The sequence below is a fragment of the Schistocerca piceifrons genome, chromosome 2 (assembly GCF_021461385.2).
Source record: "Schistocerca piceifrons isolate TAMUIC-IGC-003096 chromosome 2, iqSchPice1.1, whole genome shotgun sequence".
Taxonomy (NCBI): Eukaryota; Metazoa; Arthropoda; class Insecta; order Orthoptera; family Acrididae; genus Schistocerca; species Schistocerca piceifrons.
In genome coordinates this window covers 665,192,182-665,336,360 of record NC_060139.1, presented here as the reverse complement: position 1 = coordinate 665,336,360, position 144,179 = coordinate 665,192,182, and the positions used below count along the sequence as shown (strand labels likewise).

The following is a 144,179-nucleotide window of genomic DNA, read 5'->3' as shown; positions in this document are numbered from 1 at the left end:
TTTTATTCTCTGCATTATATATTATTTTGTCATTAAATGACTTTTTTGCAGCAATCAGCACTTTCCTATAGATCTTTTTGTATCCATGATAGAAATTTAAGAATTCTGGATCATTGCGAATTTTTTTCATGGAACTGAGATGTTTATGTGTGTGGGAGGACTTCTTAATACCTGCTGTTATCCATCTGTTTTTGTGAGATGTTGATACAGACAAGCATACTTTTGGAAATGCCTTTTCAAAGTTCAGTTTAAACAATGTGGGGAATTTAGAGAATTTCACATTCACATTGGTTTCCTTGTACACAACATTCCAGCTTTGTTTTTCTAGTTCTTTTGAAAAATCTTTTATTTTGATTTCTGATGGATGTCGTTTGTAGGCTTGTAGTTTACGGAATGATTCGATGCCAGACTTTACTGTTGTTATTTCACAGAGGTGTCTGATACTCTGAGATCTTTTACTGCTACATCACATTTTTCCCTGTCGATATTTGTGGCCACATGATCAATTACTGATGAAGTCGTTGCGGTAACCCTTGTTGCACTATTGACCAGTAGGGATATGCTAAAACTTTGAAGGACGTTTATGAAGATGCTGATGGATTCATTTATGATGTTAGTGTTGATGTTAATGTACCCACACGGAATTATGCTGTCCTTTGTACTTGAAACTTTATCTAGAACTTCTGTTAACTTATTGAAAAAAGTACCCACACTACCACTGGAAGATTTACACAAACACAAAACGATAATAGGTGGCTATTTCGAGTTCCCTTATGTTTGAAAATATCTCTGACCACACAGCTTACATTTTTTATGTTACTTAAATATAAAACCATTTTGGCATGCTTTTTCAAATACTTATAAAATACATAAAAAATCGAAAATACGTTGATGTATCATTTCTAAGAGTGATGTTCTTTTTTTACATCCATTCCTTATCAATGTCACACAATCGACGTTTTTAAGAGTGATGTTGCAATCCTAACTGTGTTTGATGTCACTGCAAATGCAGCAAAGAGACTGCTGCACCACATGTGACTCCCAGTGATCCCTATAGAACCTGGGTGTATAGCTCCGGTCTCTGGGTCTAGAACTTCAAAGCGAGTGCAGATTCATGCGCTTACCATCATCCACCTTGATATAGTTTGGCAAACAAATCTCAGTCCGTCTCCACATGACAAAGAATTGAAGATTGATTTTTTTGTTTTGATATTTATGTAAACTTGTGATTTAATAGACTGATGTGGGAGCAGAATCGAAAAGTGTTTTCTTTTCTTGTTCTAGTAACTTTCCTAGCAGGCATGTTGTAGTTTGGCAAGAAACGAGAATGAGCATCTATGGCTGGCGCGATCATACAGCTGAAGCTCAACATCTAGATTGGTGGTTCCAAAGATTATCAATAACTCAAACATAGCATATAATAATAATGTCAACATCTATTGAATCTTGTAGTAATAGCATTTCCTTTAGTATGTTAACTGCCAAAGTCTGAACTGGATGTCAGTCTAACTTTAAGCATTGTGTTAAATTCTGCTTTAGCGATGGCCATACGAACAGGTGACAAACGCCTGGGTCAACAATCTATGGGAGAACCATCATTACTTTCAGTATAACGCACTGGATTGTGTGACATATGCATAAGTGCACTTGATGGTCTGCTCAAAGTAGGAAATTGTCCTAGCAGAGGGGCATGCCCCTTGTAACATGCCTTTATCAGCTTAGCACTGTGCAACGATGTTTTGCAGTGAAAGCCTGCTGCCACCAGTCTAATAAACTGTCTACCACCCAAGTGTTGGTTGCATCTGGTAAGAGACAGTAATGTGTCAAACGTTGGCTCCAGTAACCAACTCCATAACATAGTTGACAGTGAAGTCACAAGTGAATAGGCAACATAGTCCTAAATTCAGCTCGACCCACTATGTTCCATACTTTACGTGGATAAGTTATTAGAGATGGGTAAATGGAATGCCATTAATGATCTACACAAGAACACTAATGTTCTCGGTAGGATTCTTAAATCTGAGCTGATTCCCATCAAATACTTCTGGATGGACCTTCTCTCATGAGCGCCATTGCCTTGTGGAGCAGTTGGTTGCACTTACCCTGAGGCAGGTTCATGCAAAGATTGTTAATGAGAACAGGATACTATGTTTTAAGAGTAAGATAAAAGGGGTGGTATGGGATGAGGTGTGGGTAGGAAGCAATGGAAATGTCAAATGGTTCAAATGGCTCTGAGCACAATGGGACTTAACGTCTGTGGTCATCAGTCCCCCAGAACTCAGAGCTACTTAAACCTAACTAACCTAAGGACATTACACACATCCGTGCCCGATGCAGGAAACGAACCTGCGAATGTAGCGGTCGCGTGGTTCCAGACTGAAGCACCTAGAACCGCTCGGCCACCAGCGGCCAGCTGGAAATGTCAAATTCAATGGAACTTCACACAGGATCCTGCAACACTGTCCCAACTTAATAAGTAATGTCCTTGGTGATATATGTACCTGATCACTGGGAAAGGGATTTTTTTCCTGACTGGTCAAAATATGCAATTATTAAACCATTTCATATGAAAGGTGACAAGATAGACTTAAAAGATTATCATCCACTTTCCTTACTGATTTATTTTTCCAAAATAATCGAGAAAGTAATGTAATCACACCCTTAAGTGGAATCAGTTTACTCAACATATCACATTTTGGATTCTAGGAGGGTTGCTCAACTGAAAATGCTATTTATACATTTACTCATCAAACAGTTCAAGCCTTAAATTATAGTATGTCACCTGTTGATATTTTTTGTGATCGTTCGAAAGTGTTTGATTCTTTAGATCATGATGCTCTCTAAGAAAAACTCAAGTTTTGTGGAACTGATAGCTTTACACAGAGCTAGTCTGTATCATACTTTACAAACAGAACGCAAAAATTTGTGGTGTATGAGTCAGATAACGTCACAAAGGTAGAGAATTTTAGTAGCAGGGATGGGGTGGGGAAAGTCACAAAAGGGGCCCCAAGGATTCAGTTTTGGTACACTCCTATTCCTTATATATATGAATGACCTTCCACTTAACACTCACTCAAAATTTGTATTTTTTGCATATAATACTAGTGCTTTGATAAGTCCCATTAGAGAGAAAGGAACAGAAGAGTTGGTAAATGGTATTTTCCAAAGAATTATTAAGTGGTTCTCTGTAAATGGACTCTTTAAATTTTGTAAAACCACACTACATATTTAGTTCTGTACAACAAAAAGAATCAATGCCAACAATTAATGTAGCTCATGAGCAGGAGTCAGTAAATAGGGTAGAACGATCCCAACTTTTGTGTTTTCTTACTGATGAGAGCTTGAACTCTAGGAAACGTGTTACTGAGCTTCTCCAGCTCTTGCTGCTTTTGCTCTTTGTACAATGGCTAATCTTGGAGCAGATATATTACACTCCTGACATATTTTGCATATTTCCACTCAATAATGGCGTATCGAATAATTTTCTGGGTTAACTTATCACTTAGAAAGAAAGTATTGATTGCATAAAAGCGAGCAGTAAGTGTTTTGAATCACGTTCACACTTCTACTTATAAAATACTTTATTAAAATATACATATGTTCACTTTACAAAAGACACACGAAGACTATCTATTGCCCCTCATCACTCACGCATATATACACAAACATAGCTGTCACCACAATCGATACTTCTCGAACATACTCGATATAACTTATTCTAGAACGATGTTCAGGAACTTTCTCATATCCGATATAAATGTATTACATAATTCCAACACACCTCCTTACATTTATATCGCGATGTTTAACATATTCCTAATTTTAATGAATTTTTCTTTACATAACGACTTTGTGAATATATCTGCAATATTTTCATTTGAATCTACTTTAACAATATCAATGAGTCCCTGTAAATAATACTCATTCTCAAAATGGTAATGCACTTCTATGTATTTTGAATTCTTTGTAAAATTACCAAACTTCGCTATATTTAATGCTCCTGAATTATCTTCATGTATGACAATAGGTTTTTCAAATTTAACATTAAAAATGTCTAAAATATCATGTACAAGTTTCACCTCGCTTACAGCTTCAGACAATGCTACATATTCTGCGAAAGTTGAAGCCTTTGTAACACTCGCTTGTTTTCTTGACTTCCAAAATACAACATTACCAAATAATCTAATTACATAACCAGAAGTTGACTTTCTATCCACACTATCACCTGCCCAATCTGAATCCACAAAACAATCTAATATCTCAGCACTTTCATTCCTACAATAGTTTAATTTCAAATCTTTAGTTAAATATAAATATTTCAAAATTCTCAAAGCATATTTAAAATGAGTACTACTGTAACAACTTTGGAATCTGCTCAAGTAATTCACACTATAGCTAATATCTGGTCTAGTACCCAAACTTACGTACAAGAGTGCATCTATCAAGTTTCTATATCTAACGTCATTACAATCTTCATACGCTGGTTCTAACTTTAAATTTACTTCCATTGGAGTTTTGTACAAGATCGAATCTTCAATTTTATATTTCGCAGCTAACGAATCAATATATTTTTCTTAACTCAACCTCATAACTCTTGTTTCACAATCATAATTAATATCAGTGCCAAGATATCTTTTTACCTCACCTAAATCTTTCATATTAAATTGTTTTGACAATAAGTTCTTAATCTTAACAATTTTTTCTTTTCTCACACAGCAAATGAGCAAATCGTCGACAAAAATAATCAAATAAATCAAGACATCTCCATCTCGCAATACATAAAGACAATAATCATATTTACTCCTTTTAAAACCTAAACTTCTTAAAAACTCGTCAAGACAATTGTACCAAGCTCGTGAGCTTTCTCGCAAAACCATACAATGCTTTATACAATTTACAGACTCTATCCGTACCATCATCATATCCTCTTGGCTGCTTTACATAAACTTCAGATAAAATTTTACAATTTAGAAATGCAGTCTCTACGTCCATTTGTTCTGTAACCAAACCTTTTTGACAACAGTATGACAACAAAATCTTTAATGTTTGCATATTGGTTACTGGAGAATAAATATCCTCAACGACTTCTTTTTGTTGAAACCCCCTGACAACTAATCTTGCTTTGTAAACACTTTCTGATTTCTTTGTGAAAACCCACTTTACATCAATGGCTTCTTTATCAACTAGTTTATCTACTAATTCCCATGTTTTTTTTTTCAAACAATCAATTTCCTTATTCATCGCTTTTTCCCAATAATTTGATTTGGCGCTGTTAATCGCCTCCTCAAAGCTTTCCGGACTATTTGCACTGCAAAAGTTTACATAAATAAAATTGCTGTAAACATAATCATTTAATATTTTTGGTTTTCTTTCTCTAGATGATCTCCTCAACTCAAGTACTTTCTCTGGTTCATGATTATCAGAAAGCTTTTCATTTTTCTCAATTTCCTTCTGTTTTTCTATTAGTTCAGTTTCATTTTCTATACTTTCGTGTTCAGAATCACTAGAATATTCACTTACTGAATCATAATCTTTAAACCCAATACATTTAACACCACTTTCAACAATGTCCACATGTCGAGCAACAACTATCTTATTATTTATTAGCACTCTGTAGCCTACTTCACAATAACCCATTAAAACCCCCAAATTGGCTTTCCTATCCCATTTCGACTTCCTCAGTTGCTCAGGTACTCTTACAAAAACTCTACTCCCATACAACTTCAAATGATTAACATTAGGTCTTTTCCCCAGTAAGATCTCATAAGGAGCTTTCTTTTCAATGGTGTTAGCTAAAGTTCTGTTTTTGAGGTACGCTGCTGCACAAACCACTTCAGGCCAAAATCTCGTGTCTACTCACGCTTCGGCTAGCAGACACCGAGACATGTCCATGATGGATCTGTTATACCTTTCAGCAGTACCATTAAGCTCATGCACATAAGGTGGACAAGCATTCAATACAATTCCTTTTTGTCTCACAAATTCATAGACATTTTCATTTAAATATTCCTTCCCATTGTCACATCTTATCTTTTTAACACTTTTCCCAGTGAGATTCTCAACTTCATTAATATACTCCACAAAACAATTGTATACTTGATCTTTAGATTTTATGGTGTAAACACGAGCTGCCTTACTGTAATCATCAATGAAAGAAAGAAAATATCTTTCCCCATGCATTCCAGTAGTTGAGTGAGGCCATTTAGATCTGTGTGAACAATTTCTAAGATTTCTTTTGCTTTGGTTCTGCTATTTTTAAAAGGAACATTATGCATTTTGTTTTTGATACAGATTTTACATTTCATAAATTCTGATTCTAATTCTGAAGGAACCCCATCTAACAATTGATGTTTACATAAAGTATGTCGATAATTGAAATTAACATGTCCCAAAATGCGGTGTCATTTTTCCTTTGTTGTCATATTATTGTCTTTACTCATAACATTAACTTCTCCTTTATTAATAGTACTACTCATTTTATACAACCGACTCTCTTTCCATGCAACCGCAATCAATCCATTAGCTTTATCAAAAATTTTAGCATTATTCCCTATCGATACAATTTTGTGATTATCTGTAATTTTGGCATAACTGATCAAGTTTTTGTCTATGTCTTTTACAAAGAAAACATCTCGCATATTAATTGGAACCATTTGATCATAGACAGGAAAATTACTAATTACATTACCAACTTTAGTAGCTTGCAAAATTTTTCCATCAGCAATTTTTACATTTATAGGTTGTTTTAAAGTTATACTCTTAGAAAAATATTCCTCATTATTAATAACATAATCAGTACAGCCACTGTCTAATGACCAATTGATTTGAATTTGATTGTTGTTACTTGACTCTACTGTTCTATTTTGACCTATCATAGAATTAACCTCTGTAATAAAACTACTCATACCATGATCACTCTGATGGTAACCTTGCTTGCTGTGATGCCGACCGCTGCTAAAACCATGCTGCTCTCCTCGACCACGTTGCCTGCTGCCATAACCTCCACGCTGCATGTTGCCGTAATTTCTACGCTGTACATTGCTATAGTCTCCACGCTGCATATTTCCATTACCTCTGTCGCTACTTTGAAAATGTACTCCACGATGCCATGTGCCTCTGTTACTTGTTCTTCCCTGGTTACAATCGCGTTTGAAGTGACCTGCTTTGCCGCATCGATAACATACTTGCTCCCGATTTCTTGAATTCGATTTTCTTTCTGTGTGAAATGCATTTGATTTTACCTCTTCATTTCCAGTTTTTGCATTCAATAATTGAATCTTACTTTTAACGTATTCAACTGTCTGGTCCTCTTCCTTCAAGACGTCCACTAAGTCCCCAATATAGCTCATTGACTCTGGTAACGTTTGCAGCATATAATTTAACTTCTCCTTTTCCGTTACTTTAGCGCCTGCAGATTTCAGCTCATTTACAGTTTTTTCAAATGCACTGAAAAATGTCCCCGTATCACTGTAATCACTTAACCTCAATTTGTCCAACTTGTTTCTGCATAACATTTGAAGGGCTGTAGACTCTTTCAAATATAATTCATCAAATTTCTTCATGATCTCGAAAGCACTTTCTCTGTCACTCACGAATTCTAGTTGCTTATTTGTGATTGCACCATAAATATAGTTGATAGCCTTCAAGTCCTCTTCATCCCACGTTTCGTTGTCTGAGCTCACTTTTGCCCTCGTAGTAACTGTATGGCATTTCTTCATTTTTAGGTACATGATTATCCGCTGCTTCCAGTTCCCATAGTCCTCGCCATCAAATACAGGAATAGTTATATCAGCCATGTCGAACTTTCTGAATAACACGCGACGGCCACAATATAATATTTAACTTCTACTTTTCTTTTCAATAACCACGCTCTGCTACCATGTTTTGAATCACGTTCACACTTTTACTTATAAAATACTTTATTAAAATATACATATGTTCACTTTACAAAAGACACACGAAGACTATCTATTGCGCCTCATCACTCACGCATATATACACAAACATAGCTGTCACCACAATCGATACTTCTCGAACATACTCGATATAACTTATTCTAGAACGATGTTCAGGAACTCTCTCATATCCGATATAAATGTATTACATAATTCCAACAGTAAGAATAATATGTGGTGCTCACCCATGGATGTCATGCAGGTATCTCTTCAAGGGGATAGGCATTTTAAATGCATTTGCACAGTACATGTAGATGCTAATGAAATTCGTCATAAATGATCTATCAAAATTTGACAACAATGAATCCATTTTTCTTGAAAAATTGTAATTGATCAAATGTCTAGTTTCTTTTTTATTGACGTGTTAACTTGTGTTGCTACTGGCAACTTCATACATCCTTGTAATATTTTTTCTTTATATCATACAAGTTCTCTTATTTCAACATGTATTTACATGTGTGATTCATCTGGGGCGCCAAAATGAAGTTATAGACTTCACTCAGGCTTGTGTTTGCATAACTGAGGGTACCTACTCCAAGAACTGATCCATCGCTGTGATTCTCTTCACAATATTATTATTGCCTTATTCCAACTGGATGTTCGACTACTCATATTATTCTTGATGCAGTGGTCCTGCTGTGCTTACGTCGCTTTATCAGTACCAGTGTCCTAGTATGCCACAAATATGCAGCACACCACTTTTATGAGGAGACTTCTTTCCTTTCCGCAGAGGGTGAGGGCCTTGAGAGAGCTTATGTGTGTATTCACTTGTTATGAGACATGTAACTGTTTTTTTGAAGAACTCTACTGCATTGAGTGGACATATCACTCATTTACAACATTCCCGTAGCCAGTCTGGACATGATAACTCATTGAATGACAGGAAGTAAGTGATTACATAATACAGCTTCGTTTTTTCCGTGGATAGACACTTGTCGACAGCCTCCTTCTTCTCTATAGTCCACAGTATCCCCAAAGGGCGACTTCAGAATGTAAATGACTTCTCCATCACAAGTGAAGACTCTCGCTTGTCGTCGCATCTTGTTGATGCACTGTGCTCCTATTTCACCCTTCATATCTGTACATGAACCCAAAAAATGGGCGCACAGTGTGCCATTCTTCCTGTACTACTAATTACCAACATGTTTCTCATTGAACATCTTTAATCGTTAGAAGTGGATCTGATTGCTGTATTAAACAATTTGTACCACCGCTGCATGCTGAATATTAATGATCTCGCAGAAAATATTAATGCTAACCTCAAACTTTTCACAGGTGACGAAATTACCTATAACCAAGTTCTGTTTGAAACAAGCTATATAAATATTTAGTCAGATTGTGATAAGATTTCAAAGTTGTGCAAATACTGATGACTAGATTTAAATGTCTGCATGTAAAATTGTCCACATTTAAAAACGAAACACGTTAGTACCTTATGACTATAATATCAATGTGTCACAGTTGGAATTGGTTAACTCAGGCAAATACTTGTCTGAAACATTTCTTAGGGATACAAAATGGAATGGTCACACATGCTCAGCCACAGGTAAAGCAGGTGGTAGACATCTGTTTATTGGAAAAATACTTGAGAAATGCCATCATTCTACCAAGGAAATTGCTTACAAATCACTTGTGTGACTCATTTTCTAGAATATTGATCGAGTGTGAGGGACCCATACTAAATGGGATTAACAGGGGATGCTGAACATATGCAGAGAACGGCTGCACATATGATTGCAGGTTTGTTTGGCCTGTGAGAGAGTCTCACAGAGAGGCTGAGGAAACTGAAGTGCCAGACTGTAGAAGACAGAATTAACCTATCCTGACAGAGCCCACTTACAATGTTTCAAGAAATAGTTTGAAATCATGACTCTAGGAATATGCTACAACCCCTTAAATATCACATACCCAGCAAGCACTCAAGCTTATTTCAAGGTGGATATTGAGTTTAGGTTCAGTTGAAAATTCAAGATTGAAAAATCAACCTGTTACACAGCTTATTTCAAGGTGGATATTGAGTTTAGATTCAGTTGAAAATTCAAGATTGAAAAATCAACCTGTTACACAGTTTACATCAAGCTGTAAAAATTTAGCTCGAATTAAAATAATTTTCCCAAGCTTGAAATAAACTGTAATTTCCCTGGAAGGCTGTACAGCAGATGCGCGCGCAGCATAGCTCCCATAGACGTCCACGGGAAGCGCCACAAGCGTTTATAAGTCTTGCAGTTGCACTGAATCTGCTAGGTTTACGGCCATTTTATTTTTGTGACGTGCGTTAATGATTGTTGACTGTTGTGAAGTTTGTTTTATACCGGAAAATAGTTCGGAAAGTGTGTGGCATCCCCTGCCTTACTGCTACACTGGGTCTGAAGAAGATATATAGTGTGTTACAGGTACGCTGGTGCATTTTTTCTCTAGTGGTACGTTAATATTACAAATGTTAAATATTATTACGTAACGTAAAGAAATATCATATTCTTTTACGTAGAAAAATTGAACCTGGATGAAAGTGAAATGGATTACCAGCTAAGAAAACATATTACAAGTTGTTCAGCAAAAAGAGGTCATTTTAAACTAGCTCTCTAGTACATGGCACCAATAAATTAAAACTTAATGTTATTTTACCTTTTTAAAATCTCGCCTTTTTATATGTCGCCCTATTACATTTGTTTACTTGTAAATACTCGCGTGTGTCACACCATGAATGAATAATCGTGAAGTGTGAAAAGTTTTTTTGCTAATACAAATAGTAATGACATGGTGAATGGGAAAAGTGCATCAAGAACCAGTCATTACATAGGTGTCAGTCTTTATTATTTACGTTGCTTTGACTGGTCTTCAATTGCTCTTAATTTTGTTGTTCCCTAGGTGAAATAATACTGCAAGGCCTACTGGTACTTCTCACTTTTATTGTTGTTCGTAGTGTGGCTGAAATCTAATAAAAGGCAATATTAAAATATGACAAGGAGAACATTTTTTGTTCTTTTACATTTCAGTTCCACTGAACTGGTAATTTCTTCAATTCATTTCGATTTCATCTTTTATTTCATTTTGATTTATTTTTACTCACCAAAATATAATTGTGGATAGAGTAAAACGTCTACATTTTTCTAAACGGTAGTTTCCTTATAAGCTTACAGTATGAGGTGTATATGATTTCAAGTAATTGTTTATTTATAATTCAGATTAAATGGCCCTGAAACTGTTAGAAATAGTGATGTGTGGCTTCTTCATGAAGTCATCGCAAAATTACCCAAAATTTCAAACAAAAAGTTATTTCAAATTACTTTAAAAACTCTTTGGAATGAAGTCACCAGAAGCAGCTGCTTACTCAGTGACGTTTATACTAGTTAATGATTCTTACTACATCAGTGAGTTTGAAGTTATTTTGCTAATCTTGGGCATAAATTATATTTAGGTTGATCAGTTTCAACTTTTTACATTTTTTATGTTTAGGTATGGCTATCATTTTCTTTTACCTGTTACAGGATCATTATACCAGCAGAAGTCAGCGATATTTGATCCTGTTCTGGTCTGTGTGCTGGGGCCGGAGGGGCTTCAGAATAATTAAATTTTAAAATAAAACAATTTTAAACACTTTGAAAATAAAATTTTTTAAACATACATATCTTGATAATTTTTTTCACACCATTTCCATTCTGATGTTTATTTAATTAATTAGGTTCAATAAATTCAGATTAATAATTATGTAGCTTAAAACAAGCTGTAAATACCAGGCTGTATTCCACGTGTGTAGATATAGCTAGAGCCAAACTTGATAAGTCAAGCTTGAAATATAGCTTGAACTCTGCCAACTTTGATTTTTGTTTCAAGCTTGCATCAAACTAACTGGCCTGAATATTCCAGCTTTGATCAAGCTTATATACTTGAACTTTACATCTGGAAACAAGTTTGAAATCGGCTTACTGTGCTATCTGGGTAGGGACCTTGAGGACAAGATTCGATGAATTACAGCATGTACAATCATTCTTACTGCAGTCCATACACAAATGGAACCGGAAGAAACTCTGCCAACTGGAACAATGAGAAGTACCCTCTGTCATGCACTTCCCAGTGGTATGAAGAGTATATATGTCGATATAGATTGCTGATTCATCTGCATTTTAGGAGCAGTTTTCAATCACAAGAACAAGAGGTTGCCCTGAATCTCTGTCTGCCTTTATCGAAGCCTTTGGCAGTACTAAGGTGACCGCAATTGCTGATCATTTTTATTCAAAATTTATTCAGTATCTGGGTTAAAACCCAGGACCGAGGATGTTTTGTTTACTAGACAGAAACGTTACTCCTAAAACACAGCACAATTTTTAGTAGGGTTTCTTTAAAATATATTTTAAATTTAAACAGTCCCTTTATGTTTTTGAATTTGTTCAGAAGTTTATGATATAACTAATTTAAATGTTATATCCCTATTACTGTATGTATGTTTTTTACTTGAGTCGGTGTTTATAAGATCTACCTCTTGCATTTTCCGTTTTCCCCCTACTTGTCATTAATGAGGCATGATTAATTGTCTATGTGTTATCAAAGTCGGCAAATTTAGCGCTACGTTGAGAACGTATACACTGACTGCCACGAGACCGTCGGAGGGCGCAGCAGAGCTTTGCAGCTGACGCCGTAGTCATGTCTGGCCTGACCGTGAAAACCTGTAACATCCGTCACTATGTGTGTTGCAGTCAACGTTTTCAACGGTAGATGGACCTTAAAAATTCGTCAGTTTTGAAATTGGCACCTTCTACGCGAGATCAAAGGAGATTCGAACCTGCAACATCCTTGGCAATATCACTGACAGGCGTCTAAAGCTAGCGAAATGAGGGATGCTCAACTACCGGACCTACCGATAGATGGCTCTACCAGCTGATTACTATCGTCTGTATTGCCCGCCATATTTGAATTTGCCAAGAAGTTTCTCTCGGTCTGTACGGTGTATAAGGAATTAAGGATTATCGAAATGGTGATTTCTTGTTCCGCTTTCAATTGTGCGAAGCGATGGAGTAAGGAAAGTGACTTACCATTTCACAGGCGATAAGACTGCCGATACAATACGACAACAATACAGACTTAGTGCGTTTGCTAATTCGATGTTTTTGAACAGATTTCCTCTAAAGCACCCAGAGCTGCTAAAGAAGTGGATTACTTCCGTGAAGCGGAAAGATTTTAAACCTACGTCTTGCAGTTTCCTTTGCGGAAACCTTTTCCCACAAGATGATTACGTAGTGAGCCCTGGAACGTGGAAGAAACGTCTCAGATCCGAAGCAGTGCCATCAATTTTTGACTTTCCGACACATTTGATGCCACCAAATAAGCAGCCACGACGACATTTTAGGATTTTGAGCGACAACGATGCTTCTCCATTTGAGGTAGCTAATTAATTTCCTTACTATGTGTGTGGTTTTGACTTTTGTGAATTTATTTCGTACGGACACAAATGGGCTACATAGGTCTAAGCAATGTTGTAATACAGTTCCATATTTTTGTTTTTAGCGTTCTGTCCTGGAAACCGTGCTTGATTTGCCCTCTGCAGAAGCTACTGATTGCGTGGAGAATGTTGTCAATGAGAATTCTTCCGTGGAAAACACGTCCCATTTATCCAATGCAGAAGCTACGAATTGTGTTCGAAATCGTTAGTATAAGGATGTTTTCACACCCCCAAAGTTTTCTTATAATATTTTTTCATCAAGCCTTGAGTTATTTCTATCATATATAACGAAATTATTTCTTTATTTCAGAGTGCAGTTGGTTCTCAAGTAATTGATTGTGGTATACAGCCGAAAGTAGAAATGGAAGACAAGCGACCGAAACTTGCAATTTTTTCTCAGACATTGTGCACGAATTAAAACGTAAACTGAAGTGTGTCCGTGAAAAACTTCGAAGAAGAGAGAAGAAAGATGGAAGACATCATAAGTTCATTGAAGGAGAAGGGGCATCTTCCTGAATAGTTACATAACTTCCTCAATCATCAGAAAGGAACACAAGTGGAATTAGTGTGCAATTTAATGGACAACTCTCTCTCGTCAAAGGGTAATAGATACACAACAAATGTGAAAATGTTTGCGATGACTGTGTACTTTTATTCACCAGCAGCATATGAATACCTGCAAAAATTAATGCCTCTGACCCATAAATCATTGATTCCCAAAAGGGGGCAAGTGTCGACTGTGAAACTGGCTTCTTAAAAGATGTTTTTAAGTACATTGATTCGAACCCAATTGTAAGAGACCAGTTCAGTGATTCATGTCTAATTGTAGACAGTGTAGCACTTAGGAAGCAAGTAGTTTGGGACCAAGGAACTAAGCAATACACAGGTTTTTTAGAGTTTGGTGGGGAAGTGCCTCAGTCAAAAGAAGTAATAGAGACATCTGAGGCTCTGGTTTTCATGCTTGTCTCTATTAAAGGCAAATTTATATGCCCGATTGCATATTTCTTTATCAACGGTGTACAGGCAAATAATCAGGCCACACTGATAAAATCCGCTTTAGAGAGGCTGCGTAGTTCTGGCATTTGGGTTTGGTGTGTTACATGTGATGGCTGCAAGGTAAATATAAGCACTTTACGTACACTTGGCTGTACTTTAAATTTTTCCAAGGGTGATTTTAAGAGCTACAATGTTTATTGTATCTTGGGCATGTCATATGATTAAGTTTGCCAGAAATGCTCTAGCAGCAGTATCTGCTATTGAGTCTCCAACTGGCATTATTAGATGGCATTTCGTTGAGCAATTGAACAAGGTACAACAAGAAGAAGGTATGACATTTGCCAACAAACTATCAGGACAACATATAAGTTATGTAAATAGAAAAATGAATGTTTCATTAGCTCCACAGACTGAGTTCTAGTGTGGCAGATAGTATAGAGTGTTTGAGGAGGGTTGGTGATCCAAATATTAAAGGAAGTGAAGCAACAGTAGAATCTTTGTATAATATTGATAGGATTATTGATATTCTGAACTCCAGAAATCCATTAGGTAAAGGGTATAAGAGCCCCCTGAGACTTGACAACAAATCTTATTGGCTTGGTATTAAAAAAAAAAATTAAATTAAAAAAAAATGGTTCAAATGGCTCTGAGCACTATGGAACTTAACAATTATGGTCATCAGTCCCCTAGAACTTAGAACTACTTAAACTTAACTAACCTAAGGACATCACACAACACCCAGTCAACACGTTGGTATTTTCAGTCACACTGAAAATTATATCAAAAGCTTAAAAATCATTGGTGTTCCATTGCTGCTCCATGTAAGAAATATTTTTGCTTTTGGGATAATTTTCAATGTGCAATCAGTAAGGCACATAGCTCTGACAAGTATGCTTCGTGTTGAATCTCCTTTGAAGTATTTGCTAACATATAAACTGTCACAAGACCACATAGAGCTTTTTTTCCCCTGCATTCGGTCCAGATGTGGTTGGAACAACAATCCAAATGCATACCAGCTCAAATGTGCCATGAGAAAGTTGCTCTTGGGTAACAGTGTCACTGCAATGAATGGGAATTGCTCAAATTTTAATGTGTGTTGTTTGCCACCTGTTTATGATTTTCATGCAAGAAAGCATGTAGTAGAAAGTGATGAAAGTGCTGCAGAAAATGAAATAGAGGAGTGGTGTGCACTTCTTGATGATAAGATTAAGTTCTCATTTCACAAGTAAAACATACTCAATTATATTGTAGGGTATGTGTCATTGTGCCTTTCAAGGCAGATCACATGCAAAGACTGTCTTCACATACTGAAGCCACCAGTAGTTAAATCTGCATTAGAATGTGATTCTCTCTATGCTTTTCCCAATATGGCCAATAAAAATGCATTTGTAAATTTTGTTAAACGGGGAAAACTGGTTAAAACAAGTGACTGCGTGTACTCTGTTGTAGAATACTCAGAAACTGTTTCAGATGTTTGTGACTGCTGGGGATATGTGACAAACATATACAGGCCAAGATTTTGCATTGTGCTAAAAATAAATTTGTAGATTACCCATTTCCTGCTCTTGGTCATGATTACCGTTATGAAATTAGGATTGAGGACTTACATCAGACTCAACTTGTTTGTAAGATTGCATCCCTATAATCCTGCATACGTTTAAAAATATGTGGAAAAAAAGCTTGCTGAGAAAATTTTAAACAACAAATCAAGTATAAGGCAGAAGTTAAATAAACTCATATTGTTTAATCATGTATAGTGCTCAAATTGGAAAAATTATGTAATGGGACATTCCATGCAGATGGGTGTGACATTTTGACAGACTTTTTAAAACTATTTTGTCCATAGATTTGTTGTTGTGTAATCATGAACTTCAAAAGATGAATCACATTGAAGTAAAATTAAGACTTTACATCCTGTGTAGATATTGTAACAAAATTATAATTGTTTATTATACAAGCTTATTTTAAGATGTTTGGTGTTACAAAATATGCACTTGCATTAAAAACAGGTGATTTTTGTGAAATTAATGAAAAAAAATGTGCTGAGACTTATTTGACAGATGGCTTTCAGTGTGAGAAAATACACTCCTGGAAATGGAAAAAAGAACACATTGACACCGGTGTGTTAGACCCACCATACCTGCTCCGGACACTGCGAGAGGGCTGTACAAGCAATGATCACACGCACGGCACAGCGGACACACCAGGAACCGCGGTGTTGGCCGTCGAATGGCGCTAGCTGCGCAGCATTTGTGCACCGCCGCCGTCAGTGTCAGCCAGTTTGCCGTGGCATACGGAGCTCCATCGCAGTCTTTAACACTGGTAGCATGCCGCGACAGCGTGGACGTGAACCGTATGTGCAGTTGACGGACTTTGAGCGAGAGTGTATAGTGGGCATGCAGGAGGCCGGGTGGACGTACCGCCGAATTGCTCAACACGTGGGGCGTGAGGTCTCCACAGTACATCGATGTTGTCGCCAGTGGTCGGCGGAAGGTGCACGTGCCCGTCGACCTGGGACTGGACCGCAGCGACGCACGGATGCACGCCAAGACCGTGGGATCCTACGCAGTGCCGTAGGGGACCGCACCGCCACTTCCCAGCAAATTAGGGACACTGTTGCTCCTGGGGTATCGGCGAGGACCATTCGCAACCGTCTCCATGAAGCTGGGCTACGGTCCCGCACACCGTTAGGCCGTCTTCCGCTCACGCCCCAACATCGTGCAGCCCGCCTCCAGTGGTGTCACGACAGGCGTGAATGGAGGGACGAATGGAGACGTGTCGTCTTCAGCGATGAGAGTCGCTTCTGCCTTGGTGCCAATGATGGTCGTATGCGTGTTTGGCGCCGTGCAGGTGAGCGCCACAATCAGGACTGCATACGACCGAAGCACACAGGGCCAACACCCGGCATCATGGTGTGGGGAGCGATCTCCTACACTGGCCGTACACCACTGGTGATCGTCGAGGGGACACTGAATAGTGCACGGTACATCCAAACCGTCATCGAACCCATCGTTCTACCATTCCTAGACCGGCAAGGGAACTTGCTGTTCCAACAGGACAATGCACGTCCGCATGTATCCCGTGCCACCCAACGTGCTCTAGAAGGTGTAAGTCAACTACCCTGGCCAGCAAGATCTCCGGATCTGTCCCCCATTGAGCATGTTTGGGACTGGATGAAGCGTCGTCTCACGCGGTCTGCACGCCCAGCACGAACGCTGGTCCAACTGAGGCGCCAGGTGGAAATGGCATGGCAAGCCGTTCCACAGGACTACATCCAGCATCTCTACGATCGTCTCCATGGGAGAATAGCAGCCTGCATTGCTGCGAAAGGTGGATATACACTGTACTAGTGCCGACATTGTGCATGCTCTGTTGCCTGTGTCTATGTGCCTGTGGTTCTGTCAGTGTGATCATGTGATGTATCTGACCCCAGGAATGTGTCAATAAAGTTTCCCCTTCCTGGGACAATGAATTCACGGTGTTCTTATTTCAATTTCCAGGAGTGTATGTCCCTCAATAACTATGTTAACTTGAATTTTTCACTTTAAGAAAACAGTTTAATCACAGGATGGGTGTGATCTAATGAAGTATGCAGTGGCCCTATGTTTCAAACAGTAATGTTTGTGGATACTCTGCAACATAAGAACAATAAAATTGTTACTCTGTTAATTCTTGTTTTAATACTTCCTATAATGAACACAATATTCCAGTTGATCATAAGCATTCTTATTACTTTATAACCATTCTAGAATAAGGGGACCTGAGTCAGGCAAAACCTAATTTTCTGAATTTTGTCCTTATTTTGTTAGGATGTCTTTCTATTATATTTTCCTGTGTAAAGGGGGGGGGGGGTGGGGGGAACAGAATGCAAATAATCATATAGAATTATCTTTCGAGCATTACAAAGTACAGAATACAGTGATTACAGGTACATGTGGAAATCTAGGAAATTTCTGTATTCATGTTACATGTTCTGTATTCATGTTACCTTAATTATACGGTTACACTTTTTGCTGATTTGAACTGTGTACTACATGTTAAAAAGATTTTGTTTGGTCATAGTAATAAAAGCATTTCATTTTGTTAGTTCTTATGTCCCATACGGAACTGAAATTATCGAGTTATGATGAGATGACAAAGGAAGGAAATAACATTAAGGAATCTTACGTCACAGAAATTATGTAACAATGGTTACACTTTTTGCTAGTAACTTTAACATAAACCATTTAGTTTTCCATTAAGAGTGAAAGCAGTTGCACGAGTCACATAAAGAACAAAGTTTCCCATCGGGAACTAAAGTATTTTACATTTGAGTTATTGCAGACCCAAAGTATTGTGATCTTCATATTTCTATTTAAAGAAGTTTGTAACTCAAATTCACAGACTTTTGGAATCTGTACATACATGTGTGTAGCAAGGTACTTTTCATGTACAATGTGGAACCTTTAATTTTCTGGCTTAAATATAATTTATTTCATGAATTACCTTTAATACCAGCACTGTCTGAATGCATTATTTACCATTTAGAAGAAGAAATATTAGTGTACAGAATAACAAACCTCATGAAAAATGCGAGAGATTGTTCTGTACAGAACTTGGAATGGCTCTTAATCAATAGCAGGTAAAAAAGAAGGCTTCTATTAAATGTTCAAAGAAACCAGTCAGTACCTCTTAATTCGCCATAGAGGTGATACAGTAATAAAACAATTTACTTTTTTCAGAATTTCTGCTAAGTATTAAAAGTGGGAAGACGTATTCAATTAGTATTCGCTTTACCAATAACCTGTAGTACAAGCACACGTATAAGCAGATAATTATGGGAGTCAAGAGTTATGTTAAAATTAAAGATACTGACTATTATTACTTGCTCACAAAGCATTGTAGTTGCTGTACAGTTTATGCTGCATGTGGTGTACCCAATGTGATTCCTGGAGGACATAATATTCTGTTATCGTATGGGAGTGCACTGGTACCACACCTTCTGAAAGTATGTTTTGTTGTGGAATAGTTGTATCAGGTGTCTGTACCAGAAAACAAATCTCCACTGTGACACCCTCATGTTCTTGGTATGCTATTAGCTATTATTACAGGAATACTCCTCACATGGAGGAGGAAGCATAGTAAGATTTTCTTTTTCATCATTTCCAACATTGTACACAACTTTCTTGCACTTTTATGTTATCACATTTTTCCCTTGATAATCGAAAAAGAGAGGGGGGAAAAAAATTTAAGCAAGCTTTCATAACTGAGAACTCTATTTGCGTCATTTGTTATTTTCAAAATGTTACTCTATTTCCCAATACTGTCCTATTTCTTCAAACCAATTTTGAATTTCTCAGATTATTACATATTATTTACTGTACATTGTCCACCAATACTTCTGTTGTTACCAGATAGTTTGTAATGTGGCACTACCTTTGTGCCACTGGTATTGGCTAGTGTACTTTTGCAGATAAGAAAATCGACTGAACTAGATTGTCCTGTCAGTATAGGACAAATTCAGACAATATGGAACTTTTTACAATAAATTTGCAATATAATGTCACCCTTGTCTCACACAGATTGTAGCAGCCATTGGGGTGCCTGTCTGGCCAGCTTCTGCAGCTTTCACTTTCAGGTTTTTTTTTTTTTTTTTTTTTTGGGCCGTATACTGACAACCACTCATTCCAGTGATTGACACCATGTCAAAGACTGGAACCAAGATTCACAGAAATAGAATTCTGTGGTTGTAAGTCAAAGTGTAATTAATTTTGCTCACTGACATGTTTTGAATTCAATTTTAAAATTGTCTGGGTGTCAGACTGGAAAATTACAGTTTTAAGACACGCCAACCTTAAAATTAACAGCTGTGATCGAGGTTATTTTCAACAACTTCCTTCACTTCCTACATCATCATGGATCAGTCCAATACAAGTCGCGCATTTAAGAGGAGCCTTAAGGTTGGGCTTTCTGTTTATCTCATTTAAATGTATTTCTTGTCTCGTATCAAAGACAGAAGCACTGTTAAATACTGGTGCTTCTACCATATCACTCAGTTTAAATACACCGTGTCATGTACAGGCGTTAATAAAATCATGGCATTTAAATTACTGATCAAAGGGAGAGCCAAATTCGTAAGTGCATATTGCAATTACTGTGTCAGCATATATGCAGATCGGCAATGCACCACTTCAGATAAAGAAAAATAACAATTTTTTCTGTTTGTACGTAAGTAATACTTTAATAGTTCAGTTGTAATTTCTGTTGTCAGTAAAGATACCCCTCAGCGAACGATGTCAACTTTTTTTCAAGAGACGTCTTCACTGTTGTCCACACTTGATTTTCCGAATTATACCAGTAGTTAAACGTTTCGGCAAGTAAGATAATTTGTTGATCTCCATTGAATCTTAAATAGTGTTTTAAAACGGGCAAATAAGTAAAGCACTCATAAAATAGTAAACAATTTATAGGTCAACTTGTCAAACTTTCAAAACACACTCGAATTTAGGAATTTCATAGCAGAACTGTCACTGTTTTTTCTCGCTAGATTAGAAACACTTCATTATGTTGATGTGTAGATATCTAGAACATCCAATATAAAATACTTATGAGGGCGCAGAACGAAAAACATTTTCATCCGTGTTTTGACACTTCGTTTGTTCGCCAATTTCAGATATGGCGGACACTGAATTATATAACGCCCTTCGACCATAGATATTGGTAGACTGGTCATGACGTATATTTCGTGGCACCAACATCTCTACTGCTATACCACGTGACTATTGGCAAAACAATGGTGGTATCCTGTTGTGCTTATGGTTGTACCGAGCGTTTTGTGAAGGGAAGTAACATTAAATTTCACGTGTAAGTATTATTAGTATAATTTAGCGGCATTTCTTGAATACTGATAAACTATTGTGTGTATCATATCCTTACCCAGAACGCCACAGTTACGTAAATTGGCGGTTTGAAGTGCTGTGTGTGTTTCCAGGCGCACATTGCAATCGTATATATTTCTTGAAATGGTAAGCTACAAAGCTGCTTTTTCTCTTTCGTATAGGTTTCCAAAGGATGAAGGGCGCAGGCAGATGTGGATACAGGCAGTGAAACGAAAAGATTTCAAGCCTACTGCGCACACACGCATCTGTTCGAGGCACTTTGAAGAATATATATATATATATATATATATATATATATATATATATATATATATATATATATATATATATATATATATATAAAGAAAGATGATGTGACTTACCAAACGAAAGCGCTGGCATGTCGATAGACACACAAACAAACACAAACATACACACAAAATTCAAGCTTTCGCAACCAACGGTTGCTTCGTCACGAAAGAGGGAAAGAGAGGAAAAGACGAAAGGATGTGGGTTTTAAGGGAGAGGGTAAGGAGTCATTCCAATCCCGGGAGCGGAAAGACTTACCTTAGGGGGGAAAAAAGGACAGGTATACACACACACACACACACACACACACACACATATCCATCCGCACATACACACCTATATATATATATATATATATATATATATATATATATATATATATTGTGTGTGAGAGAGAGAGAGAGAGAGATATTTATTACCAATAACCCTTCCCACTCCAAAAGCAATGGCAATGTGCATTGCTACTACACAAGAAGAAAGGATGATTTTTACTATCCTGGGTTAAATCTGACTTTGGTACAAAAAGGGGTGAATTATGCTGGTATTATTTTAAAGAACAATTTGCAAAAACAAGTTAGGGGTTTGATTTCTCATCAGGGTTTAGTTTTATTTTATACTTCCCAGTTACAAAACATACGAATATCAGAAACAAATACTGAATACCATTTGCAAAAAGGTAGTTGTATGGCCTATGTTAGTTTCCAGATAATAAGCTGTAATGTATGGGATAAATAATATGCTGCTACAAAAATCTTTGGTCATTTACCAAAAAGCATTAAAAGCCTGACAGATAGCCAACCAGCATTTAAAATCAAACTAAAAGAATCTATGAATGACAGCTCCTACTCAGTAGACGATTTTTTAGGTATAAATAAGTGATTGGAAGAATTGTCATGTAGTGATAGGTCTACCTTTCATTAAACTGACACATCATTGTGAAGTATCGTATTCATGATCTGTGGAACAAGTATTCATGTAAGTAGGTACTGATTTTGTAGATATCTTATTTGATACATCTACGAAACAAACTGTTTAAACCAAAAAAAGAGCTTTCAAATGAAACTGCTTTACGTTTTGTGGGTGAACGACACAATTGAGTTCGTTACATTCGATGTGAACACGTATGTTTACGTTACAGGTTTCGTTGTTTATGCCGATTTATGAAGTCTATAACACTTTCTTCAAGCAAGGCACTAAAACACACACACGCAATATTTACATTTTATGCAGTGCATAACGCGTATTGTTAGTAGAGAATGCATCTCATAATTGGTAACACTGAAATATTCGCGGCGAATATATTGCCGAACATCGAAAGTGTTTCAGCAGTTCACAAAGTTCATTGTGAAGTAGTGGCTGTAAAACTAAATTTGTACAGTGGTTACGCAATAATTTATCACTTCTAGCTGTGTTTACATAAGCCACATTTAATGTGGTGAAGTTAGCAGGAAATCCACTGAGAAATACTGGAAGTGAAATCAGGAATCAGAATGCTGCCTTGAACTCCCGCCGACGTTCTGCCAACAGTCACGTGATTCTATGTTGCAGCCACGCCAGATGTATAGCCGCTGCACTGCTTACCCAGTCTATTAGTATCTATGGTCGAAGATAACGCCTTGCCGGCACGCGCTAGAGCCATCTATCGGTAGGTCCGGTAGTTGAGCATCCCTCATTTCGCTAGCTTTAGACGCCTGTATATCACTGGGAATGCGTGACCTTACAAAGATAACGTTTGTTGAATAACAAAGTAAGTGCTGTCAAATGAGCGTGAGGGATGCAGGGTACCGGTGCGAGAAGTAAAAATAATATTTAAGTATGATAAATGATACAGTACGTACGTTATGTTGACAGAGTGTGAAGTTACATTTGTGTTTATGTGACCATAAAGTTTTATCCGTTGGTTAACTTTCAAGAGGAGAGCTCCATGGGATAGAAAAGTTGTCACTTTTAAAAACAGTGACAAAGCTTATGGAGGACTGAATTATTGTTAAATTTGTGTAGATCTTGGTAAAAACATTGTACAAGAATGGTGACGTTACTGTGTTTATCATGGGATGACATCTTAATCCCTAGAGTGTTGACGGATTTATCCTTGAAAGACTGCTTTAATTTGAGGTGTGTTTGTAGATGTTCAAAAGAACTAGTAGATTATTATTTTGCGAAGATCAAACGTGTTGATCTCGTTCCATACAGGAATTTCACGCCTGCAGCATTTAGTGTATGTATGAGGCATAGTTCTTTGTTGGCAATGTTGTTGTTATTGTAGTTCAGTTCCATTACATTTTCATTGATTTCCCCCCTACAGGTCTTAAGTTCAAAGTGTAACAACATCAGGTTCCTAAATCTAAGTAACTGTAAGTGGCTGTCCGACGAAATGCTACAATCATTACTGTTGAACAATGTGCGCATTGAGTACATAAATCTCAGTGGTTGTCTGGGACTAACCAGTGCGTGCTTGCAGCCTCTTATTGTTTGTGGCACTGTGAGTATAACAACAGATATATCGTAGAATATGTAATTATCAGCTTGGGCATCATGTTAACTCTTAAAAATCGTAATAACTATAGTTGACATCACCATCATAGTCACCATTTTCAGAGTACATGGTCGTGATAAGGAGCACAAAATGAAAAAATAAAATATTTTTTTTAAAAATGTGTTAAGAGCTTAAGAGTAAATAAATTCCTGAAAGAATTGGAATATACTATAATGTAATTAACCAAATATTATGCTCTGCTGGAGGACCACACGAATACTGTTACAGCCAGTTTGTGAAACGGTAGAATTTTATCTTTTGTCTCACGTCCTGTTGTCATCATTTGCTGTTCCTTACTTAGCTGTCATAACTGTGTTGATCAAGATTTAAAACTCCCCCACAATAAATTTTGATGTGATGTAGCCAATTCTTCAGATTTCATTTCTCTCCTTACAGATGTACAAGGAACATGTTTCAGAACACATTTGAAATGGTCAAAGAAATTTCCTTTAGTGGCACACAGAGTCCTGTCCCCTTTCACATTTCTCTTTCCTATGTTGGGTTCACTGTTTCATGTGTTAGTTAACTTGAGGGAGGAAAATGAATCATATAAACTTTGTTCTGAGTGTTATCAAACTTTAATTGTTTATAGATCATGTTTTTTTTTTTAAATTTACCGGTGTGGAATTTGCTTATACAAGTGGACAGTTTTGGTTCTGGACTGGATCACATTGTAACCTATCATACTGTGCATTAAGCTACATAAGTGTATCTGCGAGCAGGAGAAAGTACCGAAATTTATTAGAATACTGGTAAGATAATGTTCAAACTAGCAAAGAAATCAACATAATTATCTAGCTAACACCGTAAATTGAAATCTTCCAAAGATAATTGTATCCTCTGACAGTGTGTTTTGGCAGTGTGTGCAAGCTTTCGGGAAACCACCTAGAAAGAATTCAGAATTGAAGTTTCCACTGATCCGATGTGGATATACTGAGTCAGTAAGTCTTTTTTTATTTATTTATTTATTTTTGTGCTGTGATGAATAAAATGGTTTAACTTAGTGCATTTTGAGTGTACTCAGTACAGGGAATGATTTACCACATTAGCAATAATGTTTTATTCCCTAAATTAAAAATGGCAGGCTGAGAACAAGTTATAAATGCCTTTGAAGGTAATTGTTATTGTCAGAATGTCTGCTAACACTTCTGTAATGCCAATGTGGTAGCTTGTGACTTTGAGGTCACTTCTGCCATTCTGATTGCTAGATAAAATTTGAAGATTAAGAATCTGTAAAAGATCAGTAATACTGCGTAATGCTCCTTTCATGGTCGTTTTTTACCCTTGTGTTAATTAGGATGAAGACTATGCAGAAACAGGTAACAAGAATAATAGTTATGGAAAGCTTTGGAATAAGTTTAGGTCAAATTGTGTGTTCCCACAATGTTTGTGACAAATAGCACCGTTGTATGATTCTGTTGCATTTATACTCTGGATCAACAGGAATATTCAGTATTAGTCGTCGGCTTTGACCAGTGATATGATGTTAATGGTTGCTGTGATGCCACCTTTTGCTGCATATTGTCAATTTGGTTGTTGGTTGGTAGAACCAACGAATTATGAGAGTGAAACACCTGGTTGTGGTGTCAGATTGATGTGTAGCTTACCCCAATGTGTAGATTTGGTTGGAAAGTGACAATTTGGTTGTGAGCTGGTGAAGCCAGCAAATGTGAAAGCAGAAATCCTGGGTCTGATGACAGACTAATTTGTAGTTGAGCCTGTTTGAAAAATTACCACTGATATCACATTATAGTCACCCAGTTGATTACAATGTTTGTCACATGTCTCTGATGTCACCGGTCAAAGCTAACAGCTAGTCCCGAATATTCTTCTTCGTCCACAGGCACAAAAACAACAAAATATTCTTAATTGCAGTAAAGTTAAACATCTAAACTTCCAGTGTTAAAGAGTAGTATTGGGTTTGAATGGTTATTGTACTTCCAGGCACTGAAAAGTCTCAAAGTTCGAAACTGCCATTGGATGACTGTTGGATGTCTTGAAGCAATTTCATTTCACCAAAGCAGTTTGGAAGAAGCTGACCTGACTTCATGTTGGGATTTGGGAGATAGTAGCCTCGAAACATTTGTCAGAAAATTTGACAGGTAAATTAAAGAAGAGAAAAAAGGAAATAAGTAACCCTTGAAATATAATGTCTTGTGGAACAGCAGCAGTTGTTTACCAGAAAACAATTATTGAATAAGTACATATTGAATTTAGACCCTACTTGATATTTTTAACTGTTTTTTGTGTATTTCAACCACCTTTCTCAGTAATGTTTTTACAAACCTGATATGAATTGCTTGAGATGAAGCAACAGCAACTTAAAAGAAGTAAGATAAAACAACAGTAACTTGAGATTTGAGAAATGTACAAAAGCTGACCAAGTCTTAAACAAACATCCATAGTTCTGTGCCTGCATCAAACAATATTGCACTAGTACTAAATGTCATTATAGTCTCATCAAAATTAAAGTTTTCAATATAATGGAAGGAAACATTCCACGTGGGAAAAATTATATATAAAAACAAAGATGAGGTGACTTACCGAACAAAAGCGCTGGCAGGTCGATAGACACACAAACAAACACAAACATACACACAAAATTCAAGCTTTCGCAACAAACTGTTGCCTCATCAGGAAAGAGGGAAGGAGAGGGGAAGACGAAAGGAAGTGCGTTTTAAGGGAGAGGGTAAGGAGTCATTCCAATCCCGGGAGCGGAATCTATCGACCTGCCAGCGCTTTTGTTCGGTAAGTCACCAAAATTAAAGTTTGGTTGACTCTTCAAATCTGGAAACTGAATTCCCTCAATCACATCTTGCAGCTTCACCATTGCCATTGTGTAACCATGGAACCATGGTGTGTAGTTCCATGTAGTGTTTGAGCAGTTTGGTATACATATGTAACACATTATTGGAGCATGTCACTTCTTTTATACATCCAGCAGGGAAGTAAGTGATCTGCTGTTCTGGCAACGAGGTCTCTGTGTGCACCTTCACTGAGGGCTAGTTGGCAGTGATCTAACAGCAGAAGACAGACATTAAGTAATCAGTTGTTTAAATCATTTGTGCTTAGAACAGTTCCTGGTATGGTAGCTGGTATAGGCTGTGTAAATAGTCCCATGAACACATGTACAACACGGTTAATATGGCCTGGTACAGCCCATTGTATCAGAGAATGGACTACTTACACTTGCCAGTTGCCTCGATTGCTAGCATCACAGTTGGGTGGGGAATATGTTATTAGCTTTATTGATTATGGTTACCTAACACATGGGATACATCATCTCTTAAGATGGCACAGCCACTGGGCATTGAGAGTGCTGGCAAGTTAAAGGTGTACTTTAATTAGGAGAAAACTGCTTCCACCATAGTCAGTCGGCATTGGCATAGCTGAGTATCCTGTATTGTAATGGCAGATATGCAGGCTTCAGAGCAGCAAAACATTATGTAATTCAGTGCTGGATAACATCATCAATTGGATGTGGAATATAGTTTTCCCTTTTTTGCATAGAGACTGCCCATTTTTTCCCATCTATATTTACAATCTTGTGTGTAGATGTGTTTATCATATGTAAACAGTAGCAATGCAGGTTATGACTTTTATATTTGCAGTTAGAAGTTAGAGAGTGAGGTATTGATATGAGCCTTTTATTTGGTTTTAAGTATGAGGGAGAGAATGCTATCACTGTCTGACTTATATCATCTTAATATAATAGAGGGAAACATTCCATGCGGGAAAAATATATTTAAAAACAAAGATGATGTGACTTACCATACAAAAGCGCTGGCAGGTCGATACAAACACAAACAGACACATACATACACACAAAATTCAAGCTTTCGCAACAAACTGTTGCCTCATCAGGAAAGAGGAAAGGAGAGGGAAAGACGAAAGGAAGTGGGTTTTAAGGGAGAGGGTAAGGAGTCATTCCAGTCCCGGGAGTGGAAAGACTTGCCTTAGGGGGGAAAAGGACGGGTATACACTCACGCACACACACACATATCCATCCACACATATACAGACACAAGCAGACATATTTATATCATCTTAAGTATGATAATAGAAAGCCTTGTAGAATGTAAATAATTTGAGAACAAAGGTAATAACTTACAAAATAATAAAGCGTTGAGTCATTAGTAAGCACATAAATAAGACTCGGCATTTTGCCAACTTTCAGACAAATCATTTTTAAGCTGGAGTACATGTGCACATGCCTTTGCTATTTGGTGAGTTGTTCTCTTTATTCCTAAATTATTTAGGTTGATATCAACTCCATCCTCCAGAATTTGAGGTCAGTGCATTAACAGCTTTACTGCCTCATTTGGAAGGTTTGTGCTGTATAACGTTGCTTGATTTACACACAGTTTGTTCCAGGTAACTTCTGAATCCCAGTTAGACCTTGGATTTTTCAGCTTTCATTTTAAACTAGCCCTCAGCTGTCGATGATGTAAGGAGTCACCAAAAATGGCACATTGTTCGGATTTCACATTAAACTGTAGATCCCCTGTACCCAGTTGGATAACTGGAGTAGGTTAGGGACGTGCAAGCCGCACAAGTGGCGTCCAGTTGAGAGACTTGCCCCAGGCCAGTGAGCCACATGGAATATACCTTCATTTTAACTTGTAATAGAAAACATGGTTCCACTCTTCATTATTGCTTACACCAAGGACACCTGCTAATGATTACTGGACTCTGAAGATGCAGTTGTGCCCCTTGCATCAACTCCATACTCCATTCCCGCCATATTCAACTTTTCTTCTCAGTCCATGTGAAAAACTTGAGTTAGCAGACGTTTCCTCATGAAGACAAAAGCGAAATACGAGAAGGTGGTTATCCTCTCTCATAACTACCCTCTACTCTGAGTCCTCTGCCAAATCTTTAATTGTGTAGTATGCGTTAGTTATGAAGAATGTTTAGCTGCCTTTTTAAACAGATGTATTTTAGTAATGTTTCTCATTTACTTTGGCATGTTATTATACAATTTTATCCTTTGATATAAAATGCTGTTTTGAGCTTTTTGTTTCTTTTTCCTGGATAAATGTTATTCTGTTCTGACACTGACAATGTTGAGTGTTTATGGAAAAAGTTCAAGGCAATCGTAAAATGCATTTTAGACAGGTACGTGCCGAGTAAAACTGTGAGGGACGGGGAAAACCCACCGTGGTACAACAACAAAGTTAGGAAACTACTGCGAAAGCAAAGAGAGCTCCACTCCAAGTTTAAACGCAGCCAAAACCTCTCAGACAAACAGAAGCTAAACGATGTCAAAGTTAGCGTAAGGAGGGCTATGCGTGAAGCGTTCAGTGAATTCGAAAGTAAAATTCTATGTACCGACTTGACAGAAAATCCTAGGAAGTTCTGGTCTTACGTTAAATCAGTAAGTGGCTTGAAACAGCATATCCAGACACTACGGGACGATGATGGCATTGAAACAGAGGATGACACGCGTAAAGCTGAAATACTAAACACCTTTTTCCAAAGCTGTTTCACAGAGGAAGACTGCACTGCAGTTCCTTCTCTAAATCCTCGCACAAACGAAAAAATGGCTAACATCAAAATAAGTGTCCAAGGAATAGAAAAGCAACTGGAATCATTCAATAGAGGAAAGTCCACTGGACCTGACGGGATTCCAATTCGATTCTACACAGAGTACGCGAAAGAACTTGCCCCCCTTCTAACAGCCGTGTACCGCAAGTCTCTAGAGGAACGGAGGGTTCCAAATGATTGGAAAAGAGCACAGATAGTCCCAGTCTTCAAGAAGGGTCGTCGAGCAGATGCGCAAAACTATAGACCTATCTCTGACGTTGATCTGTTGTAGAATTTTAGAACACGTTTTTTGCTTGAGTATCATGTCGTTTTTGGAAACCCAGAATCTACTATGTAGGAATCAACATGGATTCCGGAAACAGCGATCGTGTGAGACCCAACTCGCTTTATTTGTTCATGAGACCCAGAAAATATTAGATACAGGCTCCCAGGTAGATGCTATTTTTCTTGACTTCCGGAAGGCGTTCGATACAGTTCCCCACTGTCGCCTGAGAAACAAAGTAAGAGCCTACGGCATATCAGACCAGCTGTGTGGCTGGATTGAAGAGTTTTTAGCAAACAGAACACAGCATGTTGTTATCAATGGAGAGACGTCTACAGACGTTAAAGTAACCTCTGGCGTGCCACAGGGGAGTGTTATGGGACCATTGCTTTTCACAATATATATAAATGACCTAGTAGATAGTGTCGGAAGTTCCATGCGGCTTTTTGCGGATGATGCTGTAGTATACAGAGAAGTTGCAGCATTAGAAAATTGTAGCGAAATGCAGGAAGATCTGCAGCGGATAGGCACTTGGTGCAGGGAGTGGCAACTGACCCTTAACATAGACAAATGTAATGTATTGCGAATACATAGAAAGAAGGATCCTTTATTGTATGATTATATGATAGCGGAACAAACACTGGTAGCAGTTACTTCTGTAAAATATCTGGGAGTATGCGTGCGGAACGATTTGAAGTGGAATGATCATATAAAATTAATTGTTGGTAAGGCGGGTACCAGGTTGAGATTCATTGGGAGAATGCTTAGAAAATGTAGTCCATCAACAAAGGAGGTGGCTTACAAAACACTCGTTCGACCTATACTTGAGTATTGCTCATCAGTGTGGGATCCGTACCAGATCGGTCTGACGGAGGAGATAGAGAAGATCCAAAGAAGAGCGGCGCGTTTCGTCACAGGGTTATTTGGTAATCGTGATAGCGTTACGGAGATGTTTAATATACTCAAGTCTCAGACTCTGCAAGAGAGACGCTCTGCATCGCGGTGTAGCTTGCTCGCCAGGTTTCGAGAGGGTGCGTTTTTGGATGAGGTACCGAATATATTGCTTCCCCCTACTTATACCTCCCGAGGAGATCACGAATGTAAAATTAGAGAGATTAGAGCGCGCACGGAGGCTTTCAGACAGTCGTTCTTCCTGCGAACCATACGCGACTGGAACAGGAAAGGGAGGTAATGACAGTGGCACGTGAAGTGCCCTCCGCCACACACCGTTTGGTGGCTTGCGGAGTATAAATGTAGATGTAGATGTAGATTCTTATTTCTTCATTATGTATAGAACTATTAGTGAAGTATTTAGTACTGTTTTGCCTGATATGCACCACAGATTGGTACATGTACTCATTTGGTGCAGTAAGGATAGCTTTCTACTATGAGCTCATCGACTACTTCCAGTTATTATTCTTATGGCTTTTTTCCGCAGTTTCAAAACTGTGTCCATGTTTTATGCTTTTGATTTGATTTGATTTGATTTTTTATTGGTCCAGTTTTATCATACAGCACAAATTGTGCAACTGATATTGGACAGGTCAAAGATAAGTTACAGTAATACGTAGTATTACCAAAATAGTAGGCAAATTAAAAATAGGTACCTATTACAATTAATTTTGTTACATATTCAGAAATTCTCTGATAGAATAGAAAGAGTGCTTTATTAGAAATGCCTTTAGTTTAGCTTTAAATATTGAATGAGTAGCATTTTTTTGTTTCCTCTGGTATCTTATTGTGTAGTATTACACCAGTGTTAATTATGCTCCTCTGATAGGTGGATGTATATGTATATTTGTTTTCCCTCTGGTACTATAGTTGTGTACATTTTTGTTAAAAAAAAAATAATGGCTCTGAGCACTATGCGACTTAACTTCTGAGGTCATCAGTCGCCTAGAACTTACAACTAATTGAACCTAACTAACCTAAGGACATCGCACACATCCATGCCCGAGGCAGGATTCGAACCTGCGACCGTAGCAGTCGCTCGGCTCCAGACTGTAGCGCCTAGAACCGCACGGCCACTCCGGCCGGCTCATTTTTGTTCTGTAGCAGTTTGCCTGTTTTCAGGAGGTAGTCCCTAGTGGACAAGATAGTTTCATAAATGAATAAACTTGGAACATTTAGAATACAAAGCTCATTAAAATGGGATTTAAATGCCTCCATCTTTTTAAGGCCACAAATTATTCTTAGAGCTCTTTTTTGCATTTGAAAAACCTTTACACTGTGAGTTGAGTAGCCCCAGAAAATGATCCCATATCGGACTAGTGAGTGGAACTGTGCGTAGTATGCCTGCAGTACTGTTGTTTTGCTTGTTATAGCCTTTAAAATTCTTAGGCCATAGCACACAGACAAGTTATTTATATGTTTGTCCCATGTTGTCTTGTTGAACCCATAGACGCAAAAATTTTGTGTCTCTTACATTTTCTAGGGGATCATTCTTTAATTGTGCTTCATTAGTTGGAGGAATTAAATGAAAATCGACACACACAGTTTTTTCAGTATTTACAATGATTTTGTTTTTTATGAACCACTCAGAAAATCTTTCTTCTGTGGACTGCAAAGTTTCTGGACTGGATCCAGTGAGCAACATGCTGGCATCATCGGCAAACAGGACAGTTTTTGTCGGACTCATATATTCAATTAAGTTGTCCACATAAATCAAGCAGACTAGTGGACCTAAGATTGAACCATGTGGTACACCATATTTTATTGGTAATTCACTAGAAAGACAGGAGTTGTTTCTTGTTTTATTAATTTTGTTGAATTCATACTAAAGTGATACTTTCTGCCTGAGGTTCTTTAGGTACGAACATGACCAGCTACGCTCTACACCTCTTACTCCTCGTCTTTGTAATATTTCGAGCAGAATGCTATAGTATAGGACCTCAAAGGCTTTTGATAGATCTAGAAAAATATCTGCAGCTAATTTATGTTGGTCAAGGTATTTTAAAATGCAGTCTAAGAATTCGAAAATTGCTGTCTGTGTACATTTAGACTTTCTAAAACCATGTTGTTGTACTGTAAGAGGTGCATATTTATTTATGAAACTTAAGTCTGTCATAGAAGAGTTTTTCTAGAATTTTGAGAAGGAACTGTGACACGAGACAGTAGTTTGGTATTTTTTCAGAAGAACTTTCTTTCTTTCTTTCTTTCTTCTTCTTCTTCTTCTTCTTCTTCTTCTTCTTCTTCTTCTTCTTCTTCTTCTTCTTTTTTTTTTTTTTTTTTGCAGTGGTGAAACTTTTGCTATTTTAAAAATATCTGGAAATACACCAGTTTTTAAAGAAAGTTTGAAAATATGTGATGAGCACATGCTTTTAATATGAAATCAGGTACTTCATTAAGACCATTTGACATTTTATTGCTTAATGATTTAATTTTACTTGTAATTTCATTGGGTTTTGTTTCATAAACATAGAAACAGTAGAGATCAATGACTTGCTGGAGAAACTTGGGACTGATCCTTGACAGTGTACTTGAATGAGGTCTTCAGCTAGTAAAGTGAAGTATTCATTGAATTTTTCCACAACTAAATTTGGGTCTGTGACTTTTGAGCCTTCTAGTGTTAATGATACATTATTTTTCTTTGGTACTGAACAAACAAGTTTCTTTCTTTATAACTCTCCATGTGGATCTCATTTTGTTAGATGAGTTTCTTATCAAATTGTCATTCCACATAATTTTTGCCTCTTTGACTACTCTACCATAGATTATTTTGTAGGCTTTTGAACAATCTGTGAATTCGTGGGTTACTCTATATTTCTTGCAACACTACTGCAGAAATCTGTTTCTCTCGCTGGAAATTTTTATGCCTTTATTTACCCATTACTTATTATTAAGTTTTACTGTTTTTACTACTTTTGGAAATGCTACATTAAAATAGTGAAGAAAGATGCTTTGAAAACCCATGTACATGCTATCAACATTGTTCTGAGGGGCGATGCTTTCCCAGTTCTCCTTCACCAGTAAGAGATTAAAAATTCTAATGTTATCTTCAGAAAAGGTTCGTTTTTCAACTACTTTTTCGGAACTGCTACTACTTGTTTGCATTTCTATACACAGCAGCTGTGCCTCATGATCACTATAACCTAAGCTCAGTATTCTGCTTGTGAATCTGTAATTTGTTTCTGAGATGGATATTTGGTCAGTAATGGAATTTGTGCATTCTGTTAATCTTGTTGGGCAGTGTATTGTGGGGATCATATTGAATGTGTTGGTCATATTTATCAAAGTATCTTTGGTGCTGCTGTCTTTTGAAAAATCAATATTGAATTCCCCACAAAGCACTATCTTCATATTTAGTGTACTGATCCTGTTCAGCAGAACCTCTGGTTTATTCATGAAGACCGGCAGGTTTCCACTTGGTGCTCTATATATTATAATAACTATGAAATTAAGCTCTGGCAGTTTACGAATGGAGAGTTCAAAGTCTTTTTCAATTGAGTCAATATAACTTTTACTGACATCACAGAACTTTTATTTGTTCTTTCACAAAGGTAGCAGAGCCACCATGTTTGGAAAACTTGGTATAAAATGACTCGCTAATCTATATCCTGAGATTGAGGTTAATTTTACTTCATTATTTTGTAGCCAATGTTCAGTAATGCAAAATAATTTTCAGTTAGTGCATACTGGAGTAGTGCTTCCAACATGGAAATTTTATTTGTGAGTGACTGAACATTATGGTGTAGTATAGCAAAATCTGGGTGTTTAGTAACTTTAGGTGAAATGGTTTCTGATTCTTTATCTAATGGCATTTCTAATATAGCACTTAGCCTAAAATTTTTTCGGTATCTTTCTTGTGTGTGGCTTCTGTTTGATGGTGGCAATCAGCAGGTGAGTTAACTTCTGGAGCTTGTATAAGTTTTGCTTCATCCACATCTGTCTTCTTCAGTTTAAACCATTTCATAATTTTCGTTTGGCTGGCGACTTGATTGGTTTTCTTGCCTAATCGGTTTAAACCACTTGGTAATTTGTGTTTGGCCATGGCACAGCTTGTAACTTGTCTAAAGCACTTATTAATCTCCATTTGTGTGTCACTTATACTTTTCTCTTCACTCTTCTTCGAAATGCGAGTAAATATTTTTTCGGCTAGTAATTTCTTTCCTGGCATATTTAAATGAAGTCCCTGTACTGTATGGAACCTGCGCTCCAATCTGTTTATATCTACAATATCGACATTCTTAAAGTTAGTGCATATTTCAGTGATACACTCATTTGCAACATTAATTTCGCTGTTCACACACAACCAGGGTGGTAAATCATGCTCATTTCTGTAATAACCTTGTGTGTCTCATTTCAATAGATGTTGTTTGATCCTCCTATTAATGTGGCGAAATCATGTTTATTCAAACTAGCTACGTCAGCTGATGTTGTTAAGTCCGTTATTTCACTCTGTGGAGCCCCTGGCTTTATGAAACCAGATGCCTTGAAACTGTATGTTCTCATCAACATTGCAGATCCCTGTAAAGAATACTATAACTAAGAACTGAGTGTACATAGGCATAGTATATCACTACAAGACGGTGCCATTACAAACTAATCCTTAAAAAGCTGGTGACATTGCTTTTGCCCATCCTTATGCTGAAGTGTTTTCTTTATGTTCAATGCAATTTATTACATACTACCCAGTTGTAATCATCCTCAAGGATTTCATTTGCTTTCTCTAATAGGAGTTCTGCTGTTTTTGTCAGTAGCTGTGATGATGATGTCATCAGCTCCGAGAACTTTTTCTCCATGTCTTAAACTGTCTGAAAAGTCATTGATATATATTAAGAACAGAATTGGACCCAACAAACTATCCTGAGGGATACCAGTGATTTTCTGTTTCTTGTCTGACAATTGTTGTCATAAAAATTGTCATCAGCAGGATGTGAACTATGTCCACCTTTTACACCCTGCTTTCCAAGTAAGATTGGAACTACTCATTTGCTTTTCCTCTTACACCTAGTGCTTCTAGTTTGCTTAGTAGTATTTTATGATCAGCAGTGTCAGAAGCCTTGGACGAGTCTGAGAAAGTGTTGGTTACACAGTCATCCCTATCAAAAACTTCAAGTACCACTTTTTTGAACAGTGTAATGGCCAACAATTTTACTTGTCCCACTTCAGAAACCAAACTGTGCTTTGTTAAAAGGTAGTATTTGCTTGTGTAACTCATTAGTCTCTTTTTTGGTTCAAATGGCTCTGAGCACTATGGGACTCAACATCTTAGGTCATAAGTCCCGTAGAACTTAGAACTACTTAAACCTAACTAACCTAAGGACATTACACACACCCATGCCCGAGGCAGGATTCGAACCTGCGACCGTAGCAGTCCCGCGGTTCCAGACTGCAGCGCCAGAACCGCTAGACCACTGCGGCCGGCAGTCTCTTTTTTGTGATGATTCTATTATTTAGGGGAATGAAGACAGTAGTGACACAGGCCTGTAATTTTCAGTGCTTTCTGCATTACCTTTCTTTAATAAGAGCAGAAGTAAAGTTTAGAAGGTAGGAGATGAGGTACTGGCAGAAGTAAAGCTGTGAGTACCGGGCGTGAGTCGTGCTTTGGTAGCTCAGTTGGTAGAGCACTTGCCCGCGAAAGGCAAAGGTCCCGAGTTCGAGTCTTGGTCGGGCACACAGTTTTAATCTGCCAGGAAGTTTCATAGTCTGTAATGTTACTGAAAATTGGGATACCACAAAGCTGTGTTAAGATTTTTAAATAAAGTGGGGCTACTGATTAATTTTGTGGCTTTACCTTTGACAAGATTGTGAAGATTAGGGACCAGTACTGCATAGTTAGGACTTGCTATGTGTTGCTGAGATTCTGAATTCATGTGCAGCCAAAAGTTCTGTATATTTTTCATTTCTAGTTGTATTGCTTGCCTTATTCGCTGTACATGAGAATTAGAAACTATAGAGCAATTAAAGTCAGGATGGAACATAATTTTAGGAGTGAGTAGTCTATTCAGGAAGCTTTTAGGGTTACAATATTAAAGAGGACTATTGCAGTACTAATTCGTAAAGAATCTGAGTTCTGAAGTGCATTATATGCTTCTTAGTCACACTGCGCATGCATGATTAACCCCTTAACATATTGATATTTTTTTCAAATTGTTGTTGTTGTTGTTGTTGTTGTTTTTGTTTTTGTTTTTGTTGTGGTCTTCAGTCCTGAGACTGGTTTGATGCAGCTCTCCATGCTACTCTATCCTGTGCAATCTTCTTCATCTCCCAGTACCTACTGCAACCTACATCCTTCTGAATCTGCTTAGTGTATTCATCTCTTGGTCTCCCTCTAAGATTTTTACCCTCCACCCTGCCCTCCAATACTAAATTTGTGATCCCTTGATGCCTCCGAACATGTCCTACCAACCGATCCCTTCTTTTAGTTAAGTTGTGCCACAAACTTCTCTTCTCCCTAATCCTATTCAATACTTCCTCATTAGTTATGTAATCTACCCATCTAATCTTCAGCATTCTTCTGTAGCACCACATTTCAAAAGCTTCTATTCTTCTCTTCTTGTCTAAACTATTTATCGTCCATGTTTCACTTCCATACGTGGCTACACTCCATACAAATACTTTCAGAAATGACTTCCTGATACTTAAATCTATACTCGATGTTAACAAATTTCTCTTCTTCAGAAACGCTTTCCTTGCCATTGCCAGTATACATTTTATATCCTCTCTACTTCGACGATCATCAGTTATTTTGCTCCCCAAATAGCGAAACTTCTTTACTACTTTAAGTGTCTCATTTCCTAATCTAATTCCCTCAGCATCACTTGACTTAATTCGACTACATTCCATTATCCTCGTTTTGCTTTTGTTGATGTTCATCTTATATCCTCCTTTCAAGACACTGTCCATTCCGTTCAACTGCTCTTCAAAGTCCTTTGCTGTCTCTGACAGAATTACAATGTCATCGGTGAACCTCAAAGTTTTTATTTCTTCTCCATGGATTTTAATACCTACTCTGAATTTTTCTTTTGTTACCTTCACTGCTTGCTCAATATACAGATTGAATAACATCGGGGAGAGGCTACAACCCTGTCTTACTCCCTTCCCAACCACTGCTTCCCTTTCATGTCCCTCGACTCTTATAACTGCCATCTGGTTTCTGTACAAATTGTAAATAGCCTTTCACTCCCTGTATTTTACCCCTGCCACCTTCAGAATTTGAAAGGGAGTATTGCAGCCAACATTGTCAAAAGCGTTCTCTAAGTCTACAAATGCTAGAAAGGTGGGTTTGCCCTTCCTTAATTCAGCTTCTAAGATAAGTCGTAGGGTCAATATTGCCTCACGTGTTCCAACATTTCTACGGAATACAAATTGGTCTCCCCCGAGGTTGGCTTCTACTAGTTTTTCCATTCATCTGTAAAGAATTCACATTAGTATTTTGCAGCTGTGACTTATTAAACTGATAGTTCGGTAATTTTCACATCTGTCAACACCTGCTTTCTTTGGGATTTGAATTATTATATTCTTCTTGAAGTCTGAGGGTATTTCGCCTGTTTCATACATCTTGCTCACCAGTTGGTAGGGTTTTGTCAGGACTGGCTCTCGCAAAGCCGTCAGTAGTTCCAATGGAATGTTGTCTACTCCGGGGGCCTTGTTTCGACTCAGGTCTTTCAGTGCTCTGTCAAACTCTTCACGCAGTATCGTATCTCCCATTTCATCTTCATCTACATCCTCTTCCATTTCCATAATATTGTCCTCAAGTACATCGCCCTTGTATATAATTATGTTCCAAATTATGTCCCAAAAATACTATTTTTTAAATTAATGAGTATCACATAATAACAAATGGCATTACATAAGATAACTTTTAAAGCTAGAACAATGAGTTACAAAATTTTGAAGATCATCAGTAATAAAATCTCAAGTTTACCTAGATAGTGGCAGATGGGCTATGCAGATTCTGTCTCAATGAGAGTAATCTCAGGAAGGGCACACAACTACCCACTGTCACTAACATGGACTCTGTCCATAAAACAATGCTGACTCTGTCCATAAAACAATGCTGACTCTGTCCATAAAACAATGCTGACTCTGTCCATAAAACAATGCTGACTGTCCATAAAACAATGCTGACTGTCCATAAAACAATGCTGACTCTGTCCATAAAACAATGCTGACTCTGTCCATAAAACAATGCTGACTCTGTCCATAAAACAATGCTGACTCTGTAGGGAAAAGGAATGGAGGAAGAAGAATAATATGAAGAAAATACTGTCTATTTCACAGATTGTTAACAAGTTCAACACTCTCCTATTACAGGAGCTGCTCTTCTGTGATCTTTTACAGTGTCCTCCATCATCATATCTGGTAACGACCCCATACCGCACAGCAATAACCTAGCAGAGGATGGTCAAGTATAGTATAAGCGGTCTCTCTAGTAGACCTGTTCCATATAAGCGAACTGCCAAAAACCTCATTCTTTGGTTTCTCATCACCATGTAATTGTCTGTGTAATTGTTCCAATTTAAGGTGTTTGTTACTGAGTGTCGTATATGAATTTTTGGATATTGCACATAATCTTCAGTATCGTCAGCCTGCTTCTTTTGAAATATTTGTGATTTGAGCTGTGTTTGATGACATAACAATATTAAAGTGTTGGGTGGCAACTGATTATGTATAGCCATCCAACATTATTAGTGTGTGGAGCTTATTTCAGTGGTGGGAAATATTGCAGCGTACCATGGTTGGCGTCACAGCATGTTTTAAATGAGACATTGTACAGTCAGCAACTATACTGTCTAGAACAATATTTATATGCAGCGAGGTGATTCTTCTGGAAAACATGGAATTCTCTGGGAATCAATTATACTGGAAAAATCAGGGAATTTCAGAGAATTCTGTATTTTTCACCGAGCACTGAATTGAATTTTGTTGAGTTTTAGAAATCACAAATTTTAAAATACTTAATGTCTCAAAGTGTGATAAGTATATGAATATAATTCCACCTAAATTATCGGTGTTTAGAAACTGCAGTTAAACTACCCATTTGGCTGGTATGTAGCTCAGCCGAGAGGAAAGAAGAGTTGTTACTGTGGTATGCTGTCCCCCCCCCCCCCCCCCCCCACCCCCACCCTCTGCCCTCTCCCTGATTACCAGCTCACAATTAATTTATCAGGAGCTTCTTGATGCCACCTTTCTCCTTGCATGTGAAATTCTCAGGGATTTTTCTGTTTTTTTTTTTTTTTCCCCTCAAGTTTTGAGTACCCTTCCAATATATGGAACATGTAACTATGCTCTTCACATGTCACTAGGTACAGAAATTAGCGTGAGCACTTCTACTGGAAACATGCAGAAAGGTTACTTGCACTGATGAGTTGTGAGGTGATGAAGTCTGCTGAACAGTAGGGCATCATTCAGACTGGAGGTAGAGGTATTCTTGTATACAGGGTGTTAAAGTAAGATTAATTGGAGTAGCTGGTTTGTCTCACACCAGCAACCAATACAGTAGCCTATTGTTGCGTCATGTACCTCCATAGTTAAGCTGCACACTGTGGCTCCACAACTGTGTTAGTTTTAAGGAACAGTATGCCTGCATGGGTGCGTGATCCCAAAGTCAATTGATGTATATCCTAATCAGCATGTATGACACATGTTCCAAGCAAAACGTGTGATCTTCAACTTGTCTCTGACTGCTGTTAGGAAGTTGTTAGCATATTCAGAAGTTGTTAGCTCCATTTGGATGCTCATGGATCAGGATGACAACCCAACAGTTTCGGTGAGATTGTGATGAGGTGGAAAGGGGAAGGAAGGTGTTATATTGTGTTTGACAAAAGTGTGTTATAATTTTCCAAAGAGAGCATTAATTTTGAAACAAAATTGCTGCAGCAAATGATATAAAATAGCAAAATTCTTGCTCTGACTGATCTATATAGGAAATTAAAATTGTAAATAGAAAATGAAATACGTCAATTAAGTCATCCAGTTCCTAAGTCTTTCACTGTGACTTATGTTTGGCATTGCCTTCTTCCCACCTGTTTTGAAATGTCAACTGTGTATCCTGATGGACAGATCATTATTAATGACATGGTACCCCCCTCAATATATGAGGCACTGTGGTTTGGTTCTGAACTCGACATGGGACATTGCTGCGAAGATTGGTGATAAGACGAAAATTTCTTTCACAACTATGAACTGATTACCTCCATGTGGAGCACCACCACATAAGTATGTGTTAACAATCTTGGTTTTGCGAATAGGTATTCTTTCATTTATTTTAAGGAGCTCCCTAGAAAATCTAGGAGCAGCCTTCATTACAAATCATATAAACAAAAAATAAAAATATGACAGTTTTTCCCCATGTTTTTTTTAAGTTGTTGCTGTTTTACATGTTACTTTGGTAAATATTTGCAACTTTTGTGGAGACAGAGTTAGTGTGGAGTCATGCAGCTCTCATCAAGCTTTAAGATATTTTTTGTCTAAACATTTGGCAGGCACAAATTATGTTTGTCACCTCTGCTGATCAGCTGACAAGATTGCCATCACTGTAGTGAATAACACAGCTGAAATACACATAGTAGTGGCTATAAGGGAATTGTGTTCTTAAGACTCGATTTCTGTCACAACAATAAACAATAAGCCTGAAACAATGTAGCAGTGATCATCTATGCCTCAACAATAAAAATACTATATCGACAAGTAAGGTAGAAAGTACATGTATTGTTTTATGTTTAATGATAGCTGTTTTAATTCTAATATCACTTTTTTAAATTTTGTAATAATCAGCATCCTATAGCTATCTCTCAGATTCATTGCCAGTGAACAAGCTTCTGAACTTTTGCGCTGCTGCAGCTGCATTATAGGTCTGTTGTAGCTCTGTATATCCATGTCAGCTGTCAGTCTAAAATACCACATCTAATTACACACACTGCTAGTACAACATTATTTAATGCCACACTTATGGATGTTTCAGTGTGGCTTGATCGAGGTTTATAAAACACTTGATGGTTTTAAGATATCTTTTCTAAGCTATATCTTTGTGTGTTTGCTTCAGAGAAGTTGCTGTAAGCAAGATATGCTAATATACTTGCAGAAAGAATACTCAGTGTCAATTGTGAGGCAGGTGTGTGAAGGTGATACAGCCATTTGCTCATTTTCCCCCCTCAGCATCAGTCACAATAATTATTCACAGCCTGTAATACACCAGTATTCAAGCTGTTCACCTGCAGATTCTTCTGTGTGCTAAATCCTTCGTAACTCTATGGGGAGGAAATCTACTCACTCTTCTCCAAAAATTTGACATTGCATAATGTTTATTTCAACTGTTCCTTTACCAACCACTGGTTTTGAGAATATTAGAATCTAGAACAGTCTTTTCTAATGTCATGAACTCATCATATGCTCCTGTTTACTTATTGTTCCTATTCTCACCAGATATATTATTTCAAAGAAGATTGGGGCCTACTTCTCTATCACTGATTGAAGTATAACAAGTGTGAATTAATCTACCAAATCAAACTTGTTTGGCTGTCTTCTGATTTGTGAGGCAAAATTAAAATTTTAAAGAAAGAAGTATAAGTTCTCGCATTGAATGTCAGCTATGACATTGCATGTGGTTTTGTAGAAACGAACGAAAATGTCACAACACACTGCCAGTAGAATTATTTTTATTGGAATCTAGCAGAAAGAACAAATTCCAGATCCAGAAAGAATGGTTGAAGCTGTTGCAGAATATGTGCTGTCTGAAGCTTCCGGAAGGAATAAAACTGTGTGTTGGACTGAGACCGAACTCTGGAACCTTGCCTGTTGGGGGCATTACAGTCATCGACTGAACCCTCTAGCTGTGACATACTATCTGCTCTCACATTCACCAAAACCTCTCTGTCCTTTCACAGACTTCCTCCACACCTTTCTGGACTAGCCCTCCTGTTTTTGCAGTGGAATGACTTAGTCACAGCCAAGGGTATTGTTTCCACTATGAATTCTTCCCTCTGTGGCAGGGTGCACATTGTCTTGAAATCTTGTGGCAGGTTAGAACTGGGTATTGAGTTGGCACTTGAACCTGGAATCTTGCGAGGCTCCTGCTTTGTGTCCTGGTCCAGCACACAATCTTAATCTGCCAGGATACTTCAATTTTCTGATTGTTGGTGAGAGAAAGACCCTCTCCATGCTAGCTCTTGTGGAGTTCTGTGCCTCCAAATAAAAGTTGCCTATGAGATTTGCATTAATTATATTATTATATAAATTGTGAAGTGAAAGGTGTATTTTACCATTGCCTTTCCTGTCCTGTTCCACTGCCCCCCACCTCCTTCCCAAGCCCACCTTTGATATGCTTGCTCGTTTATGTCGGATTGTATCTTGTAATACTGTCTAAAGAAATACTACTATTAGGTAGATTGTGTGACTGCCTTTGCTGTTGATATTAACATCAAAGTTCTTGATATTTCAGAATGGTATGTAGAACTCATTAGCTGAACACAATGACTGAGTAGCTGACTTCTCTGAAATTCTAAAGCATTGCCAATTCCTTTTTACAGATTGAGAATTTTGTGCATCTCCAATATTTACTCTGTCACAAATAGAACAATGTTTGCTATTGCTGCAAATTGTCGCTGGCTACAACACTTGAATGTCCAAGGTTGCTGGAGAATAACTGATGATGGTATCAGGTAAAAGAATCCTAATGCTACATTTGATGATTTCTTTTAATTGAATTGTTAATTTTGATACATATTAATGAATGTTTCACAGAAGTATGTTACAAGCAGTTAATTTACACCATGCAATGCTGTTTCTAATAAGTAAGAGTGGGAGATTTTGTGGAAAGTAATGTAGAATGAAAGAAGTGTTTAATGATGAACTGACATAATTGATAAAACTTAATTCAAATTATATGCAGTATATTTTTTTATACACAGAAGCACCAAGGAAAGTGGTATAGGCTTGCGTATTCAAATACAGAGATATGTAAACAGGCAGAATATGGTGCTGCAGTCAGCAATGCCTGTATAAGACGATAAGTATTTGGCACAGTTGTTAGACTGGTTACTGCTGGAACAATGACAGGTTATCAAGATTTGCGCGAGTTTCAATGTGGTGTTATAGTCAGTGCACGAGCAATAGGACACAGCATCTCCAAGGTAGTGATGAAGTGGAGATTTCTCCGTACAACCATTTCATGAGTGTACTGTGAATGTCAGGAATTGAGTAAAATGTCAAACCTCCAACATCACAGCTGCTGGAAAAAGATCCTGCAAGAATTGTTCAACGTGACAGAATTGCCACCCTTCCACAAATTGTTGCAGATTTCAATGCTGGGTCATAACAAGTGTGAGCGTGTGAACCATTCAACGAAACCACCGATAAGGGCGTCCGGAGCCGATGGCCTGCTTGTGTATCCTTGGTGACTGCGCAGCACAAAGCTTTATGCCTCGCATGTGTTCGTCAAAACAGACATTGGACTGTTGATGACTGGAAATATGTTGCCTGGTCGGATGGGTCTCATTTCAAATTGTATCGAGCGGATGGACATGTTTGGGTATGGAGACAGCCTCATGAGTCCATGAACCCTGCATGTAAGCAGGAGACTGTTCAAGCTAATGATTATAAAGCATCCGCCTCGATTGCAAATAGAAACCGGATGTTGACCTAGGTTTTGGCGCGGATAACCACACCTTCTTTGGAACACACTAAAACTAGTTTTAATCACTAAATTATTCACGATTGCCGACGCAGTGCAATGTTAAGTTCTCATTCTTCAAGCTGGTGGAGGCTCTGTAATGGTGTGGGGTGTGTGCAGTTAGTGATATGGGACACCTGATACATCTAGATACAACTCTGACAGGTGACACATACGTAAGCATCCTGTCTGATCACCTGCATCCATTCATGTCAGTTGTGCATTCCCAAGGAGTGGGCAATTCCAACGGGACAGTGCGACACCCCCACACGTCCAGAATTGCTACAAGTGGTTCAAGATACATTCTTCTGAGATTAAGCACTTGCGCTGGACACCAAACTCCCCAGATATGAACATTATTGCAAGCGTATCTGGGATGTCTTGCGAAGTGCTGTTCAGAAGAAATCTCCACCCCCCTCATACTCTTATGGATTTATGGACAGACCTGCAGGATTCATGGTGTCAGTTCCCTCCAGCACTACTTCGGACATTAGTTGAGTACATGCCATGTCATGTTGTGGGCCTTCTGCATGCTCACGGGGGCCCTACACAGTATTAGGCAGGTGTATCACTTTCTTTGGCTCTTCAGAATAGTTTCCATTATGAAATACGAACATATTTCGGTGACAGTAACTTTAAACATTGCCATTTCCAACTGTCACAAGCAAACACAAAGAGAAAGCGGCATTCACGCAGTGATTCTGGATATCTCAGACAGTTTGGAAGTGACAGGAACGTGTTCATGCATGACTGAAACTCTGAAAACAATCAGAGCAAGTCAGGTTTTCCTCAGATTGCAAGACATATCATGCATGTAGCTTTTTTGTGCAGTTGTGCAGATCTGTCTGCAAAAAATATCTGATTTTTTAATAGTGCAAGAAAGTTTCTTCTTTCTTAATGATGAAGCTGGTTTTTTTGTGTAATAAAATGAACTTTTTTCATAAAGCTGTTTCTTTTAAATACAACATACTTTTATTTCACCTAGGCATGTTTTGTCGCCTATTTAGATATCACTGTTTTTTATAATGAGTGTAATTTACATCCTGAATTAACAGGGTGACATTTGTTGGTAAATTATGGGTTAATGACATGTCAAGATTTCTTGTTGTAACTTCCTTTCCTGGTGTGTTGTGTTTGATAACTTTTTTACACTTTTGTTCAGTTTAGGTTTACCATTGTTTCATTAGTATACCCTGATGAAGAAATTAAAAAGCATCTGGCATCACACCCAGATAGTCGTTTTTGCTACATTTGCTGTTGCTCAGTCACAAAAAACAGTAGCAGAATGTATCTACTGTTACCCTTTAAGAATACCAGCAGTTTAATGAGGCAGAATATAAATTTCATCTTGATGCTCTTCTTGACAAGATGTGGTGCCGAATATTATTTTCACCTGCTAAAATTTTGGGATTTTCCTTTGTGTATTCTGGTATTGCTTTCTCTTGTTTCTACCACATCTAAATAAATTTGTGGGAAGAAAATACGTTGAGTTATGTGTGGAGCCTGTGATAGCAAAAGAAGAGCATTTTGCAGAAGCACCAGATTTGCACTTTCAGGGATGGGATTTCACTGCATAAAAAATTGGACAAAACGCATTTTTAATTTGAAACAAAAGGCATAGTTAATTCTTCTTTGTAAAACATATGTCCATTTTTGTGAAATAAAGATAAGTGCCAACAGAGGGAAATAACAAAGGACATTTTTATGTAATATATTAGTTAGTTTTTCACATAAGGACCAAAATGAAAATTTGAAGAGGTGTAGGACATTCAGTTTCATCATAAGAAGAGATGCTTGATGAATGTAGCAAACCAGTTGTAAACATGTTGGAAAATTAAAGGTGTTTTGGATTACTTGTTGATATAAAATTAAAAAAAAGTAAAATAAAAAACAATCATTGTGAATGTGCTAAAACAATAATAAATTAGCTATGTACACCATAAGCATCATTCTCATTTTTACACGTGTATACATCCGTAGATTGTCAAATCTTCGTTTATTGTAGTCCTTAGGCATGGCAATTAACACAGACAAAAATTATTCACTGTACAAAAGTGATTAAATTTATGTGCAGGTTTATCCATATGCATCTTTCGGGCATTTATTTAAGCATAATAGTGACACAGGTTTTCAAGGGGAAGACATTCTTGTATGGATCTAACTTGAGTCTGACAAAAGAAGTCTTTGATAATCTAACCATGGAAGTAAAATTTACAATAAATCTTTAAAATATTTTAATCTGAGTTAGTGTTTCTTCTTGCCGGTTACTGTAATACATGTTAGCTCTTGGGTGTAAATACTCAGTTAAATAGCTGTGTATCATCGCCGTATAGCTGTAAATGTGTATGAGGTCTGTTGAAAAAATTCTGCAGCTTTTCCCACAAAAATTTTTATGTTTACCTTTCACTTATGGTGCATGGTCTCCTTCTAAATACTCTCATCCACAATTGTTTCACTGTTCCCAATGCCATTTCCACTTCCGGAAGCAGTCTTGGTCCATCTCTTGCTGGATTGTGCAATGTGCCATGCTTTTTGTGGGGTTTTCAACTTTGGAAGAAGGGAAAAAGTATGCAGGGGCGAGGTTTGGAGAGTACGGAGTATGAGGCAGCTCAATGATATCATTTTTTGTGCAGTAGTCATGCACCAGCATAGATGAATTTGTGGATGCGTTGTTATGATGCGAAAGCCATGAATTGTCTCAGTACATTTCAGACCATTTCCTTCTCACATTTTCTTGCAGGCATTACAATGTGTAATGATAGTACCTTGGATTAACAATTTGTTCCTGTGGCACAAATCATTATGAACTAATCCTTCAAAGTCAAAGAAAACTATCAGTGTGACTTTGACATTTGACCTGATATGAAGAGCTTTTTTTGGTCTGTGAGAACCTTTCCCGACCCATTGTGAAGATTGAACCTGGTCTCAACATCATAACCGTAGAATGTGTCATCACCAGTTAAGATTGAGCCTTGGTCTCAACATCATAACCGCAGACCAACACGTCACCACCAGTTAAGATTCTCTTAAGGAACGTCTCATTCTCATTTTTGCGATCCAAAAGCTTCTCAGAGATTGTGAGGCAAAGGTTTTTCTGGTCTTGACTCATGAGCCGTGGGATGAACTTAGTGGCAACACAATGCATTGCACGAAGCTGTGTCAGGATTTCATGACATGATCCAACTGAAATGTTACAGTCTTCTGCAATCACTTGGACAGACAGTCTTCGATTGGCAAGCACAATTTCATTGATGTTCCTGTCTTGAGCACCGACAATAAGTGTCGAATGGTGTCCTGAATGAGAATCATCTTTAACTGTGTGGCTATTTTTAAACTATGTGAACCATTTTTACCACTGAACAGCTTAAGCACTCGTCACCGTAGGCTTCCTGCATAATTTGGTGTGTCTGTCTGTAAAGGTTTTCTTGAATTTCACGCAAAATTTAATGCAGAAGTGTTGCTCCACTAACTCTGCCCTCTCGAAATTCGCAAACTGTGTGACACAACATTCTACTCAATACAGCAAACAATAACTAATGTAACTAACAGGCATACGATAATGAAACTTCTCGCAGCCACACATTAAACACAGACGTATTCAGGGGTGCCAACCACATTTCACTCCATCTCACCATTGATGCGGAATTATGAATGTTGCAGAATTTTTTGAACAGGCCTCGTACTGTATTTACCCAATAATAAGACTAGACATTTTTCCCAAATTTTTCATTTGAAAAATACGTTGTCATCTTACAGTCGTAGATTGAACTACTACTGCCGAGGTCAATCTTTTTACGTTGTTTGATACTTATTATAGGCGTTGTCGTACATTTACATTTTGGCAATTGAGGCTGAATGGAAATTTGTTTGGAAGAATTTGGAAAGTGTGTGTAGTGTCACAAGATTATTAACTTTGGTATTCATATGCTTGCCACTGGTGCAGTCACAGGCAATGTATAATTTGACTAACATTTGGGATAAGCTGGATGGGAGAAACTATTCACATGCAAGGCTTTCTCAGAAGTGATGTACTTGTCCAGCAGTACATTTCGAGTAAGCCAAGCGTGACACTGACACCAGCTTCTCCCATGGCTGAGTGGACGCATGGAAATCACAGAAACAATAGCTAAATATTTCACTCACTGCAATTTTAAGGTGTCCTCTTAGGCCGTGGCCTGAGTGCAATGGGGCGGGCAGCCTTGAATAGGATTTCCCCTGCAGTGAGCAAGACAAGCCTCTTTGATGACATGGAATTGTCTGGAGAGAGACGTTTCGGGAGACGCATGCGGTTAACTATAGCAGTGTCCAATGGACCATGCACATGTACCATAAACCAATTCGTGTTTCTTGAGCATGTGGCAAGCGGTGACACATATCTTGTGCAGAAATTATCACAATCGTATAAGAAAGGCTAGAAATTTGGCAGACTGATCAGTCTCAGTATAAAAGCAAGTCGATTGGAAGAAAGACATTTAATGAAATAGTACTGAAGCTTCATATTGATCGTAAGTAAACATTTTTCTTGTGTAATTCTGTTTTGAGAAAAGTAACTAACAAATGTGTTGCACATTTGTTAGCACTAGTGATGAACTATTATTTCATCTACTCAGATCAATCTTTTACAATTTTCATGCTGTTTTCGACCATATTGTAATGTGGGATACTATTTCCATCACATTCTGTAATGATGTTGTGTAAAGGACTTGCTGTTTCGATTATAAGACACACATGTTGTACATTTGTCTCTAAAGGTTTTCTTAATATACACCATTTTCCTCACAAAATTCCAACTGCATGTTCAACACACTTTAAAGCATGAGAATGGCATTGATTGAAATAACCTTCTTTTTGTCATTCAGAGCTCTTTCTGTGAACAGATGCTTTAAATTTGGTGTCAGTGGGTAAGCCTCATCTGCTATAAAAACATGTAACAGAGGACTTGTGGTGTGAGGCATTATTTATAGTGGTAATATAAACTGGACACAGCAGCTCCAGTGGCCCTTCTGAGATCATCTTGCAGTTCTCTTGCAGTATCTGTACAATACCACAATGGAGAGATGACCATATACCGGTCTTCATTTGCGACTGTAATGCATTGGCGACCTTGTCGAAATCTCCTTGTGTACTGACCTGTCTTCCTGTAGCATTTCAGACATTCTTGTGTATCCATGGAATTTATCAGCATCTGATTGTAAACTCACATATAGTGTGTTAAACTCTCCAAACAGCTCTCTGTTTTGCTAGAATACTTGTATTCCTACCCTCTGTGAACCATGGACCTTGCCGTTGGTGGGGAGGCTTGCGTGCCTCAGCAATACAGATGGCCGTACCATAGGTGCAACCACAATGGAGGGGTATCTGTTGAGATGCCAGACTAATGTGGGGTTCCTGAAGAGGGACAGCAGCCTTTTCAATTTTTGCAGGGGCAACAGTCTGGATGATTGACTGATCTGGCCTTGTAACACTAACCAAAACGGCCTTGTTGTGCTGGTACTTTGAACGGCTGAAAGCAAGGGGAAACTACAGCTGTAATTTTTACCGAGGGCATGCAGCTTTACTGTATGCTTAAATGATGATGGCGTCCTCTTGGGTAAAATATTCCGGAGGTAAAATAGTCCCCCATTCGGATCTCCAGGCGGGGACTACTCAGGAACTGACGTTCTATGGATCGGAGCGTGGAATGCCAGATTCCTTAATCGGGCAGATAGGTTAGAAAATATAAAAAGGGAGCGGGATAGGTTAAAGTTAGATATAGTGGGAGTTAGTGAAGTTCGGTGGCAGGAGGAACAAGACTTCAGGTCAGGTGAATACAGGATTGTAAATACAAAATCAAATAGGGGTAATGCAGGAGTAGGTTTAATAATGAATAAAAAAATAGGAGTGCGGGTAAGCTACTACAAACAGCATAGTGAACGCATTATTGTGACCAAGATAGACACGAAGCCCACGCCTACTACAGTAGTACAAGTTTATATGCCAACTAGCTCTGCAGATGATGAAGACATTGATGAAATGTATGATGAGATAAAAGAAATTATTCAGGTAGTGAAGGCAGACGAAAATTTAATAGTCATGGGTGACTGGAATTTGAGAGTAGTAAAAGGGAGAGCAGGAAACATAGTAAGTGAATATGGATTGGGGGTAAGAAATGAAAGGGGAAGCCATCTGGTAGAATTTTGCACAGAGCATAGCTTAATCATAGTTAACACTCTGTTCAAGAAGCATAAAAGAAGGTTGTATACATGGAAGAAGCCTGGAGATATTAGAAGGTATTAGATAGGTTATATAATGGTAAGACAGAGATTTAGGAACCACGTATTAAATTGTAAGACATTTCCAGGGGCAGATGTGGACTCTGACCACAATATATTGGTTGTGACCTGTAAATTAAAACTGAAGAAACTGCATAAAGGTGGGAATTTAAGGAGATGGGACCTGGATAAACTGACTAAAGCAGAGGTTGTAGAGAGTTTCAGGGAGAGCATAAGGGAACAATTGACAGAAATCGGGGAAAGAAATACAGTAGAAGAAGAAAGGGTAGCTCTGAGGGATAAAGTAGTGAAGGCAGCAGAGGATCAAGTAGGTAACAGCAGAAATATTGAATTTTATAGATGAAAGGAGAAAATTTAAAAATGCAGTAAATGAAGTAGGCAAAAAGGAATACAAACGTCTCAAAAATGCGATCGACGGGAAGTGCAAAATGGCTAAGCAGGGATGGCTAGAGGACAAATGTAAGGATGTAGAAGCTTATCTCACTAGGGGTAAGATAGATACTGCCTACAGGAAAATTAGAGAGACCTTTGGAGAAAGGAGAACCACTTGTATGAATATCAAGAGCTCAGAAGGAAACCCAGTTCTAAGCAAAGAATGGGAAAGCAGAAAGATGGAAGGAGTATATAGAGGGTCTATACAAGGGCGACGTACTTGAGGACAATATTATGGAAATGGAAGAGGATGTAGATGAAGGTGAAGTGGGAGATATGATACTGCGTGAAGAGTTTGACAGAGCACTGAAAGACCTGAGTCGAAACAAGGCCCCGGGAGTAGACAATATCCCATTAGAACTACTGACAGCCTTGGGAGAGCCAGTCCTGACAAAACTCTACCATCTGGTGGGCAAGATGTATGAGACAGGCAAAATACCCTCAGACTTCAAGAAGAATATAATAATTCCAATCCCAAAGAAAGCAGGTGTTGACAGATGCGAAAATTACCAAACTATCAGTTTAATAAGTCACAGCTGCAAAATACTAACACGAATTCTTTACCGATGAGTGGAAAAACTGGTAAAAGCCGACCACGGGGAAGATCAGTTTGGATTCTGTAAGAATATTGGAAAACCTACGTTTCTAGCATTTGTAGACTTAGTGAAAGCTTTTGGCAATGTTGACTGGAATACTCTCTTTCAAATTCTAAAGGTGGCAAGGGTAAAATACAGGGAGCGAAAGGCTATTTACAATTTGTACGGAAACCAGATGGCAGTTATAAGGGAAGTGCTGGTTGGGAAGGGAGTGAGACAGGGTTGTAGTCTCTCTTCGATGTTATTCAATCTGTATATTGAGCAAGCAGTAAAGGAAACTAAAGAAAAATTTGGATTAGGAATTAAAATCCATGGAGAAGAAATAAAAACTTTGAGGTTCGCCGATGACATTGTAATTCTGTCGGAGACAGCAAGGGACTTTGGAAGATCAGTTGAACGGTATGGGCAGTGTCTTGAAAGGAGGATATAAGATGAACATCATCGAAAGCAAAATGAGAATAATGGAATGTAGTCGAATTAAGTCTGGTAATGCTGAGGGAATTAGATTAGGAAATGAGCCACTTAAAGTAGTTAAGGAGTTTTGCTATTTGGGGAGCAAAATAACTGATGATGGTCGAAGTAGTGAGGATATCAAATGTATACTGGCAGTGGCAAGGTAAGCGTTTCTGAAGAAGAGAAATTTGTTAACATCAAGTATAGATGTAAGTTTCAGGAAGTAGTTTCTGAAAGTATTTGTATGGAGTGTAGCCATGTATGGAAGTGAAACATGGATGATAAATAGTTTGGACAAGAAGAGAATAGAAGCTTTCGAAATGTGGTACTACAGAAGAATGCTGAAGATTAGATGGGTAGATCACATAACTAATGAGGAGGTATTGAATATAACTGTGGAGAAGAGGAGTTTGTGGCACAACTTGACAGGAAGAAGGGACTGGTTGGTAGGACATGTTCTGAGGCATCAACGGATCACCAATTTAGCATTGATGGGCAGCGTGTAGGGTAAAAATCGTAGCGGGAGACCAAGAGATGAATACACTAAGCAGATTCAGAAGGATGTAGACTGCAGTAGGTACTGGGAGATGAAGAAGCCTGCATGGGATAGAGTAGCATGGAGAGCTGCATCAAACCAGTCTCAGGACTGAAGACAACAACAACAACATTGTATTCCTTAGACTGAATTAATCAGTGTTCAGAAATGTATTTTCTTCCAGTATCAAATCAGTTAGCAATGCATCAGACTCCATAGTTTGATCTCTGCAGAACACTGCTTCTCATCCCTGAACAAAGAACTGCTACTCAGGGCACTGCAGTGTTCACTCGCATTCTGACATCATTGAGCAGTCTGTCCACTCCTGCGATGATACGTTCAGGCCGTAGCCTTATGTTCCTGCCCAACCACATCCTTGAAAATTGTGACATGTTCAGAAAGAAACAGCAAAATATTTGTGACAAACAAGGAATATTTAAATATAATTGCTGTTTGTTTCATTCGGAGCAATTGGAGCTATACTCTTAGGTCCTTCCCTAACAACAGCCTTGGAAATCGTAAAATTTTTGAAAAAAATGGCCAAATATTTGGGACAAGCTGGTCTTTTCACTCACAGCAGTTTTATCCTTAGTTTTCTAATCAACCTTAAGCAACAAAATCAAAGAAACTCGTTCCTAAGAGGGGGTGGTGTTATATGTAAATAATGTTGAATATTGCAGAACATACTTGTATTACATTCATCAGAAAGTCCCAGAATGTGTTAAAAACATTAAAACTGAAAAAAAGTACATATAGACAGTTTGCGAACCTACTTCGTTCACTTTCATAACCCTCATTCTTTACCACTACGTTGCACCAAAGACATGAAATTTAGAACATCAGTGCTGTTTGTTTTCGTATCTCTTGAAAGCTTTTACCTCCATTGCATCATTTATTGACGTTTAACTAAAAGAAATTGTATCATGGGTGATGTCCTAGTGAGATCACTTCAGTGCACTTTTGCTGTGAAATGGCATAGTGACAATAATAATAAGACAAAAAGAGTGAAAGAAGACTGAACCAGTAAGGCATCTGTCATATTGAGTCATAAGTCATTTTGACATTGCTTTCCACAGCTGCTTTTAGGGTGAAGATTGGAGGTAAATGGATAAGATGAGCAGCGCAGGCCTCAACATTGGCATGCAGGCCAAAGATATTGAGAGAATGAGCACCATAACGGTGCATCAAGAAGGTTAGGGTCTACTCTAACCTCCTTCAGCTGCATAGATGTTGTTCTTTTTCTATTTGTTAATTGCTTTATTGGATTGTAATTGTTAATTGTTTTTCTGCATTGATTCTAGAAAGATGTTGGAAAAATTATAATACTTATTAATTACATCCCCTCAGCAAAATGTTACATTGATTTTAACAAAATATAGTACACATTAGTAAAAGAAAAAAACTTACACAGTTTGATACTAGTGAAGAAAGATAGATCACAACTTAATTTTTTGTCTGAGTTAACTGCCTTTTCATTTGTAGTCAGACTTGAACTGACTTTAAAATTGGACAAATACTCAGTAATAGTGTACATTTCTACAGAAGGCGGTTAAAGAGTAGATGGGGGCCATTGGTGTAGTGGCATGTTGATGACTAGTTGATGTTCACTGCAAGGTATGAGGGGGGTGCTGGTTCTATGCCATCAGTGCGAGAGCAGCAAGCAAACAATGTGTTTGGAAGCAAAAGATGGACGAAAATGTTGTTACATTCTCATCAGTATAGATGTGAAATCTGCTATGTATTCAGAAAAACAACTGTGTTCTCAGGTCCCACGTAACGACAACCTTGAACATCGCTTCGGAAGAAATGGCCAAATATTTCTGACAACCAAGATCATAAATTTCTTTGCCGTGTGTATATAGGAATACGAAGGCTCTTTTCTCGCGTTTCATGAAACTGTGATCTCAGATAATGATACCAGTGATAATAATAATAATAATGATGATGATGATTAAAAATAGTAGTACCAGAGAAAACTGGCTTAGATAGTAGCAAAGAAGAAAATGAAAATAAAAGTGAATGCAAATCATTTCTTTTTGTTTATTTTATTTCTTTTTGTATTGTAAAATTGTAGACTATCAGTAAATGGCATAAGTTTAGAATAGGTGTAATGTTAACTTCTTTAGGCAGATACTTTATTTCAGTGAAACAAAGTAAAAATTAAATTTTCTCAATGAGCGTCTTTAAAAAAGGGGTTTGTCTTTTATTCACGGTCATCTTATACTCATTGAATATGATAATTACTTTCCTCAATGCCATGCTGCTCATGATAGTGTATGATGTACATGCAATCTGCAAAACATATAACCAACTATTTAACTAACTGGAAGCAGCAATGGGCAAGTGATTAGTATGCTGACATATCATAAGCAGCTTTGTGAACTTTGACCTCCTAATATACGTATTCCTGGCAGAAAATTTTCGAAATTTTGCTTTGTTTCTATGTAATTGTCACTTTTTTAAAAATGTTTTGGTTTGGAGACTTTCTCGTGTGTTTATCTTAAAAGCCTAAGGATTGTAAATTTAATACATTATGGTTTTTGACAAACAAGGTAATATTATGCTTCACATGTTCTTCTAGTTTTCGTCTAGCAAATATTTTGCTTGTAGCATTGAGAGGAATGCACATCATCAACAATAGGCAAGTGCTGATACCCTGGAACTTCTTATCATCACGTGGTGTATTTCTTGGTTTATATGCTTTGTTTGATGGCTGTTCATCAGATCCACTTACATAGTTTTCACTAGAAGGTGAAATAGTTAGCACTTATCCAGTCACCTGTCGGAAACCCACCAACTCTTCTACTTTGGGTTCGTCTAACAAAGCTACAATTTCCTCATTAGTAAGTCCTAAAAATAAAAAATAAAAAACTACCCTATTGTGACAATACTGTGTAAAGATAATGGTAATATGACATACCTATTCTGTAATCTGCTCCAAATAGTAACCATAGACATTGACTGGAATGAGCACACACACCAGAAACAGTCCCAACGTGCATAATTGTGCGTATGGAAGTTACAGTAATCATAGCTATGAAAATATTTAAAATGATTTCGCAGATTCAGTTTTAATTACTTGTGTAGACATTTCGATTCTGGAACTCATTTTTTTCAAATGTGGTAAGTAATACACAATTAAACTTTCCTTGATGCAGATGCTCCCAGTCAGCCATCTTGAAAATTTCTGAAGTTTAAGACACAGTTTCTTGGGTCTGTAGCAAGATATCAGTATGTTTTGGGTTATATACAAAGCAGCAATTCCTGCACAATTGTTTACCTAAGGGCTCTACGACATATTGCAACGATATGATGCTTCAATGCAAATAAACTACACCCATGCAGTTGTGTGTGCCAGGTCCAGAAAGGTTGGCAATTTTGTTCGCTAAGGGGAGAAACACATAAACATTTCATAAACTCTGAATTCACCTTTCATTTTAACAGAAAACAGGTCCTAACTCTCTTGATACATGAAATTAAATGATATACTGGGAATAGCATACTAATGCAGAGAATGAACATTCTGGTATAATGAATCCTTTGAAAGACTACTTGAGAATAATCAGACAGAAAAGTTTCATATATCAGATGAGTGGTAACAGGCCCTCTTTTCATGTATGATGATAACATCACAAGCTGCCATAAATAAATTTAACATGAATTTAAAAAATTATCATAAATCTTTAGCAGTTATCCTGAAGCATCTTGAAAATGAAAGTTCACTTGTATTAAAAAAGTATTTTTATGATTTGTAATTAAGCAAATTAACAGATACTGTATCTGTGTTTGGACAGTTAGTATATAATACGAGTAATGATTATTTGATAGTAGTAAGGAAGAGTAGTATTACATAGCAATATTAATGGATACATGGTTATAAACACTTCATAAATTATATTTCTTCTGTTAATTTGTTATGTTGTTTAATCACCTCTTTGGTACTTTTCAGAGTAGTTGGTGAATACTGCCGTAACTTGGAATCCCTCCTTGTCAACGATTGCCGTTCTGTCAGTGAAAGGAGTTTAGGTAATCTACGTACCAGGATGTTTATTGATAGGCCCAGGTATCAAATTGTTCCAATAAGAAGTCTCAATTTACAGGTGTAACTTACCCGGCTTCTAAGATGTGAAATAATGACTTCAAATGAGTACTCTGTGAAAGGTTATTAATTTATATTAGTGTTGCTCAATGCTATAGCTCCCAGGAAAATGTATTACATTGACTTTTGAGAGATGCCTGTTTGCCTCATGATCATTGTGTGAAATGATCAAATCTGTAACCTAAGAGTTGTAACTGCAAGGAATTAGTTCCTGTGTGTTTCATCAATAAGAAAGACAAACTATCGGAAAGTAACTTCCACATGATGCAGGTTTATTTATACTTCATTTCAATATCATAAAGTAATATGACATGAAGACAGCAAGCTGCTTTATTGCTGATGGAAAGAAGCCATTGCTGCTTTCTGAAATAAAAATGTATTTAATATGAGATCTGAAATGGTTTTTCATAGCAATAGAGTACACAGTTAGCTGTTTAGTCCATGGCAATGACTGCACAAAAAATATTACCACATTTCTTGTAAGATTACACTTTTCTTTTTCATTGTAAATCCGATTCAAGATGTTAGTATTACATGATGATTTATTTGTGTCTTTTGTTTTTAGGCTGTGATTGTGACTGAAATAATCTTGTGTGTAACTGCCATTAGTTTGCACAAATTGGAGTAGCAGACTATTCTGATTCATTTATAGCTACAGTTACACATAAAGTGCACTGCTAGCAAGCTGTTACTAGCTAGTGATAGATTCAAGTAAGAGGTCATGTATTTTTTTTTCCATATTGATTATCCTGTCAAGCAATTGTGATGATCCATTAGTGTAGAAAGCAGAATCAGAGGAATATAAAATAGCATAATGCCGCAGTAGTACATAGAGTATTGTCTTGAGAACTGTGGATGATACTGGAAATGTAGATTGGTTTTCATGCATGACCATGATGCCATATGAGTTACCATGGATTTCAGTTTTGGTTCTGACAGCTTAATTTAAATATAAATGGCTCTTGAAAAATGTAGACTGTCCATACAGTATGTAGTTTCTCATGCTGTCGAAAGAATGGTTTATCTGTTTTGCCATATCTGTAAAGTCAAAGACAATAAGAATGATGTGCAGCAGAAGAAATAAATATATAATTGAAGTTTTTATTCAGATTATCATTTTATTATTTAGTACCATATGGATAGTGCATAGAGACTTGATAAATCATACATGGTTCCACATTTTTGTTACAGACACATTAACAGCTTATAAGCTTGTTTGTAAACATACTCTGTGGTGATGTGCTGCCAGCTAAGGTGTCACCAAGCAATTGTTTTGAGAGCTGCCAAGTAGTGACAGTTGTCAATAATAACCTTCGAGATAGTATAAGTATTTTTTGTGGTTACAGTATAAGAATAGATCTGAATGCTATTGAAGTGGTCCTCAGGCTGCTTAGTTGTGTTAATAAAATATCTGTTCCCATGAACAGAATAATGACAGTCTTTTAGTAAGCACCAAAGAGTACAATAAATCAACCGTAAGGTAAGTAGGAAATAGTGGTCTGAAGTTAAGACAAGCACAAGATACTTCATGGACAAGAAAACTCAGCTAGTTTGAATTTAACTGAAATTAATATTACAGGCAGTAAATGAACTGAAGCATTCATTGTCCTCAGAATGTACATTTTATTCTGTGGATTACTTCATGCAAGTTCAAAGCATAGTAAAACGAGGGTGTGTGTTTTTTTTTTACGTAGCTATAAAGGAGAAAAGTGATATAGTGATCCTGTTGCCAAAAATCCACTTATGATAATTTAAATTAGATTTATTTGTTACCATAGTAATTGGTCTAGTTTACCAAGTTCTGTCACAAGTATACCAATAAAACTTTCACTGGCTTGATTTTTAAGGTCCATTCTCAATGTAACACATACTAATGAGGGAAAACATTATGACCACCTGTCTAATAGCAGGGTCGTCAAACGCTAGAACACAGTAAGAAGAAAAGTGATGAAAAAATGATGAAATATCGCATGTAAAAAGAATATTGATTTGTTATGTTATTGAACTTCCACTGCTATGGGTGTGAATCCTGAATCCTTCCTGGTCATGCTTACAAAGTTTTATGAATTTATTTGTAAAAGTATAGACAGTGGAAATTAAAGTGTTCTGTGGTGCCTTTCCCACTCCAAGTTTGCCCGTTTCACATCCTACCCCCCTTAAATACATGCTGTAACTGCCGTGAACGTCAGTTACCTTTGGGATTGGATGTGGGGTGTAGATGTTGGTCAAGAATGCTCTTAAGGTGACAGACACCATCATCAGTACCTCACTGAGTTTGAACGAAGTCATGTAATGGAGCCATGAAAAGCTGGATGTTCCTTCTGTGTTATTGCAGAAAAATGTGGCAGGAATGTAGCCACTGTGCATGTTGGCTGGCAGTAGTGGTCACAAGAATGTACGGTTGCAAGGAGACTGGTCTCTGGGTGGTCACATAGCATGATAGTGTTCAGAGTATGGCTGTATCTCATTGTACTACATTTGTAGCTTCAGTTTGAGCAGAAGTTGGCACCACAGTGTCGCGTCAAAGTTTTACAAATTGGTTACTTCAAGGGCAACTCAGAGCCACAAGGACAGCTCAGAGCCAGGTGCCCTGTAGTGTACACTTCACTGACCCCAAACCACCAACATTTGCGACTTAAGTGATGTCCTCATTGAAGGAGTGGGTGGAGGCATGTTGTGTTCCCTGATGAAAGCTGGTTCTGCCTTGGAGCCCGTGATGTCCATGTGTTGGTTAAGAGGGCAGTTGAGAACCTGCAAGCAACCTGTGCTTGTGCTAGACACACTGGACCTATACGTGGAGTTTTGGTCTGGAGTAGGATTTCTTTTGCACTCTTGTGGTTATCGCATGCATCTGGACTGTAAATTTGTACATCAGCCAAGTGATTTGCCATTCATGAACAGCATTCCAGGGGGTGTTTCCCAACAAGATAATGCTCTCCCCTATACAACTGTTGTTGCAACCCAACATGCTCTACTATATGTCGACATGTTGCTTGGCCTGCTTGATCACCAGATCTACAGCTGAGCACAAAATGGGACATCATTGGACGACAACCTCCAGCGTCATCTACAAACAGCATTAACCAATTAACCATACCTGATTGACCAACCAAGCGTAGCAGGCATGCACATGCATGTGCACACTTGTGTGCATGTGTGTGTGTCCTCTGCCCCCCCCCCCCCCCCACACACACACACTAGTCCAACTGGGTTGAACAGCAGTCTTGGTCGTAGTGGTAAGAAGAAACATGGACGAGGTGTGGGGTTGTGATGAATAGGCCGCTACTCCGTGGCTAGTTAGTATGTGTGTGGGAGAAGTGTTTGATAGCTATGGGGATGAGGCAGAGAAAATATTTTTCTGGGTAATGAAGGGAGGATAGTGTTAGTGTGTGAAGGCCTTGAAAATATGTTCCCCATACCGTGTTTCATTCACCTCTTCTATATTCCTATCACCTACCTAGGCCAGTCAAGATTTGAGAGTTCGTTAGAACTGTGACATCTGAAGATGACCGATTGCTAAATTTGGAAGTAGTAATATAAAACTGTAAATAAATTTTTTAATAAATATAGCAATCTGTGTTGTGTTCCCAAGATAAAGAATGTCGTACTTAATTTATAATTTTGCAACCATCATCTACAAAACCCTACCTCTCTACCCTTAACTTTCTCTTCTGTGCTGGTTGAGTGGTACTTGTAATATCTTTAAACTGAGTAAATTAAATATTTTTTTAAGTTTATACATAAATTAATTCTTTTACTTAAAGACTCTAATCTATTTAGATATGAGGAGCATCTTGAAATTAACCTCCACTTTCATGTGGAATGGGAAATAGCAGGGGAACAAAACAGTTACTACCCTGACTCATGTAGTAAGTCACTGTGCTCAGAGATGGGATAATGAGGAAACTATTATTTTTCATTCTCCAATAGTGTAACTTCAAAGTGAGCATTGCAATTGTTAAAACCACTAAATGTGAAGTTCTTTATGCAATATAGTTAATTATGGCACAAAGTCTCAAATCTGTCGTCATTCATTGCAAAATTTATGCTGTGTATGAACTGAATGTGATGCTGTGTGGGTGTGTTTTAAGTGTCAGGAGAATGCAAAGATGAATGTTTGTGATAGTGGCAGACATGGCCTGTGCATCTTTAATGCTCATTGGCATTGTTTGTCTTGCAGGGAAGGGTGGTTGCAGTTGTCACACACTTATGGCGTTAACCGATTACTGTTCTCATCTTTCAAGAGAATTAATTAAATTGTGGGGAGGATATGAGAAGAAGAAAATACTTTGGTGGGAAGAGAGAGGCGAAGAAAACTTAAGTTCAGGTTGCTTCTGGTATTCCACAAAACAGTCACACTGCAGAAAATGTTACAGGTTTGCAAACTTGTGCAAGGATTTGCTAGTCTAGCTAATCTGCAAAACCTACAGCAGAATTTTTTAAAGTCGATAAACAGATTTTATTTTCCTAGATGTGTAGCACGGAAATTTCCAAACACTTGTAGAAGCAACTGATAGGCTGCCCATATGATAGGTCACATACTGACTGTCAGCTGATAGGTACAACTGATAGGGCTGTTGTATGCACTTGTTAAGGTGAGTCCTGTTCAATCCAGAAGACCTAACATATGGAAAGATTATCAGTGTTTGGTAATTTTTGTGCTACACATCTAGGAACAACAACTGGTATAGAAAAGTGATGAAAAATTCCAGGAATCGAACATTTCACATTATCTCAAGTGTTGGACAGCTTTCCACTGATACTTAAAGTGGTTTATGTGAGACTGTGACAAAAAAATTATGGTACTGGGATTTCTGTGCCACTTCCAAAACTCCTTTCTGAGAACCAAAAACCTCAGTGGATGATAACTTGTCTGGACTTCTATTTTCATTGTGATACAGAAGGGGAAGATTATTGAACGTAACCACTGAGAGGGGAAGCACAGTGGTTAGCACATAGGACTCACATTTGAGAGGACGACTGTTCAAACCTGTGTCTGGCCATCCGAATTTAGGTTTTCTGTGATTTCCCTGAATTGCTTAAGGCAAATGCTGGATTGGTTCCTTCATAAGGGCATGGCTGCTTTCCTTCTCCATCCTTTCGTAATCCAAGTTTTCCTTCTCCATCTTTCACTAATCTGAGCTTGTGCTCCGTCTCTAATGACCTCAATGTCAACAGGCATTAAACACTAATCTTCTCCTCATCCTAATGAATAGAAACATGACTAGTGATAAGATGTGTTTCCTATGCCATCATGGAGACAAAAAGCAGTCATTGGGGTGGTGAGACTGCCTCACACAAAAAAGTCAAATTCCTGCAAGCCACAAGTCGCCACCATTTTTTAAGATGCTAAAGGAATCTCATTAAATGAATTTTATGAAAAATAATCGGACAGTCAGATTCAAAAGTCTACTGTGAGAAGTTAAGATAGCAGAAGAGCTATTCAAAACAAATGATGACAGCCTGTTGATTACCAGTGCCATGTTTTTGCATGACTGTACCCAACCACATGCCCCTTTAAATATGAGAATTGTCTCTTAAAGTGGGGTGTGTATGAACATTCAGAATATAGCCCAGTTGTGGCTCCAGTCAATTTCTGTTTCTTCGTACACCTCAAAAACTTGGTCAGCTCCCAGCAACTTGAGTCTGACAAAGAGCATAAAGATGCTGTCATGGGCTGGCTGCAATCTCGGGGTAAAATTTTATGCAGAGGAAATTAGCCAGCTCGTAAGGAGATACGATAAATGATTAAATTGATTGGTGATTATGTAAAGAACTAAAACAGAGTTCTAGTTTTACACACACACACACACACACACACACACACACACACACACACACACACACACACACACACACACACTCAAAGTAGTACTCCTACAAAATAATTTTGGACAATATGAAAGTGGACAGTTTGTAATATTACTAAAAGACTAGTTTTTTCCATCATAAATACATTATGATTTGTATGAACATAATCTGGTTTCCCATGTTACACATGTTTATTTTTTTAAAAAAATTTCTGAGGTGTAGGTTGTTGGCACTGAGGTGAGTAATATGTAGATGATAAAACAGTTTAAATGTCCATTAATCTCAGTGTTTTAATGGCACGGGGTGCTACTGTTTACAATATTTTCAATAGCGAAACTTCATTTTCTTCCTGTGATCTGTGAATAGTCTCATATGTTTTATTTTGATAATTCCTCCATTGCAGCTTGCAATGTTTTATGGTATGCAAAGCTTAGTCTGAGATATAGGCACATTTAGTGAGTGCCTAATTACAAGGAAAAGCGTTGCATCTCCTTGAAGGAACTGAAGAAGAGTAGAAACTCAAGTCATTATCAGTGTTGTTTTGTAGCTATGTATTGAAACCATACAAGGCTCTCTAATCTATAAAATGCTATCAAGGACACGAAAAACTCAACTCTGTGATAATGTCTTAGATCTACCCGGGAGCATGCTTGTTGAGGGGTCTGTGCAACTTAGTGTTAATTGAGTTTCCTATCCCTTCAACTAAAAATTTATGTTAGTACAAGTTTTAGAGTATAGGGTTTCATAACTAAAAATCGTGTGGTTCCTGAAGAGGGGCTGCAGCCTTTCCAGTAGTTGCAGGGGCAACAGTCTAGATGATTGACTGATCTGGCCTTGTAACACTAACCAAAACGGCCTTGCTGTGCTGGTACTGCGAACAGCTGAAAGCAAGGGGAAACTACAGTCATAATTTTTCCCGAGGGCATTCAGCTTTACTGTATGGTTAAATGATGACGGCATCCTCTTGGGTGAAATATTCCAGAGGTAAAATAGTCCCTCATTCGGATCTCCAGGCAGGGACTACTCAGGAGGACATTGTTATCGGGAGAAAGAAAACTGACGTTCTACGGATCGGAGCGTGGAATGTCAGATACCCTAATTGGGCAGGTAGGTTAGAAAATTTAAAAAGGGAAATGGATAGGTTAAAGTTAGATGTAGTAGGAATTAGCGAAGTTCGTGGCGGGAGGAACAAGACTTTTGGTCAGGTGAATACAGAGTTATAAACGAAAACTCAAATAGGGATAATGCAGGAGTAGGTTTAATAATGAATAGGAAAATAGGAATGTCGGTAAGCTACTACAAACAGCATAGCAAACGCATTATTGTGGCCAAGATAGATACGAAGCCCACGCCTACCACAGTAGTACAAGTTTATATGCCAACTAGCTCCGCTGATGACGAAGAGATGGATGAAATGTATGATGAGAAAAAAGAAATTATTCAGATAGTAAAGGGAGACAAAAATTTAATAGTCATGGGTGACTGGAATTTGATAGTAGGAAAAGGGAGAGAAGGACACACAGTAGGTGAATATGGATTGGGGGTAAGAAATGAAAGAGGAAGCCGGCTGGTAGAATTTAGCACAGACCATAACTTAATCATATCTAACACTTGGTTCAAGAATCATAAAAGAAGGTTGTATACATGGAAGAACCCTGGAGATACTAAAAGGTATCAGATAGATTATATAATGGTAAGACAGAGATTCAGGAACCAGGTTTTAAATTGTAAGACATTTCCAGGGGCAGATGTGGACTCTGACCACAATGTGTTGGTTGTGAACTGTAGATTAAAACTGAAGAAACTGCAAAAAGGTGGTAATTTAAGGAGATGGGACCTGGATAAACTGACTAAACCAGAGGTTGTAGGAGCTTCAGGGAGAGCATTAGGGAACGATAGACAAGAATGGGGGAAAGAAATACAGTAGAAGGAGAGTGGGTAGCTTTGAGAGACGAAATAATGAAGATAACAGAGGATCAAGTAGGTAAAAAGACGAGGGCTAATAGAAATCCTTGGATAACAGAAGAGATATTGAATTTTATTGATGAAAGGAGAAAATATAAAAATGCAGTAAATGAAGCAGGCAAAAAGGAATACAAACATCTCAAAAATGCGATCGACGGGAAGTGCAAAATGGCTAAGGAGGGATGGCTAGAGGACAAATGTAAGGATGTAGAGACTTATCACACTACGGGTAAGATAAATACTGCCTACAGGAAAATTAAAGAATTTGGAGAAAAGAGAACCACGGCCTATAGGAAAATTAAAGAGTTTGGAGAAAAGAGAACCACTTGCATAAATATAAAGAGCTCATATGGAAACCCAGTTCTAAGCAAAGAAGGGAAAGCGGAAAGGTGGAAGGCGTATATAGAGGGTCTATTCAAGGGCGATGTTCTTGACGACAGTATTATAGAAATGGAAGAGAATGTAGATGAGGATGAAATAGGAGATATGATACTGCATGAAGAATTTGACAGAGCACTGAAAGACCTAAGTTGAAACAAGGCCCCAGGAGTAGACAACATTCCATTAGAACTACTGACAGCCTTGGGAGAGCCAGTCCTGACAAAACTCTACCATCTGCTGAGCAAGATGTATGAGACAGGCGAAATACCCTCAGACTTCAAGAAGAATATAATAATTCCAATCCCAAAGAAAGCAGGTGTTGACAGATGTGAAAATTATCGAACTATCAGTTTAATAAGCCATGGCTGCAAAATCCTAACGTGAATTCTTTACAGATGAATCAAAAAACTGGTAGAAGCCGACCTCGGGGAAGATCAGTTTGGATTCCGTAGAAATATTGGAAAACCTACGTTTCTAGCATTTGCAGGCTTAGTGAAAGCTTTTGATAATGTTAACTGTAATTATCTCTTACAAAATCTGAAGGTGACAGGGGTAAAATACAGGGAGCAAAAGGCTCCAGAATGAGATTTTCACTCTGCAGCGGAGTGTGCGCTGATAAAACTTCCTGGCAGATTAAAACTGTGTGCCCGACCGAGACTCGAACTCGGGACCTTTGCCTTTCGCGGGCAAGTGCTCTACCAACTGAGCTACCGAGCACGACTCACGCCCAGTACTCTGCAAGGTTCGCAGGAGAGCTTCTGTAAAGTTTGGAAGGTAGGAGACGAGGTACTGGCAGAAATAAAGCTGTGAGTACCGGGCGTGAGTCGTGCTCGGTAGCTCAGTTGGTAGAGCACTTGCCCACGAAAGGCAAAGGTCCTGAGTCCGAGTCTCGGTCGGGCACACAGTTTTAATCTGCCACGAAGTTTCATATCAGCACACACTCCGCTGCAGAGTGAAAATCTCATTCTGGAAACATCCCCCAGGCTGTGTCTAAGCCATGTCTCCGCAATATCCTTTCTTTCAGGAGTGCTAGTTCTGCAAGGTTCGCAGGAGAGCTTCTGTAAAGTTTGGAAGGTAGGAGACGAGGTACTGGTAGAAGTAAAGCTGTGAGTACCGGTCATGAGTCGTGCTCGGTAGCTCAGTTGGTAGAGCACTTGCCCACGAAAGGCAAAGGTCCCGAGTTCGAGTCTCGGTCGGGCACACAGTTTTAATCTGCCAGGAAGTTTCGAGCAAAAGGCTATTTACAAATCGTACAGAAACCAGATGGCAGTTATAAGAGTCGAGGGGCATGAAAGGGAAGCAGTGGTTGGGAAGGGAGTGAGACAGGGTTGTGGCCTCTCCCCGATGTTATTCATTCTGTATATTGAGCAAGCAGTAAAGGAAACTAAAGAAAAATTTGGAGTAGGAATTAAAATCCGTGGAGAAGAAATAAAAACTTTGAGGTTCGCCGATGACATTGTAATTCTGTGAGAGACAGCAAAGGGCCTGGAAGAGCAGCTGAACGGAATGGACAGTGTCTTGAACGGATGATATAAGATGAACATCAACAAAAGCAAAATGAGGGTAATGGAATGTAGTCAAATTAAATCGGGTGATCCTGCAGGAATTAGATTAGGAAATGAGACGCTTAAAGTAGTAAAGGAGTTTTGCTATTTGGGGAGCAAAATAACTAACGATGGTCAAAGTAAAGAGGATATAAAATGTATACTGGCAATGGCAAGGAAAGTGTTTCTGAAGAAGAGAAATTTGCTGACATCGACTATAGATTTAAATGTGAGGAAGTCGTTTCTGAAAGTATTTGTATGGAATGTAGCCATATAGGGAAGTGAAACGTGGACGATAAATAGTTTGGACAAGAAGAGAATAGAAGTTTTCAAAATGTGGTGCTACAAAAGAATGCTGAAGATTGGATGGGTAGATCTCGTAACTAATGAGGAGGTATTGAATAGAATTGGGGAGAAGAGAAATTTGTGGCACAACTTGACTAGAAGAAGGGATCGGTTGGTAGGGCATATTCTGAGGCGTCAGGGGATCACCAATTTAGTATTGGAGGGCAGTGTGGAGTGTAAAAATCGTAGAGGGAGACCAAGAGATGAATACACTAAACAGATTCAGTAGGATGTAGGTTGCAGTAAGTACTGGGAGATGAAGAACCTTGCACAGGATAGAGTAGCATGGAGAGTTGCATCAAACCAGTCTCAGGACTGAAGACCACAACAACAACAACAACAACAACTGAAAATCTAGTGCTATTGGCAAACTAGAAATCTGATATGTGTGTACATTTGTGTAGTAGAAATCGGTGACAGAGCCAATTGAGGAGTGATGTATTGGAAGCAGACATGATTTTTGTATACCTAGTAATAAAATGGCAGTAAAACGAACAGTGTGTTTCAGATAAGGTGTTTCCTCTGTAACTTACAAAATAAAAAGTAAAAGGGATATTTATTTAAATAGGTAAATGTAAGAAATGTTATTCTTTCTGCAGAATTATGAACTTCAGTGTTTAGTTATTTTCCAGAGTGTTACAGCAATAAGATAAAACTTTTTAAATCAAACTTCATTTTTGTATCGTGTAGTTGATGCAGAAGGACAATTGATAATTAAAGAGAGAAATTGATGTAGAAGTAAAATAGTTTGGAGGAGAAGTTTTGTACTGTGTCTTTCGGTTGACACCCCAGTATTGCATTTAATGATGGTGTGTCTGCTTGAAAGTGAAAGGGGTGAAAAGCCAGCTAAAATCTTTTCGTGGATGGTTATGGTAAAAGTTGTTGGAACTATAGAAATTTTTATTAGTGGATAAAACAGTTGAAAAATTGTTGAAACTCAGTTAATGATGAGCAGCTTCCTGACCGTTGGATTGGAGCATCAACTGCTTGAAATCCACACTGACGACATCATTTGTGGACCAATATGCACTTCATAACATTATCGTTAATGAGCTAAAGTACAGCAAAAAAAAAAAAAAAAAAAAGGTGGGTCTCAAAGTTAAAGCAACTACACGTGGAAACAAGACTCAAAGTATGTACTTGAAAGAACGCTATGAATCGGAAGGTGATCCTTTCATGTAACAGATTTTATCATGTGGTGGAACTTGGGTTGACCACTTTATGCCAGAGTCCAAAAGAAAAAGCAAGGAATGAAGGACACCAGCTCACATGTATGAAATAAATTAAGAATGCAAGGCATGCTGACAGTCATTTCAGATGCCCAAGATATTTTCTTTTGTGATTATTTGGAAATCAGCATATGATAAACAGTGCCTTCTACTCAGACACTCTGATGAACAAAGTAAAACTAGTAGAGAAAAACGTCATGGATCTTACAGAAAAAGCATGATACTACTACTCAGCAGTGCTTGCCTTTACACAGCCCAGCTGACTCGAGAAACCACTGAAAAAATGGGTTGGGGGATACTGCCTCATTCTCTGTGTAGTCCAGATTAGGCCCAGCCACATTTTCATTTGTTTGGTCCACTCAAGGAGGTGTTATGTGGAAAAAAGTTCAGCAACAATAAGGAGGGCAAAGAATTCCTGGAAAAGTGGTTCAAACAACAAGACAAACTTATTTTCACCAGGTATAAGAAAAAACTAGTTTGTTAGTACAACTGTATTAAAGTTTGTGGAGATTATGTTGAGTAGTAGCAAATTTTTTCCTTACATCAATCTCTTTAATTATTGAATATACCTTTATTTAAACCAATTATGTACATATGATTGTAAGTCACATTTCTATCATTTTTGGCTAAGAAGCTATCAACGTTCATAGTTTTAGAGGCACATGCAGCATGAGGCATATAATTTGCTGCGTCAAGATGGATGTTTTGGAATGTTCATGTAAGTAAAGTGTTTAAACGGGTGTCCATTTTCCTTAATGCGCAAATCGGTGCACTTTACAAGCGACGTATTGACAAGGTGTAAAGTTGCTTGTGTCACCATACAATAAGCTTTCCTCGATACGCTGTGCACTATTTGAAGTCATGTCTGGTTAAAATGTAGAATGTATTATTACACTGCTGTAGACAAGGCATGTTGGAATGCACAAATAAATTAGATTTGGTGTGCCACAGATACTGATGCAGAATAAACATGGCATACACATCCATCAAATACATTTGCACGTTAAAGGTGCTCGGAAAATGCTGACAGGATGCCATTGAAGTATCCATAGAATCTATCATAGATATCCTTGTCTACATCTATGTGATTACTGTGCTATTCACAATGAAGTGATTGGCAGAGGGTTCATTGAACCATCTTCAAATTGTCTCTACCGTTCCACTCTCGAACGGTGTGCGGGAAAAACTAGTACTTAAATTTTTTGTGCGAGCTTTGGTGGGTGCCAATAGAATATTTTCGCAACCGGAGGAGAAAACTGGTGACTGAAGTTTTATGAGAAGATCCCGTCGCAATGAGAAACACCTTTGTTTTAATGATTGCCACTCCAATTCACATATCATGTCTGTGGCACTATCTCCCCTATTTCGCGATAGTAGAAAACGAGCCGCCCATCTTTGAACTTTTCCAGTGTCATCCGTCAGTCCCACCTGATGTGGATCCCACACTGCACACTAATACTCCAGAAGAGGGTGGTCAAGTGTGGTGTAAGCAGTCTCTCTATTAGACCTTTTGCACCTCCTAAGTGTCCTGCCAATGAATCACAGTCTTTGGTTTGCTCTACCCACGACATTATCTATGTGATTGTTCCAATTTAAGTTATTTGTAATTGTAATCCCTAAGTATTTAGCTGAATTTACAGCCTTACGATTTGTGTGACTTACCACATAATTGAAATTTAGTGGTTTTTTTAGTACCCATGTGAATAACTTCACACCTTTTTTTTTAGGGTCAGTTGTCACATTTGTGTCATACGGATATCTAAATCATTTTGCAATTCACTTTGGTCATCTGATGACTTTACAAGATGGTAAATGACAGCATCATCTGTAAACAGTCTAATAGGGCTACTCTGATTGTCTCCTATGTCATTAATATAGATCAGGAACAATAGAGGGCATATAACGCTTCCTTGGGGAACCTCTGTTTTACTCTATGACTTTCTGTCTGTTACTATGAACTCTGACCTTTCTGACAAGAAATCACGAATCCAGTTGCACAATTGAGGCAATGTTCCATAGGCACACAGTTTGCTTTGAAGATGCTTGAGAGGAACGGTGTCGAAAGCCTTCTGGAAATCTAAAAATATGGAATTAATTTGATATCCCCTGTCAATAGCACTCATTATTTCACGAGTATAAAGAGCTAGTTGTGTTTCACAAGAACGATGTTTTTTGAATCCGTGGTGACTGTGTCAATAAATAATTTTCTTGGAGGTAATTCATAATGCTCAAACACAGTACATGTTCTGAAACCCTACTGCAAATCGACGTTAGTGATATGGGCCCGTAATTCAGCAGATTACTCCTATTTCCCTTTCTTGGTGTTGGTGTGACTTGAGCAATTTTCAGTCTTTATGTACGGAACTTTCTGTGAGTGAGCAGTTTTATGTAATTGCTAAATAAGGAGCTATTGTATCAGTTTACTCTGAAAGGAACCTGACCGGTATACAATCTGGACCTGAGGCCTTGCCTTTATTAAGTGATTTAAGCTGCTTTGCTACACCAAGGATATCTACTTCTATGTTTCTCATCTTGGCAGTTGTTCTTGATTGGAATTCAGGAATATTTACTTTGTCTTCTTTGATGAAAGTGTTTTGGAAAACTGTGTTTAATAACTCTGCTTCAGTGGCACTGTCATCAGTGACTTCACTGTTGTTATTGTGCAGTGGAGGTATTGATTGTGTCTTGCCACTGGTGTGCTTTATGTATGACCAGAATCTCTTTGGGTTTTCTGCCAGATTCCATGATAGAGTTTTGTTGTGAAAATTATTAAAATCATCTCACATTGAAGTGTGCTCTATATTTCAAACTTCTGCAAGACTTTGCCAATCTTGTGGATTTTGTGTTCATTTAAATTTTGCGTGCTTTCTTTGTTGCTTCTGCAACAGTGATCTTGACCCGTTTGTGTACCATGGGGGATCAGTACCATCACTTATTATTTTATGTGGCATATATCTCTCAACTGCCGTCGATACAATCTTTTTGAAATCCAGAATGAGATTTTCACCCTGCAGCGGAGTGTGCACTGATATGAAACTTCCTGGCAGATTAAAACTGTGTGCAGGACCGAGACTTGAACTCAGGACCTTTGCCTTTCGCGAGCAAGTGCTCTACCAACTGAGCCACCCAACTGGCAGAAGTAAAGCTGTGAGGACGGGATGTGAGTCGTGCTTGGGTAGCTCAGTTGGTAGAGCACTTGCCTTTTTGAAATCGTTCCACATTTTTCTATGTATATGTGATCAGATCGGAAGGTGTGAAGACTGTCTCTTAAAAAGGCATTAAGAGCATTTTTATCAGCTTCTTTTTTTTTAAAGAAATGTACTTCGTGTTTCTTTTTGATGGTTGTAGGTATTAAGGTATCCGGCCTAGCAGCAACTGCCTTGTGGTCCCTCATCCCAGTATTCGGCATGACATTCCCTATTTGCCCAAGAGTATTTGTTGCTAAGAGGTCAAGCATGCTTTCGCAGCCATTTATGCTTCGAGTGGGCTCATGAACTAATTGTTCAAAATAATTTTCTGAGAAAGCATTTAGTACAATTTTGGGTGACGTTTTTTGCCTGCCATAATTTTTCTTGCATATCAAGGGTAGATTGAAGTCACAACTGACTATAATTGTGAGAGTTGGGTACCTATTTGAAATGAGACTCAAGTTTTCTTTGAACTGACTCATTTATTATTATGTTATGAGGTTTGCTTTAAGATCTGGTTAGTAAAAATTCTCAAATCAGGAGAAAAGCCCCATATCAAACAAAGGAGCACTGGTTGTTGGAAACAATGCAGTTGGTACATCTGAAAATGTACTGTGTCCTTATGGAGGAAGGAGTTTTAAGAACCTTTAAAAACAGGTTATCTTGGACAGAGAATTTTTCGTTGCCCAGTGGATGTTTGAGATGAATTTGCAATTGCAGAGACAGCAATGGAATGGACAGTGTCTTGAAAAGAGGAACATGAACATCATCAAAGGAAAATGAGGATGTGGAATGTAGTCAAATTAAATCAGGTGATGCTGAGGGAATTAGATTAGGAAATAAGACACTTACAGTAGTAGAGGAGTTTTGGTATTTGGGGAGCAAAATAAATGATGATGGTCGAAGTAGAGAGGATATAAAATGTAGAGTGGCTATGGCAAGGAAGACGTTTCTGAAGAAGAGAAATTTGTTAATGTTGGGTCTAGATTTAAATGTCAGGAAGTCTTTTCTGAAAGTATTTGTGTGGAGTGTTGCCATGTATGGAAGTGAAACATGGATGGTAACTAGTTTAGACAAGAAGAGAATAGAAGCTTTCGAAATATGGTGCTACAGAAGAATGGTGAAGATTAGCTGGATAGATCATGTAAGTAAAGAGGAGGTACTGAATAGAATTGGGGAGAAGAGGAAATTGTGGCACAACCTGACTAAAAGAAGGGATTGGTTGGTAGGACATGTTCTGAGGCATCAAGGGATCACCAATTTAGTATTGAAGGGCATTTTGGAGGGTAAAAATAGTAGAGGCAGACCAAAAGATGAATACACTAAGCAGATTCAGAAGGATGTATGTTGCAGTAGTTATTCAGAGATGAAGAAGCTTGCACAGGATAGAGTAGCACGGAGAGCTGCCCCAGTCTCTGGACTGAAGGCTACAATAACAACAACATAATAATAAATGCATGCTGTGTTTTACAAAATAATGTGCCAGACACACATGCCTATAAATTTGAAGAAATATTGTATGTCCCAGCACAGCTGGAAATTACCTGAAGTCCTACAAGCTGTTGAGAGTCGTCATATTTGTTTCAGGATGCAAGGAAGGTCTGGCTGCTTGGACAAGTGCATGAACACTGAAGGCAGCCATGGAAGTTCTCCATGAGAAAATCTGCTCACAACTGGAAGTGTGGAGCCAGATGGCTGTCGCAGCCGTGCAGTATGCGGGCTACAGTGTACCACATTTTTTTATTGGCTGCCGTAGATGGCCTGCGTAGTGTTTTACAGCCCTACTACACTACTGACTTGGCCCTCTTCATCTGTCTCGTACTCTTTCGAACACAGTCCAGTAATGGGGTACTTGTAGCTTGCAAAAAATAAGGCAGAAGATTTTACTTTGTCTTGTGTATGGAGTTGAGAGTATGTTGAATCCAAGTCTTTGACCACCAAAACCCTCGAGGCAACTTTTTGTGGCCAAAAAACCAAGAAATTTTGGTACGTTTTTTAGGTTTTCGCCTATTACTCGAAAACTATAGACCCTACTGAAAATGTTACCCTTAACAAAATGAAAGAGCATTAAATTTTGCATCGAATGACCCATTTAAATATCAAAATCGGTGCAGCCGTTTGGCCACAGTCAGTTGTCAAAAATTCGTTCATTTTTACCAACTTGGATAAAAGTTGGTTATGTGTGAGTAATACAAAAATTTGTACAAATGAAAGAACGTGACAACATTAAAAAAACAATTTAAATATTAGAGATTAACATTTTATCAAATTTCAATTCCATCGAGGTTGTCTGGGAGACTGCGGGAGGTTTGGGTCCAGCACCCGATCTTCAGGATCCATTGCGGCACCTTCACGAACTTCCCCATTTTGGAACTTATTTTCTCTCTCTTCACATCCTTGTTGGGCACAGTGTCTGGGGTGTTCTCGCAAGATAAGCCACAACAGTGTTTGCACTTTGAGGAGCAGTTCAGTCCAGATTTGCGACAGCCACATACTGCTGTGCACATTGTTTTGCATGCACAGGAAACCTTCAGTAGTGAGTGTAGTGCCACATGTTTCGTCATTGTCATGGGAAACAAACCTCGTATGTTTTTCTTCCAGCCCCACTGGGATGGATCAATTTTCTTCCCCAGCAGTTGATGGTGGATTGCAATGAGTGCCACCTTACTGGATCCAATGTTGGTGGTAGCCTATCATGTTTGAAAGATTTCCTCAGGACAGACTTACAAAACGCTCATACTTGAGCTTATCCAAAGTCATGCAGTTGGAATTCCCATACAGTGCTAACATCAGCTGTCGTACCTGTCCTGTTAAGTCTTGATAGATTGAGAGTTTAAAAAAATTCAGCAGCTTGCACTGCAGTGTGTGGCTTTTGCTCCATAAGGTTTAGTAATTTTCTTTCCTTAGCCAAAAGAATAGGATGTTGTCTCACATCCTGTGAAGGCATGGCTGAAAAGGGCAAATGCAGGATCAAAATTGAAAGAATTACTGGAGTAACACATTTATGATGATTTCCTTCTTTCCAGCTTATGGAAATACAGGTTGTTGTAGTTGTTCCTCAGCCTGTTAGGAGAACAAGCGTGCCAGTGTCCTTGCTTATAATTGCCACAGACTCAGCAACTTGGGAAATAGTTGTTCCCACCATTAATGAACTGGCATCTTCTTCTGCCTGTAGCACTTAGAATAGCTCCATCCCCAAATTTTCTCGTAATCTTAAAAACCGAGTGGTTCTAGTTGCTCTTATTTGTGAAAAACTCTTCTTGTGTGACTGTAGCATTTGTATCTTCATCAAAAATGATATCTGATGATGAATGTGGTGTCTTTAAACGACGTGATCTTTCAGAAGACTTTTTTCCACTCTGCAAAGCATCGCACGGGTAAATAAGAATTCAGAAACTGAACTTCTTCTTTCTTGATCAGTGTTTCGTGTAGTGAGAGATTACCGTGATTCCTCCCATGGAATGGAAAGTAATCATCCCGTCAATCGTGTAGATGTTGAAATCGGTGTTATCAGAGATGAGCTGGACGAATCCTTCACTGGTTATGTAAGGATGTTCAGGTCGTGCAGTCGAGGACGTCTCAAACAGGGAAGCTTCCATTATTGGACCTGCGAATCCAATTGCACTAAGAGTGTTGAGAATAAGTGTTGATCCAAATCTTTTGTACACGTATATACTGAATAAGCCAATAGTGAAGATAGAAATGACTGTGGCCTTTGTGCAGAAATCACTGCATGTGACAAAGTAACTGACTTTTTTTCTTTTATCTAGAGTTCATTTTGACTTCAAAAAATTAAATTACTTTGACTTTCAACTAAAACTGAAAAACTAGATGCCTTTGTAACATGAAATTTCATGCTGTACAACTGTGATAACTTGACATTTTTCATTTGGGGTAGCCATTTTTGAGTAGCAGGCGTTGGAACCATCTTTTTAACCAAGCGGATAAAAATAAACTTTGACAACTGATTACGGCTGCACGACTCCATCGATTTTAACACTGAAACAGGTCATTCGACGCAAAATTTAATGCTCTTTCGTTTTGATAGGGGTAACATTTTCATTAGGCTGCATAGTTTCCGAGTAATAGGCGAAAACCTGAAAAAAGTGCCAAGTCGAACACTTGGATTCAACATACTCTCCAACTATATACACCAGATAAAAAATAAAATCTTCCACCGTGTTTTTTGCAAGCAAAGACCTTTTTTTGTGACGCCGCCACTGGCATGGACTAATGGTCACTGGACTAATATGTCTCCCCCTCCTACTGGTTGGGGGGGGGGGGGGGGAGGGGGGTGGCAGCACAACAAGTCTATGTAAGCAGCCATCTACGAGAATGCGGGCGACAAAAACTCGTCAATCGTCAAAACCTTTCTTAGAGTTTTAACACTGTTGGATATGCGTGTCTCCTTAGTGTATTTACGCAATCCATGGTTGTAGTGCTACAGAATGAACCAAGAACTCGGTGGTTCCTAACGAATAATGTCACCAGCCTATTAATGTAAAGTCTGATACAGCGTTTAGGGAATGTTGCTGGATGTCCAGAGTCATCGAAAGTGTTTTAGTGTTAACTCTGAGTCAGCTTCCGTTAGAATACGGAACAGTTTTCGATGCGACGTCCTTCTATGCAGTCAGCTTTGAGATTCAAAAATTTCGGAAGAGACACTAGGTTCGTAATATTACAGCCCACTTGCAACTTAGGTGTCGTGAAGGTGTCACGAGACGACTGGAAGACATTCTTCGCCTTTCTATACCAACTGCAGCTATTGCAGCAAAGTCTTATCCACGATTTAAAACAAATAGTTCGTCTCTGTTGTTGTCCATGACCAAGGGAGACTTACTACAAACTTCAGACATATAATAGCCAAAGAAATCAGATCATGAATTTCAAATGATATTATGACGTAAAGAGAATATTTTATCTGGAATGTGATTTGAAAAGTGAACTTAACTGGAATCACAACGAATTAGTTGCCAAAAACTACAATGGAGTTGGTGATTTCTCAATTTTTGCAACGAAGTTTATGAACTGAAATTCATTAATCGAAGTCATGATGAAAGACAAATTCAGGAGTGCATTGCCTGTGTGGAACGTATTTTCTTTAGTACCACAACGGTAAATCTCCGTAAATCAAATACAGTTTCTGATGAAACGTTTCAAAAAAGAGTTGTTCTGAAAACTAATTTAAAAGAAACGGAAAGTACCATACATTTGTTTAATAAATGACAAAGAATTCGAGCTATAAATGCAATTTGATTTCTATTTTCCTTAACAGATTGCAGTGATAATTTGTTACTTTAGAAATACTGAGTGATTTTTAGTTTTGGGTATAGTGATTATGTTTTACTGAAGAACCACAGGGGCGCATCCGAGCGGAAAATGAGTTAATAAACGTTATTATGAATGCATTTCAGCCGAGAATTGCGGAAGTGGGTATAGTGTGCATGGTAGTGTTAAGAATGCAAGAGCAATGAAGGCGGGCAAAGCAGCTAAAGGAAATGTGGCACTGTGCGATTTGCCAACATAATCTGTGTAACGAGATGAATCCTTTTGAAATGCCCATGAACAACTTTGTGGTGAGGTACGGACTGGGCAGAAAGGCGACCCGAATTTGGTTGAGTTACAGCAGCCATACATGAGAGCCCATCAAAGAGTTACAACCATCTCTTTGCATCTGAAGGTATATTTATTTAGAAAATCCAGAAATGACCAAATCAGCTGAATAAGCCCTATCAGTCATCAAATTTTGAACACAGGTAGTTATTCTGAGGAAGGCCAGACATACTGATCGAAACCGGTCAGTAATAGAGAGTCTTACTGCATCTTGATTTGGTTTCAAATAGAGCACATACAAACAACAGACACACAATGGCGTTACATGAAGCTATTTCATTGTCAATGGGATGTGAACGTACTAGCCTTCCAATTTTCTTCTGCCATTTCCACTGACATTCACTGTGAACACTCTTATCGAAAACAATAATGGAAATAACATGTCTGTTAATTGTGCTGACTGGCTGCTTTGGGTGCGGGGCACTGTGCAGGTGCACAGCTGTCGGATGAGCATGGCTTTGGCTGTGGACACTTGTCTTTGATTGGCTTGTGCGAAAAGAAATGGCAACATGGCATGGGCCCACCTGGGTATCTCAGGAGCTGTACCGACTCCCTACCAAATGGCTTATGGAAATGCACAGAGACTCATGTGCAGTAACTTTACCACTCCATGTGCTCACCTACTGAACCAATCAGCAGAACGACCGAACGACACAGAAGAGTGCTGCCGGTGCAGCCGCTGTATACTAGATATACAGGCTGAGACGGCTGAGCATGTCAACAAGTCAGCAACAAATCAACACGAGGATGACTCATTTTTCTGCGAAGAGATTGTCAAACTATTAACAGAGGTTCATTCTAATGTCATTTTATGATGTGTCTATTTGTTGGGCCTTCAGATCAAACTGTGAATAGCTGCAAATATTTTCGGACAGTATGGACTTAACAGAACATGGATTAAGCTACGACTGAACTGTTTTAATATATACCAGGTGATCAAAAAGTCAGTAGAAATTTGGAAACTTAATAAATCACGGAATAATGTAGATAGAGAGGTAAAAATTGACACACATGCTTGGAATGACATGGAGTTTTATTAGAACAAAAAAAAAACAAAGTTCACAAAAAGTCCGACAGATGGCGCTGGACAGCAAAACGTCAGTGACTGCGCATGACAATTGTGTATAAAAGGAGCTGTAATGAGAGAGAGAATCAGATGCGCCAGCAGTCGCAGCATGTTGACGTTACCTGAAAAGGCGCTTTTAGTGAAGCTGTATTATCAGAATGGGGAATGTGCTAGTTCAGCGTTACGATCTTATCGCCATAGGGAGGGGATTCGAACGGGTAAAGGTCTGTTGACAAAAGCAGCTGGGGCGAGAATGATTTCGAAGTTCGAAGCCATGGGCTGTTTAGACGATAGACCCCGTAGTGGCCGACCGAGCACAAGGCGTAATGCTGCTGAGACAGAAATGGAGACTGTAGCGGGTTTGTCTATGCACGGGAAAGTCTGCGCTCGAGCAGTCGCATGTCGCACCGGCATTCCATACACTACTGTTTGGTTGGCACTTAGGCGTACCTTCCGATGCTATCCGTACAAAATCATCATGAACTGCTACCTGGCGATTTAGTGAAGAGGAGGGCATTTGCGGTGTGGGCATTTCCAAAGATGGCGGAAGATGACGATTGGTTGAGTAACGTGTTGTGGACCGACGAAGCTCATTTTACGCTTTGAGGGTCTTTCAACACCCACAACTGCAGAATTTGGGCTACCTAAAATCCTAGAACTGTCGTGGAAACTCCATTGCAAGACGAGAAAGTCCCGGAATGGGTTGGATTTATCACATCTACCGTTATCGGGCCTTTTTTTCTTCGAGGAAATGCGTGATTCTGGTTTTGTAACTGCTACCGTGACGGGTGAGAGGTACACCGATATGTTACAGAATCGCATCATCCCCAGCCTGGCTGATAAACACCTGCTGGAACGTACGATGTTTATGCAGGATGCCGCTCCACCTCATATTGCTAGACGCGTGAAAGATCTCTTGCGCGCGTCGTTTGCTGATGATCGTGTGCTCAGCCGCCATTATCGTCATGCTTGCCTCCCAGGTCCCCAGACCTCAGTCCGTGCGATTATTGGCTTTGGGGTTACCTGAAGTCGCAAGTGTATCGTGATCGACCGACATCTCTAGGGATGCTGAAAGACAACATCCGACGCCAATACCTCACCATAACTGCAGACATGCTTTACAGTCGTGTTCACAACGTCATTCCTCGACTACAGCTATTGTTGAGGAATGATGGTGGACATATTGGGCATTTCCTGTAAAGAACATCATCTTTGCTTGGTCTTACTTTGTTATGCTAAATATTGCTATTCTGATCAGATGAAGCGCCATCTGTCGGACATGTTTTGAACTTTTGTATTTTTTTGGTTCTAATAAAAACCCATGTCATTCCAAGCATGTGTGTCAATTTGTACCTATCTATCTACATTATTCCGTGATTTATTCAGTTTTCAAATTTATACTGACTTTTTGATCACCTGGTACATAGTCAAGTCACATAGATAGGATTTACACCAGCAAAACGTTTTGAATAGCGTTAAAGACTGTGAAAAATGGCCAATTAATTTCAGCGACTGTTGCAGTTATCAGATAATAGTGACACTTGACAAACAAAAAACCTTTTGTGGAGACGAGTTAGGCAGTTAAACCTTCATTATCTGCAAGAAGAGAAATGAAGATAAGACATGGTCACCATGTGGAGTAAATGAATACAATAATGTGCAAATTATCTTTCATGATTGGTTTGGTGGACGATCGTAGCGAAACCCAGATAAGAAAATGTATGATGCAATAAACACGAAGCAAATGCAATTGGAAGAAACAAATGATTGAATATTATTTTCACTGTCTAAATGAACTCCGTAAAATACCAACAGAATTCAGGAATAACAGTACCTGAGTCAATGGCATTAAAGTGAAGGTAACCTCACTCATATGACGCTCAGTGGATCTAAAACAAGTTAGGGCAAGGGATGATAGTAAGATTGCCCAGGAAGTCTCACTATTACACGTCATCGGGGTAACGAAAAGAGGAGGTAGAAAATTCGCGACGATGAAGAGAATAACTGCTTATAACAGAGAGGCATCAAGAAACATATCACAGAATTCAGTAGCAAACTTCAGTATGGCGGTCGATACCATGGTAGGAGAGAACTTTCTATCCTGCATCCAAAGTGGAATTGGGGAAGATAACAAGCTTTTAGGGAATATCACACACAATGAAGTAGAGGATGTAATTGGCTGTTCATCACACAGCAAATCTGTTAATCTCGACGGATTACCAGAAGGCTCCTATTGGTCTTTTTGCGATATAGTCGGCAGTAAGTAACCGAAATATACACAGAACCACTTACAATCGATGCATTTCCTCCGCAATTTACTGAGGGAATGGTTGTGTTGATCCTGAACGAATCCCACAGGACAATTAGCAATTTAAGTCCAATCACCCTTCTGAATTCTGAGTTCAAAATTATGACGCAGATCAACAACACCAAAATGAGACTTCTTCTAAGGAATTCACTAGAGCCATATCAGGTAAGCACGGTACCAGTACGGTCCCTCATGAACATGTCTGAGTACTGAGACACTGCTTTCCTTACCTGGTCAACAAGTGCAAAGCAACATTAGTACTCTAAGATTTCGACAAAGAATTTAATAGGATGAACCACCAGTTCCTTCTTAGTACAACGAAAAGGGTGGTATTTAGGGACCAGTAATACAAGCTTGCATATTCCAAGCTTACTCGTGCATCAAACTCAGTCATCTGTGCCCACTGAACAGTCCATCTCGCGTGGATGCCCCCTGTCATTGTGGCCGAACCGCTTCTGTTGTAAATGCACACGTCTCTAAACGAACTGCAAATCTTCAACAGCAACCTCATTAGTCATACACACGAAGGTGGTATAAGTCTTATAGTATTATGAGTAGACGCATAATTTTAGAACCCAACTCAACTGGTGGTAGGTAGAACGAAAAAATATAGAAGATACTGTTGTTAAGCGGAAGCACACAACATATGGGAATGATGTGATTCGAAAAGCTGACAAAATGAGGTACATGAGGATGATCATTACATCAAATACAAGGGAAATTTTATTAAACTGGGGAGTATTAGACCAGTGTTTAAAGGGCATATTATAAGGAAGCTTAACGGGCTGCAGAGGGTTTGTATTGTAAACAGTATTGTTTTAAGTAAGATATATCACATTGCTGCTGTTTCACGCCAACAACAATCACTCACATAGTGACTGCTTGTAAGTTTGTTCAATGTCAGCAAAAAAAAAAAAAAAATAGTCTTAAGTATGGCTTAAATATTCGACAAGTATAACGACAATGCACAGCCTTCTTCTTAAATTGTGAACGCCACTCACAGACTAGGCCTTAGGTCTGTGGCGACCACTCGACTGCTGCCTACAAGGTGAGGAGCGTTTTATGATTGTGGGATGCGATTAGTATGTCGCCAGTCCCTTCAGTTGTTATTGCCAGTAGATGAATCCTGATGACGCCACTGCGTCTTTATACAAGCAGCTTCTTATTTGGCATAAAAAGGGCTAGTGGGCATCGTAACAGATTTCCCTATCTCAGAAAAATTCTGAGGAGGGCATCGAACTCAAGTCCTTCCACATCAAAGACAGTGGTTCCAAGCATTCAGCTATGATAATCATAATTCAAAAATAGTGAGAAACAATCTGAGTACGTTGACTAGCAGCCTACTTACTGCTACAGAACCAGAGTAGTTGACAGTATTGATTAATGTCACCACATACAGACCTAGACTGTATAAGCAGGTATTGTGTTGAGCTTAGTTTCATTCATGATCTCCAAACTTACCTGCAGCAAAATATACAGACTGATAATCCAGAGGCAGACAAGTAACCCAATTGAGCTCAAGTTTGAAGGCAGAAAATGGAAATAAGTCTGGAAAAATATTAATAACCACAGCCACAAATCTTGCATAATATCAACCTGGTATGATATGATAAATAAAACAGTCCCGACAAGATAGAAGATACATAAGAGAAAATTAAGTCCCACATCATACTGTGAATGTTGTCAACCGGCAGACACTGTAGCTCTCGGACTAACATGCTGTGAGAAAATATACATCAGGAAGTCGACAAGCAGAAAACTCGTTATTATCAACAGGACAACAGTGAATGCAATATCCTTCATAGATGTAGGCCTAATCCAACCAGCAAGGAATGTCTATCCAGAAACAAAGAACAACAGTATGATATGACTCATAGAACAATTTTTATTTTTGTCCCCTCTAATAACACAACTACAATGCAGGAATACATACAGTATATTGCAGAAGAGCATTATGTCATAAAGAAACAGCTGAACTATAAGAAACGATTTCAAAGCTATCCTCATGTGACCTGGGCTAGGAGACAGACATCTTTGTGAATATACAACATTAATTTAAAAGTTTATGGCCCATAGCCCTTTCTGAGTGGTTTGACGACGTTTGTGTAGCGTTGTATTCCCGAAGGATGTTTTAAAACCAGTACGATAATTTAGCTGATTATTGTGTACTTTGAAGCAGAGACATAGAAGAGTACATGGAGGAAGTGAGCTATGACTGATGTGTTTTTTTCCCCTTCCTTCGTGTTTAATTTTTTGCATATCACATTCTAAAGACTAATATAAGCCAATTTCAATACCCACTGCTAATGGGATGAAAGCATTTGCCAATCCCATTGATATAGTGTAGTATAACTTAACTTACAGAAATAATCATTAATTTCATTTATTTATTGCTTAAGGTATATATTTGATATAATGAAAAGAAGAAACCTGAAAAATGATCCATTGAATGGATACTTAAATAATTAATTTTCAATTAAAGCTACATGAATGTGAAAAAATGAATAAAAGTGTTCAAAAAACTAAAATGAAAAACAAAAATCAGCCAGAGAAAAAAATTATTTAGATGAGAAGAAAAATTTGATTTTAAACAAGCAAGGAGACACATCCTGCCACAATGTACATGTTTTTTTTTTTTTTTTTTTTTTTTTTTTTTTTTTTTTTTAAGAATCATAGGATGATAGAAGTTTTGCGTTTCAAACTGCTGGAATCTGATGTACCCCCCTTTATCCACAGTTCATATGTTTTTCACCAAATGTTGAAGTAAAAGGAGCTGGATATTAATACAAATATTCGTTACAGTGGCCTTGTAAACATCACAGAACACTACTTTCGTAATGATGTGTACTTATTTTGCGACAGGTTCAAATTATTGTAATATCCAACTTATTTTCATTGAAAGTGTGCGAAGTTTTCCCTGATGTACATATCATGTTTTTTAACATAGTTATCAATATTTTTCTTTAAATTACATTCACAAGGAAGCTGAAATTTCTGCCACTGTAAACAGTGCACTGCAGCGAACGCTTCTGTCATTTATGTTACCATCTGTATTACTCATGTATGCATTATACTAGTAGTCTACATATTCATCATAGGTAGTATATCTGTACCAGTTGGAGCACTATCTGCGTTGTTGCCAGATTCCCCCTCTCCTTATAACATCATTGACGAGGGCATGCATTGTTGCAATATTTTTCTGCCTTCCCCTCTCCCCAGTCCTCTGATGTAGATCAGTTGCCCTTTGCATAAAATAGTGGTAAATTCAAAAATGGTGGGAAATTCAAATTGTCTCAGTTGTGTTAATGTAAATTGGTAGGAAATTCGAAATTACAGTTGTCCTATTGGAGTGGAATCCAAGTTGGTCACCTGTGATAAGTACAGAATTCAAGATAGCTGATCCGAGAATACTGAGACATACTGCATAGTTATCAGATTTTCTTAGGCCCTGATGACATTAGAATCTAAGATGACGCACTTGGTGGGTACTGGGACAGCCTGCATCATTGTCAGGACACTTGTGTTAAGTTCAGAAACCAATATGACCACTGGGTTTTCCCCTGATATCACAGACCATTTTTCCCAATTTCAAAATGGCCGGAAAATTAAAAAAATCCAAGACAGTTACCCATGTTCTAAGCATAGAATCTGGTCTTAAGTTTAAAATGGTGGGTGGTTCACTGAATGCAGTGTTTTTAAACTTAGGGAAACTGAACCGTAACGCCATAGGACTGGCAAAATCCAGTGATTTTTTTGAATAGCCCACAATTTTAAACTGAAGACCTGATTTTATACTTAGAACATGAGTGACCATCTTGGAGTGGTTAGCAAACTGGAGTTGCATTCAGAAGAGGAAATGTTCACATCTGCATCTGGCCATAAGGTTTTCCATGATTTTCCTAAATCTCTTTACACAAATACCAAGATGGTTCCTTTTGCTAGGGCACGGCTAGTTTCCTTCCCCATCCTTGAACCTTTCCAAGCTTGTGCTCTGTCTCTAATGACCACAGTGTCAATGAGACTTTCAGCAATTAAAACAATTCAGTCTACATCTTTAAAGCTGATATGCCCTCAGTTTTAAATGTTGGGTATTCAAACAATCCATATGGCCTAAGTTTCAAACTATGCAAAATTTTAAAAAATCACTTAGCCTAAGTTTAAAAAGGTGAGAGATAAAAAAAATCCATTTATCCTAAGTTTAAAATGATGGGAAGTCCACTTTTAAATTTAAAACTGTACAACCCACTGGTACAACCTGTATGACTGTCAAACACTTGCAACTTTTGGGTATGTGCATAGCAGGATAGGAGCTTAAGGACGTATTCGCTTGTGTTTTATTTGTTTAAACATTGCAGTCTCGCCAGTTCGCATGCAGTACACACCAGGACCTTGTCCACCCATGCTGGCAAGAGACGACTCTGCTGCTACCCTCCTCAGGCAGGTGACTGCACTGTACCTAACCACACAGAGATACAAGTCCCTGTGATATGTGTCAAGAGTTGTTGGCAGGGTAGGCAACGTTCATCAGCACTTTACATGCACCACGGCTCGCCTGTGACATACAGCTGAACAGAATGACTGCTAATGGCATGGCTCTTGCCCACATGAAAGCCCAATATGGAATGATTGTAAGGGTACGACAGTAGCCAATGCTCTGCATGATGTTCTTGGTGTGCCGAGTTGGCTTAGTGACCCCCACTTACACACATCATCCTGATTTCTCCAGTGTGAGGCTTGTCAAGACTTGAAGTAGAGGAATGCAGTTAGGAATGGGGGCTGATCTTCATCGCCTATTGTGTGCTACGGTCAGTGCACCCCACGTTATTAACAGTCAAATATAGGATATCTGACATACATTCACCTAGAAAGGTTTTCCTACATAGAGCTCTACACACAAACACACACACACACACACACACACACACACACACACACACACACACACTCACACACAGACAATAACTGCGAAGTTTAAGGGGATGAAACTCCAGTATAGTAATGGCATAGAGACCGCAAAAAGCACACGTTTTGATATATGATAGTATAATTCTTTAACTAGCTTCCATTTTTCTTGTTGTGTGTGTGCTATGGCGTGGTAGAAATTTGTCATTATTCATATCCAAGCAGAGTTCTAGATGGACAGTACGTATAGCGCAAGTGAAGATCTACTTAATACTGTGTTCATGTACCTTCTACAACCAATACTCTATGTTTGCTCTGTGCATGTCCTTTATATGTTTCCTAAGGTACATGGCTTCAGATACACTCCTGGAAATGGAAAAAAGAACACATTGACACCGGTGTGTCAGACCCACCATACTTGCTCCGGACACTGCGAGAGGGCTGTACAAGCAATGATCACACGCACGGCACAGCGGACACACCAGGAACCGCGGTGTTGGCCGTCGAATGGCGCTAGCTGCGCAGCATTTGTGCACCGCCGCCGTCAGTGTCAGCCAGTTTGCCGTGGCATACGGAGCTCCATCGCAGTCTTTAACACTGGTAGCATGCTGCGACAGCGTGGACGTGAACCGTATGTGCAGTTGACGGACTTTGAGCGAGGGCGTATAGTGGGCATGCGGGAGGCCGGGTGGACGTACCACCGAATTTCTCAACACGTGGGGCGTGAGGTCTCCACAGTACATCGATGTTGTCGCCAGTGGTCGGCGGAAGGTGCACGTGCCCGTCGACCTGGGACCGGACCGCAGCGACGCACGGATGCACGCCAAGACCGTAGGATCCTACGCAGTGCCGTAGGGGACCGCACCGCCACTTCCCAGCAAATTAGGGACACTGTTGCTCCTGGGGTATCGGCGAGGACCATTCGCAACCGTCTCCATGAAGCTGGGCTACGGTCCCGCACACCGTTAGGCCGTCTTCCGCTCACGCCCCAACATCGTGCAGCCCGCCTCCAGTGGTGTCGCGACAGGCGTGAATGGAGGGACGAATGGAGACGTGTCGTCTTCAGCGATGAGAGTCGCTTCTGCCTTGGTGCCAATGATGGTCGTATGCGTGTTTGGCGCCGTGCAGGTGAGCGCCACAATCAGGACTGCATACGACCGAGGCACACAGGGCCAACACCCGGCATCATGGTGTGGGGAGCGATCTCCTACACTGGCCGTACACCACTGGTGATCGTCGAGGGGACACTGAATAGTGCACGGTACATCTAAACCGTCATCGAACCCATCGTTCTACCATTCCTAGACCGGCAAGGGAACTTGCTGTTCCAACAGGACAATGCACGTCCGCATGTATCCCGTGCCACCCAACGTGCTCTAGAAGGTGTAAGTCAACTACCCTGGCCAGCAAGATCTCCGGATCTGTCCCCCATTGAGCATGTTTGGGACTGGATGAAGCGTCGTCTCACGTGGTCTGCACGTCCAGCACGAACGCTGGTCCAACTGAGGCGCCAGGTGGAAATGGCATGGCAAGCCGTTCCACAGGACTACATCCAGCATCTCTACGATCGTCTCCATGGGAGAATAGCAGCCTGCATTGCTGCGAAAGGTGGATATACACTGTACTAGTGCCGACATTGTGCATGCTCTGTTGCCTGTGTCTATGTGCTTGTGGTTCTGTCAGTGTGATCATGTGATGTATCTGACCCCAGGAATGTGTCAATAAAGTTTCCCCTTCCTGGGACAGTGAATTCACGGTGTTCTTATTTCAATTTCCAGGAGTGTATTTATGAAATTCACGCCAGGTTGTGGTCAGCTGTTGCGACATTATTCGATAAATCTAACAGAATGATCGTCAGCAAGTGTATCAACCCAGGCACCAGCATCACTGCCTTCTGTGGGCTCAGAACATACAGAGATAATTGAATATCACACAATTATTGTTTATGGAATGCACATCGATATTCTGTCTCGTGAAATGTCACAACACATGAGCATAAGAGGTGTTCCAAATTTCCACAGCTGAATGATGTTCGCAATATAAGAATTTAATTGTGTGTATTAGCTTGATGATCATTCATGAAAATGGAAACGATTGTTTAATAGTGTGCTAGTCCACCAGTTTTTCACACGATGCAGCGTTGCAATTCGGTGTTACATCGATTGGACAAGCTCTTGATACGATGACAGCGACCGGAACGTGTAATTTTTTGAACTGGTACACCATTCTTCGCTTTACTTGAGTGAAATACGTTCACATGAAAATGTTCCCTGTTGAATACGACAAATACACACAAGACGAAAACGAAAAACTTGTAACGCATGATTTAATGCCATCTAGCAGTCCAGAAGTCCATACTTTAAAGTAAAATTAGCAGAGCAGTAGTGCACTGGTCTGCTGGAGACGCACTCTACAGGGTGAGCCCCTAATTGCCACCTAGAATAACTCTGAAAGTATGATAGGAGCTGAAAAGTTTGTGGGACGAAAGTTGTATGGAACAATGGGGGCCATAATACGACGTTGGCTTTTTGTTGCTAGTGGGGTCGCTTCGGAGATATGAAGATCAACTTTGTTTTTTTAAATGGGATGCTATAGTTTGGTACTTATTTTCTGATAGCGCCTGTCGAGACGAATCTAATGATGTGTGACACTAAGGTCTTTCAAAGTCAACGAATGTCACAAAGGTGACATGAACGTCCATTTACAGAAGGTGTTCGTGATGACTATTGGAATCAATGCAGTGCTGCAATCTTCTTATCAGGGACTGAGTGATATTCCTTATCACGTCAGCACTTATCGAAGCATATGCTCTGACAATTCTCTCTCGCATATCTTCAGGTGTAGTTGGAATGTCTCTATGAGCAATGTCTTTTACAAATACCCTACAAGAAAAAATCCAGAGGCGTCGAGTCTGGCGAACGAGACGGCCATGACACTTCTCCTCGACGTCCAATGCAACGAACTGGGAAGTGTCTCTGCAACTCATTTCTAGCCATCAGCGAAAAATGTGCCGGACACGCATCGTTTTGATACCACATTCTGTTCCTTGTTCCTAAAGGTATTCCTTCCAATAACAGACCTAATGTTTCTTGCAGGAATGTGGTGCACTTCCCACCACTAAGATATCCGTCGATGAAATAGGGGGCTATAATTCTGTCCTCCAGAATCCCACACCATACATTTAACGAACGCGGCTTTTGGTGTGCAACTTGCCCCAGCGAACATGGATTTTCAGTTGCCCAATAATGCATGTTATGCAAATTAACATTTCCGTGGTACGTGAATGTAGCCTCGTCAGTAAATAAAATCAAATTAATAAATGTGTCATCCCTCTGAATCTGAAGCTGAGCCCATCGACAGAATTCAATGTGACGCCTACAGTCCGTACCAGTTCATTCTTGGAGAAGACTGATATGGCAAGAATGATATTTATAGCGATGCAGAACACAAACGACACTACCCTGGCTCATGCCAGATTCCCTTGCGATTTACTAACACAAGGATCTCGAACAACAGTGGCAAGAGTACCAATTTCCGTTTTCTCGTTAGTAACTTTCCTTTGCCGGATATGTTTCCAATGCGTTAAAGATCAAGTTGTTCTCAGTGTATCGTACGCATATTTAATGTAGGACGTATAGGGTGAGTACATTGAGGATATCTTTCGGCGTATAAGTCTCTAGCTCTCACTGAATTTCGTTGGCATTCTCCGTAAATGAGGGGCGTATCGACTTGTTCTTCGAAGGATTACGTCATTCGTTTGATTCGACGATACTACTTACCATTCCTATTAGTGTTGTATTGCAAAAGCGTCGAATGGTGTTTACATGTCAATGGCACGTTAGATGGATAACGCCGTATTCGGCGAATATTTACTGTTTACACGATACACGAGAGAGAACTGTCACAGCATGTGCTTCGATAAGTGACGAAGTGATAGGGAATATCACTCAATCCATCACTCAATCCTTGAGACAGAGATGTTGCTGTCCATGCATCAGCACGGCTTTAGAAAGCATCGCTCCTGCGAAACGCAACTCGCCCTTTTTTCACGTGATATCTTGCGAACCATGGATGAAGGGTATCAGACGGATGCCATATTCCTTGACTTCCGGAAAGCGTTTAACTCGGTGCCCCACTGCAGACTCGTAACTAAGGTAGGAGCGTATGGGACTGGTTCCCAAGTATGTGAGTGGCTCGAAGACTTCTTAAGTAATAGAACCCAGTACGTTGTCCTCGATGTTGAGTGTTCATCGGAGGTGAGGGTATCATCTGGAGTGCCCCAGGGAAGTGTGGTAGGTCCGCTGTTGTTTGCTATCTACATAAATGATCTTTTGGATAGGGTGGATCGCAATGTGCGGCTGTTTGCTGATGATGCTGTGGTGTACGGGAAGGTGTCGTCGTTGAGTGACTGTAGGAGGATACAAGATGACATAGACAGGATTTCTGATTGGCATAAAGAATGGCAACTAACTCTAAATATAGATAAATTTAAATTAATGCAGATGAATAGGAAAAAGAATCCCGTAATGTTTTAATATTCCATTAGTAGTGTAGCGCTTGACACAGTTACGTAGATTAAATATTTGGGCGTAACATTGCAGAGCGATATGAAGTGGGATCAGCATGTAATGGCAGTTGTGGGGAAGGCACATAGTCGTCTTCGGTTCATTGGTAGAATTTTGGGAAGATGTGGTTCATCTGTAAAGGAGACCGCTTATAAAACACTAATACGACCTATTCCTGAGTACTGCTCGAGCGTTTGGGATCCCTATCAGGTCGGATTGAGGGAGGACATAGAAGCAATTCAGAGGCAGGCTGCTAGATTTGTTACTGGTAGGTTACAGGCTGCTAGATTTGTTACTGGTAGTGTTACGGAAATGCTTCAGGAACTCGGGTGGGAGTCTCTAGAGGAAAGGAGGCGTTCTTTTCGTGAATCGCTACTGAGGAAATTTAGAGAACCAGCATTTGAGGCTGACTGCAGTACAATTTTACTGCCGCCAACTTACATTTCGCGGAAAGACCAAAAGATAAGATAAGAGAGATTAAGGGTAGTACAGAGGCATATAGGCAGTCATTTTTCCCTCGTTCTGTTTGGGAGTGGAATAGGAAGAGAAGATGCTGGTTGTGGTACGAGGTACCCTCCGCCACGCACCGTGTGGTGGATTGCGGAGTATGTATGTAGATGTAGATTGCAGCCCTGCATTGATACCAATGGTCATCACTTCGAACACCTTCTATCAATGGACGTTCATGTCACCTTTTTGACCTTCGTTGACCTTCAAAGACCCTACTGTTACACATCATTGGGTTCGTCTCGATAGCCGCTATTAGAAAATAAGTACCAGACTATAGCATCCCATTTAAAAATAACAAAGTTGACCTTCATATCTCTGACGCAACCCCAACTAGCAACAAAAAACCAATGCCATATTATGGCCACCGTTGTCCCATACAACATTTGTCCAACAAACGTTTCAGCTCCTATCATACTTTCGGAGTTATTCTAAGTGGCAATAGTTAGTGACTCACCCTGTATAGACACCAGGCATTTCTATTACATCGTAGAGGAGGTGCTTGGCGGGGAAGATATAGTGAACTCTACATAAGAATGTTTAGTCTCTTTACTGTATAGTTTTGGGATGTTATGATTATAATAATTTGCCATCAAAGTCAAGATTATTTATACTGGAAATGCACAATTTATTCCAGGTACGATTGTAAATTGCCATCGTAAGAAAGATTATCTGTAAGAGTTATCTTCATTGGCAATGAAGTTGTAAAGCAAAATTGTAAAGTAAATTGTAAAGTAAATTGCCATCGTAAGATAGATTATCTGTAAGAGTTATCTTCATTGGCAATGAATTTGTAAAGCAAAATCCATCTCAGTGTCCAGAACTGCTGCTGTTATGGCTTGCACTGAACTCCACACAGTGACTTAGGATCGTCAACAGTTCGAGCATGCTAGCAAAACAATGATACAATGGATTATTCGAGGTTTTCAGAGGTATATAGATTCACATGTCTTATGCAGGGCTTTCAATAAACCCATCACATAACCACGATGTTAGGAGACGTGAGATATGAAGGAGTGTGGAACAATTAAATATTTAGAGGACTAGGTGGAAATAATATGATAATTTTACATATTTAACGGCACTTCGTCTCAGCTGCACTGCATTTATATATTTCGTTGGTGATTTACCTTTCGAATCTCTGGAAGTCTCAAGGATGGTATTTCATCTCAACTACTCAGAGTTTGCGTATTTATAACCTGCTTTTCGTTTTAACCAGTGCCTAGTGTAAGATGCTATCTTCTCACAGTTCAGTATCAGCTACACTCAGAAAAAAATCAACTATTATCAATTCACATTATCGTTGGACAACGTGATGAAACTGAGCTGCTTGGGAGGAATAGAGAAATGCAAGGCATCAGCATTTGATTTCTGAACTTAACATCATGCTGCTGATACTGTACTAACATTGTGAATGAGGACAGAACACTAGCTCACCCTGATGTCTGTCTCACAGTAACTGTCAAGCAAGTGGCTACAGAAGTGTGTGCGTAATGCTGACAGAATCACACAAATCCTTGTCACTGAGTCAAAATCACTACAACTACGAAACTGAACTACTTGGTACATGTCCAAGAAGCTGCAGAGAAATGTATTTTCACATCCTCCACACGCATCTTCGTTTGATGGACTCTAACGTCAAGAGGAAATGAAACTTGATTTTTTTTCAAGTCTGAATCGAAATGAGTGAATTTTATGGTGAAACCATTTATTTTTGCGTCGAAATCAGTCAATTTTATGCTAAAATCAACGAATATTGTACCAAAATAATTGAATTTTGTATCCAAGTCATCGAATTTTGTGTCAAACCTACCCCATGCCATTGAAACTGCGAGTGAAAGAACCAAAAGTATTTATTCGCTTGTTTTTAAAGTTTGTAAATCTCATCACGGACTATTTTATCTAAGGTTTCTTGCTTCATTATGTGCTTTATGTTGCGGATATGACATTAGACATTTGCACAGTATTTTGGGGGAATGAAGCTAGGATTGAAATGGAAAAATGATAAATGCAGATGTGTTTCCTTCACAAAGAGCGCTTCTGTGGAACGTTTTCTGCTGGGCAAGGTTGCAGATAGCGGTTGCCAAGAGATGCATGGTGAAATGAGTGTGCACGCAGACTTGGAGAAATTCTACCAGTCTGCCAGGTTATGGGACATTGGGATAAATTCAATTCTACTTAGACTTCGAAATATTTCCGATAATTGTCTTATTTAGTTATTCAAGGCCATGGGGAGTTTTATTTTATGAAGGCTACTCTGAAATACACTCTAAGACAAAAAAAGAACACACCACGAAGGAATTATCTGAATGGGACAATAATCAGTAGAATTATAATTTCAGAAAAATTGGATTATTTATTAAGAGCTTCACAAATTGAGGAAGTCAGTGACACGTTGGTCCACATCTGGCCCTTATGCAAGCTGTTGCTCGACATGGCATTGATTTACAGGGATGTTGGGTGTCCACCTGAGGCATATCGTGCCGAATTCTGTCCATCTAGCACTACAGATCGTCAAAATTCCGAGCTGGTTGGAGGGGTCTGCCCATAATGCTCCAAACATTCTTAGCTGGGGAGAGGTCCGGCGACCAGTCAGTAGAAACTCTCGCTGTGGGCGGCCGGGCGTTATCTTGCTGAAATACAAGGGTTGGAACTTTAATAGTGGCAACTATTTATTTACAGCTCGTACAAAACATATACGCGTTTCAAAGTTTTACTGACGTTCAAAGTAGTCACCAACATTGTGTATAACCCGTTGCCTGCGATATGGAAGTAGTAGGATACCCTTAGCAGTGCCAGTTGTGTTGACAGTTCGAGCGGCGCGGTCTATTGCCCGACAAATTGGTAGCAGTTCTGAAGTGAATGCCGTGAAGAGTTTCCTTCAGTTTAGAAATCGAGTTGAACTCACGAGGGTTCAAGTCAGGGGAGTGCAGTAGGTGGTATAGCACTTAGCAGCCCCATCAGTCAAACAAATCAGTTACGGCTTGCACTGTACGTGCTTGAGTATTGTCCTGCATAATGATGGTCAGGTCCTGCAGAAAGTGTCGTCACTTCTGTCTCTACGCTGTTCATTTTTGGAACACAACCTACGACCAGCTTAGAGACATGAAGTGGAAAAAACGGGTCGTAGAATGTCGTAGACATACCAATGTGCTGTTAGGGTGCGACGGATGACAACCTAAGGGGTCCCGGTATGAAAAGGTATGGCACCCCAGAACACCACTCCTGGTTGTCGGGCAGTACGGCAGCCGACAGTTAGGTTGGTATCCCACTGCTGATCGGGGCGTTGCCACACACGTTTTCGCTGTTCACAGGGGCTCAGTTCAAAGCGGGATTCTTCACTAAGACAATTCTACTCCAGTCAAAGAAATTCCAGGTCGAATGTGCCCGACACAACTGCAAATGGGCTTGTTGGCGTATGTAGGCGTGCAGAGATCAATGGTAGCCGGCGCAAGGGATGGCGTGAGCTCAGACCCATCACTGTGAGCCACCTATTTATATTCCTTGTCGTCACTGAAGCACTATTTGCTCGTCAAATCGATAATAATGAAGAATCAGGGTCTCTGAGCGTCTCTCTGACGATTGATCAGTCCTCACGTTCTGTCATCTCTCTCTAGGTCAACTGCTTCCTTCTTGATGCTGTGTTTGGCTATGGTTCACCCATCCCTGCCATCATCTTCGAATAACGGCATTGCTCCTATTCAAATGTCGAGCGATTTGTCGGTTACTCCAACTGACTTCTTTGAGCCCGACTACAAGTAATCTTAAATGCCGAATATGCGTATATTATTCACGTGCCTCTCTGTGTGGCATAGTCACTGTCAAACTGAGTACACTGAATGAGATTTAGAAAGACACTATGATCTGGTATCGACATGTCCCCTGTTTGCTATTCTTGCCAGGTGCATAATGAAACTGCGCTGCACTGTCACACATTCATCCATCGGCTGCCAAAGTTTACAATCTTGCATTTTGCATCGTTACCTGTATGCATATCAATTTCCGACCAGTTTGCATAACTTCTTCATAGTGCGTGGTTTTTTCTGCTTGGTGTATATTTACTCAGGACCTTTGCCTTTTGTGGGCAATTGTTTTACGAATTGAGCTACCCAAGTACGACTCACAACCCGTCCTCACAGCTTTGCTTCCTCCAGTACTTTGTCTCCTGCCTTCCAAACTTCATAGTTCTCCTGCAGAACTTGCAGTACTAGCACTCCTGGAAGACAGGATACTGCATGGACATGACTTAGCCACCGCCTGGGGTATGTTTCCAGAATGAAATTTTCACTCTGCAGTAGAGTGTGTGCTGATATGAAACTTCCTGGCAGATTAAAACTGTATGCTGGACCGAGGCTCAAACTTGGGATCTTTACCTTTCGTACCAATGGAGGCTGTGGATAAGCTGAGTCTCTGCAGTACCCTTTCTTCCCAAAGTGCTGGTTCTGTAAGTTTTGCAGAACTTCTGTGAAGTTTGGAAGGTAGGAGACTGGCGGAAGTAAACCTGTGAGAACGAGTCGTGAGTTGTGCGTGGGTAGCTCAGTTAGTAGAGCAATTGTCTGCGAAAGGAAAAGGTCTCAAGTTTGGTCTCGGTCCGACATACAGTTTTAATCTGCCAGGAAGTTTCAACGGCCAGCATTTTTTGAGTTCATGAGTGTTCTTAATAGGAGGCGGGAACTCATAAGATTTTCAGTACTGTACCATTATTGTCGAATGTAATCGTATTACTTGCGCTTTTGGTCACTTTATGAATAACATGACAGTTGCAAATTAGCTTCAACTATAATACTATTTAAAGTTATAAAATTTCGAAAAATTGACTGATGTTTTCTAATGTTCACTGCAGAATTTTCTGCCTGAAAGTTTATATATTAGAAACTTTATAACTATGTTTTTCTAAAATAAACTTAAGTAGCATCAGCTGTTTCACTACTATCGTCGTAGAAGCTCAGTAATTTCTCCTTCCCCCAAATACCCCAGAAAAATGTTTTATCCACACAGGAAAGCATTTAATATTACCTTTATTAGCGGGATCAGCCGAAACAGAGGAAAAATGTGCAATCTTTTAGTTCATATTCTACAAAATCTACAAAGGGTGGAGCATTTCACATTTTACATGATCAGAATGAAGTTTTGGTGTCAACTTCAAGTCTTTGAAAATTGTACTTTGTAGCTTAATACCAGAAAAAAACTATGGTTACGCGTAACTCTGTGATATACAGTTGACAATTCAGCTGTTGAAACTTCATCATAAATAAAAGAATATTTTACACTGAAAAAAAAAAGACAGAAGTCAATTTACTTTTGAAAGTTGATGCAAGAGAAAGTTTATGGTTGCTGGCGAGTTTTCCTGGTTAAGAAACTTTTTGGCTTCTGACGTTTCGTCCACTGCTGCAATGGACATCTGCGGAGGTGCTCCTGGTGAGAGTTGACGACTGACGATTCGGACGTCGGAGAGCGACTTAAATACTGTTTAAAATGGGCATGGTCTACTTTACGCGTGATCAGCAGAGATAATCTTTGTTATTGATTGTCGTCTGTCAAGGATTAAAAACTTACTAATCGATTTTCAGAGCATTTGTTGATATAATACTAGTTTTCAAGGCTTCTTCTTTTGTGTTAAAATTATCCCCTTGCTTTATTTCGGTGGCATCTGTATGTAGCAATGGATAATAGTTTGTCATTATAGATGAACTTTCGGTTTCAGAAAACTTCATAATTGCTTCACTGAAGAGCGTGCTCTGCTACTGCAGATATTTCTGTTTTCACTAGTGGGCAAAGATTTTTTATGTTCTCTCAGTCTTGTATTCACATTTATCTTGGTAGTTCCAATGTAGACCTTCCAATACGCACACAGAATCTCATATACCCCACGTGTCGACGGAGGACGGCACATATTCTTTACAGATCAGTGTGCTTTACATATTTTCTCACATGGTCTAAAACCGCTCTGATGTGATGTTTCTGTAAATCTTTCTTATCTTATCAGTTGCTTTTTTGATAAAGGAGAGAGAAACTGTGTTCTTCTATCGCTGTGTTTTATCGTTGTCCTTTGGCCTACTGTTATTTGGTTATAGAACCCTATTAGCATCTTTGCATGAATAGCTATTTTTCTCGAAAGCCTGCTTCAGATGTCCTAATTCGGCGTCCAGGTGTTTCGGCGTGCAAATTCTTTTGGCTCTATCAATAAGACTTTCAACGACGCCTCTCTTTTGTAGCGGATGATGGTTGGAACTCTTATGCAAATACACTCCTGGAAATTGAAATAAGAACACCGTGAATTCATTGTCCCAGGAAGGGGAAACTTTATCGACACATTCCTGGGATCAGATACATCACATAATCACACTGACAGAACCACAGGCACATAGACACAGGCAACAGAGCATGCACAATGTCGGCACTAGTACAGTGTACATCCACCTTTCGCAGCAATGCAGGCTGCTATTCTCCCATGGAGACGATCATAGAGATGCTGGATGTAGTCCTGTGGAACGGCTTGCCATGCCATTTCCACCTGGCGCCTCAGTTGGACCAGCGTTCGTGCTGGACGTGCAGACCACGTGAGACGACGCTTCATCCAGTCCCAAACATGCTCAATGGGGGACAGATCCGGAGATCTTGCTGGCCAGGGTAGTTGACTTACACCTAGAGCACGTTGGGTGGCACGGGATACATGCGGACGTGCATTGTCCTGTTGGAACAGCAAGCATCCGTGCGTCGCTGCGGTCCGGTCCCAGGTCGACGGGCACGTGCACCTTCCGCCGACCACTGGCGACAACATCGATGTACTGTGGAGACCTCACGCCCCACGTGTTGAGCAATTCGGCGGTACGTCCACCCGGCCTCCCGCATGCCCACTATACGCCCTCGCTCAAAGTCCGTCAACTGCACATACGGTTCACGTCCACGCTGTCGCGGCATGCTACCAGTGTTAAAGACTGCGATGGAGCTCCGTATGCCACGGCAAACTGGCTGACACTGACGGCGGCGGTGCACAAATGCTGCGCAGCTAGCGCCATTCGACGGCCAACACCGCGGTTCCTGGTATGTCCGCTGTGCCGTGCGTGTGATCATTGCTTGTACAGCCCTCTCGCAGTGTCCGGAGCAAGTATGGTGGGTGTGACACACCGGTGTCAATGTGTTCTTTTTTCCATTTCCAGAAGTGTATCTGTCTGTATGTGTGACTTTCCAAAAGATCTAATTTTCGAACTTCCATCATTCTGTCTCATAAATGAAACATTCAAGCAAGATATTGTGTGTAATTTTCAATCTCCAAGGTGAACTGGTTATTTGTACTTATATCAATTAGATAACAAAAGAATTCTTCCTAAGGTTTGTTACCATGCGACCAAACCACGAATATATCATCTACCAATCAATATCATCGACACGATTTCTTATTTGCTTTTTCTAGAGCTGAGCCTTCAAAGTTTTCTATACAAAAATTAGAGATTGCAGCACGTAATGGGTAACCCATTGTGACACCACCAGCTTGTGCATAAAATCCATCGTCCCATTGGAAATGACTAGATGGAAGAATGTGTTTAAAAAGAGCAGTCAGATCTCATAGGAAAACATCTGTTATCCAAACCATAACTTTGTTAACTGAAATCATAGTGAATAAAGACACTGTGTCGAAACTTACAAGAATACTTTCAGGTGCTGACGTTAGTTCTTCAAATTTCTCGATAAAATTACGTGAGTCTTTTATATAAGAGTCGATTGTACCAATAAATAGTTGTAAACGAGTTGCCAGATATTTGCTATTTCATATGTTGGGGAATTGATAGCACTAGTCATTAGTTGCGAGGGAACATCAATTTTATGAATTTTGGTTATGCCATAAAGTCTGGGACACAATGTCTCAGTCTTAAATAATGCTTTTTAATCCCCTTTTAAAAACGAAGTAGATGGCTTTTTGAGAATATTTAATTTCATCAGCACGCTGACTGTAGGGCCTTTCCTAAGGTTTTCGTGCTGTCCTGAAATTAAAAGATTGAAACTTTTGCTCATATAATCCTCTTTATTCATAATAACATTAGCGCATTTGTCTGTGAGGAGAACCACTATCTCTTAATTTGCATTTAAATCTTTGAGAACCTTTCTCTCTCTTTTCGCTAAATTACTTTTCGGACGTTTATTGTAGCACAGTAGATTGTTGGTTTCTATTCGAATTGCATTTGAACCTTTGTTGTGGAGAGTTTGTGTTCCTGCTTCTACATACATTCACGATAATCTCCTCAACTGGTGTTTTCATAAGTGTTACAGCATGGTTTCCTCCTTTTGCAAGGACAGAAATCTTGGCTTGAGACAATAGTCTGTCTGACCCATTAACAGCAATATCTGACATCACTGTGTTGTTGCTACTTTGTAAATTAGTCTGTAACATTTCGAACTTCTTAAGCCGACTTGTATCTGTTTCCATTATGGCTTCTACAGATCTAAACTAAAGCTAATCTATTGTTTTCCATAGGACCACCTGTACTTTATTAGCACAGGACATTGAATGTATGAATCATGTCAACACTCCTTCACTTGGTCACTCCATAAATACAACTGTGTTACTTGATGAACCTGAAAACACGAAAATAACTGTACTTTCAGTTGCAAACGCTCTCTCTCTGACCATGATGCACCGTTGGTTAGGAAATGACAACATAACTTATAGTATAGATACTCCTCAGTGCAAATCACTTAGTATAATTAATGATTCCAGGACAAACATTTTAATAATAGAGATAATCTGGGATGGAATTTATAATGAATCATAGGCTGACAAAAAATTTAATCTATTCCATGATAAATTCATATCATTATTTGAAGATAAGTTTTCACATATGATAATCAGAAGGGACATGAAACAGCCATGTGAAAAACAGTGGATCGTTAGAGGCTTTAAAGTATCTTGTTGGCAACAAGAAGTAAAAATCCTTCAGTGGTTACACGCTGCAAAAACTACTAAAGATTACTGAGAAAAAGCTATCAAAAGTCATGGAAAATGCACATTATGCCAGAAATCAATATCTGAAACAACAGAGTTATGGCTATAGCGAAAGTAGCAAAATGTGAGAAAGGACAACAAACCACAAAACGATATAAAATCACTATCTATTTAATTGGAAGAACTCTAAATGATCAATCGTGGGTAACAGATATGTTTAATAATTATTTCCTAAATGTAGCAGAAAATGTAGGCTAAACACTTCACAAGAAAAATCAAGAGTCTGTTGCACAATCAGCTTGCATGGAATTTAGTCATATGGATGTCTCATCTACTTCTCCTGGAATTACAAAAATAAAAACTCATCTGATTTTAATGGGGTTTCCAACAGAGGCTGAGGACTGGTTTCCATATAATAAATACTGTCTTTTCTGAAATATGTAATGAATTGCTAATTTGATACAGTTTCCCAGAGAGACAGAAAAATGTCATTGTTAAACCTTGCTATAAGGAAAGTGATGAGGGACGTGACAACAGCTATCAACCAGTTTCTCAGCTGATATAATTTTCCAGCATTTTTGAGAAGATGACGCAGAATAGCATCCTGTTTGAGTAACAGTAATATCCTCAGTAAATCAGAGGTTGTGTTTCAGAAAAGTTACTCAACTGAGAATACCATTTACACATTTACTCACCAAATTTTAGAAGCATTAAATAACAAAATAGCAGCAGTTGGTATTTTCGATGACCTATATAAGACATTTGACTGTGTTATTCACAATAGTCTGATAAACGTATGTTTTATGGAACGGATAGTTTAGCAAACCAATGGATAATGTCATACCTAACTAAAAGAATACAGAAAGCTGTACTTAACAATTTAATCAATGTAAGCAGGGAAGATTCTTCTGACTGCGAAGAAATCACTTATGAAGGTCCACAAGACTCAATCTTAAATCCACTATTGTTTCTCAAGTATGGAAACGACCTGCCATCTAACAACAACAAGCAGAGTTGATTCTTTATGTGCATGACACTGGAAAGGTAGTAGGAGTAATCTACTAAATTACAAGCCCATGTCGTTAACGTCGGTATGCAGCAGGATTTTAAAAGATGTATTGTATTGGAACATTATGCATTACTTCGAAGAGAACGGTCTATTGACACACAGTCAACCCTGAATTTAGAAGTGCTGAGTACTATCGACATAGATTTCCACGAGGCTTTGACACTATACCATACAAGCGGCTTGTAGTGAAATTGCGTGCTTATGGAATATCGTGTCAGTTATGTGACTGGATTCGTGATTTCCTGTCAGAGAGGTCTCAGTTCATAGTAATTAACGGAAAGTCATCGAGAAAAACAGACGTTATTTCTGGCATTCCACAAGGTAGTGTTACAGGCCCTTTGCTGTTCCTTATCTATATAAACGATTTAGGAGACACTCTGAGTAGCCGTCTTAGGTTGTTTGCAGACGATGCTGTCGTTTATCAACCAATAAATTCATCAAAGATCAAAACAAAATGAAAAACGATGTAGGAAAGATATCTGCATGGTGCAAAAATTGGCAATTGACACTAAATAACGAAAAGTGTGAGGTCATCCACATGAGTGCTAAAAGGAATCCGTTAAACTACTGTTACACGATAAACCAGTTAAATCTAAAGGCCATAAATTCAACTAAATATCTAGAATTTACAATTACAAACAATTTAAACTGGAAGGAATACGTAGACAATGTTGTGGGTAAAGCTAACCAAAGACTGCATTTTATTGACAGGACACTTAGAAAATGTAACAGGTCTACTAAAGAGACTGCCTAAACAAGGCTTGTCCATTGTCTTTTGGAATACCGCTGCACGGTGTGGGATCGTTACCTGGTACAACTGACGGAGTACATCGAGAAAGTTCAAGGAAGGGCAGCACGTTTTGTATTATAGCGAAACAGGGGAGAGAGTGTCACTGAAATGATACTTGATTTGGGGTAGACGTCATTAAAACAAAGGCGTTTTAGTTGTGGCGGAATCTTCTCACGAAATTTCCGTCACCAACTTTCTCCTCTGATGCGAAAATATTTTCTTGATGCCGACCTACATAGGGAGAAACGATCATCATAATAAAATAAGATAAATCATAAATCTCACGGAGAGATATGGGTGTTCGTTTATTCCTCACGCTGGATGAGAGTGGAATAATAGAGAATTATTGTGAAGGTGGTTCGATAACCCTCTGTCAGGCACTTAAATGTAATTTGCAGAGTATCCATGTGGATGCAGATGTAGATGTACTATATTCAATCCAAACATAGTACAGCAACATACGAAATGGTAAATAATCTTCTTAAAAGTACTTTGAATAGTTTTATGTGAATGGTCTCACCCTCAATTTCCAAACGGCACAACATATTTAGCTCTGAACTTCTAAAGGTATTACACCAATAATAAGTGCACCACATAATGAAGAAATAAATGTCCAAATTTTTAAGAGTGCATATTGATGAAAATTTAAAGTGGAAAAAACGCATTTTGTATCTCCTAAAACAACTTAGTTCATGCATATTTGCATTTTGAATCATTGCAAAACTTGGAGAAAGACAAATCGGTAAGGTGACATAATTTTCTTATTTTCATTCAATGATGTCATAGGGACTAATGCTCTGACTCACCTTTAAGAAACAAATTCTTAATTGCTCAAAAAAGGGCTGTAAGGGCAATCTGTGGTGCTCTCCCATGATCATCTTGTAGACATCTGTTTCAGGAGTTGGGCATTCTGACTATAGCTTCACAGTATATTTCTTCCCTCATGAAGTTCTTTGTAAGTAGTCCATTGCAGTGCAAAAGAAACAATGATGTACATAATAACAACACCACAAAGAAAAGTAATATTCATTACTTCAGACTGACGTTGTCTTTAGCAAAAAAAGGGTTGCTGCAACTAAAATTTTTGATCAGTTACCCATTGATATAAAAAAATGGATACGAATAACTCACATCTATATATTTATGAAAAAGAAATTATAAGTGTTCAGCTTGTAGCCAACTATTATGAAAATGAGGTGACAAAACAACTGACTTATAAATCCATTGTTTTGTTGCCCTCTTGCATATTTTACAAATATTGGCTTTGGCTAATAAGAATAAGATGACTAACCTAAGAACATGAAATTAAAAATTATGCAATATGATATAACAATCCAAACCGTAAAATGAAACCAAAGGAGTAGCCACTTCAGGATTTTTCGTCGTACTTGTGTAGCACAAGGGACAATTATAGAAAAGTTGCACAATTGGGATAGATGGCAGCCCTAAATTCTCTTTGCAAACAACTTATTGCAAAAAGGCAACATCGATATTGTTTGTTCTAAGAAATTCCCACAAAACGTTCACCTTTTTTCATTTCTAATACCACAAATATTTAACGTTAGATATATGAGCACTCATCTATTTTCCATGCAGCTAATAAATAATATCTCAAAATTTATCCTCCTTAGTCCTCATATAGGATATATGCTACATCCAACTGTAAGTAGGCTGTTTAGGTTTTTTTATTGGTAACGCCATGTAGCGCTCTATATGAAAAATCACTGGCTGTGCTGTGTGCAGTCTGTGGCTAGTTTGCATTGTTGTCTGCCATTGTAGTGTTGGGCAGCGGCAGCTGGATGTGAACAGCGCGTAGCGTTGGGCAGTTGGAGGTGAGCCGCCAGCAGTGGTGGATGTGGGGAGAGAGATGGCGGAGTTTTGAAATTTGTCATGAACTGCTATATTTATATATGATGATATCAAGGTAAATACATTGTTTGTTCTCTATTAATATCTTTCATTTGCTAACTATCCCTATCAGTAGTTAGTGCCTTCAGTAGTTTGAATCTTTTATTTAGCTGGCAGTAGTGGCGCTCGCTGTATTGCAGTAGCTTGAGTAGCGAAGATTTTTGTGAGGTAAGTGATTTGTGAAAGGTATAGTTTAATGTTAGTCAGGGCCCATTCTTTTGTACGAATTATTGAAAGTCAGATTGCGTTGCGCTAACAAAATATTGTGTGTCAGTTTAAGGACAGTCGTGTATAATTGTTCAAAGGGGACGTTTCATATGTAAATTTTGTCAGTGCTCCTTTTCATTATGATCTATGTACTGTTCTTAAGCTGTAGACAGTTTACAAGTGTATTTATGATTTTTCCCTTTTTTGCTGCAGATCTGATGACGGTCATTAAAGACCGAAACCGGTAATCTGTTAACAAAAAGTTTGTGACCATAGACGTAAATTAAAGGAAACTTATTACGTATACGAGTCACTGTTTTTTCGCGACAATTTCGCAGCTTGTGAAATTAAATAGTAAACTTCATTTCCGTGAATTGTGCAGGCAATAGAAAAGCACTCAGCTGTGAATAACATGCCGTCTACTCGCCAATGGCCTGCGGGTAATTAACTAACGATCAGAGTGCTTGCTAACAGAGCACCTGTAGTGATCAATGCTGGTAAGCGATCGCCGTAATGGAAATTACGTTGACTTGCGAGGATAAGTTTCAAAAGGGAGGTGACTGCTGTATGATGGAGTGGTGCTGGTACCGATCGCGCCTTCCCACTGTATCAGTTGCGAACGAGCGTTCTGCTTGCTCTGGTGCGTGAACGCAGAGTACCTACATCTGTGTCAAGCGGAATTATACAAAAACTGTTTTTACAGCATGTGCAAAAGATCTAGCTTCTTGACGGCCTTGCGACACTACCATCACAGCTGCCGTGTGTTCGGCCTTATGCCCTACACTCTGTCGTTGCACGAAAATAGCGTCGAATTGAGGCGAACGTCGGCTACTATGGCTCCTGCTATCGCAGTCTCTGTAATACACACGGTGTCTGCAATCTACGCTATTTGTCAGGATAACTTTACTGTTAGCAGCGTGAGGTTCCATCTTTTCTCGGTTATAATGAAAAGCGGTTTGGCAGCTTTCTTTGCGATGTCCACCCTCTCCGCAATTCTCGATTTGTGCGTGAACTGTGCCAAGTACGAGCGCATGTTGTCGCTCATCGTGAAGTGTCGAAGGCTGCTAAACGAACACCGTGCAGATGCAGGACACGAAACTGCTGTGGTTTATTTGGAGTGGGCCGTCATGCTAGTGATAATCGTCGTGCAGTCAGTAACGTGGGTAGTGGAGTACGGTGACGGTGCTACGTGTCTTTACGTGTCTGTCATATGTTACGGCATCTGCCTTCAGAACGTGATCGTGTTCAGGTTCGTCAGCGTTATTATTGTCATCTGGAGATACGCGAGGCGTATCAACGAGTATTTGACGACCGATTGGGAAGTGGAGGAAGCTGATGATAAAGATCCAGGCGTTACACCCAGTGACGACTTCGGCTGTGAAGTGGTGGACGAGGGCCAGCACTCCATTTGGAATCTGCGGCAGGCGTACGACGACCTGTGCGGGGTAGCGGAGGAGGCGATGTCGGCGCACGGGCCGGTCGTGGGCCTGATCGCGTTCAGCTGGCTGTGCTACAGCGTGTGCGTGGCCTACCTGCTGGTGACGGAGCCGCGCGGGGGCGTGCTGGCGTGGTGCCGCGCCGTCGACGTGGCGACGGCGGCGCTGCTGGCGCTGCTGCTGGGGCTGCCGGCGCACGCCGCCGCCCGCGAGGCGGAGGGCGCCGCCGCCGCCGTGGCCCGCCGGCTGCTGGGGGCGGCGCCGGGGGGCCGCACGGAGCGCCAGCTGCGGATGTTCGCGCTGCAGCTGCAGCTGCGCAGGCCGCGCTTCTGCCTCTACGGCGCCGTCACGCTCGACACCAAGCTGCTGCTCTACTTCGCCTCGACGCTCACCACCTACACCGTCATCTTGCTCACTTTCAAGAACGGCTGGAAGGCGTCCGCTGACGCCGCAGCTTTCAGACCTAACTGTACCTGTGACTAACCGGTATCTCGTATGTGGTGTTTAAGGCTTTTTCTGATTCAATTAATGCACCAGATGGCGGAGTGCATTGAGGTGATAAAATTGGCGGACGAAGATTTGCACCTAGACAGATGGCAGTAGCATCGCTACCAAGGTATGTGCACTGGTAGATAGGACAGCTTGGCTGTGGAAGTGGAAGGGTAGCCCACAACATAGACAGACAACAGTATTCACAATTACAAGCACCCAAGCTTTAATGATCTTCCAGCAATAAAGGCTCTTAACAAATCTCAATTAAGCGAGGACATAAACTTGGTTACAAACATATGTTAACCTTCAACCAGTGGAAACCCCAATAAAGAATTACCAATCAATAAAACGTAGATAAAGGACTGCTTTACAAGAATGCTTAAATTAAGTAAAATCATGAAAGCTAAGTTACAAATTTTATGTTAAGCTTCAACAGGTGAATAACCCCAATAAATAATTCTCATTTAAATAAAACATAGATAGGAAAATGCCTTACCAAAATGCTTGAATTGTGTAAAATCATGAAAAGCCGGGTTACAACTTTTCTCACAAACTACTTACGAATTTACAGCAAATAAACAAGTTTGATCTGTTTAACCAGAAGGTAACTGCCAAGTCCAAGCTACCGAAGCCACTCAGAGCGGACGACCGCCCCAACGCTGGTCATCAACCGACATCGTTACGGCCCAGTGGCCACCGTGCTAAAACAGACTAACGTTTCGGTAAGCGACCGAGAGCAGCACAGGAGTAACAGTGACTGAAAGTCGGCGTACGCCCAACGAAACACGGCACACCCTGAAGCGGGAGCAGGCACAGCTGACTAGCGGCCATACAACCGCGAGCAAACAAATCTCACGCCGCCCGTACTAACGCGGGAAATGATAGCGAGCGACAAGACGCCACGTGCAAAGCAGCAACCGTGCCTACCCCTCGACCACAGAATGTGCCCTGTCTCCTTGTCTATGGTAGTACAATTTATAGCACACATGAAACGATTTAATAATGGCATTAGTTCAACGCAAGATCAGTTAACAGGTAGGTCCAGTAAAGATTTACCAACGGATTTACCTTCAAACCAACTTCTGGACCACAGGCGGAAATTAGTAAACTTGGCATAAGTTTTCGCCAGACCGATAAACAAGAAATCAAATTAAACAGTTGCCAAAAATACAGCCCTTCAAGACCTTGCTATCTTACTCACAGTTATCATTAACGGCGAAACATACACAAATGAATGACAAGAAATTCACCACTGAAAGCAAAAAAACAACACACCACAAAGGTTAAATTAATTAATTTGCAGACGAGCCAGTCACTGAAAGCTCAGTTCCACAAGATTAGGACTAACCTCACTCGGCAGCAATACATTTGTGTGCGTGATAACTAGGTTGCCCAAACAGGACTCCAAAACCCAAAACAACAGGTCACACGTTAGCTGCCTTGGTCTCGGATACTAGGCACCACCGGGCTAAGACAATCGCGACCAAAAAAAATCTCTGAAATTACAGTTGCCTGCAGCAAAACAAATGAGTCAGGGTGCATGAATGTAAAGCACAAGCCACTGTTCCAGCCGGAGCACAGGCTTTTCAATGCACCTACGGACAGAACAACACACGTGGCATAAAGGGAGCATCAGATGCGTACCAAGCAAACTATACTGCGCCAAAATACGACCCACGTCACGTCCACAAACCGGAGCACTGCTCCCGGAGCTGGTGTCTGCTCGCTGGACTGCCGCAACTCTCTGTCCCCCGGAAAGCGATACTGACTGCCGCCTTGCTCAACGCTCCCTTCTCGGCCGTGCACAACAACTCTTCTCTTGTCGCCTCAGAGTGCGGCCGCAATGTCCGTTCTCCCCTGCTGTCCGCCCCAGACTCCCGTACTCGCACTCGCTCCCTCGTTAGGACCCGCTCCGGCTGGAGGCGCTCGCGATCGCACATAGTGCCAACCTCAACCAGAGGAGTAATCGATAGCGTCTTGCGCCCGAGAGCCGCGCCACGGCTCAGTATAAAAGGGCAATACATTGGCAGAATTGGCACTTGTCCTCAGATGATTCATGTGAACAGGTGTCCCACGTGATTATGGCCGCACGACAGAACGCGGAATAGTAGCTGGAGCAAGACACATGGGACATTCCATTTCGGAAGTCGTTGGGAATTCTACACTACTGGCCATTAAAATTGCTACACCAAGAACAAATGTAGATGATAAACGGGTAATCATTGGACAAATATATTATACTAGAACTGACATGTGATTACATTTTCACGCAATTTGGGTGCATAGATCCTGAGAAATCAGTACCCAGAACAACCACCTCTGGCCGTAATAACGGCCTTGATACACCTGGGCATTGAGTCAAACAGAAATTGGATGGCGTGTACAGGTACAGCTGGCCATGCAGCTTCAACGCGATACCTCAGTTCATCAACAGTAGTGACTGGCGTATTGTGACGAGCCAGTTGCTCGGCCACCATTGACCAGACGTTTTCAATTGGTGAGAGATCTGGAGAATGTACTGGCCAGGGCAGCAGTCGAACATTTTCCGTATCCAGAAAGGCCCGTACAGGACCTGCAACATGCGGTCGTGCATTATCCTGCTGAAATGTAGGGTTTCACAGGGATCGAATGAAGGGTAGAGCCACGGGTCGTAACACATCTGAAATGTAACGTCCACTGTTCAGAGCGCCGTCAGTGCGAACAAGAGGTGACCGAGACGTGTAACCAATGGCACCCCATACCATCACGCCGGGTGATACGCCAGTATGGCGATGACGAATACACGCTTCCAATGTGCGTTCACCGCAATGTCGACAAACACGGATGCGACAATCATGATGCTGTAAACAGAACCTGGATTCATCTGAAAAAAATGACGTTTTTCCATTCGTGCACCCAAGTTCGTCGTTGAGTACATCATCGCAGCCGCTCCTGTCTGTGATGCAACGCCAAGGGTAACCGCAGCCATGGTCTCCGAATTGATAGTCGATGCTGCTACAAACGTCGTCGAACTGTTCGTGCAGATGGTTGCTGTCTTGCAAACGTCCCCATGTGTTGACTCAGGGATCGAGACGTGGCTGCACGATCCGTTACAGCCACACGATAAACCGTAATCGCGATAGGCTACAATCCGATCTTTATCAAAGTCGGAAACGTGATGGTACGCATTTCTCCTCCTTACACAAGGCATCACAACAACGTTTCACCAGGTAATGCTGGTCAACTGCTGTTTGCGTATGAGAAATCGGTTGGTAACTTCCCTCTTGTCAGCACGTTGTAGGTGTTGCCACCAGCGCCAATCTTGTGTGAATGCTCTGAAAAGCTAATCATTTGCTTATCACAGCATCTTCTTCCTGTCGGTTAAATTTCACGTCTATAGCACGTCATCTTCATGGCGTAGCAATTTCAATGGCCTGTAGTGTACATTGTGTAACACACAGAGTCGAGTGTGTGCCGAGCATACCAAGTTTCAGACATTACCTCTCACCACGGACAATGCAGTGGCTCACGGCCTTCACTTAACAACCGAGAGCAGTGGCGTTTGCGTAGATTGTCAGTGCTAACAGACAAGCAACATTGGCCGAAATAACCGCAGAAATCAGTGTGGGACGTACGACTAACATATCCGTTATTACAGTGCAGCAAAGTTTGGCGTTAATAGGGCATGCAGCAAACGACTGACTCGAGCGCCTTTTCTAGCAGCACGACATCTCCTGCAACGCCCCTCCTGGGATCGTAACCATATCAGTTGGGCTCTAGACGACTGGAAAACCTGGTCAGATAAGTCCCGACTTTAGTTGGTAAGAGCTGATGGTACGGCCGAGTGTTACGCAGACCCCATCAAGCCGTGGACCTATTTTGCCAGGCACTGTGCAAGCTGGTAGTGACTCCATAATGGTGTGGGCTATGTTTACATAGAATTGACTGGGTCCTGTGGTTATGTTCGCCTACTTGTAGATCACTTGCACGCATTCATGGACTTCATGTTACCAAAGCACGATAGAATTTTTATGGGTGACAATGCGCCATGTCAGCGGCCCTCAGTTGTTCGCCATTGGTTTGAAGAACGTTCTGGACAATTCGAGCAAATGATTTAGCCACCCAGACTCCTTAGCATGAATCCGATCCAATATTTATATGACATAATGGAGAGGTGCACTGGCTACACTTTCGCTATTATAAGCGCCTATAGAGGCAACATGACTCAATATATCTGCAGGGGACTTCTGATAACTTGTTGAACACCTGCCACGCCGAGTTTCGGCGCAACACTAGGCAAAAGAAGGTCCGACACAATATTAGCAAGTATCCTTTGGCTTTCGTCGTCTCAGTGTACATTGAAGAGGTACCTCTTCACTCCTGACTTAAAAAAGACTTCACAGGAAATGTCCCCATGTGTGGACCTTATGTCTCACTTATTGCGAAAATTTAGTAGTCTTTGCTTTTCTTTCCCATTCTTTCAATAAAAACGTTTTATTCAGCAGTATATATATTTTAATTGGAACAGTAAGTTGTATCTGCCTGTGCACACAGAAAATAGGATTCTTAAGTTTAATATTTTTGAATTATATGATTTGCAGCACAAGCTTTTATTGATGCACGAATATAACTTCATAATTATAAGAAAAATATATTCATACAATAATTTCTGACGAGTAAATATTTGCTACTGGCAGTAAATAAATCTTTGTGGTACGTTTTATGATAAGCTTAAAAAAATTACTCTTCACAACTCCTAAATGTTGTAACCGCGACCAGAACGGTCGTGGGTTTGCCGAGAACGAAGCGCGGCGGGACCAAATGGGAGCGGCCCGCGAACAAACAAACGAACGAGAACGGACGGACACGAATGACGACAGACGACCGAGCAAGACCTTACGAACAACAACACGCAAGAAGCAACGGGGTCACAAGTGACAACCTCACGGATCCACAACGTCCACTCGTACACGGAAACAAAGTAATGTAAATACGCTGTCTGTAGGCGAGACGTCGATAGACTCACGCGAATATCACAGTGCCTCACTGGCCCTTAAATGCAGGATAGGGTACGTTGCTATTGGCTGCTGGGACCACGTACTCCGTCGTGGCGCCCTCACGTTATACGGGGACCAGGAACGCGAGCAGCCACGGCTTACAGCGCGTAGAGAGCCTGTATACAGAGAGAGTGGCCATAGGTGAAGTTGCCCGTGATTGATTGACTAGCTTTGGCGCCATTTTCTGCCAAACGTCTCTTGCGCTTCCTATGTTCGCCGTGCTTTTAAGTTGAATTGAAGTTCAGAGGACTTTTGGAAACGATTAAAAGGTATTTGATTATTGAGTGTCTTGTTATGCGTTGTGCACGCATGTTCGATTTAGTTGTATATATTTTTTAGTACGTAATTAGCGTTTGCGTGCATACTGGTAGCATCACAAGCTTCTCTGAAGCCAATATCTGACAGTCCTTGCTGGAAACGGAAAGTTCCTGTAATTGTTGTGCCATGCTCATTCGACTTTACAGCGTCAAACTTTATTTCGTTCCGAATCAGAACACTAGGCATTATTTTGGTTTCAGTATTATTGCCTGACTGTTGACGCAGGCAAGTTGTAAGCAGATTTTCCGCTGTTGTCGTGGTTGCTGAAATATTATTCATAGCAAATAATTGTAGGTACTCTAGAAGACAGTTTTTAATAGGCCTACTTACTGTGGGGTAGAAGGGATACGGTAGTTTTCTTGTTATATTTGGTCGTTATTACAGTAGCCTACATTTAAAATTACCTGATTTTTGTAATCTTTTTCAATTGTTATCTACGAGAGGTATACATGAAAGAAAGTCGTAAGCAGTTGTTTAGCTGTGACATGCAAAAAGTTTGAAGACGTGACAAAAAGTACTAATACGTCTCACACTTTTTGCATGTCGCAAGTAAACAACTTCTTACGACTTTCATTCATCTGACGTAATACAACTACGTTAAATCTTTAGCGTTATGCACTTCCGATGCAAAACAAATGCTATACACTATATTTTTTTATTTACGTTACTTTCACTGCAATATGTCTAGTAAACGAACTTTAAAGGAGATAAATGCAAGTAACGAATAATGTTTACAGCCACTGTATCAAATTTTCCTGTGCAGTACGTAGTAGGCTACTATGAGTATATTATAGCTGTAAAGAAAGGCATTTAACGAATGATTTCGCCCTATTGTCTTGTGCTTTTGATTCGGTGAGTGTGTACTCCACTACTCCACTACTGGCCATTCAAAAGTCCCGCCCGCAGTTTGGCAGAAAAATGGCCGCCGTATCGTCTGGTTGGCCACTCTCTCCCTATACAGGCTCTGTAACAGTGCGACGACTGCAGAGACCTCTAGTGGTAATCGAGGTCCATGCCGTCTCGCGCGGATTCGAAACCCGCGGCGCTCGGTATCAGACTAAAGACATTCCATTTTTGACACACATGTCTCTTATCTTGTAACTGCAACCACGTTTCCTGTGTTTTGAGATTTCTTCATTTCTCAGTCATATAATTCCGCATTGGTGTCATGAAGAATAGTCTCTAATTGCTCATCAGTTTCTGTACAGTGTAGAGATAACTGTTATTTCCGTATTCCGTTATCGAAGACAAAATTGAAATTAGCAAGTAATGGTATCACCTGAGGTCCACATATGAGAAACTTCAGAAAATGGGTTGCTTCATAATATGAGCAAAATTTATACAAAATGGCTCTGAGCACTATCCCACTTAACTTCTAAGGTCATCAGTCGCCTAGAACATAGAACTAATTAAACCTAACTAACCTAAGGACATCACACACATTCATGCCCGAGGCAGGATTCGAACCTGCGACCGTAGCGGTCACACGGTTCCAGACTGCAGCGCCTAGAACCGCTCGGCCACACCGGCCGGCAAAATTTATACAAATCTGAGCTACTTCTTAAGAGCTAGAAAAGTTAGTGAACGTTAGGTAAAAAAACAGATTCTCAGTCTAACATTTAGGTATAATAATTGTTTACAGATCTCCATTTACTTCTTACAACCCACTGTAAACTAACACACAAATCGGTCCTTTGCAAGGTGCTACGGCCTGGTTCTGAAGCTAAGAACCAGGAGGTCCACACTCACATACCCTCTGTGTATAAGCGGAAAAATACGTTTGCGGACAAAAAAATTAACGAAGGTTCACATATGTGGACCGAGGGAACGAAGAGGATGAGGCAATGTTGCTGACTGTTCATGCAAGACTCCATAAGAGCACTATAGAAAGCATAGACGCCTCTGCACGGATATATGGCGCGAATCATCTAAAAATTGCAACCAGTTTATTTCGCGAAAAGGTACTGAAACGAGATATTCGGCGTACGCCGATGACATTGTAATTCTGTCAGAGACAGCAAAGGACTTGGAAGAGCAGTTGAACGGAATGGACAGTGTCTTGAAGGGAGGATTTAAGATGAACATCAACAAAAGCAAAACGAGAATAATGGAATGTAGTCGAATTAAGTCGGGCGATGTTGAGGGAATTAGATTAGGAAATGAGACACTTAAAGTAGTAAATGAGTTTTGCTATTTGGGGAGCAAAGTAACTGATGATGGTCGAAGTAGAGAGGATATAAAATGTAGACTGGCAATGGCAAGGAAAGCGTTTCTGAAGAATAGAAATTTGTTAACATCGAGCATAGATTTAACTGTCAGGGAGTCGTTTCTGAAAGTATTTGTATGGAGTGTAGCCATGTATGGAAGTGAAACATGGACGATAAATAGTTTGGACAAGAAGAGAATAGAAGCCTTTGAAATGTGGTGCTACAGAAGAGTGCTGAAGATTAGATGGGTAGATCACGTAACTAATGAGGAAGTATTGAATAGGATTGGGGAGAAGAGGAGTTTGTGGCACAACTTGACAAGAAGAAGGGATCGGTTGGTAGGGCATATTCTGAGGCATCAAGGGATCACCAATTTGGTATTTGAGGGCAGCGTGGAGGGTAAAAATCATAGAGGGAGACCAAGAGATGGATACACTAAACAGATTCAGAAGGATGTAGGCTGCAGTACGTATTGGGAGATGAAGAAGCTTGCACAGGATAGAGTAGCATGAAGAGCTGCATCAAACCAGTCTCAGGACTGAAGACGACAACAACAACAACAATATCTTTTGGCCAAATTATGGAGTTCCTCATGCTTCTGTTTAGGATTCGTTGCACTCCAGGAACGGCAATTTTGCTTATTGGCATGACCGTTCAGGTAAAAGTGAGGCTTGTCAGGAAACAAGATGATGTTAAATAAAGGCCACTCAGTCATATCAGCCTGTGTCTGGCACCCTGATGCTTTAGTTCTTGCACCAATTGGATCTTGTTAGGGTGTAGTTTAAGGTCATTTTGCAGAATTCGGTGCAGTGATGATCTATGCACATGTAAAAAAACTTTCATGCTCACGAATGGAGAGGTCAGGATCGTCACGAACAGACCGATTTACACTCTCCATGGATTCGCCGGTTCTTGTCGACCTTGGTTGCCCGTATTTCGGTTTGACCAGTTTTGAACCGATCTCCTCAAACGTTTTGATTCATTTGCAGAAGTATCATTTAAATTATGTAATCCACGACTACTGCAAAATTTTCTCCGTGTTTCAGTCGCCGAATCACCGTTTTTGTAAAATTTTAGCACATAACGCGTGTAACGCGTGGTCCGCTCCCGAGAACCGCTCCACATGACTGAATTCCTAAAGAGCCCCCTCCCCCCCCCCCCTCTCCCCGCGCTCTCTCCCCCAATTTTTTGCCCAAGTGGTGCACAGGGCTCTTCAAATGCAAACTCTCTTTTGAGACACTATTTTAACTCTTGCTATCGTAGGCTCTTAAATTTTTCACAGGCGTTTCCGTGAAATGTGCGAAATTGAAAGGAAAGATAGCCTGACACGGCTATAATGGTGTAAACAGCACTAAGTGGCGCTCTCATGCCAGGCTCCGTTGCTAAACACAACACCCATTGTACTAAGATTAAAAGAATTCGTCCTGGACAGGGACAGTTTGAGTCCCAAGTGTCATAAGCCGGCGCTAGGGTGCGAACCTGATGGAAGATTTACATAAAATGAGTACTATAATTAGTAGGGAATACTAACACAAGTATACCAGGGAAAGGGGGAGGGGAGACGGCACCAACTGATAAGTCGCTTGTACGGAAAAATGTTCTCGAATCAGCTCTGCTCTTGGCCCTGCCTTATATGACTAAGGTAAAAACTTATCTAAGAGAACTTTTGCTCCTCCCTCCTTTTATCACGCCCTACAGGTCCTCGAACACCATGCAGCCTGCCTAGTCTTTTGGATCCTCTTGTCCCCCTCACCCTCATCTTCTACCAGCTTATAAAATTTCCAAGCCTACTCTTCCACCCTCAAAACCTCCAGATACCCGATATCCTACATTACCCGTAAACTCGACATTATCAACCCAATAGTTCCGCCCCTCCCCCAAACCCCCCTGATTACTGATCCTGGTACTCTGCCGCACCTGTAACAGCACATTCTCCCAACGCTACACCTCCACACCTTCCACATCCTCTTCCAATGAAACTTTAACCACCTTCCCTTACTTGATCGTGAAATCTGCTGTTGATCAAAAGCATCCGGACATCTGAGTGAAAATGACTTACAAGTTCATGGCGCCCTCCATCGGTAACGCTGGAATTCATTATGGTGTTGGCCCCCCTTAGCCTAGATGACAGCTTCCGCTCTCACACGGTCGCAGGTTCGAATCCTGCCTCGGGCATGGATGTTTGTGATGTCCTTAGGTTAGTTAGGTTTAACTAGTTCTAAGTTCTAGGGGACTAATGACCTCAGCAGTTGAGTCCCATAGTGCTCAGAGCCATTTTTGAACCGCTCTCACAGGCATACGTTCAATCAGGTGCTGGAAGGTTTCTTGAGGAATGGTATCCAATTCTTCACGGAGTGCTACACTGAGGAGAGGTATCGATGTAGGTCGGTGACACCTTGCACGAAGTCGGCTTTCCAAAACATCCCAAAGGTGTTCTCTAGGGTTCAGGTCAGGACTCTGTACAGGCCAGTCCATTACAGGGATGTTATTGTCGTGTAATCACTGCGCCACAGGCCGTGCATTATTAACAGGCGCTCGATCGTGTTGAAAGATGCAATCGCCATCCCCGAATTGCTCTTCAACAGTGGGAAGCTAGAAGGTGCTTAAAACATCAATGTAGGCCTGTGCTGTGATACTGCCACGCAAAACAACAAGGGATGCAAGCGCCCTCCATGAAAACCACGACCACACCATAACACCACCCCCTCCGAATTTTACTGTTGGCACTACACACGCTGGAAGATGACATTCACTGGGCATGCGCCATATCCACACCCTGCCATCGGGTCGCCACATTGTGTACCGTGATTCGTCACTCCACACAACGTTTTTCCACTGTACAATCGTCCAACGTTTACGCTCCTTACACCAAGGCGTCGTTTGGCATTTACCGGCGTGATGTGTGGCTTATGAAGCAGCCGCTCGACCATGAGATCCAAGTTTTCTCACCTCCCGCCTAACTGTCATAGTACTTGCAGTGGATCCTGATGTAGTTTGGAATTCCTGTGTGATGGTCTGGATAGATGTCTGCCTATTACACATTACGACCCTCTTCAACTGTGGGCGGTCTCTGTCAGTCAACAGACGAGGTCGGCCTGTAAGCTTTTATGCTGTACATTTCCCTTCACGTTTCCACTGCACTATGACATCGGAAACAGGATGGATGTTTAGGAGTGTGGAAACTCGCATACAGACGTATGACACAAGTGACACCCAATCATTTTACCACGTTCGAAGTCCATGAATTCCACAGGGCGCCCAATTCTGCTCTCTCACGATGTCTAATGACTACTGAGGTCGCTGATATGGAGTACCTGGCAGCAGATGGCAGCATGATGCACCTAATATGAAAACGTATATTTTTGGGGGTGTCCGGATACTTTTGATCACATACCGTATATGCCTGTCCTATCAAATCAAAAAGAACCCACTCCTCCTCCCGCCCACCCCACCCTTCTTCACTCTTCCAAATTCCTCCTTCAGACATCCACCCACGCAAACACTCTCTTACGCACCACCCCAAGTGCTACGTTCGCATGAAACCACTCTTCCTGGCAGTCTAGGCCCACTCCTCTTTCTATGTCTCTCTCTTAATCAGTCAACACATCGGATTTTTACTTTTGTAACTTATGCAACTATCTTTTATATTTTGTGAAACATTCATTTGGCATTTCATCTGTGTCAATCATTTAATTAATCAAGAAATCAACCTTTTCATATTTTAAATTATGCAACTGACAGTCTTTTTATTGCGTCAAACATTCATTTTGTCAACAACCATGTCCAATTTTATAATATATTTAAAATTTTCACTCTCATATATATGGAGAATGGTGACTTGTATGCGCTGACAACCCCTCCACCGGCTATATGGGTCGAGGGGAATGAAGTGACAATAAAGGAAAAGAAAAGTTTTTAAGTGATTCATCATATACAAGATGTCCTGTGATCAATGATCAATTTTCAGGGGTATGAGAGGAATGATCATCTGAAACAAAAAAAAAGTCTGGTAAACCTGGGCCATAGGATGCATAGTCTACCTTGAGAGCTATGAGGACTTGTTCAGTAGAATAGATGTGTTTCACAGTAGTGAATATTGCTCATAGCTCTTAAGGTATGCACTTCACAGCCCTTGTTACTGGACTCCTCTTCTTCTTTTGGTCCATACTACCACCTCTAGAAATACGAAAGGCAAAGAGCTTTCATTAGAAGAGATTTGTTTCACATTATCGAAGACGAAGTACTCAGAGCTCTTAGGGTATGCATATTAGAGCCAATGTTTGCTAGACTTTCTTGTTTCGAATGATCGCTCCTGTCATATTCCTGAATGTAGGCCTTTGCTCCTGGAACATCCCGTATATATGAGAGAGGGAAGTATGGAGGGGATTGGGGATGTCCATATGTGGTGGCAGTGACGGGGCCGACACGTTCCATTTTGCCGAGCATTACAAGGTGTTGCATTGGACTACAACGAATAAAACTGTACTGCCGCTGAAGTAGGGCCCTGTCGCAGTCTGGACCAGACAAGTGATTGACAATGACAAGGCGTCTGGTGGAAGACTAAACTCTATCGACTGACAGTGATGAATGCAGATTCAAGCCTTCTAAATGAGCTCACTATAATTGTACTGGTGAAACAAGATTGTAGAAGCATCAAGTTATAGCCTTCAGTTCTGGCAGCTCTATAACAGTACACATTATTGAAAGCAATTGTTTAGGTAGCCTGATCCAAATTTGCAAAGGTAATGGACTCCCTGATCCTCTTACCCCGCAATTAGTTTGTGAACAAGGACCTCATGTGTTATGTCTCTAGTCATTAAATTAGAAATAGTATATATTTTGACAATATCTGTGAGAATTCTGTGTCAGAAACAATATTGAGGTATTTGGCGTTTTTGCGCTGGACAACTTCTTTCTAAGAAGATGTTATCAAATAGTGTTCTTTTCCACTTTACTGCCTACTACAACACACTTATGCCAGTGTCCTTACACAAGCCTCAATTTTTCTCTTTTGTTTATATCGTTAATTTTACTTGAAAATCACTTCAGAGGCTGAAGCTGTGCAGTCTTAAAGTAACAACAAGTTTTAATTTTTGACAGGGACTACGGTTTTAATCTTTCTCAACATTATGAAGGTAGCAGTCTGCATCTATACAAGTATTACTTCAGCCGCTGATGGTTTGACACTTGGCCCAACGACCAGTGATTGGTGCAGACTGAAGCTCGGGATGGTTCGCGTCTGGGTGCCAGAGTTGCCTACTGTTGTTTGTTGCCTATGCACTTGCACTCCGGCAAGGCAACTAGCGATGATCTTTTACCAACAATCGGCACCGTTGCCTGAAGATTAAGAGTAGTTGCGCAGTCGAAATATTGCGTCGTTTCAGCAACACGTTCTGACACAATGGTTGGGAATCTCGTCAACAGCATCATATTTCCTCATATCCTTCAAACGCTACAAGGGAGTGAGGAACTGAGGTGTTTCGTGAACGATGATTAACTGACACACACCATCCCCACTTCCAGCACCACTTTCACTCTCACATCCACGCTAGGTTAAGATAAGAGCGGTATCCAGCCACAAGATAAATGCAAAGTTCCTGGTGAGCGGGTGAGTAGTTGAAAAGATTACTCCATTGATACTGTTTAATGCAGTACTTTCTAAATGTAATGATATTCTCAGTCCAACATGAACTGCCTCAACAAAGAGTGTGGAACGCTGCTTAAACAAAAGCCGTGCAAGAAAATTATAACTCGACTGTCAAATTAAAAGCAGAATTTAATAGGTTAAATTTGGAAATTTCATGTTAAGTAGAACGATGACTTTGCGGTATGTTGATAGTTTTTACTTTCGGACCGTCTAATTACAACTGAGTGAAACACAATTTTCGTGCCATACGCGTTTCGCCTTTATTGTTTACATTGCGTATGGCACGAAAATTGTCTTTCATTCAGTTGTAATTAGACGGTCCAAAAGTAAACGTTATCAATATACCGTAATATTACACGCAACTGAGGACGACAGAACTACAAAAGTTGGAGATGACAATGGTAACTATTTGAAGTTGACAAATTGTGACAGCACACAAGTAACATTTATGATAACTTGTGATTATGTTAATTACATGAATTGTCATATCGTCATGATTATAATTTTACTGTGCTTAAAGTCCGCTTCTACCCATTTGGATCTTAAAACAACCGGTCTGGAGCGCTCACTATTATTTCTCGTACAATTAAGTTTGATAACACACGCTATACAGACTTGGATAATGACCACAAAATACCTGATAATATAATCAAGGCGAAGCCGGTTGTAAGTACACAATAAATGGAAATTTGGTCAGAAATGTACTAAAATTTTTTGTATGTCACTCGACATTGAATTTAATTGATGGAGTACACATTTTCCTGACACACTCAAAGGAAAAATTGATTTATTAATTGAAATTGTCAAGTGAACTGTGTCTTATTACCGAAATAGTTTGACATACATTCACGAGTTAAGTAATCAATAAATATAAGTTATTAGTGCATCTGTGGAGCACGTTTTTACTGGAATAAATTCAAAATGAAATTTGTAATAAGACAAATAAATAATTGTTATCCATTGCCATACGATATCTCATTTTGATGCCAATACATGTTTTGCAAAATATTCCAGTATTACACAAATCACTATCCAGACAATGGCCGATGATTGCCCGTCCACAATCTTTCTAATTACATCATTAATTTTTCGAGTAATGAAGGCAAGTGAAATGTTATTGACCTGGAAATGAAAGCTGGGCTTTTCCCTGACTGATTTTGTTCTACGCACTTCGTCCAGCGTTTATCCAATGAGCATATTTCATGATATGTCGGCAAAACTTCGATCTACAGCTGCTATAACCTATTCATTGGATTCAGTCCAGGAACAAATTTCGTTAGTTGTGAGAACTGGCGAAAGGCGGATATCCCAAATTGTCTGAATATGAAGTTTATTCCAACAAATCGTTGTTAAATGCCGCACTTTTCGCGTTGCCAAGGCGTCTTTTGCAGGCAGATCCATTATCTTGGTGAATGGTAATTTTATTGTTTGTTTTGCAATCCAGAACTCTTCCCAGGCATTTTTTCATGTAATTTGAACAGAGGACCTAGAAGTATTTGCGTAATTGATTTATTCTTTCTAAGATAATCAAGAAGGATAATCCCGGTGGAAAGCAGAAAAAACTCACCATAGCCTCCCAGGAAAATGAGACAGATCTCGCCATACAGTGTGTTCGGTCGTCCACATCCACTACCTTGATTATTTTGTTTCCATTGTGAGTTGATTGCTCCAAGTCTCATTCATAGTAACAAAGTAGTCTAAACATTAATGAGAAATTAGTTTTGCGGTTTGATTTCTCTCAGCATTCAACGAATGTAGCATGAAACTTACATAATCCATTCTTATTGTTCTTAATACACTACTAGCCATTAAAATTGCTACACCACGAAGTGACGTGCTACAGACGCGAAATTTAACCCACAGAAAGAAGATGCTGTGATATGCAACTGATTAGCTTTTCAGAGCATTCACACAAGGTTGGCGCCGGTGGCGACACCTACAACGTGCTGACATGAGGAAAGTTTCCAACCGATTTCTCATACACAAACAGCAGTTAACCGGCGTTGCCTGGTGAAATGTTGTCGTGATGCCTCGTGTAAGGAGGAGAGACGCGTACCATCACGTTTCCGACTTCGATAAAGGTCGGATTGTGGCCTATCGCGATTGCGGTTTATCGTATTGCTGTAACGGATCGTGCAGCCACGTTTCGATCCCTGAGTCAACACATGGGGAGCTTTGCAAGACAACAACCATCTGCACGAACAGTTCGACGACGTTTGCAGCAGGATGGACTATCAGCTCGGAGACCATGGCTGGGGTTACCCTTGACGCTGTATCACAGAGAGGAGCGGCTGCGATGGTGTACTCAACAACGAACCTGGGCGCACGAATGGCAAAACGTCATTTTTTCGGATGAATCTAGGTTCTGTTTACAGCATCATGATTGTCGAATCGATGTTTGGCGACATCGCGGTGAATGCACATTGGAAGCGTGTATTCGTCATCGCCATACTGGCGTACCACCCGACGTGATGGTATGGGGTGCCATTGGTTACACGTCTCGGTCACCTCTTGTTCGCACTGGGGGCACTTTGAACAGTGGATGTTACATTTCAGGTGTGTTACGACTCGTGGCTCTACCTTTCATTCGATCCCTGCGAAACGCTACATTTCAGCAGGATAATGCACGACCGAATGTTGCAGGTCCTGTACGGGCCTTCCTGGATACAGAAAATGTTCGACTGCTCCACTGGCCAGCACAGTCTCCAGATCTCTCACCAACTGAAAACTTCTGGTCAATGGTGACCGAGCAACTGGCTCGTCACAATACGCCAGTCACTACTCTTGATGAACTGTGGTATCGTTGAAGTTGCATGGGCAGCTGTACCTGTACACGCCATCCAAGCTGTTTGGCTCAATGCCCTGGCGTATCAAGGCTGTTGTTACGGCTAGATGTGGTTATCCTGGGTACTGATTTCTCAGGATCTATGCACGCAAATTGCGTGAAAATGTAATCACATGTCAGTTCTAGTATAATATATTTGTCGAATGAATACGCGTTTATCATCTGCATTTGTTCTTGGTGTAGCAATTTTAATGGCCAGTAGTGTATAAAATGTGCTATACTGTCGAGTCTGATACGTCTTTGGCACCAACTGTTCTATAAATCTTAATCAACGATTTTGAAATATCATATTAAGCACTTTATTAATATTTTCATTTGTGATTTGAGTTCATGGGTCATCTTTGGGCGTAGCAGAGCGGGGGTGGAACTCGGCCGCTCATTTGTCAACTGTTGAAAATGAAGGAACAGACGCCTTACAATTATGCACTGACCTTGGATGAACTTCTGTTGGCGATGAAATGTCCAAAATGATGTTAGAGCGTTATACACTGAAATGAAAAAAAGTCATGGGACACCTCCTAATATCGTGTCGAACCTCCTTTTGTTCAGCGTAGTGCAACAACTAGGCGTGGCATGGACTCAGCAAGCCGTTGGAAGTCCCTTGCAGAATTATTGAGCCATGCTGCCTGTGTAGCTGTCCACAATTACGAAGGTGTTGCCGGTGCATGATTTTGTGCACGAACTAACCTCTCAACTATGTCCCATAATTATTCGATGGGATTCAGGTCGAACGATCTGGCTGACCAAATCATTCGCTTGAATAGTCCGGAATGTTCTTCAAGACAGCTGCGAACACCTGTGACCCAGTGACATGGCTGTCCGAGCGGTTCTAGGCGCTTCAGTCCGGAACCGCGCGACTGCTACGGTCGCAGGTTCGAATCCTTCCTCGGGCATGGATGTGTGTCATGTCCTTAGGTTAGTCAGGTTTAAGTAGTTCTAAGTTCTAGGTGACTGATGACCTCATTTTGAACCAGTGACATGGCGCGTTGCCTTTCTAAAAAATTTCATCGTTCTTTGGAAAAATCAAGTCCACGAAAGGCTGAAAATGGTCTCCAAGTATCCGAACATAACCAGGACCTGATCCATTCCATGTAAACACAGCCCAGACGATTATGGAGTCAACACCAGCTTCTACAGTGTCTTGTTGATAACTTAGGTCGAGGGCTTCGTGGAATACGCACCACACTCGAACCCTATCATCAGCTCTTAGCAACTGAAATCGATACTCATCTGACCAGGCCACGACTCTCCAGACGTCTTCGGTCCAACTGATATGGTCACGAGCCCAAGAGGGGCGCTGCAGGCGATGTCGTGCTGTTAGCAAAGGCACTCGCGTTGGTCATCTGCTGCCATAGCCCATTAACCACAAATTTCGCCGCACTGTCCTAAGGGATATGTCGTACGTCCTACATTGATTTCTGCGGTTATTTCACGCAATGTTGCCTGTCTGTTAGCACTGACAGCTCTGCAAAAACGGCGTTGCTCTCGTTCGTTGAGTGAAGGATGTCGGTCACTATATTGTCCGTACTGGGAGGTAATGCCTGAAATTTGGGATTGTCGGCACGCTCTCGGCATATTGAATCCCCTAACGGTTTCCGAAACGGAACGTCTCACGCGTCAAGCTCCAACTACCAATCCTCGTTCAAAGTCCGTTAATTGCCGTCGTGCGGCCATAAGCACGTCGGAAACATATTCACACACGATTCACGGAGTACGAGGGCCGCCTCCGCCAGTGAACTGCCCTTTCATATCTTGTGTACGCGAAACTACCACTATGTGTATACGTGCATATCTCTGTCTTATGACTTTTTTCACCTCCATGTTGTTTATCTGTTGAATGAAATGCTCCAACACGGCTGTTTTAATTGTCAATGGTATCTACTACATTTCTGTGGCAAGATGGCACTTTTCACATACTCCTTATATAATTTGTTAATACAGCTACTGTAATACGAAAAGAATTTCACACCGCAATGTTGATGTGAGTTTTATTACCTCTAATTTCTATTATTCATTTATATTCTGGCTAGTAAGGTATTTCTCGATTAGTCTCTGAACTAAAGATATAGTTTTGGACGTTTTAGAAAATTGAACCCAAAGCGCCCCAGTCCCTTAGAATATTTGAATACTTGTAGACATGGTTTATTTCAAATCCTGCATAACCAATTAGCGAGTGATTTTCTTTATTGTAGGACGAGTAAAAAAATGCAGGGGCCTGCCGAAAAAAAAAATGCTTGCGAACTTTTTATGTGATAAACCTTAAAACATTTTAAATAAAACAAATTTCATGAACTTTTTACATCTTTATTCTTCGTGTCTATTGATTTATTTCATAACATAGTCACCCTAGCGACTAATATATTCCTGCCAACGAGAGACCGGTCTGTTGATACTGTCACTGTGTAATTTTTCACTTTGTTCACATAGCCACAACATCACCCCTACTTGCACCGCTTCATCTTTATTGAAGGTGTTCAAATGGTTCAGTCCCCTAGACATAGAACTACTTAAACCTAACTAACCTAAGGACATCACACACATCCATGCCCGAGGCAGGATTCGAACCTGCGACCGTAGCAGCAGCGCGGACCCGGACTGAAGCGCCTAGAACCGCTCGGTCACAGCGGGCGGCTTCGAAGGTGGCTAAATTAACAATAATACTTTTATGACTGACAAGAAAAGAAAGGAAATATGTTAATTTAAATTTGAATGACAATTAAAGTGGCAGTTACAAAACTTAAATTAAATTATTATTTATTAGACGTTAGACAAGCAAAATAACTTATTGTTTTATACTTAAAATACTGTCAGACATTTAATGTGTCATTTAATAACATAGTGCTGTATCTAACTGTTACGTTCAAACTCAGAGGCCATGCAGATAATTTAAATAGTTTATTTCAAATGTTATATAATCATTTGAATAACTAACGCACAGAAATGGGCCATACGCTATTATTAAAGTACATGTACAGTAAAAAGCGATTCTTAATTTAACGTATCTGCCTGTGCCTGTGCGCAAAAACGTCCTTTGAAATTCATGAATCCTTCTGCTAAGCAGTTAAAGCATATGTGGTGATGGAATTAAATGCATGTTTATTAGTAGTACGTTCGGCTCTTCAACTCAGCTATAGAAATATATTCGCACATTTCTCACGTGACATACTGAAAAGCATTCACGCCTATGCAGTATTGATCTGTTTGCGAGAAGTATTTGACTCAGTCCCACAGCCACACTTATTATCAAAAGTATAATTGTGTGGCCTACCAAGCGAAATTTGTGACTGGAATGAGGATTTTTGGTAGAGAGAACGCAGGATGGAGAGTCATTGAGAGATGTAGAAGTAATTTCGTTTTTGCCTCAGACAAGTTTGTTAGGACCCTTCCTCTTCATGTTGTATATTAATGACCTTGTGGACAATATTAATAGTAACCTCAGACTTTTAGCAGATGATGCAGTTGTCTATAATGAAGTATTTCTGAAAGGTGCCAAAAGCCGCATAAATATTCAGTCAGATCTTGATAAGATTTCAAAGCTGTACAAAGATTTACAACTTTCTTTAAAGCTCAGAAATGTAAAATTGTACACTATACAAAACGGAAAAACGTAGTGTCGTTTGACTACAATATCAGTGAGTCACAGTTGGAACTAGTCAAGTCAAACAAATACCTGCGTGCAACGCTTTGTAGGGATATGAAATGGAACGATCGCACAGGCTCAGTCGTGGGTGGGGCACGTGGTATATTTCGGATTATTGGTAGAATACTGGGGAAATGTATTCAGATTACAGAGGAGATTGCCTACAAATCACTTTTGTGACCCATCCTAGAATATTACTCAAGTGTATGGTACCCGCACTAGGTAGGACACGGGATACTGAAGGTATACAGAAAAGGGAAGTGCGAAAGGTCACAAGTTTGTTTGATCCATGTGAGAGTGTCACAGAGATCCTGAAGACACAGAACTGACAGCCTCCTGAAGGTAGACATAAATTATAACCAGAAAGACTACTTACCAAGTTTCAAAAACTGGCTGTGAATGATTTCTCTGGGGATGTACTACAGTCCCCCAGAACACACACAGGCATTGAAACAACCATCCTTTCCATACTCCATATGTGAATGGAATGGGGAAAAACCCTAACAATTGGTACAATGGGATGTACCCTCTAACAAGCACTTCACAGTGGTTTGAAAAGAGTAGATATAAATGTAGATGTAGAGTTCAAAAAATCTCTGCCTCCTCAAAGCTGTGATTACTTATATTCCGTACTCCATATGTGAATGGAATGGGGAAAAACCCTAACAATTGGTACAATGGGATGTACCCTCTAACAAGCACTTCACAGTGGTTTGAAAAGAGTAGATATAAATGTAGATGTAGAGTTCAAAAAATCTCTGCCTCCTCAAAGCTGTGATTACTTATATTACACGTGCAAACTCCTAAACTGTCGCCATTTGAATTTTCCCAATAATATGAAGCTTTCTGTTCCCTCTTCACAAATAATATTTTGCTTATTCCCCAACATTTAGTAGTATAATCATCTATTACATCATTTACTGGTCTACATTTAACTCATTTCTAGTATCTATTTTCTTTTATATAATTTTATACATCCTTTCACAGTTCTAAGGAACCTCATTTCAGATGCTTAAATCTAATTTCTCTGTTGTTTGGCAAGGGTCCAGGTCTCACTGTCGCAGAGAAGCACACAAACTGCCATAATTTTCTTTCCCACCTTTGTAGGCTTCCTTGACATATGTATACCCATATTAGAATATTGCAGGTTATTTATCTACATATTAATCTTGTAGATTACGTATTTGGTTTCCAAGATAGGCAAAACATTTTTCTTGTTTCGTAATCTTGTGATAAATGACAATTTTTGATCTTATACGTTCGATTCCCCCCTCCCCCCTTCCCCCCCCCCCAAATGCCGTTACTTTTATCTTATCAGCAGAAATGTTCATATTATATCCTTCGCACAATAAACTCAGCTTCTCGACAGCAACTTGCAACTTATTAACTGACCATCAGCAGGTAAACAATTCTTCATTTGTATTTTGTATGATGTTCTCAAACGAAGGTGAACTTTTACAAGAAGTCACAGTTAACTTCGTTCCCCATCTCTCTGTCCATCTCCTCTTTCCCACTCCCTTTGTCCAACTCCTCAATTCTCCCCCTTACATTCCATTTCCCCCATTCCCTCTCTTAGTCCATCTCCTCCTCCTTCTCTCTCAGTTCATCTCCACCTCCCACTCTCTCTGAAGATCTTCTCCTCTGCCCCACTCTCTGTCCATCTCCTGATCCCTCCCTCTATCCATCTCTTCCTCCTTCCCTTTCTGTATGCCCATCTTATTTCCTCCATTCTCTCTGTTGTTTTACCAGTCTCCCTCTCTTTATTCATCTCTTTCTTCCTCTCTCTCTGTCCATCTCGTAGCCCCATCTCTGTCTGTCCATCTTCTCCCAAAGTGCCTACCTCCTCCTCTGACTCTCTGTCCATCTCTTCCTCTCCCTTCTCCGCCTATCTCATCCTCACCCTAGCTCTCCATTTCCTTCTCCCACTCTCATTTTCTCCCCCCTTACCCCTCTCTCTGTCCATTTATTTCTCACCCCTCTTTCTGTTCATCGTCTCCTTCCTATCTTTCTGTACATGTCCTACTCCTCCCTCTCTCAGTGCATCTCCTTCTCCCTCTCTCTGTGTGTCCATCGCCCCCTCACCCTCTCTGTCCATCTCCTCTTCCTCCACTCTGTCTCTCCATCTCCTTCTCCTCCCTCTTTGCATATCCCCTCTCTCTCTCCATCTCCTCCCCCCCCACCTTTGTTCATGTCCTCCTGCCCCCTTTCTCTGTCCATCTCATCCTGTCCCCTCTGATTATCCATTTCTTGCCCCCTCTGCTCTATATGCCTATCTGCATGTATACCCCCTGGAATTCATTCTGATATTACCCATACAATGTCTCAGTCGTGTTATCAGTCTAAGTTTCAGACATTACCAAGATTTTTCAAACCCAGCCCCATCCACACAGGAAGTAGGTGCTTCTTGCGACTACAGCACTTATTTCCACATAATAAATAGTATGTCTAGCAAATCTGGCTAAATTTGATCCAGTGCTTTAGGAGGAGATCTAGAACATACTCATACACGCCCTTTATACATATGTACAGTGTTTCACTCTCTCTCTCTCTCTCTCTCTCTCTCTCACACACACACACACACACACACACACACACACACACATACACATGTACTGTTTTACGCCCACATAGAAAGCTGAATTAAATTGTCAAATTCAGCTACGTGACATGATCTTTCGTCTCCAAACACACTGACAAAACTATTGGCTCATTCTCACAACGAGCAGCACAAATAACAGATAAACTGATTTTTTAAAAAAGTATTACAAGTCCACTAAACACAGGAAAGGTAGTGGAAGAACATTTTTTTCGATTTCAGTTTCAAATCTGCACCCCCATCCCCATCCCTGAAAGTGGGCATACCTATAGTCAACAGTTCTTGCACGTGCCTCCTCGCACCAACTTCGTTTTCCACCTGTCTGCTTTCCCTTGCTGTCTTCCAACTGCTACAAACACATTCCCCTCTTTCCCCTTCTCACTCTCCATCTTCTTCCCCCCTTTCTCTATCCATCTGCTTCTTGAACCTCTTTCTGCCCATCTTGTCCCCTCACTCTGTATATCTCCTTCCACCTATCTCTCTGTCTCTCTGTCTTTCAGATCATGCCCTCTCTACATATCCTCCTCCCCCTCTCTCTGTCCTCTTCCACCCCTTCCCCATCTCTCTCAGTCCATCTCTTCCTCTGTCTCTATACATCTCCTCTCCTCCACCCCCTCTTCATTTTCTATCTGTTCACTACCCCTCTCCGTATTCCACCTACCTCTTACACCTCTCCCTCCTTCCCTCTCTCTCTGTCCATACCCTCCTCCCCTTCTCTTTGCCCATCTCTTCCCCCTGTCTGCCCATCTCCTCCTCCCTCCCTCCCTCTCTCTGTCTCTCTCTCTCTCTGTCTCTCTGTCTCTCTCTCTCTCTCTCTCTCTCTCTGTCTGTCCATCTTGTCCTCACCCTTCTACCTGTCTCTTTCCCCCTTTCTTTGTCCATCTCATCCTCTCCCTCTCACTATACATCTCCTCCTTCCCCAGTCTCTCTGCTCAGCTATGCCTATCCATACATATAGCTCCTGAAACACGTTCTAATCTTACCCACACTATGCGCCAGTTGTGTTACCGACCCTTTTTCATCACACCCTCATCCTATGGGAACAAGATGATATTTAAACCACAGCACTTCTCTCCAGACAGCAACTAATAGTATTGGCCAAAATTGATTCAGAGGTTTAGGAGCAGATGTGGCACATACATACACACATCCATTCATATATATAGTGTAAATGGTAACTATTTACATTGCACCACAGTGTTGTGGGGTAGTGGTGTAGATGTATTTTGTATGGGACACTTTCAGTCTATAAAGTTGGGAAACAACCTCAAACTGGCCTACAAAATCCATATGCAGTACAGCACAAGTGCACCACGTAAGATTTTCAATATTCTCTTGCTCTCTTAAGCCACTGGCTTAGACTGCTGTTTCATTAACGTTATTAATTTAATCTTTCCCGTGATGATAATGAAAGAGAAAAATCTTTTGTAAATGTAATGCAAAAACTAGTTAATTTTGCAATTCAGTATTGACTCTTACAAGCACAGTAGTTTTGTAATAAGTAAGCCAGAAAAGAAAATTATTTAATTAGTAAGTTTATGCAGTTAAAATTCACAACATATTTTTCGTAAACATCAATTTTATATTTTATAAGTGCAACAACGAGGCATTTTCAATATTCTAGGACGATTTTAGCCAAAAGCTCATGCACTGCACATGCACTATATTTATAAGCATTTTGTACATCAATTTTAGGCTGTTTTCCGACTTGATAGACAACAAGTGTCTTACATCAATTTGTTCATCTCGACTTCACCACATAATTTCGGTATGCTGCAAACAGTTATCATTTACTGCCTGTATTTAAAAATAGAGAACCCAGAAGGGGAGGACGAAACGAAATGAAACTTAATGGGCTGAGAGAGTATGTGATGTTATTGCAGTGATTACAAATTCGAGTCAGATTTACGAAGAACTCGGCAATGTGAGTCTATTTAACAGTATGGTATTGCACCTTATATGGCCTGGATGCATGAATTAATTCAGATGGGAAGTGTGCCATAAAGACGTTGTATCCTTCAGTTAGAAAGGGTGTCATAAATGCATTGTATGTGCTTCTGGGGCAAGCCAGTCTACAACTGTTGTAATGGGTTCTTGATATTTTGGATACTGCCACTGGAATAGAGTTGATGACTGAGCTGCCCCCCCCCCCCCCCCCAATGTTATATAGGGGACTGATCTGGGAATCTTGCTGGCCATGGGAGTACTTCAGCATCATACAGACAGTTAATAGAGACATGCGGCATGTGTGGACCAGCATTGCACTGTAGAAAAATGGTACTGCAATACTGTTGCATGAGTGGTAACACATGAAAATGCAGGGTCCCCATGACATTGCATTGTACGGTTCCCTCAGTCACCACCAGACATGAGCTGAAGTCATACCCAATGGCCCCCCACAGCATAAAGCCAGGAGCAACACCACTGTGATTCCTTAAAACACTGTAAGAATGGGACCTCTCCCCAGTTACCACTGTACTCGCCGACAATGGTTATCAGGGGTAGTGCAGAACCGTGGTTCATGCTGAATACAATGAGATTCAGTTCATCAGCAGTCCATGCTTCTCAGTGATAGCACTACTCCAAACACAGTAGTTTGTGCTGTGGTGTTGACGGCAGCCTACGTGTGGGACGGCAGTTCACTAGTTTTGCTGCTTCTAGCCTCTCACCAGTGGCGTGGGATGACACAGAATGTTGCAAGGAGTCCATTACCTGTCCTCGGAAGGCAGGTGTGGATGTGCATGGTGCACAATACAGCAACCCTCCCTTTTGATAGTCAGACGTGGTCGACTGGGACCTTGACAATGAGTCTACCTGCCCTCCTGTGCAATCACCATTGGGCCACTCTCATATCTGAATGCCCCACAGATCTGGATATTGCACAATTCGACCAGCGTCCAAGTGGAGACTCATCATGACGCCGCTTTCAAACTCTGTTGCACGCAAATAACTCTGTCTCACTTGTGTCCTTCACAGTGATCACTCAGCATCTGACACTGTAATACAGTGAAACCTCGATATAACGAATTTCATGAGATCATGAAAATTAAATTGTTGTTAAGTATAACCTACCAAGTCTGGTAACTACACTAACTACAAAAAATGCTAATGCACTCTGGTGGTCATTTTCCATGTCAGAAAGTACTGGAACTCTGTTTATTTACATACCCACTGATGGTGTATACGAAGTTACACTAACATCCAACTATGTCTTCTGTGTGCTTCACTTTTTTTCAGGCAGTATACATTAAAAAGTGTAGGTGCCAAACTAGACCTTTGTTCAGCCCCCTGGGTTATATCAGATACTTTGGAACCAATTTTGATTTTTATTCTTATATTTTAACATATTTATTTCAAAGTGAGAATGATATGTCTTGTATACCCATGTTCTTACATCATGCTCCAGAGAAGTTGTCTGTTGGGTCGAACACCTTCATATAGTCTACAAATGCCACGTAGATTTCATTATTATGCTTTCTTCTTTCTTCTGTGAGTTGTTAGATAATGAACACTTTGTACGTACAAAATCTGCTCTTTCTAAAGCTACTCTGCTCCCCCTGAAGAAAATGCTTAATTTATAAGTATTCTCTTTTACAGATGTATATCTTGTATGCCATACCTACCCGTCTTATGACTCTGTAATTTCTGCATTCATTTTGATTTCCTTATTTGAGGAGAGATATAACATTGGCATTTCTCCATTTATCTGGAATTTTATCCCTGAAAGTAGCACAAATTATAAAAACGCAGAATCTTAAGTTTCAGAAACATGCCACAATATTTTATAACCTCTGCATTAATTCAGTCTTCTCCTACTGATTTTCGTTTTTTTTTTATTTGAGAAGTGCTTCATGGAGTTCTTGACGTGTAAGAAAATCCTCTGTGTCTTGGTGCTGTGGTCCCCATGTTGTTTTTGAACAATTTAACCATACCATATATTTTTCTAATGTATTATCCATTCCACTACAGATACATCCTTTTCCACTTTGTTAAGATCTTTCTTCGCTTTTTAGGCTTATGTGTAGGCTTATGTCTTCAATATTACTCATGAAGTAATCCCATTATATTTTCTTGGTTTCTGTCGTTATGCTTTTAACTCATTTCATTTTGGCGTTATGTATCATCTCATATGGTTCTTTACAGTTGCGCAGATATCTTTTTCATGTTTTTTTTTCCCTTTGCTTCTATAGCTTCCTAGTATGTCCTCATTATAGAAAACCACCCTATATGGCTCAAATGGCTCTGAGCACTATGGGACTTAACTACTGAGGTCATCAGTCCCCTAGAACTTAGAACTACTTAAACCTAACTAACCTAAATGACATCACACACATCCATGCCCGAGGCAGGATTCGAACCTGCGACCGTAGTGGTCACGCGGTTCCAAACTGACGCGCCTAGAACCGCACGGCCACACCGGCCGGCCAAACCACCCTATAGCTGAGTAAGTCTTTCGTTGGGGTTGCCTCTTATGGCTTAATGACTAATGAAATTTTCTTTTTGGGTTTATTCTCTTTAGCCTTTGTAGGGGACATATTCACCCCAAGGTAGTTGTTTCCTCCTTAATTCACCCCAGAGAGGAACGTGTGCCTCTCCCGCCAGTAGCTCTATACACGTTTCTTGAGCTGCCACTGAGGTCTTCACCATAACGATGGCAAGGAGCCCTTGCAAGGTGTTACCAGCTGGAATGAGTTGTTTTTTTTTTTAACTCCTAGGCAGAGATTGGCTTCTGAGAGGAAGGACCCAAGTCGGCAGGGCTGAACTGTAAGAAATAAAGTATTTCTGGAAAAATCATTAAAATTCGGCCATAGTAGAACTATCTGCAGGTCGGTATGTGCCTTTGTGCCTTCATGAAACAGGTTAAATACAATTTGCGAATTACTTTTCGACGAACACTATGGAGAAAATTTAGAGAATCAGCATCTGAAGCAGACTGCAAAACGGTTCTACTGCCGCCAACCTCAATTTCGAGTAAGGATCACGAAGATAAGATATGAGAAATTAGGGCTCATATGGATGCATGTAGGTAGTCATTTTCCCCTCTCTCTCTCGCTCTATTTGCGAGTGGAACATGTTAGGAAATGACCAGTAGTGATATAGGGTACTTTCCACCTCGCGGTGTACGGTGGCTTGCAGAGTACGTATGTAGATGTAGAATTTGAATCTTGGCTGAGATGCAAAAAAATGGGCTGTAAAAGCAAAACTATAAGACTATGATTGGGAGTAGTCCACCGTCATGTTTCGAAGTATGTAAGGCAAGTGTTACTGGTTGCACTGATTTCAGCAGTGTCTTGAATGACTGATGTAGTAAAACCATCAATAATGTGAGGCTTGGTATGAACTCTGTTTTGCTACGAATAGTCCTACCGGACGTGGTATTCTTAGGCTTTCCTCTAATCTGTTGTACCATTTAACCAATCAGTTATAGGTGGAGCTACAGGCTTATTTAACCAACCAACTGAGAAATCTCAACAACAGTGTAGTAGAGAAATTATGTTACGGAAAGCTCTGCCAAACATGTAGGTCATATTGCGTCTAAGTAGCAAGTATTGTAGGCTGTAATGAGGTTAGTATTTAGATCTTTCAGATTTTATGACCTGGGCCGCTAAGGTCCACTAATGAATGCATAAGGGAACTGGAAACGAAGGCAGTTTTCATGAGACTTTATCTTCCTCAGGAATGCAAAAGCAGACATTTGATGTAGTGTTAATATAGTATTCAAATCATACCTGCGTTTGGAATCACAACTATTTCGAGCTACAAAAACTCGAAAGACTTGCAAAAAGTTTTGTCTACTGTTAACATTTTATTTCGTATATGTTTAGGTCATTCATCGGCTTGTGTGTATGAAGTTCTCTAAGTGTTACTCTTAGATGTTATTAGTGGGCTGCAGACTATTGTTATTACTGTAGCTGAATGAACAGATGTGTAATGAAAAGGCCAACGCTAATGTTGGAAACTCGAAAAATGGTACCTGTAATATTTAAAAAAATTACCACTTTAGAAAAAAATATTATTTTAAGAACTGATGGAAGAATCTCATATTTCAAAACCAACAAGTAAAGAAAAGTCATTAAATACTTCATAATGGTTTAAATTAGATTTTTAGGAGCAGTAGTATGTGGGAGAAGAAAGTCATGAAAATTACGATAGGTCTCAGTTGAGCCGATACCATCCAACTGTTGGTTTATATAATGTGTGAAATCTTTCTCAGCACCTTATCCAACTGAGTAATCACATTGTAAATTGAAAAGTATTCTTTAACCTGATTATGTAGTGTGTCTCTGATGACAAGGGCTACACTAAACTCTAAGATACGAAACGAATCAGCTGAAGATATTCGTGTATTCAGGGTAAGTAAGAAATGGAAAACGAAGTATAGCTGTTCAGCTATTAGCTAATATTCTCCAAAGAAAGAGTACTGAATCATAAAGATTGCCTGGATGTGCTGCAGCCCTAGTAGCTTGAAGCTAAATGATTTTATTTTCAGGCACAGACTTAACTCGATCAGATTATATCAAGATAATTCTAAAATGCCTCTAGTGAACGGTTTCTATGTGAGCCTCTTCATGAGATTTTATTTAAAGTAACCTCATGTCTGCATTTCTGGCTCCTCAACATATGGTGCAATCAATATATTTCCTCCAGTATAAAAGGAGTGAATTGTTGAGCGTGTTCATATCAACCACAGCTTACACATTTTTCATATTTTATAGTAAACTTGCATGCTAATTATCTGATTCAGATTCATTTGTGCGAAATCCATTAAGTTTTGCTACTTCTATAAGTCCGACACTCATGTTTGCAATTTCTCATTGCCATATTCCACTGTACCTGTCCTTCCTGGAATAATAAAACGGCTGAACGTGCGTGTGCATTTACGAATTCTGTGTGCATAACCATGGAGGCTGGAATAGTTTGCAACTCTGACAATGTGGCCAACTTTAATAGATATTTGGAGAGTAACAAAGAGGTTTCTATTTGTTATGATCGAACCTTTTGTGTAGGTTCGAACAATACAGCAAGCCCACTCTCTGGTAACTTCCGTTGGAAGGATAAGTCCCAGCTTTGTTAGGGGGCTTGTTCACTGTCCACTGAGAGTTTGATAAGATCGGTTGTTCATAATAGCTTCTCCTCAATGATTCAGTTACTCAAATTTAATTAATGCTTGAATTGTGTAAGATTTCAGTCTAACCGAAGCCCTAACACTTTTCTTCCATAACTTCACAGTCTATTAGTGCGTGTGACGAATTTTATTTTAATATAATGAGTGCTGAATACTTTGAAATTTAGATAATTTTGTAGGCTATTGTTTAATTCAGCTAGTCATTTGAACACTTGGAAGTGTGCTGAGTAGGTGAAGATTCAGTTCAATCGGATTCTCATTTTTGTAACTGCGAGTTCGTATACATTATATGATACCACAGTGATTTTGCCACTGATTTCTCAATCCATTTTATTCCGTACCTTCCATTGTTCGGTACTTGCTTTGTTCATTACCATCACGTGCTAGTGTTAATGTTTAAGAGCGTACATATTGCTCATTTTGCTACCTTTTCGGTAAACTGAGTGCAGTTCGTTTAACCTGAAATTCCTATTTGTTCGCTACTTATTTTCGTTTTGTTACCACCGCGTGGTTGTTCTCTGGTTTAAAAGTCTTTTGCGCTGTAGGTTCCCTAATCCTCTTCTTATGCAGTGCACTCAAATTAAATGTGGTTCTTAGCTTATGCTTCCCTTTTGATCTTTGTTTCATGTATTTCAACGATAACTTCACATATTAATTCCGCATGTTAAAACCGAGAGAGCAGCATATCTTTGCCAGCTTTGTGTGGTCATGGAGGAGAGCCTTTTTTCTTTTCTTTTCTCCTTTGACCGTTTCATGAACCACAAATTTATTAGCGGACTCAGAACCAAGGTTTAAGATTTATCAAGTATGTAAGTTAAATACTGAGTGTACAGCTGCCCCTACCAATAGGTTTTGTGCAACCCACAGCGCCTTAAAAAACGGCACGCGAGATTTTGATATTCTCTCGCCTGCTATCTGCCAACTATGAGTCCTACAGAAAAACGAGCAGGACCTTTTTGTAGGAAATTTAATGTAGTCAAATTCTGGCTGAGATAGGTTTCCGTTGGAGACCATGGTTTTCAAGTTATTCAATAAAAACTCGCTTGAAGGTCACTTCTGCACATTTTCCTTGAAAAATTCGAAAACCACGGCCTCTAGCGCAAATGTGTCCCAGTATACAATTTAACTGCATTAAATTTCTATGAAAAGGCCCTGTTTATTTTTTCTGTAAGATTAATAGTCTGCATGTAGCGGGCGGGCGAATATGAAAATCCTATGCATGGTATTTGAAGGTATTGTGGGTTACTGACTCACCCAGTATATCTGACACCAGAAATCGTCACATTTTGTTATGTTCACATGTGTTTTAAGTGATATGTAGAAGTCAATAAATGTTCATTTTACCCATAATTGTATTCAGGATCTACATTAATAAAATTCATCCCATGCCCTGTCCGTTTCTGATCCAAGGCGCATCCTGTAGTACTTCATTGTGCAATAACTAGGACGTTGCGTTTCATGAATTATGATTTATTTAAATTATCACAAGATTAGGTAGGTTGGATCTACCATTGTTAAACACATGGCCTTAACTACCAAACCAGAGCCAAGACTATGCAGGCTGCAATCGAAATCTTTATGTGGGTAAAATCCCACAAAGTATGCGATTTAGCGGTGGGAGCACTGATCACTTAGTTTCTCTACGTAATATTACAATCCTTTACAACTAAGATAGTAACCTTTTACTGTTTTAAACTGACGTCTAAGAAATAACATTCCTCTTTACAAATAAATATTTCGTACGAAATGACTATAAACTGTATAGTGGTGCTGCTGACTTCCATTCCAAATGAAGGAAGAGTGAGCAAGAAAGAAAGCTAGCCCTATAACAGAGTTGACCTTCTGCACTAATCCATTATCTCCAGGGTGTTGCAGAACATTTCACATGAAACAATGTTGATCGATGATCATCCTAATGGAGATGATGTTTGCTTACGAGTATAGGGTTCAAAGATGAGTTGGTTACTTTGCAGAAACGTGGAGCTCACATCAGTTCGTGTTGGCTTATTCCGCAGGTGCTGTCTAGTTGCGACCGAACATTCAGCTTCGTTGGTGCATTTTCGTTGCATCCTTCAGAGACAAACACAAGTTACTGGACCAGTATGAGTGGAAGGTCTGGTCTTCTGACAGCTATTCAACATTATCATCTCAGTTGTCGCATTTTTGGCCTGATGCCTTACACCGTTACACTGCATGAAAACCACGTGGAAATAAGGCGAACAGTGGCTACAGTTGCTCCAGCTGTTGCAGGCTCCGTTGTGCACGTGGGTTGTTTGCTCTATGCTCTGTGTCACGAACACAAAACTGTCAAGAACTTTGATCTCTTGACATTTATCATGAAAGGCGCTATGGTGGTTTTTTTCACTGTCTCCTCTCTGTCTGTCATTCTCAATTTGTTGGCGAACTTTGAAAAATACGAGCGAATGCTGTCACTTATTCTGAAGTGTCGAAGGCTTCTAAATGAGCACAGTGCCACTGCCGTGGTATATGCGGAGTGGGTCTTCACGTTATTGACGAGTGTGCTGCAAACGGAGATGTGGGTACTGCAGTACGGTGGCGACGATGCGACATGCTTCATGTTATTGTTGTTGTGGTCTTCAGTCCTGAGACTGGTTTGATGCAGCTCTCCATGCTATTCTATCCTGTGCAAGCTTCTTCATCTCCCAGTACCTACTGCAGCCTACATCCTTCTAAATCTGCGTAGTGTATTGATCTCTTGGTCTCCCTGTGGTGTCACCGCCAGACACCACACTTGCTAGGTGGTAGCCTTTAAATTGGCCGCGGTCCGCTAGTATACGTCGGACCCGCGTGTCGCCACTATCAGTGATTGCAGACCGAGCGCCGCCACACGGCAGGTCTAGAGAGACGTCCTAGCACTCACCCCAGTTGTACAGCAGACTTTGCTAGCGATGGTTCACTGACCAAGACGCTCTCATTTGCCGATACGATAGTTAGCATAGCCTTCAGCTACGTCATTTGCTACGACCCAGCAAGGCGCCATAACCAGTTTATATTGAGATTGTTTTTAATGTATCAACAAGAGCGATGTTCTCCAATTATGGATTAAAGTTAAGTATTACATCAACTACGTACTTTATTTGCTACTAGCACTCTTCTGTAGCACCACATTTCGAAAGCTTCTATTCTCTTCTTGTCTAAACTATTTATCGTTCATGTTTCACTTCCATACATGGCTACACTCCATACAAATACTTTCAGAAACGATTTCCTGACACTTCAATCATTACTCAATGTTAACAAATTTCTCTTCTTCAGGAACGCTTTCCTTGCCATTGGCAGTCTACATTTTATATCCTCTCTTCTTCGACCATCATCAGTTATTTTGCTCCCCAAATAGCAAAACTCCTTTACTACTTTAAGTGTCTCAATTCCTAATCTAATTACCGCAGCGTCACCCGACTTAATTCGACTACATTCCATTATCCTCGCTAGGCGCGCAGTCCGGAACCGCGCGACTGCTACGGTCGCAGGTTCGAATCCTGCCTCGGGCATGGATGTGTGCGATGTCCTTAGGTTAGTTAGGTTTAAGTAGTTCTAAGTTCTAGGGGACTGATGACCACAGATGTTAAGTCCCATAGTGCTCAGAGCCATTTGAACCATTATCCTCGTTTTGCTTTTGTTGATGTTCATGTTATATCCTCCTTTCAAGACACTGTCCATTCCGTTCAACTGCTCTTCCAAATCCTTTGCATCATCGGCGAACCTCAAAGTTTTTATTTCTTCTCCATGGATTTTAATACCTACTCCGAACTTTTCTTTTGTTTCCTTTATTGCTTGCTCAATATACAGATTGAATAGCATCGGGGAGAGGCTACAACCCTGTCTCACTCCCTTCCCAACCACTGCTTCCCTTTCATAGCCATCGACTCTTACAACCGCCATCTGCTTTCTGTACAAATTGTAAATAGCCTTTCGCTCCCTGTATTTTACCCCTGCCACCTTCAGAATTTGAAAGAGAGTATTCCAATCAACATTGTCAAAAGCTTTCTCTAAGTCTACAAATGCTAGAAACGTAGGTTTGCCTTTTCTTTATCTAGCTTCTAAGATAAGTAGTAAGGTCAGCATTGCCTCACGTGTTCCAACATTTCTTCATAGCTGCGCTATTTTACAGCATCTTTCTGCAGAATATAATTCTCTTTAGCTTTGCCGACATCGTTGTCGTCATTTGGAATTACGCCAGGCGCATCAACGCTTACTTGGCAGTTGGCTGCTGAGGACAGGCAGCAGGCGGTCGAAGGAGGTCTGCCCACCATCTGGAAGCTTCGACAGGCGTACGACCACCTGCGCGGGGTGGCGGAGGAGGCGGTGCCCGCTCACGAGGCGGTCGTGAGCCTGATAGCGTTCAGCTGGCTGTGCTACGGCGTGTGCCTGGCCTACCTGCTGGTGACTGAGGAGCGCGCGGGCGCGCAGGTGTGGGCGCGCGCCCTGGACGCGACGGCGGGCTCGGTGGCGGTGCTGGTGCTGGCGCTGCCCGCACAGCTGGCCGACCGCGAGGTGGCCGCCACGGCCGCGGCGGTCGCTCGGCGGTTGGTGGCGGCGGCCCCGCGCAGCGGTCAAGAGAGGCAGCTGAGGATGTTCGTGCTACAACTGCAGCTGCGCAGGCCGCGGTTCTGTCTCTACGGCGCCGTCACGCTCGACACCAAGCTCATCGCCTATTTCGCCTCCACGCTCACCACCTACACTGTAATCCTATTCACATTCAAGAACAGCTGGAAGAGTCCCGGAGATGTCACGTGTTGCATAGTCAATAGTACCTGTCAATAAACGCCCATAAGTTGAGCTCTAGAAATGATGTCATCAAATAGTGATTGCCCAGTGTGTCACTGCAACATACACTATATGTATACTAACAAGGGAACCTCCACATCGCACCCCCCTCAGATTTAGTTATAAGTTCGCACAGCGATAGGCCTTGAAAAACTGAACACAGATCAATCGAGAAAACAGGAAGAAGTTGTGTGGAACTATGAAAAAAATAAGCAAAATATACAAACTGAGTAGTCTGTGCGCAAGGTAGCCAACATAAAGGAGAATGTGTGATTACGAGCGCCGTGGTCCCGTGGTTAGCGTGAGCAGCTGCGGAACGAGAGGTCCTTGGTTCAAGTCTTCTCTCGAGTGAAAAGTTTAATTTTTTATTTTCAGAGAATTATCAAAGTTCAGGCACTCACAGATAATCAACTTCGCTCTCCAAAATTCCGGGACGTGTTCAGATTTGCTTCGACATATGCAGGATTTGACGGTCTACACACGGAAACATATGTTTTGACAGAGCACAGGGAAAACCGTGCGACTGTGAAACTGTTACATTCATTTGTTGCAGTTTATGTGACAAACTCTTATGTTTTCATCACTTTTTTGGGAGTGATTATCACATCCACAAGAAAACCTAAATCGGGCAAGGTAGAAGAATCTTTTTACCCATTCGCCAGGTGTGCAAGTTAGGTGGGTCGACAACATATTCCCGTCATGTGACGCACGTGCCGTCACCAGTGTCGTATAGAATATATCAGACATGTTTTCCTGTGGAGGAATCGGTTGATCTATGACCTTGCGATCAAATGTTTTCGGTTCCCATTGGAGAGGCACGTCCTTTCGTCTACTAATCGCACGGTTTTGCGGTGCGCTCTCAAAACACAGACACTAAACTTATTACAGTGAACAGAGACGTCAATGAATGAACGGACAGATAGTAACTTTGCGAAAATAAAGAAAGTAAAATTTTCACTCGAGGGAAGACTCGAACCAAGGACCTCTCGTTCCGCAGCTGCTCACTCTAACCACGGACCACGGCGCTCCTCAGCTCACTTCGTCCTTGATGTTGCCTATCTTGCACATGGTCTACTCAGTTTGTATATTTTGCTTATTTTTTCATAGTTCCACACAACTTCTTCCTGTTTTTTCGATTGATCGGTGTTCAGTTTTTCAAGGCCTATCCACTGTGCCAACTTATAACTAAATCTGAGGGGGGTGCGTTGGGGAGGTTCCCTTGTAAGATGGTATCTGTTCTTTCGGACATGTCCGAAATAACAGATACCATCGGACATGTCCGAAAGAACAGATACCATCGTTGATCATGCAGCTCCTTAGAATGAAATTACAATGAACACCCTTAGCTGCTTACAGGCGTACGTCAACGGGGACAGATGAAAATGTGTGCCCCGACCGGGACTCGAACCCGGGATCTCCTGCTTACATGGCAGACGCTCTATCCATCTGAGCCACCGAGGACACAGAGGATAGCGCGACTGCAGGGATTTATCTCTGGCACGCCTCCCGCGAAACCCATATTCTCAACTATTGTCCCGTACTACATTCGTAGTGCCCCAGCCCATTATACTCATTACTCGCGGCACGTTGCCGATTCCCGTTAGAGTTCGGGCACTGTTTGTGCATTCGCACAGAAGAAGAAGATGGTCAAGTGGCCGGTGAGCCTTAACTATGTATATACTAAGATGGTATCAGTTCTTTCGGACGTGCCAGAGATAAATCCCTGCAGTCGCGCTATCCTCGTGTCCTCTGATATGTCAACGCCTGTAAGCAGGTAAGGGTGTTCATTTCATTGTAAATACACTATATGATCGAAAGCATCCAGACACCCCCAAAAACATACGTTTTTCATATCAGGTGCATTGTCTTGCCACCTACTGCCAGGTACTCCATATCAGCGACCTCACAAGTCATTAGACATCGTGAGAGAGCAGACTGGGGCGCTCCCCGGAACTCACATACTTCGAACGTGGTGAGGTGATTGTGTGTCACTTCCGTCATACATCTGTATGCGAGTTTCCACACTCCTAAACATCCATAGGTCCACTGCTTCCGTTGTGATAGTGAAGTGGAAACGTCAAAGGACACGTAAAGCAGGCTGACCTCGTCTGTTGACTGACAGAGACCGCTGACAGTTGAAGAGGGTCGTAATGTGTAAAAGGTTCAAATGGCTCTGAGCAGTATGGGACTTAACTTCTGAGGTCATCAATCCCCTAGAACTTAGAACTACTTAAACCTAAGGACATCACACACATCCATGCCCGAGGCAGGATTCGAACCTGCGACCGTAGCGGTCGCGCGGTTCCAGACTGTAGCGTCTAGAACCGCTCGGCCACACCGGCCGGCTGTGCAAAAGGCAGACACCTATCCAAACCATCAGACAGGATTTCCAAACTGCATCAGGATCCGCTGCAAGTACTATGACAGTTAGGCAGGAGGTGAGAAAACTCGGATTTCGTGGTCGAGCGGCTATTCATAAGCCACAATCACACCAGTAAATACCAAAAGACGCCTCGCTTGGTGTAATGAGCGTTAACATTGGACGGTTGAACAGTGGAAAAACGTTGTGTGGAGTGGCGAATCACGGTACTCAATGTGGCGATCCGATGGCACGGTGTGGGTACGGCGAATGCCCGGTGAACGTCATTTGCCAGCGTGTGTAGTGCCAAAAATAAAATTCGGAGGCGGTGGTGTTATGGTGTGGTCGTGTTTTTCATGGAGGAGGGGGGGGGGGTTGCACCCTCTGTTGTTTTGAGTTTCAGTGGCACAGGCCCACATTGATGCTTTAAGCACCTACTAGCTTCCCACTGTTGAAGAGCAATTCGGGGACGGAGCACCTGTTCAGAATATACGGCCTGTGGCGGAGTGGTTGCACGACAATAACATCCCTGTAATGGACTGGTCTGCACAGAGTCCTGACCTGAATCCTATAGAACACCTTTGGGATGTTTCGGAACGTCGACTCCGTGCCATACCTCACCGACCGACATTGATACCTCTCCTCAGTGCAGCACTCCGTGAAGAATGGGCCGCAATTCCCCAAGAAACCTTCCAGCATCTGACTGAATGTATGCCTGCGAGAGGCTAAGAGTGGGCGAACACCATACTGAATTCCAGCATTACCGATGGAGGGCGCCACGAACTTGTAAGTCGTTTTCAGCCAGGTGTCCGGATGCTTTTGATCAAATAGCGTATGTTTAGATTCTAATACATTATCAAGTAATAGTTTTCTGTCGAGTTTTTAAGTACGTGTCTCTTTTTTAGTCACTGTTTAATATATACCTAATACCACGTAAGTACTCATATGCAAAACTTAGAGATGGAAACCTACCGTAGGCTTCCAGAGACTACCACAAGTAAGCGCTGACTACGGTAGTTTTCCTAGTAGCTTTAAACATTTAAGCTCGTACCCGTGTTACCCATATGTTGGGTGAGTTGCGTACATATCGATCGCTGTTTTTACATATGCGATCAGTGTTTTGTTAGATTCTCCTAAAAATTGGGAGTGGTAAACTGTCTAAAAACTGAGTGAGGATGTATAAATGAGCAGGTAACCTACGAAACGTTTTTGTTGTACATAGTTATCTTCTTGTCTGTTACTTAAGAATAAACGGTATTTATAGCAAAACAAACTGTCAGTGTTTAAATCAGGTTTTCTCAAAAATTGTATCATAAAATTGTAGCTTTCGAAACGAAATGGGGGAATGTTGCCTTAAAAATAAAGAAAAAAATACAGATTTCTCATATAGCGCTACAAGAAACAATTTCCCCAAGAAAAGATAAAATAAAAAACTCAAATATATAAAAACATCGATTCAGTACTTCATCGAACTTGTATAAAACACCCTGACAGATTAAAACTGTGTGCCGGAGCGATACTCCTACTCTGGAAGTTTGCTTTTTGCGGGCAACTGCTCTGACAGGAGAGCTTCTGTGACGTTTGGAAGGTAGGAGACGAGTTGCTGGCGGCCGTAAAACTGTGAGATCGGGCTGTGAGTCGTGGTTGAGGAGCTCAGTCAGTAGAGCACTTGCCTGCGAAAGGCAAAGGTCCCGAGTTCGAGACTCGGCCCGGCACACAGTTTATAATCTTCAAGGAAGTTCCATATCCGTGCACACTCCAATGCAGAGCGAAATTTTTATTTTTAAATTAAAATGTTTCTGTTATTCATGAACAACATTCGCTTTTATCGATAATAACAGAATACTCTTGCCTTTGATCATGTTGAAGAACGTTCTATTGAGCACAAAATAAAAACAATAACTGTATGGATTTTTTTATGTTTGTGCATGTAAACTGTACATGCGCATCAAAAGTAAATGGTTTAATTGCAATTGCAGAAGTTACGAAATCAACTAACTTTTATTACTCATAAAATACAATTTATATTCTGCAAGGCTATAAAATACACAATGAACTAACACTGAGTGATGTGCGGTTCTGATTAGGTGCAAAATAAACAACCAGACAAACAAAAGACAAAGAGAAGTGTTCGGCTCCCAGTCATTTATGTTTCTTTCCCCAAAAATTCTACGAATACTGCCGGTAATGCTACTACTACTCACTACGTCATTTACATAGTGTGCTAAAACTACTGAACTGTAGTTATGGTAGAACGCAACTCTAGTAGAATGTCATTTGATGTTTTTGACTGGTACTAGTTGTGTAGTGGTTCTATGATGCCATTACCAACCACACCTAGGACACTATACACTCTGCTTAAAAATATCTCGACACCCATATGTAATGCGGAATGACCAGCAGATGTCACAAGAGACAGACCCACAAGTATAAAAAAAGGCGGAGGCAAC

The 144,179-nt window shown here is 40.1% G+C and overlaps 1 protein-coding gene and 3 non-coding genes across 4 annotated transcripts; 2 read left to right on the top strand and 2 right to left on the bottom strand.

Moving 5' to 3' along the window:
• Positions 1–23,307: 23,307 nt before the first annotated feature.
• Positions 23,308–58,004, top strand: LOC124776706 (F-box/LRR-repeat protein 15). The gene is made up of 5 exons (XM_047251817.1): positions 23,308–23,772; positions 23,860–24,036; positions 26,035–26,192; positions 43,372–43,503; positions 56,751–58,004. Exons 1-5 carry the CDS (start codon positions 23,581–23,583, stop codon positions 56,905–56,907), a joined length of 816 nt encoding a protein of 271 aa, XP_047107773.1. The 5' UTR covers positions 23,308–23,580; the 3' UTR covers positions 56,908–58,004.
• A 7,696-nt stretch (positions 58,005–65,700) lies between these two features.
• Trnas-cga lies at positions 65,701–65,774 on the bottom strand. Its single transcript has one exon. It is a non-coding gene; the product is annotated as a tRNA-Ser (tRNA).
• A 410-nt stretch (positions 65,775–66,184) lies between these two features.
• On the top strand, positions 66,185–66,258 carry Trnas-cga. The gene has a single exon. It is a non-coding gene; the product is annotated as a tRNA-Ser (tRNA).
• A 74,499-nt stretch (positions 66,259–140,757) lies between these two features.
• On the bottom strand, positions 140,758–140,831 carry Trnat-ugu. Its single transcript has one exon. It is a non-coding gene; the product is annotated as a tRNA-Thr (tRNA).
• Between the last annotated feature and the right edge of the window lie 3,348 nt (positions 140,832–144,179).

Coding starts and splice junctions, on each gene's coding strand:
- LOC124776706 (XM_047251817.1), top strand. CDS start 23,581: ATGGTGACGTTACTGTGTTTATCATGGGATGACATCTTAATCCCTAGA. Junction 23,773..23,859: donor TCACGCCTGCAGCATTTAGT/GTATGTATGAGG, acceptor TCCCCCCTACAG/GTCTTAAGTTCAAAGTGTAA. Junction 26,193..43,371: donor TTTGTCAGAAAATTTGACAG/GTAAATTAAAGA, acceptor TCCTTTTTACAG/ATTGAGAATTTTGTGCATCT.